Below are 144,179 nucleotides of genomic sequence, written 5' to 3'. Positions count from 1 at the left end.
ATTCAAGTAATGCTACTATTGGACCATAACTAGTTTGTTTGTTTTTTTTTATTTGGAAAATTACATATATATATATATATATATATATTTGTTATATTTATCATTATTACAAAAATACCTTTAAGTTTGAGTTATATCCTTTCTTTAACTTTATGACACTTTTTTTAAAAAAGACCGAACTTGTTTTGCACTTGTTTCTGAGAACGGAGAAAGAATCTTGTCGAGAAGCTTCGACAAAGATGGAGATGAGCAAGAGGAGACCCTCTTAAATGTTAAAAAAATATTTAGGGTAGTTTGTCATCCGACAAAAATGGAGATGACAAATTCGGTTGTTCAAAAAGCAGTTTTTCAAATGCCAAAAATGGGTAGTTTTGTATTTTTTAAAAAACTTGTTATGAAGTTCAAAAACGGACATATAAATAATAACAAAAAGTATTAGATATTTTCGTAATAACAAAAAATAAAATTAATATTTACGTAATTTTCTTTTTTTTTTTTGGCTTTTACAATGTAAACAAGGTAGCACTCACACACAATATTATTTAAAAGCAATTTAGGTAAGTTCCCTTTGATTATCCCAAGCAAAGAACGCTAATTTGATTCCATGTATGGCATCACTTTGTTAAGTTGAATCATAACATTTGATATTTATCTTCGGGAAATAGAATTAAGGGGTCCTTGTAAAATCAGTAAAGTGGTCGTCATTATCATCGACATCTTTTCTCAATTATTTGGGGTCGGTCCACCATTATGCTCTATCAAAGGCCATGCATTCATTGAGGCCATAAGTCTCCATATCCTTTTTTATTACTTTCAACCATATCTTTTTGATATCCAAAAAAATGTATTCAGAATGTCTTAATTGCTCGTGTTTAGTGTTGGGAATAATACTTATGATCACGGTTTGGGCTCGGGACTTAGGGCCTTGCCTGAACCAAGTAACTTGGCCTAGTCCAATACAATTCAACCGAACAGTTTATAAAGGTAAAAAACACCCAAAAATGGAAAAATAGAACAACTGTTAGAAATAAAGCAAAATTAATAAAAATCTAAGTAAAACTAAAAACAACTTTTAAATTCCAAATAATATGGAAGAAAATATAGTATGGATTTAAAGAAATCAATTTATAGCTGGAGGCATTTTATAAACATCCAAAAAAAATGAAAAAAAGGGCATATGACAATAAGCACTCACAAATCATTATAAAAAATATTAAAATTACATATAAATTATTTTTACACTGATTTTATAATTTTTATAATTTTTTTTGTTTTTTATATTACCTCAAGTTTTTTATATTCAAGTAATTCAACGGAGGCTCAATCGCCTCAATTGAGTCCCTGAATGTGGGTTGGGAACTTTGAATATCAGTAATCTAACTCATCTTGAACAATTAGGCGCACTCCTATTTTGGTGGGGCCTCTACGGTGAGTCATGGTGCTGAAATGCTTTTATGTGTTCAAGGTTTGCAAGTTTCCAACCTTGAATATGGGTAATTTGGATATTTTTGTATTAATAATTTTCGATGAGGTATCTGAGTGAAATAATAATTAATAAATAAACTCCTTGATGCGTAAAATATTGATATTGAGATGTTTTGACCCTGATGATTTTGTAAAGGATTTTGACTAATTTTCTTTTTTATTTTCTAAGTATTAGCATTTGTGATTACCTTTGCCCTCGCGCGCTTGCACGAGGATATAATTTGCCAAAAGTGCGGTGAGTTTGATATCTTCAATGATTCACCTCTCCCAGTCCCCTATTGGGTATATCTTCTACACATCTTTTGACTAAGCTATATCTTCTGCATGTCTCTTGCACTTTGAATACCTTTTTACCTTTCTAAACTCGTTGTAACCCATTTGCTCCTCTCTCTTTTTTTCCAGCAATCCATCTAATCTTGAATCTTATGGAACCGGTTTTATATCAAGGGATTGTCAGTTAAAAGACTATTTATCTTTTGTATATTGAGGTCACAATCATTCTTGTCATTTAAATTTCAAAATGGGTAGCTGTAATAGTATCATTGAATAGATGCAAAGTGCCAAAAAAAATTTCTTTGATTTTGTGACTCACCCAAACCATCCAATTTGACATCTAATAACTGAGAATAATTATAACCTCCATGTACAAAAGATAAATGATCTCTTTATGGACATTCCCTTATATTAATAGTCAATTTGTAATTCAATTTTGTATTATACCAAATCTTTCCATTAGAATCTGGATCATGCTTTTTAAAATTTTAAATATTGAAATAGACTTCTAAAATTATTGGATTTATATGACCTCTACATGATATGGTTATCATAAGTTCATAGTTTTGTAGAGATATGAAATTTGAGATAGCCCATTTACTTCCCCTCCATTAAATCTTAACACCCTTGTGGATATTACTTGATTTATTTAGGGAATTTTTACATAATTTATTTGGGGCATTTTGTACCTTACTACCTCTTGTAGACCATTGCTTGCCACCTTCACCCATAGTTGCTCACTATTTGTTGGTTAATGGATGTCATTTTAAGTCACAATTTATTTCTAATGGGTAGATATGAAGAAGTAGTTAAGATTGAAGACCAAGAAATATAAAAAAAGAGCACATTTTCAATATATTGGAAGATGTCGCATGTAGAATTAGTGTTCGGTGAGCGAAATGGAGATGTGCAACCAGTGTTTTATGTGATTGTTGCATATCAATGAAACCAAAGGGGAAGTTCTATATGATAGCCACGAGACCAGTGTCGCTTTATAGGGCGAAATGTTGGGTGGCCAAAAAATAACATACCTATAAGATGAGTGTAACTGAGATGATGACATTGAGATGGATGAGTGGCAAGACAATAAAGAATAAAATTCAAAATGAATGCATTCAGGAGAACTAATGTGTGACTCCAATAGGCGATAAGATAAGAAAAGGTAGATTTAGGGAAGTTGGGCATATGCAACGCAGACCCAATATGACCACTATTAAGAGGTGCAAGTTGGTTTAAGTGGAATGCTCAAAAAAGCAACCAAAAAAGACGTGGTTGGAAGTAATGAGAAAAGATATGGGGACTCATGATCTCAATGAGAATAGAACCTGTACTAAAGCAGAATAATGGACCCAATTAGTTGCGAAAAGCCTTTGACGATGATTAAATAATACATCTCTCATGACTACTTTGATAAATTTCTATACTAATACCCACACAAACCCCAACTAGCTTAACAAAAAATGTACCCTCTCCATCCTTTTGCTTGAAGGGAGAGGGGTTGAGAAGGCAGAATGACTCTATGGAAAAAATTTCACCAGTTAGCCGATTCCAAATTATTTAGAAAATGCTAGATGATGATGAAGCCCATTGAACTCCCAAAACTAAATTTATCCAGTAATTAGTCATTGAAGAACTTTCAAGAGAATATCTAAGCCTTCCTTCCAACAAACATGTACTGGGTAATGTATCCACCGCACCCAAAGCATGGTTCAGTAAAAGAATTTTGTTGATTTATGTGTTTGTAAGTATCAAAAGCTAAAAATTATAACTTTGCCGATTTATTTGTTTGTTAAGATTTTAAGCTAAAGTTTTTTAAATGACAAACGATAGTGGCCCATGGTTCATTAAAATCCGTTTGTAAATATGTGAAAGTATTTGTTGTCCACGGAGCAATCTGTTTAAAACGATTTTTCCCATGTCTCCAAAAGGACTTAAAACCAGAATAAAGATTTACCCCACCTCCATAAGGACTCAAAACCAGAATAAAGATTTACCCCCAAAATACGTGTATTACTTTTATTTGATTTTTTGTCAGTTGCTGTGTTACTCACATACCACTTTGCCCGTTGCTCCATTTTTACTGTATTTTATTCCTCGTCTCTGTTTGTTTGCAGAGCCCTCCACCACTGAGAAACAGTACGCAGAGAGCCCTCTCTCCGCCATTTTTCATAGAGATTTTTACCAAGAGCTCGAAAAATCTATTGTTGGTGGAATCAGTAGGTAGAACTATATTGTTCCTGGGTTTTTTCGCCATTAACATCATTAATGGTGTTATAACATCATTAATGGTGTTATATTGGTGTTATAACATCATTAATGGTGTTATATTGGTGTTATAACATCATTAATGGTGTTATATTGGTGTTATAACATCAGTAATGGTGTTATAACATTAATGGTGTTATAAAATCATTAATGATGTTATAACATCATTAATGGTGTTATAACATCATTAATTGTGTGATAACATCATTAATTGTGTTATATTGGTGTTATAACACTATTAATGGTGTTATAACAGCATTAATGGTGTTATAGCATCATTAATGGTGTTATAACACCAATATATAACATCATTAATGATGTTATATTGGTGTTATAACACCATTAATGGTGTTATATTGGTATTATAACATCATTAATGGTGTTATAACATCATTAATGGTGTTATTTTGGTCTTATATAACATCATTAATGGTGTTATAACATCATTAACATCATTAATGGTGTTATAACATCGTTAACATCATTAATGGTGTTATAACATCATTAATGATGTTATAACATCATTAATGATGTTATATTGGTGGAATCAGTAGGTCGAGCTATATTGCTGTTGGAATCAGGAGCTATATTATCATTCACCTCCTATCAGCCATTAACATCAAAGCTCCAGGTATGGTTTTATTTTTTTCTGTGGACCTATTTCTTTTGCTAGGATTTTGTTGGTTCTTCAATATTTATATTTTTTCCCCTTATTTTCGAGATATGTTTATTAATGGATGTGTTTTTGCCAATGTGATTTTGGGCTGGTTTTGGAGAAATAATGAGATTTGAGGCATTTTAGTTAAGATTATTTTTGGGGATTTCTTGTTATTTTATATGTATCTTTATGACACTCTTATTGGGGATTTATTGTCTGATGATTTGTGATGTCTTCCTCATCGAAGAACACAGTATTGTGTTGGATTATCTATGTGCTTAGTAATTTGTCGCTCTATTCTCATGGAGTGAAGAGAGGTTATGTTTTTCATTTTGGGGCTTAGGGTTGGCCTCTCCTGTTAATGCCTTATAGACCCTTTTTCTTTCTTCTTCTATCTATCTCTAATTTTCATTTTATTGTGCAGGTTTTACATTTGTTCTGTAGTTTTCTTGAGATATTTTTTTTTATCTTCTGTTTTTTGATCATTTGTGTAGTTCTATGGGCTTAAGATTAGCGAAATATTGCATTACTGAATCAGTATTAGCTTTGATTTATTTGGCTAGTTTTCTTTTTTTGTGGTTTATGAATTGCTTTCAGTGATGTCGTACCTTGATATTGCATTTTAGTGTTTCTTAAGATTTTCTTTTTTATCTTCTGTTTTTTAATCATCTGTGTAGTTCTATGGGCTTAAGATTAGTTGAATATTGCATTCCTGAATCAGTGATAGCTTGGATTTATTTGGCTAGTTTCCTTTTTGTGGTTTATGAATTGCTTTCAGTGATGTGGCACCTTGATATTGCATTTTGGTGTTTCTTTTTTGGTGAATACCTTTTCTGTGGTTTATGTGAATACTTGAAGGATGGAACAATTTGTTTAAATTCAGCTGGTATTAATTTATGGTAGAAGAAACATTATTGGCATTTGGCAAGTCCAAGTGATGATCTCTATATGATTTCCATGTGGCGTTCTTTATTGTCACGTTTTGATCACCCTTTTGGTTTTCAGAGATGACCCATGATGACATTATTTCTTCAATTATGACAAAAGCATTTCGAGGCATAATGAAGTGGTTTAATTTGGTTAATGATTCTAGGATCATCTTTTGTTTGAAAGATCGCATGATGAGGTGGTTTCAACCTATCACTTGTTGGATGACAACCTTGCCCTCGTCTGCTTTCTTACTAGGGATTCACACCCTAGGGATAGGCAATCATTTTGGTAAGTATTCTTAAAGTTATCTTCGATCCAATTGGATAGGCAACTCAAAGCCCTACTGACGGGTGCAAGATTCTTCATTGGGTCAGTTATTCATTGAGGGCTCTTCTGCCAATATCACTAGTTGGTTCTTGTAGGAGATAGTTCTTGCTTTGAGCCTAGTAGATTTTTTGGGTGAAGTTGTGTACCCTTCAAGAATAGGTGACATTACTTCTCTACTATTGGAAGAAGCAAACATTACTTTTTTGTTATTATGATTGAATATATGATGCTCCTGCATGACCTGTTAAAGGAGGCATGCTACTGGTTTAATCATCCCACCCGCTTGGAGAGATGGTAGATGCGCTTGGTGGATATGTTTTCTTTGAATGTTTGCAGTTAGTAAGTAGGCTTGTGCTGACTATTGAGTCCCATTATGATGGCAAGTATAACCTCTGATGAAGTTTTGCACATGACTTATTTGATGGTGGATATGGAGAAAGATGAGATTTCTCTTTCAGGCAACTTATAAATGAGATAAAGTCACCACATTACTGCTACATATCTACAACCAAGAATAAAGAACATGCAAATTATAGCAATGTTCATAATGGGTAATTATTCAAATACATAATTCTAGCCCCTCTCCACAAAAATTGCCTAGCGGAAAAGGGAGAGATTGTCAATCACTAACCCATGCCAATCACTAGTGATGCTCATCAGCATAGAAGGAACTAGGGTTTGTCACAAAAGAGAAGTGCAAGTGTCGTTAATCAAATGCCAAGATCCTTAAATAAGTGTGTGGAGCCATACTATTTCAAATGAAGTGTCTGTGATAGCTTTGTTATTGGATGTATACTTAGAATTTAGGGAAATGATTTTGTTCATGCACCTCAATGCCAATCTTTGTTTATGTTCATGCCCTTATAAGATATGGATTTCAACAGTGGCAATATCTTCATCCTAAACCAAGCAAAGTAATGGTCCGTGGTGTACACTAATCTTAGAATTTGTACAGCTAGGAGGACAAGTAACCATCGTGTCCTATTGGAAAAACCTTCTGGTATCAAAACATATTTGAACATAGTTTTAATGCAAACATTATAAGGTTGACAGCTTATACAAACCTCACCCAAAAAATGGTCCTTGAACACCTATATGTTGGCCCCCAAAAATTGGACTATTTTGTTCAATTTTAAGGTGTTGATTTTTTTCTATATATATTGATAGCCCTTGTTAAAATGACCAAAGAGAAAATTAAATAGGGCTATCAATATATATAGAAAAAAATCGACACCTTAAAATTGAACAAAATAGTCCAATTGTTTGAGGCCAACATATAGGTTTTCAAGAACTATTTTTGGGTGAGGTTTGTATAAGTTGTCAACCTTATAATGTCGAAGTAAGGCGCACTTTAAAACTATGTTGAAATATGTTTTGATACCAGGAAGCTTTGCAGTGGCATGAAAACCTTATGTTAGCTCTATTTGTAAAATCTAAAGCTCAAAAAATGATGTAGATCGAATAATAAGTACTTAAAAATTTAAAAAATAGACTGTCCAAATAATACATTAGAAGATGCAGCATTTCAATGACTTTAATATTTCTTTATTTTCATATATCTCAAGGTTGAGGTGACTAATTTAAGGGTTTTTTAGTGTCGAAATGACCTTTCTCAATACATTCTTCTCTTTTTTAGATAATAAGTGGGGAAGATAGGTCAATGTTTATTTTTTAAAATAATTAAAAAATTAATTTTTTGAAGATATTAATAGAGTGGTGTTAGTGAGAATGAAAACCACAACGCGATGAATAGGATATGGGGTACTACGACCCCACCTGAATAACCCTTAGGCACCTTATATAATTTGGTGAGAGAAAGTATATAATGAGACCATATACCTTTAGTACAAGGTGGTCACAATTAATCTTGACCAATGGATATGAAATTGGGTGGCTGCATTTTTTTCATTGACCAACCTCAAAGTTCAAAAGAAATTTTTTCGAACTTTGTGACACACCCAAGCTATCAGATTTCACATCGGATGGTTGTAATCAATTGTGACCTCTCTGTACCAAAGGTAAATGGTTTCATTATATGCAATCCCATTTGGTAATGTACTTATTATAGTGGCCCAAGCAACGAACCGAAAAAAAAAAAAAGCGTCCTTCCCTTTCCCTTATTTTTCATCCGTTTACAAGCGCACTAGTGGTTTTAGCGGGCAATTTCTCGCTCTTACTGACACCCTGCACAATATGCTGGACCACCAAATGAGAGAGAGGATCACGATAATTCGTTGGACCACCAAATCAGAGAGAGGACCACCAAGCGATATGAGACTGGACCTAAGAGATACCGAAGTTCTGAATGGTTAGCTGCAAAGCAATTTGATGGTTATTGATTGAAGAGTATGGTCTCTTTTTCTCCCTTTCAGAAGGTAGAGAGATAAAGAGAAAGAGAGAGAAAAGATGGATGATGGAGGTTTAGAGAGAGAGAGGTGGGTGAGGGAGGTTTAGAGAGAGGAGGGGATCGCGGGGTTAATGTGTTGGTTGAGTGGGAGGACAATTGAATGCCTAGTTCTGTGTTTCCAAGGGTTACATGGGTAATTAACAAAATTTATTGTTTTCTCAATGTCCAAAATTTCACCTTTTTAATTTGAGTTTTGTGGTTTTCTGAATTTATTGTTGTCCTAACTTGCAGTCTAGTTTACAATTGTTGATGTGGGGTTTTAAGATTTATCACTAACCAAACAGAGCATTTAGAGAAAAATGATAGTTTGGCCAAGTAAAATAATGTTCAGGAGGATAAAATGTTTGCTAAAATTATTTAGTTTGGCTAAATAAAATAATGATCAGGAGGATAAAATGTTTGCTAAAATTCTTAAAGGATAAAATATTGGCTAAAATTCTTAAAAGAAACATCTTTTCATGGGACTGTTTTGAATGTTATCTCTATGGCTGTGGCTTGAAATAGAAAAGGAGGTTCTTTTATTTGAAAACTTAAAATCTTTTGGGTTTGAAGTTTCTATAGACCTTGGGAACTTAGCGAGGTTTTCCTAAAAACAGTGGGCCTATTATAGTCATTTCTTCAACTCAAAGTGCCTATTGAGCCTTTGGCCAACAATTCACTTAGGTATGATCCCTATTTCCCACCATTTACAGATTTATTTTTAAGGTTGCAACCTTATGGAAACCACACCCAATAAAGTATATATATATATATATATATATATATATATATATATATATATATATATATATATATATATATATATATATATATATATATATATATATATATATATATATATATATATATATATATATATATATATATATATATATATATATATATATATATATATATATATATATATATATCATCATCATCATCATGTTATTTTGATCCAAATAAGACAAGGCTTTCTTTTTTATTTTTTTAGTAAAGTAAAAATGTATTGTTTTTTAATAAAAAATTAGATCTTCTACTGGCGGGATTGGACCCGTAGACTTCTCTTTCACTCATTTATCACTCTTTCCTATACCAGTATCAGGCAGGTGGGATGGGCTTGCATTGAAAGTGAAAGTTCTCTTTTGTTTTCGCGATAAGAAGTATTTTTTCAACTAGCTTTCCCATAACCTGTTGTTAGGCAGATCGAGTACCGATTGAATGATGCACCTACCCAATGCGAATTTCCGAGTCAAATGATTTAATGAAGGGTTGGTGATATTTACTAAAAAGAACCTTTTCTATTGTAGAGTTCTTTATATGGTTCATGCAACATCAATACTCCACAGGATCCATCGGTTCAAGGCCATTGATTAGTTCAGGGTCAACAACTGTCAACTGCTCCTGGCATGCCTACTCGAATGTTGCTTCAATCGATGATGGTGCACCGAAAGAAACCTCCTCTTTCTTTTTTTTTGGGGGTGGGAGAGTAGTGGCTAGGCCTTTCTTAATGAAAAGGTCGAGAGTATCAGATCAAGATCTCGATCTCGACGGATTCCGATTACCAAGCTCTGAACCTCGATCACTCAATTCAGGCTATTCCACGAGATCGGGGAGGTATCTTCGATAAGAAGTTTGGTCTTCGCCATTGACTCAGTTCAAGTGTCCCCCGTGATACAAGCACCAGAGCCAAGTATTGCGCAGAGGTGGTTGTTTCATCCCTTTATCGAATTGATCCCATGAAACCAGAAGCAGAGGGAGCAGCCGATGCTAGCCAGCACGTGAACTTATGAACGGACTATCTCTCTCACTTTGAGTGCCAATGAAGAAGAAGCGGGGAACCTGACCTAACTGTAAAAAAAAAAAAGAAAGAAAGAAGAAAAATGGATTGAATGGGGAGGAAAGAAAGGTTTGTAAACAAAGTTTTTCCCTGCGGATGCCCGCCCGACTTACTCTCGATCGGTAGTCTTTCCGATCACCAGCCGGCCGGGTTCTCAGTATTGAGAATTCGAGATTTGGTCTATCGTCCTCCTCATTATAGTCCTCCTAAGCCGTGATATAAGTAAATTATTCATTCGCTTCGTTAGTTAATCCACCTTTTTCCAAGTAGTGGGATCTGTACTACTTGGAATGGCTCTTTCATATCGAGGAACTAGGGACGTTTCCAATACTGACTGCAGCTCTCCTCCCGCTCAGTCCGGAAATCTGCTTCGTTCTTTCCAAGAAATAAGTGACAAACAATAGGAGAAAGGAGTGTGTAGGATTAATATTGGTCGTGCGCGGGCTGCCCCAGCTCGCAACTCATCCGGAGAATGAATCCCTGTGTTGATGATCTACTATTTGATTCAAGATCTAGGTGATTCACCCTATTGAATTTCACTAGTGTCGAAATCAGTCGGGAATCTGAAATGACGGAACAAGGCGCCTCTGGAGGTTCTGCTTTGCTGCAGATCCAACTTAAGTTTCGCCCCGAACCTCCCCTTGCCCATCCTGTTTGATTCTGATTGTGGGGCATTCCATACACCTGCTGGAAGAGGGTTCCCCATGGGCTGGGAGAGCGGCCTGGCCGACTCTTCACTCTCCTTCAGCCGATTCAGATACTAAGTCGTATCTCTTGGAGAGAGGTGCAGAAGCTCCCCCTTTGACTTAGGGGGGCTGTTCGCCTTTTGTGTTGAAGGCGGTCTCATGGACCGGTTTTGGTACTTGAACTTTCTTTAGTTTATTTTCATTTTAGTAGCACGACAGTAGTTCGGTAGCGCTTTTTGAATATTGAATTTGGCTATAAGTAGGCCGTTTGCTATAAGGGCTGCTCGCCTTTTTCTAGAACTTCAAGTAGGCTTCGTTATAGCTCCTATTGGTTGGTCGGCCTAATATGAAATTCAGTCTTCCTCCTATACCAGAATGCCTACAGACTAGAAGCAAAGCCTGAAGGCTTAAAACTACTTTGGACCCGTAGACTTAAGACTACTTTGGCAATTGTAGAGACATGCATAATAACCAATAAGTCAATGATATTGCATGTGATTATAATTGCGTATACATTATATATATAAAAGCTCTGTACATAGCACTCGGCCTCACCCATTAGATGAGGCCGAGCAACTCGGCTGAGTCCGAGTTGCCTTGGCCGAGTCCAAATAATGTTGGTTTGTCCTTTATTCTTGGTTGTAGATATGTAGCAGTAATGTAGTTGACGTTATCTCATTTATAAGTTACTTGAAAGAAAAATCTCATCTAACATGAGAATTCTTCCCTCAATGTCATTTTGTAGGAGAGGGTAGGTGAGGGTAGGAGGGACACCATTAACTATTGGAGGGGCGACTCAGCTGCTTTTGCTTTTCCATAATTTAACAAAGGCAAACAGGGATTGAAATCTCGACGAGTCGGCAGGGAATCGGCTGATCAATCTAAGAATCGGTGATCTCGTGCCAATTCTAGCCTAAAACGTGGAATCGGACGATCTCGATCTCGACGGATTCCGATTACCAAGCTCTGAACCTAGATCACTCAATTCAAGTTGTTCCATGAGATCGGGGAGGTATCTTCGATAAGAAGTTTGGTCTTTGCCATTTACTTAGTTCAAGTGTCCCCCATGATACAAGCACCAGAGCCAGGTATAGCGCAGAGGTGGTTGTTTCATCCGTTTATCGAATTGATCCCACGAAACCAGAAGCAGAGGGAGCAACCGATGCCAGCCAGCACGTGAACTGATGAACGGACTATCTCTCTCACTTTGAGGGCCGATGAAGAAGAAGTGGGGGAACCTGACCTAACTGTTTCTCTGAAACTGGAATGGGGGATGGGAGGAAAAAAAAAAAGAAAGAAAGAAGAAAAATGGATTGAATGGGGAGGAAAGAAAGGTTTGTAAACAAAGTCTTTTCTTGCGGACGCCCGCCCGACTTACTCTCGATCGGTAGTCTTTCCGATCATCAGCCGGCCGGGTTCTCAGTATTAAGAATCCGAGATTGGTCTGTCGTCCTCCTCATTATAGTCCTCCTAAGCCGTGATGTAAGTAAATTCTTCCTTCTCTTCGTTAGTTAATCCACCTTTTTCCAAGTAGCGGGATCTGTACTACTTGGAATGGCTCTTTCATATCGAGGAACTAGGGACGTTTCCAATACCGACTGCAGCTCTCCTCCCGCTCAGTCGGAAATCCGCTTCGTTCTTTCCAAGAAAGAAGTGACAAACAATAGGAGAAAAGAGTGTGTAGGATTGGTATTGGTCGCGCGCGGGGTGCCCCAGCTCGCAACTCATCTGGAGAATGAATCCCTGTGTTGAAGATCTACTAGTTGATTCAAGATCTAGGTGATTCACCCTATTGAATTTCACTAGTACCGAAATCAGTCGGGAATCTGAAATGACAGCACAAGCCACTTCTGGACGCTTTGCTTTGTCGCAAATCCAACTCAAGTTTCTCCCCGAACCTCCCCTTGGCCCATCCTGTTTGATTCTGATTGTGGGGCATTCCATGCACCTGCTGGAAGAGGGTTCCCCGTGGGCTGGGAGAGTAGCCTAGCTGCCTCTTCACTCTCCTTCAACCGATTCAGATACCAAATCGTATCTCTTGGAGAGAGGTGTAGAAGCTCCCCCTTTGACTCAGGGGGGCTGTTCGCCTTTTGTGTTGAAGGCGGTCTCATGGACCGGTTTTGGTACTTGAACTTTCTTTAGTTTATTTTCATTTTAGTAGTACGACAGTAGTTTGGTAGCGCCTTTTGAATATTGAATTTGGCTATAAGTAGGCCGTTTCCTATAAGGGCTGCTCGCCTTTTTCTTGAACTTCAAGTAGGCTTCGCTATCGCTCTTATTGGTTGGTCGGCCTACTATGAAATTCAGTCTTCTTCCCATACCAGAATGCCTACAGATTAGAAGCAAAGCCAGAAGGCTTATGACTACTTTGGACCTGTAGACTTAAGACTACTTTGGCAATTGCAGAGACATGCATAATAATCAATAAGTCAATGAGAGTGCATGTGATTATAATTGCATATACATTACATATATAAAAGCTCGATACATAGCACGATCGAGCAACTCGACCGAGTCCGAGTTGCCTTAGCCGAGTCCAAAAAATGTTGGTTTATCCTTTACTCTTGGTTGTAGATATGTAGCAGTAATGTAGTTGACTTTATCTCATTTATAAGTTACTTGAAAGAAAAATCTCATCTAACATGAGAATTCTTCCCTCAATGTCATTTTGTAGGAGAGGGTAGGTGAGGGTAGGAGGGACACCATTAACTATTGGAGGGGCGACTCAGTTGCTTTTGCTTTTCCATAATTTAACAAAGGCATCATTAGTTTCTAACAGGGATTGAAATCTCGGCGAGTCGGCAGGGAATCGGCTGATCAGCCTAGAAATTGGTGATCCCGTGCCAATTCTAACATAAAACGTGGAACCGAGCGATTTTAGAGGGAATCGGCGATTCTTTCAAATTTGCTACACTGACATGCCGGGTGAACACGGTGACTCGCTAAAGCCCTTGAGTTTACAGCCTTTTCATAGAAATCGAGCTTTTTTTACACCAAAAAACTGTAAAAATCCATCTTTTTTTGCTCAATAATGGAGGGGAATAAGTTACTAAGTCTATAAAACATCTATGGGCTTGGATGAAACCCAAAAAAACCAATTTTCGTGAGATTATTAACTGAAATTTTAGGATTTTTAAGCAGATTTGGGTTTTTCGCCAAAAATCGAATTTTGAGGTTGTTCTTCGTCAATTTGATCTGTTTTTTTTTTGCTGAATGATCGTGGTAGTACAAGCTTTCATTCAAATCAGGTATGATGATTTGTTGTTTTGTGTTTTAAATTTCCGATAATTTTTTTTAGCTCTCGTTCTTCCCCTTTTTAGGTCCATAAAACATCGATTGGAGTTGGATTGAACCCAAAAAAATGGTGGCTTGTGAATTTTTTTATTGAAATTTGGGTTTTTTTTTAGCGGATTAGGGTTTTCTGCCAAAACTCGATTTCTGTGGCTGTTCTTCATCAATTTGATATGTTTTTTTTGCTGAATGATCATGGTACAACGAACTTTTATCAAAATCAAGTACGGTGATTTGTTGTTTTATATTTTAATTTTGAGCTTTTTTTTTTGGAGCTCGTGTTCTTCCCCCTTTTCTCCATTGATTTGATAAAAAAATTTTAATTTTACGAATTTTTTTTCAGAATGGCTTTTATCCTAGTTCTTTTTGCTATTAGGAGTCCTTGTATTCACAAACTGCCTTACTGGTAGTAACAAACTTGTATACACAGGCATTATTAGTATTTATCTGTATTTTGTGTTTATCTCTTTTTTGTTCTATGTGGTAGATATACTTGCATGAGAATTTTAATATTCTAAATGTCGAAGAACCTAATGAAGAATGTCGAGAAATTAATTTTACTTGATCATTTCCATGCACATAGTTTTTTTGTTTTTAAAAGAAATCCTTTACTTGTCAAGTAAAACTGTTTGAATTGCACATGTGTATAATCTATAGGAGTTTGTTATTATTTCATTTTTATTATTGATTTATTCATTTATTTTTGCAATGTTGGTATTTTTACCTTTCCACTTTATCATAGTTTCCTTGTCTCGCTTAGTGATGTTCTTGTTTACTGGTCAACCCTCATGCACACCAGTTCAAGCTCTGTGACTTAGGAAGTGTAAAAGTTTTGGTGGGTTTTGCTTCCTGCAAAATCAAATTTCCATATAACTTCAAAAACTTATGTTTCTAGTTTTGATGATTTATATATTTTGATTGACAGGTGAAGGGGGAGCCAAATATATCATATATTTGTTCTAGATATTATAGTGCTCCGAAACAGATATTTAGAGCCACTGAGTATACCTCGGCGATTGACATCTGGTCAACTGGTTGTGTTTTGGCTGAACTCTTGCTTGGATAGGTGAATTTTTGCTATTGATTTCATTATGGTTATGTCACTGCTTTAATAATCATAGATGATGAAATTGTATGGTTGCTAATTTATCAATGAACTTTGACAACCTTATCTTTCATTTTGGTATTAGGTCATATTTTACGAATTGTAAGTTTTATTGTAGTCCATGTATGATTATATACTTCATCCATGATAATTCTATGCTTCTCCTTTTATGTGATGTAAATTTAATGCTTAATAGTAGTTCATACAGGGAAAGAACATCTCAATATTCGTATATTGATGCAAAAACATGAAAGTTATTAGTGTAGTACCTCATTTTCATATTGGATTCCTAAAAAACAACATTTATAATGATTTTTTATTATTTGTTTGGATTTTTTTATAGCCAAATCTGACCGATTCGGTCGATTCCTGATCCGAATGGGTTTTTGAGTGCCTAATTCAGGGCACCGATCCGTTTTTTAAACCATTGGTTTGTAATACTCATAGTGCGCACTTTATTCAGCTGTAAATTGTACATTTTTGTTTTTTATATTTTTGGTGGAGAAGATGGATTATTGTAATTTGAATTGCTTATTGATAAACATAATGGTGCATAAAGCATGGATTGGATTATCTTCCTCCTTTTAACGGGTCCTCCAAAAAATATTGAGGTGGTTTGTAGATGGATGATGGGGAGATATCAAAGGGAGACAAGCTTATCATGAGGGGATTGAAGTTCCATGGTTATCATGGGGTGCATGAGGCAGAGAAAAAGTTGGGTCAGAAATTCTTGGTGGATATAGATGCCTGGTTAGATCTGAAAAAGGCCGGTGAGACCGATAATCTGAACGACACTGTCAGTTACTTTGAAATTTACAGGTGAATTGCTATCTCTCTCTCTCACACACACATACTCTTGCAGAGACGAGCAATGTCTGTCATTGTTGAAGCACTAAACACATGCTCCTTACAAGTCAATTTCTTTTTGTCATTTTTATGAAGTTGTTGGTCACAGGTTTGCCATCTCTCTCTCTCTGCAGATTGGTGAAGGGGGTTGTGGAAGGGCCATCCCACAACCTGTTGGAGTCAGTTGCTAACACTATTGCTTGCAGTATATTAACAGCCTACCCTCCGATAACTGCACTTCGTGTGAAATTAGGGAAGCTTCATGTAGCTGTTCAAGGCACCATCGATTATTTGGGAGTCGAGATTTACAGAAACAGGCCCAAGTAGTTTGTCATTTTTGTCAAAGCAATTGTCTCTATTGTATTTTATGAAATATAAACCGAGTTATTCGTCTTTGTTACTGTATTTTGCAACACTTAATCTAGGCTCAAAACCGAAATTTTAAAGTGAAATTCGTGGTTTTTTATCTAGTCTTGATGCTCTTAATTGTTGAAGTTGGAATAATTGGGAGGTTTAGGTCATTGTTTTGTGGGAAATGTTTTACTCCGAAAATAAACTATCCGTCCGGAACAGCAAAGAGCATGAGCTTTCTATAAATAGTTGCATGGGAGAAGCATGAATTGCACTTAATCAGTAACCTGTAAATTCATTCTTGCGGGTGTGCATCTCTGAGAGAGAGCAGCAAAGGTAGCAAAGTATATAAGAGGTCTAATTGCACCTTTTGTTCTCATGGAGAGAGAGGGAGAGAATTATAAAGGTTTAGTTGTACCTTTTGTTGACTCATGTACTCTCTCTCTCTTCAAAAGATCCATGTCAAGAGTTTCTGCTCTCTTCCTCCAATAAAACAAAAACGGGTGCAAGCCATAGAAGAGCAAGAAAGCATAGAGCCCCCACTACTAATCAAAGGGTGTGGTTTGTATAAGTTTGACACCTTAAACAATCAAAACAAGGCCCACCTTTGTCAAAAGATGTCGTTTCAGTACTAAAAACCTTTATAGTGACCTGAAAATTTATTTTCAAGACTTGAATTTATTTATTTTACATCCGTGCATCTCAAGATTAAGATGATAAGATTTGAGGGTCTTTCAGCATCAAAACTTCTTCTAGTTAATTTTTGAGGTGCGCCTTAGTTTGTGCGTTTAGGGCCTCAGCCTCAACCTTATGTTTAATCAAAACATGTACATCAATCAGACGCTGCTAAAATCTCAAATCATGTATAAATCCTCTGCAAAAACCCCAATTAATACATCATCTTTTCCTCTAATGAACAGAAGGAACAAGGAAAACAAAAAAACCACCAGAGGTAAGAAGTTTACAAGAGCAATATGCATCATTTGGGACCTTAGGCCATGGTTTTAGGTTTGCGATGCCATTTTGGGGTGACCTCGATGAGCTGGTGAGGCATGAGCTGACGCTCACGTTTGGTGAGCTTCTTGAATTTGCTGACTCTCAGCCTGGCTACCTCAGTCTCCTCTTCAGGGCTCAGCTCTCTCAAAACCACTGTAAGCCTGCACTCAGGCCTTACTTTTATCCCACTCTTCCCTCTTGCCTTACTTTTCTCCAAATCAGGCACAGCTTTCAAACGATTATTATCATCATCATTCAGGATTACTGGGATACAATCCAGAATATTGTCATTAGAGTTGGTCCCTTCAGATGATAGTCTATTCTGGAAATAAGTCTCAGGATCATTCTTAATTCGACTCATATCTGAAGACCAGCGAAATTTTCCCAATTTTCTTGTAGTGGCGCTTAGCTGCAATTGTGGCATGGAAAAAATTGGAGTTCACCCTCCTTTAACCCATTTGGTTCTGGCCTTCTGTTTGAGAAAAATCTCTTCTTGAAGCAACAACTTGTTGTAATTAGCTTTAGTTGTCTGGAGATTTCCCCAAGTAGTCTCATTCCATTGGGTTTCACGATAAAACTCACACTGTAATATGATGTCCTCAGCTTATTTCAATTTGAAAAGACGCGGCCGAAAAAAGACGGAAACTCAGTGAGGCAGTGATATTATGTCCATGAGAAAGAGTGCGGTGGTGCATTGTCTGCGCATATGGAGGCATTACCTGCTTGGTGGGAAGTTCTTTGTCCGCCCCTTTAGTGATTGTGATAAAGAGCAAACCTTACTGTCATGAAGTCCCGAAAGTCTGAAGTGAAGGATGACCTTCTATTTCAACTATCCTTGGGCCTATCTATCTGTCTGGACACCGAGGCTCCTATTCAACTCTACCGCGCTTTCCTCAGTCCCTCATCCTTCGTTTGATGGGATAGCACTTCGAGTCATAAAAAGTACCAACAATCGCTTTTTAGCCTTTTAGATCGTTTTCTCTTTCTAGTGCCAGTACCCGTTCATTCAAGTAGAGAATTTGACCTTATGTAAGGTAGCGGTAGCAAAGGGGTGAACTGAATAGAAGCCCAAGCGAGAGCAGTTCCGTCGGGAAAAGTCAGCTAGGCATAGGCCCCTATAAGCTAGCAAGCTGGTCCAGTAAGCAAGCACAAGTAGCAGTTCTATCAGGAAAGGGAGGCTAAGTGCTTCAAGGGCTAACAACTCAAGCAATCCGTGGGATACCTTCATAGATCAACAGGTTTGGGTACTGCACGAGGGCGATCAACTGCTTTGGGCAATTTCTTCATCTGCTTTATTAGACTCAATAGGGCAATTTCTTTATCTGATTTGGTAAGATATCCTCTTCTTAAAGAACCCCTTCCCCACAAATGCTTCAGCTGCCATCAGAGAGAGAGAGATTAGTAACATTTAAATATCGAAAATATGAAACTAAAACATGGGAGAAAACAGGAATTGAAACGCCGATTCTATGAAATGCGGGCTTCATGCTATAGAATATGATAAAAATGATGAGATTTTTTGTGTCATATTAGACCATTTCGCCCTTGTACAATAACACAATTGGTGCAAGTTTAAACCAACTTTGGATTTCTTTTTCCCTGTGGTTTTGTTTTTATGTAACAGGGAAGACCTTCAAAGCTTTAAGATGAAGAGGAGAAAAACTGTGGGGTGACATTTGTAATGGTTTCAGTTCCATAATGGCACAGTTGTCCATCCTGAAAACTCCCACATGTTTCTCTTAATATTTGAGAAAGTTCAAGAAGATGTGCAAGCCTTATCGATATGCTGTGACGTTCAGGTAACTCTACAGAGGTGCCGAGCTAATCATTTCTAAGAAACCGAAAGGTCATTTCCACGACATGCTCGTGTCTATTTTCCATCAAAACCCAAGAAATAGTGTAGTAGCAATTGCAAAAACCGTGTTTCGCAAAGCATACCAACAAGAAGCCTGTCTGGATCGAGTCCATGGTTGTGAGTTGCATTGGCACGGGCAGAGTGTATAACCTGCATCAACAAGAACACAATGTTAATCCAGGATTACAAAATAGGGAAGAAAAAGAAGCTGAAAATGGTATAGACCATCTGGCATTACAGGATGGCTCTTCCATCCGACTTTACCGTTTGAGAAATCAAGGACTAGAGAAAAGGCATTGCATATGAGTCATTCCTGGTCATTTATGCTAGCCATCTTCACATTAAGGAGTGAGAAGCCTTCATGGCCACCACATCTCTCAGTCTCTCACTTATGTATGCCATTGTTCAGTGTAAATTTCATAATACCTGGTAGAATGTCTTTGCAGCTCTCTTCACTGTTGCTTGCAATTGCAATAGTGCATCCTCAACACGCATTCCACGTACTAAAGCAGCCACCAAATTGACCTTCTTAGGACTCTGAGGAACCGTGATTTAAATTATCAGTTAAACACAGAATACAGGCAAAACAGGAAACAAAATACACCATAGAAGAACTGGATACAGCAGGAGAGGAAAAGGAAAGGGATGATGTAAAAGCAAAGGTTTACACTAACAAAAATGCAATGGTTTCTGCCTGCATTTAAAAATTCAGGAAAGAAGAATCTGACAATGAAAGCTCGTTATTTAAATGCTATGATATAGTTGAGAGGACGTTCTTTCAATTGCAGGATAACTATTTTCATTATCCATGGATTACATATTCTATCATTTCTATCCACGTGATGAAATGAAGGAGACCTTAGCAAGGGCCTTAAGTTTCACCTCAAGTCTATTTGTCATGATCTTTCATCTAACTGAATGCCAATGATGTAAACATCATTTGTTCAATCACATGATAGGTTACTTAATAAAAAAAATTTATTATTTAATAAAAAAAATTAAGGTTAAGTATGTGGCTCTTTCAAGTTCAAAAGGATGATACATTCATTCCTCCACCAAAGCACAAGCCAAATAATAAAGCTATAGTCATCATATAAAGCCCAAAATCATATCTCAAGATTATCAGATGTTCTGAGCCAAATAAATCCCATAAACAAATGGATAAACTAAGTTGAGTCCAAATTCAACATTTAGATCATTGGTCCTCCCTTTGGCATACAAAAAAAAGCCAATTTCTAATTACCAGTTAGTATGAAAGAGTCACATGTTCCACTTGTTTGGCTTAAGATTCACAAGTGGGAAATCCATAGGAATGGCTAAAGCTATTTTATCTAGATTTCTCCTTGCTTTGTGAGACTATTGTGACCTGCTTCAAAGAAGATTCTCCCAAATTATGTAGAGATTATAATTGTATGAGAAAGTCCCAAAATGAATCTCATTAATTAAAGTCATGCAGACTTAAAGCCCATTAGCTAATACATCAAGATCAGATAATTCTGAAAATGAAACATATATCTGATCAGACTAATTATAGATGCACATCCATATAACAATTTACATATCTGTATGTTTAATTTCTTTTTGAATGTTAACAGTGTAGTTATTATTAATGTAAGCCATAATACATCTCAATGTCAACAGACTCCAAGGAGATGTCATGGTGACATCCCCACTAAATTACTCAAACACAAAAAAAGTGCCGCTCTCCATATCCACCTGACAAGGGAAAGGGTTATCACCACTGTTTCAGGTCTATTAATGGGAGAGTTGAAGTTCATAACAATGGATGGTTTTGGGGAATTTTTTAGTTGGCCATCCCGATGCAAATAGTTTTGATTAGAGATGGATTAGCCATAAAAGGGATTTATTTCATCCCAAACCAAAAAAAAAGTAATTTGTCGCTCTATTCTCGTGGAGTGAAGAGAGGTTGTGTTTTTCATTTTGGGGCTTAGGGTAATGGCTTCTCCTGTTAATGCCTTATACTCCCTTTTTCTTTCTTCTTCTATCTATCTCTAGTTCTCATTTTATTGTGAGTTTTCTTGAGATTTTTTTTTTTATCTTCTGTTTTTTAATCATTTGTGTAGTTCTATGGGATTAAGATTAGCAAAATATTGCATTACTGAATCAGTGTTAGCTTTGATTTATTTAGCTAGTTTTCTTTTTTTGTGGTATATGAATTGCTTTCAGTGATGTCGTACATTGATATTGCATTTTAGTGTTTCTTAAGATTTTCTTTTTTATCTTCCGTTTTTTAATCATCTGTGTAGTTCTATGGGCTTAAGATTAGCTGAATATTGCATTACTGAATCAGTGATAGCTTTGATTTATTTGGCTAGTTTCCTTTTTGTGGTTTATGAATTGCTTTCAGTGATTTGGCACCTTGATATTGCATTTTGGTGTTTTTTTTTTTGGTGAATACCTTTTATGTGGTTTATGTGAATACTTGGAGGATGGAACAATTTGTTTAAGTTTAGTTGGTATTAATTTATGGTCGAAGCGACATTATTGGCATTTGGCAAGTCCAAGTGATGATCTCTATATGATTTCCATGTGGCGTTCTTTATTGTCATGTTTTGATCACCCTTTTGGTTTTCAGAGATGACCCATGATGACATTATTTCTTCAATTATGACAAAAGAATTTCGAGGTATGTGTGTGGAGCCATTTACCAAAAATTAAATTTACTATATTTAAAGACACACTCCAAAGAATAAGTGTGTCATCATGTGGCTCTTTACATTGCTATTACTATATTTAAAGACACACTATAACCATTTACCAAAGAATAAGTGTGTCATCATGTGTGGACCCACAGGATGACACAATTATGCCATTATCGTGTGTAAACAAAAGACACACTATAACCACTATATTCTTTGGTAAATGGTTATAATGTAAACAAAAGACACTATATTCTTTGGTGTGTAAATTTACCAAAGAATATAGTGTGTCTTTTGTTTACACACCAAAGAATAAGTGTGTGGAGCCACATGATGACACAATTATGACATTGTCGTAAAAGAGTGGTACGGTTATAGTTATCTGGCACTCGCTTAAAAGTGTTAATCAACCATGTCAGCCGGATAATATAATGGTTACGACTAGGTGACAATTGTCATATTATACGGGCTATATAATCCCTGCAGCTCTTCACTCTCCTCAAAGTGACCACTACACCAGTCACCTTTAAACGGAGAATTTTTCATACATTTTCAAGAGCAGACATCATCTCTCCGACTTCTAAATTGAAGTGCCCGGTGTTTGTCGCTACATGCCACCTCCCGATAATAGTAGACAATGTGCTACGGTCATGGTGAGTCATCGGTACTATGGTCAGAGGATACAATCCTAATCTCCAGACCTAATCGATTTGATCATTGTTTGTTAAAGGCCACAAAGAAGTTGCATTTGGCTTCTCATCAACCCTGAGGGGATTTTCCCGATCCTGAATTGGAATTTGTGATTTCAAATACTAAAATAAATAAATTGATTAACTAGCATGATAGACAAAGAATATAATTTTGAAACAGTTGTACACACATATCGTTCTTAGATCTTCTGTAATATATGTTCTCTTTGTCTATTCAACAATGCAAGAATATTAGGACCTCCAAGGAATGGTGCATCTTCTGCCATGGTCCCTATTCAAAAAGCTATCATAAACAACAAGCTCATGGTAAATAGACTATTATTAGTCTATCAGATACTTGACCAATGACCTTCAAAGTAAACGAATAAGATAAAAAAGAATTATTAGTTTATCAAACACCTGACCAATGATAGACAACAATTTTGCATGCTTGCACACATGATCAAAGTTTAGCCAGAATATTGTTTAACATTCAAAATTTCTTTGGATCCAATTTAGAAGAACCATATTGATATGCAACATCTTTTAATCAACATGATTTGAAAATGCAGAACTCATTGAAGTTGTTACTATATCATGATTCACATTCAAATTGGGACTCACATTTAAATTATCATATCACTCATTTTATTCAATTTATGAATTGGATGAGTCAATTGCTCTAGTGAATATCATCCGTCCAGAAGTTGGAATAGGAATATTCTACTTATTAACAGATAAAAAAGATCGTATATGTGATTCAAGTAGGTTTAATTACGGTTTTTTTACAAACAGCTGACTTGAATCTTTTTGTACAAGTGAATCAAGTAGGTTTAATCACAGTAATTACTACACAAAATGCACAAAAGAGAGTAAGCCCTAGGTGTGAGTACATATCCTGAATTTGGTTATCTCAAACGATGAAGATATAAATCCCAACTATTGCATAATGAAAAATGAATACGAGAATATTAGAATAAAGTGCGAAAAAAGAAAAACACAACGCTGAACAAGTTCAAATAAAATAAGATTAGAATATATAAATAATAAAATCAATTATCACACCATCATACGGTATGCTCCAAATGTGGAATAAAAAAATCTACATACAACATAATCTATAAATTTGGAGATAGATTTTTTACCTCAAAGATTTGATGAGGTGGCATAAATGAGGGAGAGAGACCTGTGAGAGATAGAGCACCACAAAACTTGAGGTTGAGAACCGTAAAGGTTGAGAGCCCTACCACAGTAAAATCAGAACCGTAAACACAAAAAGGGCCGCCGTAAAGGTTGAGAGCCCTACCACTGTAAAATCCGAACCGTAAAGGCAAAATGGCTTTGGGTTAGGGTATATAACTTGCAAAATTATTATGGCATTTCGAGTGCCGTAATACAAATTCAATTTCTTACGGTTAAAAGAATACCATAAGAATAACTTTAAGTATTACAGTACTTAAAGTACCATAATATTACTTCGGGTTATTACGGTATATGAATTAACGTATAACTTGTAATATGTATTACGGTAAAACGACTACCGTAAAGGTTATTTTCGTAAAAAAAAAAGAAGCAAAAAACAATGAAAAAGGGTGTGGACGAGTTTTAAGAAAGTTGGGTTTTTTTTTTTCTTCTAATGAAATTTGAGGTATATTTTTGATAATTTCCCAAAAAATTAACCTTATATGATTGAAAAAAAACCTTCCAAATTTCATATAGTTAGATTCAAGTGCTTGATAACTTCAAATGTAATTCCATAATTTTAAAATACTTATTTAATGATTGTAATTCCACCATAGCATATCCCAAGCCTGCAAAAACAAGGAGGGTTGTGATAGGTTGTCATTTAATATAAAACTCGTACCACATCTATTTTCATAAATCTTAAAAAGATAAGAAATATGATAGAAATCAACATGAATATATTTAGGAGAACCTAGATGTAGCTGCATTAGGTGATAAGATGAGGAAAAATAGACTTAGATGGTCTGGTCATGTGCAACATGAACCTGGACAACAATATTTCGGAGGGATAATTTGGTTCAAGTGGAATGCTCTAAAAGGGCAAAAGGATGACCCAAAAAGACATGGATAGAAATAGTGAAAAGAAATATAATGACTTATAGTTTGACTAAAGCAATAGCCTGTGATAGAACGGAATGGAGGAACAATTCGTGTAACCGACCCCAAATAGTTGTGATAAGGTTCAAATAACAATTATGTAAAGTAGATGCCAAATGCTGACTCATTTTATGATGGTAAAGTAATACCATATCATACATTGTGTTCCAACATAAGCATGAAATAGTAATACAAGAGCATAGTACAATTTTTTGTTTTCCCTATGTCTAGTGGATGAATGTAATTGTTTTATGGTTTCTTGCTTGTTTTAGTTTGGCCCTATAGATTTATGTTGGAGTAGCACATTTCTTCTTGGCCTATTTCTTTTTTTTTTTTTGTGAAAGTCCAACAATTTCTTTTTCTTTTTCTTTTAGGTGGTTCAATGGAAGTATGCATACCTGAGATATAAAGTTGCATTCAATCATTGCCTTACTAGTCTAGCCCTAAAGAGGTTCTTTTAGGGAGGTTTTAAGCACAAAAAAGTTTGTTGGAGATTTAAAACTATTGTATTTTGTGTAACTAAATTCAACAAAAGAAATGTCAAAAAAATGTCATTGTATTTATCTTTGGTACAAGGTAGTCACAATTAATTTGACTATTGATTTTGAAATTTGTTGGCTACATTTATTGTATTAACCAAGCTCGAAGCTAAAAGGAAATTTTTTTGAACTTTGTGAGATACCCAAAGAGTCAGATTTCATATCGAATGGTCATAAATAATTGTGACTTCCTCCTAACAAACAAATGTGAAGTCCAGTTGCTAAAGATGTATCACTAAGTTTGAGGAAAGTATCCTGATGTTTGAGCCTGCTTAATGACATATTTGTTACTTGTTCTCATATTTAATGGTTAATGGTGATTGTGATCTTCAAGTTTTGAAGATAAAAATAGTCTTATTATATACTTCTCATAAACAACCAAATACTTTTCAAATTAATCACCTTTTTAATAGAAAACTGAGAAGCTATTAACAATTATTTCCCAAAAATCTATGAAATAAAAAGTGTGGAAAAGAGATTTGTGTGAATTGATAGCCACAAAAAATGCATTAACTTCTAGTAAATAGATGACCTTAAAAATAGTTTTACTTTTTCCAATATTTAGAAATCTATGACTTGTGCTTGAGGTAGAAATTTAGCAGCTATTTGCATCCAAATTCTAAAGCTAATGGTGATTTGGCAGTGTGGCAAAGGGATATTCTTCGTTCTACTATTATATTCAGAGAAGATATGTTTGTTTTTTCCATTCTAACTAGCCATCACATAGATACTATTTGGTACCATTTTACACTGAAATGGGTTTCCATAAATAACGATTGCAAAGAACTTGTGTATACCCATCCAAGCAAAGGGGAATAACAATACAAAACTTTAGTGGTCCGTCCAAACTGCCCTTAAAGTCCACAAAACTTTTAATCACCCAATATAATAGTTCAAAACCCATATCGCGGTACAGACATTTTCATGTACAAAAGATAAATAGTCTTTTTTGTAGACAAAAAAAGTTTTTGATGAGTTCGCTAACAAGTGTGCCCGAATTTTCTAGGGTCCAACGCATACTAATTCCCACCACGTACCCACAAAATTGAGGCACAAGAATAGTATGAATGTGATTATTTATGGAGAATTGAAATGATCAGTGCAACAAGAAAAACCATTTATAAGGCTCAAAATTCATTTCTATTTACAAATTCAGAAGAACAATTGTTTCATACAGGGTGGACCGCATGTGTACAATATGTGGTCTATGAGTGTAAAGCATCCATCTCCATCTAAACACAATTATAACTAATGGTTAAAATGTTTTTTTTTAATATAATTATTATTATTATTTTTCAAAATTTATTTATTTTTTCATATTCATATTCATGAACTCCTCTTCAAAGATTATATATTCTCTAAAAGTTAGGATCAAATTATATTTAATTATTGTCAAGCCCGCATTTCTACATGTGCGGGCGTGGCCGCATGCTAACCGCGTCTAATTCAGAATCACCCGCGGAGCGAGTGAATTTCTGGAAGGAGGACGCATCAGAAAGGCGCGTCCGAGAACGCACCTACCTGCTATTCTGTGGTTCTATGTATCATACTGTACTTTTCGATGCTGTCCTTTCTTCGCTGCCATAAACTATCGTCCTCCCCTCCGTCACGCCAAAGGAGAGGCGCAGGAGAATTTAGAGAGAGAAAGAGAGGGAGAGAGATGGCAGGGGAGCATCTAATGAAGCGAATCCCACGCATAAAGTTTCCACAAAGGCACTCCAAATCCCCTGGTACTGTATAAAGTTCTTCATTTTTTTTTTTGTTCTCTTTTCCCTTTTCCCTTTTCCTTTTACATCATATGTTATTTCAGTGAGCTCTATTTCTCAAATTGTTGGGTCATACTCTTAAATCGGCATTAGGTTCATTCAATGAATAGCTGAAGAATGTCACATATTATGGGTGGAAATTGTTATACATAGATCTGTTTTATTTACATAGATTATTTTCAGGGTACTTAACCAAAATAAATAAATTTTTAGGGTTTCTATTTTACGTGGGTAAACTGGAATTTCAAACCTGGGACATTTGAGTTATTCGGTGTCTTAACATATGTAAATCTGGGTTTCTGCTATTTATTTTGACAAAAGCAACTTGTTTGAAAATGGGGAGGATTCATATTTTGTTGTTCTCTGGATAAATTGGGTATGCATAACAAACGTTATCAAATGGGATTTGTGTAATTCATCTGCGATACACAAAAATTAGGTTTATCCTATCTGAGCTTATCGGCATTATTGGAAACAAGTTCCTTTGTGGAATTGGATCTAGCCCGGGTTTTCATAGTTCCTTTTTTAGTTTAACGTTTAAATTCTAACGAGTGATAGATTTGTAGTCTTGTGGATAGCTGAATAAGCATGAGGTGCTAATGTGGTCATTGGTATATGATTGGGAATTTCAAAGTTCATTGGGAACTTCCATATTGGTGAAAAGGAGAAATTGGATATTCTCATAATAAGAACAATGAGCTCGCCAGTCACCATAGCAAGTGTGTAAAAATTCTATAAGTTAAATAGAGATTTCAATTGAGAGAGGGAAAGTAGAAGAGAAACATGATATGGCTTTGACAGGTGGTAAACATAAATATTATTATGGATGAAATGCTTAAAAGTGTTAGTACATGACTGGTGAACTAGAATTTTAATGAAGATTTCTAGTAAAAATGAAAACAATAGGTAACTATCAAATGAATTTTTTTTTTTTGTAATGGATGGAAAGAATGATAAGTGATATGAAGAAACTTTTCCACGATGAATTTGTAGCTTGGGTTCTAGTAGAAGCATATTTTTTTCGTGCATAATGTGATTTTGGGCCTTGTGCTGGTATAATAATTTGGAAATGGACACTCTGACTATAAAAGAAAAGGAAATTGATATTCATGTCTAATTTGTAGTATTTTTTCAAGGGCTTATTAATATCTATGAACATTGATATTCTTGGTGCTTAGTGTGTGGATTCTCTAACATGGTTGTGAGAAAAACTTGTACCATGAGTTCTATATTTCTTATTTATGCAAATGTCTATTTATTTTTGGAGCTGTGGCATCACAAATGATGCGCTTGGTCCATGACAAAGACGTGTATTTTCCATAACCACAAGAGTAAATGCGTACCTTTTGTTCAGTTTTTGGTCCGGCAATTGCTTATTGGGGCTGAGGCTAGTTAACTAATTCCTTGCAACACCTCTCAAAATTGCAAACGAAACTCAGAAACTTGCTATTAGACATTCACACACTACTGACACACAAATATGTATGTTCATATTTAGGCTCCATAACGAAGCTTATTTGCTTTTAACATGCTTTTGCTTATATTAGTATTATTTCGAGCATTGACGAAGTTTTTTTTTCTTTCAATGCGTTTCTGTAATGTCTCTGTCTTTTACCATTCTGCAAGGTCTCTATAAATATTAGAGATATAATTTAGGCAGCCGAGAAATCGTTAAAGTTCGGTTTTGTCCTTAATGATATCTGGAAAGTTTGACGCAAATTCAATTGCCCTATCAATAGGAATTATCCTCCCTTGATGAATATTATGTCCAAGAAACCTTATTTTCGTTTGAAAAAGATTTATCTTTTTGGCTGATACAACTAACCCAACATTTTTAACAGCTTTAAAAATGTGTTAGATGTTTCCAATGTTGATCAATGGTCTCAGAAAAAACAAGAACATCATCGATATATACAATCATGAATTTGTATAAGGATTGAATATGTCGTTCATGATGTTTTGAAATTCAGAAGGTGCATTTTTCAAACCAAAAGGCATAACATTCCATTCATAATGCTCGAAGGGAACATTGAACCTTGTTTTATTTCTGTCCTTTTCAATTATTTGGATTTGCCAATATCTAGATTTTAAGTCAAAATTTGAAAATATGCAGGCATTAACCAATCATCTAAGAGGTCTCTTTTATTTGGAATTGGATATCGAATCCATCTTAATGCTTTATAATTTATAACTAATCTAGGGGCTCCTCTTTCAATTTCAGAAGCCTTCTCAACATAAACGGTTAAACAACTCCAAGGTGAGGAACTTTTTCTGATAAGTTTTTTATCAAGCAATTCTTGTATTTCAGTTTTACAAATTTCAAGGAGCCTACTATTCATTTGAATAGGCCTTGCTTTTGTAGGAATTTTTTGCTCCTCAAAACCTGGTTCATTAGCAAAAGAATAATTGTGTGTGGAGCCACATGATGACGCACTATTCTTTACATGCACGTAACCATTTACGTTATTCTTACAATGTAAAGAATAAGTGTGTGGAGCCACATGATGACACAATTATAGTGTGTCTTTTGTTTACACACTATATTTTTTACCAAAGAATATAGTGTGTAAACAAAAGACACTATATTCTTTGGTAAATGGTTATAGTGTGTCTTTTGTTTAAATTTACCAAAGAATATACGTGTAATGTAAAGAACCACATGTAAATGGTTATAGTGTCTTTTGTTTACACACCAAAGAATAAGTGTCTGAGATAGCTTTGTTATTGGATGTATACTTAGAATTTAGGGAAATGTTTTTGTTCATGCTCCTCAATGACAATCTTTGTTTGTGTTCATGCCCTTATAAGATATGGATTTCAACACTGGCAATATCTTCATCCTAAACCAAGCAATGTAATGCTCCATGGTGTATGAGCACTAATCTTATAATTTGTACAGCTATGAGGACACGTAACCATCATGGCCTATTGGAAAAACCTTCTGGTATCAAAACATATTCCAACATAGTTTTAAAGCAAACATTATAAGGTTGATAGCTTATACAAACCTCACCCAAAAAATGGTCCTTGAACACCTATATGTTGGCCTCCAAATTTGGATTATTTTGTTCAATTTTAAGGTGTTGATTTTTTTCTATATATATTGATGGCCCTTGTTAAAACGACCAAAGAGAAAATTAAATAGGGCTATCAATATATATAGAAAAAAATCGACACCTTAAAATTGAACAAAATAGTCCAATTTTTTGAGGCCAACATATAGGTGTTCAAGGACTATTTTTTGGGTGAGGTTTGTATAAGCTGTCAACCTTATAATGTTGAAGTAAGGCGCACTTTAAAACTATGTTGAAATATGTTTTGATACCAGGAAGCTTTGTAATGGCATGAAAACCTTATGTTAGCTCAATTTGTAAAATCTAAAGCTCAAAAAATGATGTAGATCGAATAATAAGTGCTTAAAAATTTTAAAAATAGACTGTCCAAATAATACATTAGAAGATGCAGCATTTCAATGACTTTAATATTTCTTTATTTTCATATATCTCAAGGTTGAGGTGACTAATTTAAGGGTTTTTTAGTGTCGAAATGACCTTTCTCAATACATTTTTCTCTTTTTTAGATAATAAGTGGGGAAGATAGGTCAATATTTATTTTTTAAAATAATTAAAAAATTAATTTTTTGAAGATATTAATAGAGTGGTGTTAGTGAGAATGAAAACCACAACGCGATGAATAGGATATGGGGTACTACGACCCCACCTGAATAACCCTTACTTCAATTGCAGGCACCTTATATAATTTGGTGAGAGAAAGTATATAATGAGACCATATACCTTTAGTACAAGGTGGTCACAATTAATCTTGACCAATGGATATGAAATTGGGTGGCTGCATTTTTTTCATTGACCAACCTTAAAGTTCTAAAGAAATTTTTTCGAACTTTATGACACACCCAAGCTATCAGATTTCACTTCGGATGGTTGTAAGCAATTGTGACCTCCCTGTACCAAAGGTAAATGGTTTCATTATATGCAATCCCATTTGGTAATGTACTTATTATAGTGGCCCAAGCAAAGAACCGAAAAATAAAAGAAAGCGTCCTTCCCTTTCCCTTTTTTTTCCTCCGTTTACAAGCGCACTGGTGGTCTTGGGGGCCTATTTCTCGCTCTTACTGACACCTTGCACAATATGCTGAACCACCAAATCAGAGAGAGGACCACCAAGCGATATGAGACTGGACCTAAGAGATGCCGAGGTTCTGAATGGTTGGCTGCAAAGCAATTTGATGGTTATTGATTGAAGAGTATGGTCTCTTCTTCTCCTTTTCAGAAGGTAGAGAGATAAAGAGAAAGAGAGAGAAAAGGTGGATGGAGGTTTAGAGAGAGAGAGGTGGGTGAGGGAGGTTTAGAGAGAGAGAGAGGGGATCGCGGGGTTAATGTGTTGGTTGAGTGGGAGGATCATTGAACGCCTAGTTCTGTGTTACCAAAAGTTACATGGGTAATCAACAAAATCTATTGTTTTCTCAATGTCCAAAATTTGACCTTTTTAATTTGAGTTTTGTGGTTTTCTGAATTCATTGTTGCCCAAACTTGCAGTCTAGTTTACAATTGTTGATGTGGGGTTTTAAGATTTATCACTAACCAAATAGAGCATTTAGAGAAAAAGGATAGTTTGGCTAAGTAAAATAATGTTCAGGAGGATAAAATGTTTGCTAAAATTCTTGAGTTTGGCTAAGTAAAATACTGATCAGGAGGATAAAATGTTTGCTAAAATTTTTACAGGATAAAATGTTTGCTAAAATTCTTAAAAGAAACATCTTTTCATGGGACTGTTTTGAATGTTATCTCTGTGGTTGTGGCTTGAAATAGAAAAGGAGGTTCTTTTTTTTTTTGAAAGCTTGAAATCTTTTGGGTTTGAAGTTTTTATAGACCTTGGGAACTTAGCGAGGTTTTCCTAAAAACAGTGGGGCTATTATAGTCATTTCTTCAACTCAAAGTGGCTATTGAGCCTTTGGCCAACAATTCACTCAGGTATGATCCCTATTTCCCACCATTTACAGATTTATTTTTAAGGTTGCAACCTTATGGAAACCACACCCAATAAAGTATATATATATAATAAGATACCTAATATTATCACAACTATTAAAGTATATATATATAAATATAATATCATGTTATTTTGATCCAAATAAGACAAGGCTTTCTTTTTTATTTCTTTAGTAAAGTAAAAATGTATTTTTTTTGATAAAAAATTAGATCTTCTACTGGCGGGATTGGACCTGTAGACTTCTCTTTCGCTCATTTATCACTCTTTCCTATACCAGTATCAGGCAGGTGGGATGGGCTTGCATCGGAAGTGAAAGTTCTCTTTTGTTTTCGCGATGAGAAGTGTTTTTTCGACTAGCTTTCCCAGAACCTGTTGTTATGCGGATCGAGTATCGATTGAATGATGCACCTACCCAACGGCCATAACGATTTCCGAGTCAAATGAGATTTAATGAAGGGTTGGTGATATTTACTAAAAAGAACCTTTTCTATTGTAGAGTTCTTTATATGGTTCATGCAACATCAATACTCCACAGGATCCATCGGTTCAAGGCCATTGATTAGTTCAGGGTCAACAACTGTCAACTGCTCCGGGCATGCCTACTCGAATGTTGCTTTAATCGATAATAGTGCACCGAAAGAAACATCTTCTTTCTTTTTTTTTGGGGGTGCGAGAGTAGTGGCTAGGCCTTTCTTAATGAAAAGGTCGAGAGGATCAGATCAAGATCTCGATCTCGACGGATTCCGATTACCAAGCTCTGAACCTCGCTCACTCAATTCAGGCTATTCCAGGAGATCGGGGAGGTATCTTCAATAAGAAGTTTGGTCTTCGCCATTTACTCAGTTCAAGTGTCCCCCGTGATACGAGCACCAGAGCCAGGTATAGCGCAGTGGTTGTTGTTTCATCCGTTTATTGAATTGATCTCACGAAACCAGAAGCAGAGGGAGCAGCCGATGCCAACCAGCACGTGAACTGATGAACGGACTATCTCTCTCACTTTGAGGGCCGATGAAGAAGCGGGGGAACCTGACCTAACTGTTTCTCTGAAACCGGAATGGGGGATGGGAGGAAAAAAAAAAAAGAAAGAAAGAAGAAACAAACTGCCTTACTGGTAGTAACAAACTTGTATACACGGGCATTATTAGTATTTAGCTGTATTTTGTGTTTATCACTTTTTTGTTCTATGTGGTAGATATACTCGCATGAGAATTTTGATATTCTAAATGTCGAAGAACCTAATGAAGAATGTCAAGAGAAATTAATTTTACTTGATCATTTCCATGCACATAGTTTTTTTGTTTTTAAAAGAAATCCTTTACTTCCACATTTACTTGTCAAGTAAAACTGTTTGAATTGCACATGTGTATAATCTTTAGGAGTTTCTTGTTATTTCATTTTTATTATTGACTTATTTATTTATTTTTGCAATGTTGGTATTTTTACTTGTCCACTTTATCATAGTTTCTTTGTCTCGCTTAGTGATGTTCTTGTTTACAGGTCAACCCTCATGCACACCAGCTCAAGCTCTGTGACTTTGGAAGCGTAAAAGTTTTGGTGGGTCTTGCTTCCTACAGAATCAAATTTCCATATAACTGCAAAAACTCATGTTTCTGGTTCTGATGATTTATATATTTTGATTGACAGGTGAAGGGGGAGCCAAATATATCATATATTTGTTCTAGATATTATAGTGCTCCAAAACTGATATTTAGAGCCACTGAGTATACCTCGACGATTGATACCTGGTCAACTGGTTGTGTTTTGGCTAAACTCTTGCTTGGATAGGTGAATTTTTGCTATTGATTTCATTATGGTTGTCACTGCGTTAATATTCATTGATGATGAAATTGTATGGTTGCTAATTTATCAATGAACTTTGACAGCCTCATCTTTCATTTTGGTATTAGGTCATATTTTACGAATTGTAAGCTTTATTGTAGTCCATGTATGATTATATACTTCATCCATGATAATTCTATACTTCTCCTTTTATGTGATGTAAATTTAATGGTAAATAGTAGTTCATACAGGGAAAAAACATCTCAATATTTGCATATTGATGCAAAAAAATGAAAGTTATTAGTGTAGTACCTCATTTTCATATTGGATTCCTAAAAAACAACATTTATAATGATTTTTTATAATTTTCTTGGATTTTTTTATGGTCGAATCTGACCGATTCCCGATCCGGATGGCTTTTTGGGGTGCCTAATCCAGGGCACCGATCCGTTTTTTAAACCACTGGTGTCTAATACTCATAGTGCGCACTTTATTCAGCTATAAATTGTACATTTTTGTTTTTTATATTTTTGGTGGAGAAGATGGATTATTGTAAAACACAATGGTGCATAAAGCATGGATGGGATTATCTTCCTCCTTTTAACGGGTCCTCAAAAAAATATTGAGGTGGTTTGTAGATGGATGATGAGGAGATATCAAAGGGAGACAAGCTTATTATGAGGGGATTGAAGTTCCATGGCTATCATGGGGTGCATGAGGCAGAGAAAAAGTTGGGTCAGAAGTTCTTGGTGGATATAGATGCCTGGTTAGATCTGAAAAAGGCCGGTGAGACCGATAATCTGAACGACACTGTCAGTTACTCTGAAATTTACAGGTGAATTGCTATCTCTCTCTCTCACACACACACATACTCTTGCAGAGACGAGCAATGTCTGTCATTGTTGAAGCACTAAACACATGCTTCTTACAAGTCAATTTCTTTTTGTCATTTTTATGAAGTTGTTCGTCACAGGTTTGCCATCTCTCTCTCTCTCTGTACAGATTGGTGAAGGGAATTGTGGAAGGGCCATCCCACAACCTGTTGGAGTCAGTTGCTAACACTATTGCTTGCAGTATATTAACAGCCTACCCTCCAATAACTGCACTTCATGTGAAATTAGGGAAGCCTCATGTAGCTGTTCAAGGCACCATCGATTATTTGGGAGTCGAGATTTACAGAAACAGGCCCAAGTAATTTGTCATTTTTGTCAAAGCAATTGTCTCTATTGTATTTTATGAAATATAAACCGAGTTATTCGTCTTTGTTACCGTCTTTTGCAACACTTAATCTAGGCTCAAAACTGAAATTTTAAAGTGAAATTCATGGTTTTTTATCTAGTCTTGATGCTCGTAATTGTTGAAGTTGGAATAATTGGGAGGTTTAGGTCAGTGTTTTGTGGGAAATGTTTTACTCCGAAAATAAACCATCCGTCCGGAACTGCAAAGAGCATGAGCATCCTATAAATATTTGCATGGGAGAAGCAAGAATTGCACTTAATCAGTAACCTGTAAATTCATTCTTGCGGGAGTGCATCTTTGAGAGAGAGCAGCAAAGGTAGAAAAGTACATAAGAGGTCTAATTGCACCTGTTGTTCTCATGGAGAGAGGGAGAGAATTATAAAGGTTTAGTTGTACCTTTTGTTGACTCATGTACTCTCTCTCTTCAAAAGATCCATGTCAAGAGTTTCTGCTCTCTTCCTCCATTTAAACAAAAACGGGTGCAAGCCATAGAACAGCAAGAAAGCATAGAGACCCCCACAACTGATCAAAGGGTGCGGTTTGTATAAATTTGACGCCTTAAACAATCAAAACAAGGCCCACCTTTGTCAAAAGATGTCGTTTCAATACTAAAAACCTTTATAGTGACCTGAAAATTTATTTCCAAGACTTGAATTTATTTTTTTTACATCCGTGCATCGCAAGATCAAGATGATAAGATTTGAGGGTCTGTCAGCATCAAAACTTCTTCTAGTTAATTTTTGAGGTGCGCCTTAGTTTGTGCGTTTAGGGCCTCAGCCAAGCCTCAACCTTATGTTAACTTTTTCCATAATCAAAACATGTACATCAATCAGACGCTGCTAAAATCTCAAATCATGTATAAATCCTCTGCAAAAACCCAACCTCAACCTCAATTAATACATCATCTTTTCCTCTAATGAACAGAAGGAACAAGGAAAACATAAAAACCACCAGAGGTAAGAAGTTTACAAGAGCAATATGTATTATTTGGGACCTTAAGCCATGGTTTTAGGTTTGCGATGCCATTTTGGGGTGACCTCGATGAGCTGGTGAGGCATGAGCTGACGCTCACGTTTGGTGAGCTTCTTGAATTTGCTGACTCTCAGCCTGGCTACCTCAGCCTCCTCTTCAGGGCTCAGCTCTCTCAAAACCACTGTAAGCCTGCACTCCGGCCTTACTTTTATCCCACTCCTCATTTTTGCATGGTAAGATATCCTCTTCTTAAAGAACCCCTTCCCCACAAATGCTTCAGCTGCCATCAGAGAGAGAGAGATTAGTAACATTTAAATATCGAAAATATGAAACTAAAACATGGGAGAAAACAGGAATTGAAACGCCACTTCTATGAAATGATAAAAATGATGAGATTTTTTGTCATATTAGACCATTTCGCCCTTTTACAATAACACAATTGGTGCCAGTTTAAACCAACTTTGGATTTCTTTTTCCCTGTGGTTTTGTTTTTATGCAACAAGGAAGACCTTCAAAGCTTTAAGATGAAGAGGAGAAAAACTGTGGGGTGACATTTGTAATGGTTTAAGTACCATAATGGCACAGTTGTCCATCCTGAAAACTCCCACATGTTTCTCTTAATATTTGAGAAAGTTCAAGAAGATGTGCAAGCCTTATCGAAATGCTGTGACGTTCAGGTAACTCTATAGCGGTGCCGAGCTAATCATTTCTAAGAAACAGAAAGGTCATTTCCACGACATGCTCTTGTATCTATTTTCCATCAAAACCAAGAAATAGTGTAGTAGCAATTGCAAAAACCGTGTTTCACAAAGCATACCAACAAGAAGCCTGTCTGGATCGAGTCCATGGTTGTGAGTTGCATTGGCACGGGCAGAGTGTATAACCTGCATCAACAAGAACACAATGTTAATCCAGGATTACAAAATAGCGAAGAACACAATGTTAATCCAGGATTACCGTTTGAGAAATCAAGGACTAGAGAGAAGGCATTGCATATGAGTCATTCCTGGTCATTTATGCTAGCCATCTTCACATTAAGGAGTGAGAAGCCTTCATAGCCACCCCATCTCTCAGTCTCTCACTTATGTGTGCCTTTGGTCAGTGTAAATTTCATAATACCTGGTAGACTGACTTTGCAGCTCTCTTCACTGTTACTTGCAATTGCAATAGTGCATCCTCAACACGCATTCCACGTACTAAAGCAGCCACCAAATTGACCTTCTTAGGACTCTGAGGAACCGTGATTTAAATTATCAGTTAAACACAAAATACAGGCAAAACAGGAAACAAAATACACCATAGAAGAACTGGATACAGCAGGAGAGGAAAAGGAAAGGGATGATGTAAAAGCAAAGGTTTACACTAACAAAAATGCAATGGTTTCTGCCTGCCTTTGAAAATTCAAGAAAGAAGAATCTGACAATGAACGCTCGTTATTTAAATGCTATGATATAGTTGAGAGGCTGTTCTTTCAATTGCAAGATAACTATTTTCATTATCCATGGATTACATATTCTATCATTTCTATCCACGTTATGAAATGAAGGAGACCTTAGCAAGGGCCTTAAGTTTCACCTCAAGTCTATTTGTCATGATCTTTCATCTAACTGAATGCCAATGATGTAAACATCAATTGTTCAATCACATGATAGATTACTTAATAAAAAAAAATTATTACTGAATAAAAAAAATTAAGGTTAAGTATGTGGCTCTTTCAAGTTCAAAAGGATGATACATTCATTCCTCCACCAAAGCACAAGCCAAATAATAAAGCTATAGTCATCATATAAAGCCCAAAATCATATCTCAAGATTATCAGATGTTCTGAGCCAAATAAATCCCATAAACAAATGGATAAAGTAAGTTGAGTCCTTATTCAACATTTAGATCATTGGTCCTCCCTTTGGCATACAAAAAAAAGCCAATTTCTAATTACCAGTTAGTATGAAAGAGTCACATGTTCCACTTGTTTGGCTTAAGATTCGCAAGTGGGAAATCCGTAGGAATGGCTAAAGCTATTCTATCTAGATTTCTCCTTGCTTTGTGAACCTATTGTGACCTGCTTCAAAGAAGATTCTCCCAAAATATGTAGAGATTATAGTTGTATGAGAAAGTCCCAAAATGAATCTCATTAATTAAAGTCATGCAGACTTAAAGCCCATTAGCTAATACATCTAGATCAGATTATTCTGAAAATGGAACATATATCTGATCAGACTAATTATAGATACACATCCATATAACAATTTACATATCTGTATATTTAATTTCTTTTTGAATGTTAACATTGTATTTATTATTAATGTAAGCCACAATACATCTCAATGTCAACAGACTCCAACGAGATGTCATGGTAACATCGTACTGGTCCAAAAGATCCACCTCAATAGAAAAAAATATCATGTGTCCTGGCGCAAATGGCTAGAGAATAGGCTTCCATCAACTTCCCACAACACAATAAAATGAGAGGGAGAGAGAAGCACTCATAAAACAATGTCTATGATTCCATAAAAATCATTGCCAGACTCCATGATGGCGTTAAGAGCCCACTAGCCCATCTGATGAAATTAAGGGTATTACATTTAACAGTTATAGAACCACACACACTTTGGGCACATAGGTGCAAGCCTGACAGTAGTGTAGAATCACAAATTCCTATGGGACCTGAGAAGAAAAGAAACAATAGTCCTTCTAATTCCCTTAAAAAGCAATGTCCAAAAACAGGGTATGGACTTGAGGATTGGCAGAGTCCCAACTTCAAGTTATCCATACAGCTTGGTCGAGTTTGTCAGGGAGTCAACCAAGTCGGTACAAGTTATAATAGTAAAATGCAGGAATCAGCTGAGTTTGGCAGGTTTCTACTGGGGCTTGGCACCTTGCCGAGTCCAAGTCACTCGGCAGACTCGCCCAAGTTTTAGAACACTGCTAAAAGGGCTTCTTATCCCTCTTTGACCCTGCAGTGCCCCTTGAACTCCTATCAAGATTCAGCTTTAGTGAACCCCTTTGGGTCAACCATCCAAGGCATGGTCTCTGAGTAGGCCACGAAGAGAAGGCTGTCATTTTCTAATCCCTTCCATATGCCTGCAAACTCTGGCTAGAAAGTCCCCACAATCACCAAGTCTCAAATCTGCTCTTGTAGAATTGGACCTCTCATGCTTTCACCCCAGAATATATTATTATGCTCCTTCTGTAAACCTCAAAGGTTAGTAAGATTGCAAAGAGATTATCTGTGGAGGGGAAACCTGAATGACGTAAATTTCACTTGGTTAAATGGAAAGATGTTTGTGGAATTGCCTCTCCCATGATTTCTCCTTTCTCTATTTTTACACCAGAAAAACTTATATAAGTGCATGTCTGGATTCCACCTCAAACCATGATTTCAGGGCATTTTGGTGATTAGTTTGTTTGGAAAAAATGAAAAAGAAAAAAAAATAGATTTGTGGCTTGTGTCGATGCACACATGAAACAAGAGTTCAAGTACAAATAAGAGGCCAAGCCACAATTTAAATAAAAAGAGATCCTACCCTCTTTTTTTCTTCGGGTTGCCATTGTTGAACATGACCCTTTAGCTATTTACAGTCCTTTACATTTGGACTATTCTCTGCACCCAGGCCATGCACTCATCCAGGTCATGCATGAGATGCCAATAGAGGAGCTTCCTGCAGCAATATAAGATGACAATGTAGAGGGGATGGAAGCCTCACAAAACGGGGGTCATCAGGCTATTCATGACGTAAATTATGAGGATTTTGCCCATTTCTGAAAGTGATTCTAAGGTTACAGTGGAGAATAAGGTAATCAAGGATTTTGAGCCCATTCCTGAAAGTAATCCTGGGGTTTCTCTGATAAGAAGTTAGTGAAGGATTTTGAACCCATTGCTGAAAGAAATTATAGGTTTTCAATGAAAGTTAATGAAATGGACAATTTGAAGGCCATGCATGAAAATGATTCTAGGGTTTCTGCAGAAGTGAGAGAGAGGGGACTCGCTGACCATGCCTGAAACTGAGGCTCAAGAGGCAGAGCCTCAGTTTTCGTTATGTTATCCAATTTATTTATGCATTGTGATTCAGATTCTCATGTTTTGTCCAAAGGTATATACCATCCAACAGTTAAATTAATGGTTCAATGATACATGAAGTTCAAGTGGGGATTGAATTTCGGGTTTCGCAATGTGGCCCTTTTCTTTTGATTCCTCTGGTTCCACGGTTAAACAGACTGTACTGTTGTTGATTGTTTTATTTATTTATTTCTTCATTCATTCATTTGATAATTGTTCAGGGAGGATTTTAATGGAGGTTTGAGTTGTATGGGGAATGGAAGCCATTTCTCTTTTGGGTGGTTGGGGGGGGAGAAATCAGGGTTTTTTATCAGAGGACCATGGAGTTGAGCAGGAGACAAGGATTTGGGGAGAAAATGGCAGCCAAACTACCCCAAACCACAAAATGATTTAAATGCAGTATGTGGAAATCCAACAGATGGCCATCCATATTTGCAAACAAATCCAGATTATTTTCTTTTGCAGTCAAACAAGGAGCAAAACTTGACATATTTCCAAAACTGCCCCTCTAGCTCTTACACAAGACATGTACAAATAACATTCTAGTTACCCCCATACACACCCTCTCTTCCCTCTCCTCAAACCCACTCCATTTTGACGATAGCAAAACGTATGTTAAGTAAAATGAGAATCGACCTTCTTATTCTTTGTTTAGTCATAAAATAACAAAATTGAAACAATCTGAATGGCTATGAGATCCTCACAGTCAAAAGGTTTAGGTCTGACAAGATAAACAGTGAGTTTTAAAAGCAGCATGTGTAACCAAGACACTGCTTTGCAAAGTCCGAAATCCCACAAAATTTATCATTATTTAAGGATTTCACGACCTTGTCATGTTTCTTACTGCCCTAGGTGACAAGAGACCAATTGAAGGAAAAGTAGTGCATAGATAACCCGCCAAGTCCAGTCAGAATAGGTTCCAATTTAAAATAATACAAAGATATCAGAAGTCTCTGCTCAGAAGAGGAGCAAAGATATAGAATGATGAAATGAACAAGCAGTAACTCTGCAATTAATAGAGAATTCATACTTTAGGTAACTACATGAACACCATGCATGATGTTTCTCCTATCAAGTAAAGTGGTGTCCAAACATGTTCTTCAGATTATGTTGGACTGACAACAGGATACCCATCTCATTAGAGAACATTAAATATGGCTAAAGAAGAATGCCCAACATCTTCATTCTTGGGAGTGTGATCAAAATGAGATCACGGGCACGCATATGGTATGAAGCACATAGCCCATTAGGAGACCGGGCAAACCTCCAAGGCCAAAAAGTATTGATGATGATCCGTGTTTGTCATGTACTCGTGAATAAATCTTCTGGAAAAATAGCCATTTGATACCAGTAACTCAATATCATTATACAAGAACTCATGTTCTCACGATTGGACATTCTCACAATTGGACAAGGTTGAACAAATACGGGGTAATCACCCTGACTCTGAGAGAAACTACTTACCATGACGGCTGCCTAGACCTTTGCAATCCAATTTCTAGTAGTCTATCTGAAATGATATATTTCCTTTACGATATGACAGGCTATGGTGAAATGAAGAAATCAAGTAATTTGAGACATATATAGTCCTTAGTGAGGACAACACTCACTATTTCATCTGCATGATACGAGTTCCACTTGTAGGAAGGCACAATGGCAATGTGCCCTAGATTTCAACTTTACTGTAGCAACAAAATCTACACAAAATCAACTAAATAGGCCCTGCCTTAGTCAAGATAGTGCATACAGGAAGAACAATAAGCTCGCAGGTTATAGTCTCACTGAGATCAGTCCGTTCTTCATTTGCTGACAAGCTTTGGAATGTCTGCAATCTATCATTGGGAATAACTGTAAATTTCGAAATAATATATCATGGGAATATGCCTCATTTATTTGAATGTTGGAATAAATCAAATATTAGGCAACAATTTTAAAAAATCTCTATAAAACTCGGTTGGTTTAATGATTTTTGTACAGAGAACAAAAGTAAGACTCTGCGAATCAAATCGTAACAAATTTAACTTGTCCACTGAGCAAGGCAAAATCAAATCCTAACAAATTTAACTTGTCCACTAAGCAAACCAAATTGAGTTGAGAAATTCCCATCTGACTCACCAAGTTCTTAAAATAATCTATATGATCCAATAGGACAATGATACATGAAAGTCAGATGCTAACCATACACAAATCTTATCTTACTTATGGTTGAACTGAGTTTCTCAAATAAACCTTGTGCATCATGTCCAAGACCATGGGGAGTCATGCAGATCCTGGCACCCACCTCAAGAAGAGGTTAACTATACAACAACGATAGAATCTAAAACTAGCAGCTGAGGTGACCGTAGCATTATTCTCTCCAAAGTCAACGCAAGCAAACAAATGAGCTTTCCATCGGTCCAGACTCGAGTTCAATCATCATCATCATCATCATCATCATAGCCTTTTTTGGTACCCATCTCAAGAAGAGGTTAACCATACAACAACGATAGAATCTAAAACTAGCAGCCAAGGTGACCCTGGCATTATTCTCTCTAAAGTCAACACAAGCAACCAAATGAGCTTTTCATCGGTCCAAACTCTAGAGTTCAATCATCATCATCATAGCCTTTTCCCAATTATTTGGGGCAATCCACACTCTAGAGTTCAATATGATCAAATTTTAAACCTGTAGACTCACTAATAACGAACAGTAGATTAACCTGAAAAAAAGAAAAAAGAAAAAAAAAAAAAGACAACAACAACAACAATAGATACGCCAAGCAATTAAGGATCAAAATCCCAAGCCTTATTTTGTGGCAAAACAACTAACTCAATTTACTTTGCTTCCAGTAGGGAAGTCACCACTTATCAGTAGGAGTATGACATACCAAAGTAAATAATTTTTTTATGAAAGTTCACTGCATTGTCTGTGTATCAATTTATAAGGATATGCAACTTATGTGTATCTGTTTTGAGTACAAAAATGACCATCACATAAGAAAGTATGGAATTGAAACTTAAAATCATGATTCATGAATCAGAAACCTACTCAGCAACTTTAAAATTTTCCCTCTTAAAAATAAAAGACATGCTTTTCCTAATCCACAAATCGTAACCACATGTTTATAAGCAAATGGTTTGCCCTTTCAAACATATGACGAACAAAATACAGAATATTTCCCATATAATTGAAAAGTAATTAAAGGAAAATAATAACTCAATCCTTCTTGAAAATTGGTAAAGCGTCTGCAATAACTCATCCCAATCATGGTAATTGCCAAAGAAATATGTATGTATCCAATGGTGAACCAAATAGAGAGGGAAGCAGAAAATATATTTACCTGTTTTATGCCCTTTAATACTGCTTGAACCTTTGACTTCTGGGGAACTACTTTATCGTCTTCTGCCTTGCCACTTCCCAATAGAGGAATCAGAGGGGAAGGCACAGGATTTGTGTTTGCATCGGATGATGACTCTGCCAGCAATTTCCTCGAATCGGAAATCCCCTGCATATGAGAGAAATTATCTACAAATAATCACATGAAGTCTCAAAGAAATCTCCCCATACTTATCAATCAATCGAAACACAACAAAGAAAAAGGAACATTTATGAATTGAGAACCAAATTCTCATATAATGAAGGTCATCTTCAACAAGATGGGATGTGTAAATTTTACCAGTCTCTGTAAGTAACAATAAAATGGTCGTTGTATGTGATTGGAGGGAATCCCCGCAACATTCCAGAAACCAGGATCTTGACCTGTCCAAGAAAGGGGATGTTACCCCATAAATACAAAATAATACAAGCCCCAATAGCTTAAGCAATTTTGGCAATGTATGAAATTTTGAATATAATGGTCCAATAGGGAGTTCCATCAACCCCAAGCCTACAAAAAGTAGCAAAAGCTAGCATTCTTTTTTCTTAATAAGAACTAACATTCCCTATCACAATAAACTCATCACACTATCTGATTAAAAGAAATTAAAGTACAGTACAGTGACCAATGGGAAATGCCTGACATTCATAGTCCATAAAAAAGTCATTAAAAAAACCAGTAATCTTCTTGAGTAAATTTAAGTCAAATCCTTCTCTTCTTTGCATCTCAACAAGTTAAAATTTTCAATCCATTCACGCACTCATATTGCAGAAAATCAAACTCATTAGCATAGAGAATCCTAAACAAACACACAAACCACTCTCATGAGCACTAACAACTCAATTATCAAACTACTTCGTGATAAAAAAATAAAAATAAAAAGCCGTATCCATCATAGTATATAAGCCCTATATGTCTCTAATATTCTATTCTAAAAAAAGCCATAAAAAATAAAAAATAAAAACGATGTATCTCACACTAGAACAGTTCCATAATGTATTTTTAACTTGTTTTAAGCATCTCATTGGAAATGAAAATGGGTTTGTGAAACCTGAAGAATGGTAAGTCCTTGTAAGAGCAGAGCCAGAAGGGGTGAATGGGGTTTGGTGAAGCTTTCGTTCAACTGTGTTGCCAACCCAACAACACAAGCTTTGCAAATGTCTTTGCCATCCCACCATGGTTGCAGAAGAAGATAGAGGTGAATCACCAATTGCAAAACTTCCTTATCAGAACCATCAATTCGTCTGCACTTACGGCGTGTTTGTTTACTGGAAGACAAACGTTCCTTAGAAACTGGAAGTTCTTCTTTGTTGGGAAGTGGAATGTTATCTTTCGGGAACGTTAAAGAAGTTCTGGGTACCTGTGTTTGATAACCTGCTGGAATATTAAGGAAGTTTTGAGTACCTGTATTTGATAACATGCTGGAATGTTAGCAGTCAATACACATTGTTAACTGTGTATGGAATAGAACGCCCACACGCAACAATCCAATCCCACTGGTACAGTATTAACTGGACTGTATACAATGATAACAGTGTATAGGGAATGCATACACTTGAGAATGACATTTATTGACTATTAACAGTCCATTACTCCATATATACTGTTAACACTGTATCAGTATATATGGCCGTTAAGAGTGAGGTTTATGAATTTGTTAATAGTCCATAAACACTATTAACAATGTCACTGATTAACAATGTATATACACAGTAAACACTATTAAAAGTGTATATGAACTATATAGAAAAGCATTGACACCATGATTATGAATCCATTACTGAAGTAAATGTAACAAAGTATGATACGTATACAAAAAGACATTGATGTATAACAATCAATCTCAAAAATATTTCAGCAAGTAATATTATTCGGTGCGCTCATATACAAAATTCAAGGAAGAAAAATAATTACTTTCTCTGTGTATCCTCAAATGGGATTTACTGCATGACCAATACCAGCCAAATTTGCCAACCTAAATTACCATGACAAACAATGTGACCCTATTCAACCCCATTTGCATCAAATACACCTGCCATTAACAAAACAACATAGATCTCCAAGAACAAATAAACATTCAACAGCTCCATATTAACTCAGAGCCAAATCAAAATTTTAATCGCTTGCCAAAGGCATTTAAGCCCCGCAGAGGAAAGTAAATGACAAAACGAAGGCACAAAAATCATGTAAGCAAAAAATTAGACCAAATTTAGAATACTACCCGGTACCAGCCACCCCATTCAATCCCTTAGGTTTCTAGACCAGAGTTCCTTGAAAAGCATGGTCGACTATTAACCCCTCAAAACCCCAATCAGGGTTCTGAGGAGACCCCATTCTTCTCCTTAAAGTGCCCCTCAATTCTTGGGGCAACAATCAAACAACAACCAATCCTAGAGTGAGAAGAGGTCATATTGCAAAAGATTTGCTTGCAAATGGGTCAAGCAATTTATCAGCAAAGGGAATGAATGCCAGGCCCATTCTTCTCCTCAAAGTGCCCCTCATTTCTAAACAACAATCAATCCTAGAGAGAAAGAGGTCACATTGCAAAATATGTGCTTGGAATTGGGTCAAGCAATTTATCAGCAAAATTCGAGACACAACAGAGAGAGTCCGGTATTTGTATCGAAATAGAATGAGAGAAGGAAAATGAAGGATTAGAGTGAAACTTTGTATGAAATTTCATCTTGCGTTAGCAGATGCGGGAAAGACAGACCAGATGAGAGAGAGACGAAATTAGGAGAGATGCAGAGAGAGAGAGAGCACAGGGGACTGGAACTGAGATAGCAGATGAGAGAGAGAGTACCTGGTTGAGGGCGGTGGGCCTTTTGCTGGCGCAAGCAGGAGGAAGGAACGGGGGCGGCGGCTTCAACGCAAGCGAGAGAAGAGAGACCTGCACTATTCACGGACCGCCATTTCTTTGCCTCAGAGTGAAGACGGTTTCAGTGGTTTACACAAATACACGATGTAATAGGCACTTATTTGATATATTGTCTTTCTTTGCGTCCCCTCCCTTAAACCTAATTTCTAACAAAAATGCCACCCAAACGACGAACTTTCATAAAACATCCCCTGGTTCATTTTGGGGCTTTTCTTCTTCCTCATGACCATCAAATTCTTTTCTCAACTATTTAATGTTATAAGAATTCTAATCCATCATTATATTTTATTAAGAGCCAATTTTAGTGAAATCATGAGTTTCGAATAGAGTGTTAATTTACTTCCTTGCATAAAATCCCACCTATAATTAATTTTAGGACCCCAAATTTCAGAGATGTGACATCTTCAACCCATATATTAACCTCAAAAAAAATTCTTAATAATGTACCATCTATTCAATTGAAAAAAAAAAGTCTCAAAATGAAATAGAGGCCATCCAATATTTAGACGGTAAGAACTAAGTATTAGGAAAATCAAATTTAAGTTTTTTTTTTCAAAATAGTCATCTAGTACTTCTCAAGAGGTACCCATAATGTCATATTGAAAAAATCCTCTCAAGTAGGTCTTTTGACCGGGAGAGTAGAAGTAAATTATGCTACCAAATGAGCATAATCTACATGCTCATCAATTGCTATTTATTACTCATGTGGAATTAGAAAAAATGCAAACCAATCTAAATTTCTCAATTTCTTGTTAGTTTCCATAGATGTTTTAAAACCCATATCCACTGGTTGAATCGCCCATCCAGGAAATTGATCTAAATCAGTGAATCATCGATCCAAATTGGTGATCCTACCGATTCTCCACAATAAATATGGGATTGTATATTGTAACACCACTCACTTTTGGCAGTCACATTTGCTCCTAGCCATTGGATGTGAAACTTAACAGTTTGGGTGTCTCACATGGTTCAAAAAATTGTATTTTAGACTTTTTTGGGTATGTATTTTGGATTTCTTTTGGGTGAGTAAGTGGGGAGAGGACCTCTATCATTGATAGGAATTGAAACTAGGATGTAGTGTTGCAAATCATCAAGCACTAACCAATTAAGCCCAAGCTCTTCTCTTAAGTATGTATTTTGGACTTCGTCCCAATCAAATTTCACAACCTTAGCCATCCAATTTCACATATAACAGTAAATTGTAAGTATGACCTCCTTACAGCAAAAAGTAAACGGTCTTATTTTGTACTTTCTTGCTGTATATGCACCTCTCTACCTACAAGATCCTACGCTTAGGATTCCCTGCAAAAATTTGACATGGCCTTATTTTTCTTTGCATCTACCTCCCAGGGAAAATTACAAAAAAAAAAAAAAAAAAAAACTAAGAATAGACTTCCTATGCAACTTACTTCCAACCAAACCTTTTTTTTTTTCACTTTTTATTCCAAAATATACTTTCATAGCAAATACCCCGTAAGTAAAAAATATATATTGTTTAACTAAAATTCTATTTTTTCATATATAAAAAAATTAATTTTGGCCAGACATTCATGTGCGCTTATTCACAGTACCAAAAGCTACATGGGTTGACGAACCACTATTTACAAATTGCCAGACCCCATTAAACTAAAAAAAAGTGCCGAACCGCCTTCATTAGCTATCTGACCGCATATAGATCTACTGGACCGCATACATACAAGTGTCGAACCGCCATATAGATATGCGGGACCACATGCTTGTCTAGGAACAGTGTGGGACCGCCATAGGGATCTGCCAGACCACATTTTGTCCAGAAAAACAGTATCGGACTGCAATGTACATTTGCTGAACCACATGTTTATCCAAAAAGAATAGTGTTGGACTGCCTTGTATATCTGCCGAGCCTCACCTTTGTCCAGAGGAGAGGGAGGCGTGGATAAAAGTCAATGAAGGGTAATTTAGTTTTTCTTTTATTTAGTTTGTGGTTGGGGGTATCTGCTAGACAAATATATTTTGGGGTAAAAATTGAAGACAAAAAGTTTGTTGGGGTAAGTCCATTATTGGGGTTATTCGTAATTTTTCCAATTATTAAGCAGCCTGGATCCTCTACAACAAAAATGCCCTCAAGTAGGTTCGGTACTTAAAAAAACAGAAGTGAAAGGTAAAACAGAAAAACAAGCACGGGTGAAGTGCCAAACCGATTTTGGTTTCGTATTTTAATGATTTATCTAAATTTGTTAATTTGTTATACTTGGATTTCAAAATTCTGGATAAAAAAATGCCCCGATCTTCAACCCCAAACGAGTAGGTACACACACTCCCCGGGTGTGTAGCATATGCACTCCTTTTTTCATTATCTACATAACAATTGTTTCATGCCAGCTAGAATGTATTTCTACAGTAAATGGTCCAGAGATATAAAACATCCATCTTAAAAATGGATCCAAATAAGCGGTCCATCTAAAAACAAATATAACTAACGATCCAAATATTTTCATAATATAATTGTTATTTGTAGTTTTCAAAATTTATTTATTTTTTCATATTCATGATTTCCATGTTAGATATTATAAAAATTAAGATCAAATTATATTTAGGAAATATATTTATTGCCAAGCATGTATTTTTATAATATGCGGGCTGGCTGGATGCTAACTGCGTTCTTATCTTTGGGAAAAGTATAAAAAAACCCCAAGACTACACTTGTTATGCAACTTACCCCCAACCCAACTTGTTCTCTCACTTTTTTGCCAAAAGTATACTTTCTATGCAAATACCCCCTTTATTTTTTGATAAAAAAGCCCTTCCTATACAAAAATAATATATTTCGCCACTTACAGGGCCTTCACGTGTGGTACTGCCGGAGCATGCATTGAAACTGCTAGAGCGGCAGTACTTCGAGAACATGTACTGCCGGCTCGCGCTTTGAAACTGCCGGAGCGCTATAACAAACAGAACCTTATATGCCGAAGCGCTATTTGCAACTGCTGGAGCGACCACTGTCGGGTCGTGCTTTCAAACTGCCGGAGCGATATGGTACTACCCACCGTGCATTGAAATTGACAGAGCGGCAGTACTTCCAGAACATGTACTGCCAAACCGTGCTTTGAAATTGCCAGAGCAGCACGACTAACATAACCTCTTTTGCCGAAGCGCTCTTTGTAACTACCAGAACAACCACTGTCGGACCGAGCTTTTAAACCGTCGGAAGGATGTGGTACTGCCGGAGCCTGCATTGAAACTGTCGGAGCGGCAGTACTTCTAGAACATTTATTGCCGGACCACGCTTTGAAGTTATCAAAGCAGCATGACTAAGAGAACCTTTTCTGCTGAGGCACTCTTTGTAACTGCCAAAGTGACAACTGTCGGACCGTGCTTTCAAACTGCCAGAGTGATGTGGTACTACCGGAGCGTGCATTGAAATTGCCGAAGCAACAGTACTTCGAAGCGCAATCCCGCAGTTTCAATGTTCGGTCCAGCAGTACATGTTCTAGAGTATGTGAAGGCCTTATAAGTGGCAAAATTGATTATTTTTATATGAAAAAGGTATTTCCGTAAAAAAAAGAACTTTTTTCGTTGGGAATATTTGCATAGAAAGTTTACTTTTCAAAAAAAAGTAAACAAATAAATTGGGTTGGAGGTAACTTGCATAGTAAATATAGTCATGTTTTTTTTTTTTTTTTTGTAATTTCCCTTATCATTTATCTCCTTTTCACAAAGGAATGACTCCACGTACTCCCTCAGTCATGAGTCCTTACACCAAACTTGGTCCTTTCAAGGAGAAGTGTTATATGCGCTGGGAGACGCATTTCGACATTTCCCATCGGTTCCCTAAAGAAAAAGTAAAATTAATAGTTTAAGTATTTTATTTAAGAAAAAAAATATTTTTAGTTTTTAAAATTTATTTTTTATGCATTAATGATCTCCATGTTGGGGATCATACATTCCTTAAAAATTAAGCAAGATCTATTTCAAAAAAGCAAAAGTTTATATAAGGAAGCAATCTTACCTCTACAACTACGGATGCACCCAAAATCTATCGAAAAAGATCGTTTTAATGTTGAAAAACCCTTTGATTGATCATCTCGACATCGAGATGTATGACCATGAAAAATAAAAGGATTTAACCCTCAGAAATAGTGCATTTTACAACATATTATCTACACCGTCCATTTTCAAGATTTTCATATGTTTATAGATTTAATTATTTTAACCATTTTTAAAATTTAAAATTTTATAATTAGATATAAAAATAGATTTTGAGATGATCCTAGGAATGTTTTACATCAAAATTATATACATAAAACTTGAGGTTCACCTTACCTCTACAGTTACGGATGCATCCGTATGCTAACTGCACCCTTACTTCTACAGCTACGGATGCATTCGTATGCTAACTGCATCCTTTCAAAAATAGATTATTAAGGGACCCCGTATTTCTACATCTAAACCTGGTCGCTTAATATCATATCGCCAAATGATTTCATGCACCCAAAGGAGCATACTGTCTATTCGTTTTATCAAAAGATTTCATGCACCCAAAGGAGTACACTGACTATTAATTTCCTTGAGTAAAACCCAATATTGAGGTATTTCTAAAACCTCAAAATCTTGATGATATAATCATGTAACCTCTTCAACCCATACGTTGAGTGATTGTTTTTTTCTTTTCAAATTGTATTCTACATGCTTAAAATAAAGTAAAAAATAAAAAAATTATTGAATGGATGTTGTCCAATTTCTGAAGAGTGCAATCTAAATATTAGGAACCTCAAAAACCAAAATTTATATTTTGAATACAATATCTATTGATTTTTAAGTGGCTCTAATTTCTGATAAAAAGAAAAGTCTTCCCAATTTAGTCTCTGACTGAGGGTGTAAGTGTGCAGTATACTTCCACAGGAACATAGTTTGTAGTCTATAAATTTTTTTGTCAACCTCCTATAAATATTTTCAGAAAATTAAAATTTGAATTTTCAAACAATTATATCACACTCTCTAAAAGTAAGATAATCTTGTTTAATTTTGAGACATTGCTTCTTCTTTTTTCCCTCGTGTACAGAGTGCAATCCGTATAGGTTCAATTGAGATAAGTCCATGGGTTAAATTTAGGCGCTAAAATTATTTTATAGGTTGCGTTTCGCGGAAGGGAGTAATCGAGCAGTAAATTCCCGCGGAAGCATAAAATCCTTTGACACCTCAATAAACTCCTTCGCACCGGCGTGACCCCTTCCGCGGCTTCTCCCTCACCTCTCTCTCTCTCACTCTCTCTCTCTCTCAAAGCGTCTGGTACGCGTTTTCTCTCTCCAGTCCCTCTCCCTCTCCCTCTCTCATGGCGGCCAATCAGAAAACCCAACTGGACGAGAAATGGGAGGCGTGCCTAGACATCACTCTTCGCCGCTCTTTTTACTCTACCATAGCGGGCACACTCGCTGGTCTCATTTTCTTCAGTAATTACTCTTCTTCTCCGTTTCTGATCAGTTTGTTTTGTAGTTTCCTCATGTTTTATTCTGCAATTTTCCTCTCCATTTGTCATCCATTTGCATTCCCTGCCCCTTCCCTTTTTTATTTCCATTTTCATGTCTAAGACATATTCAGCTTTGGCTCTTGTTTCGTGTTTCCATCTGTGTAATTGGTCTTCCCTTGTTTGATAACGTCCTATAATCTCATAAATGGTGACCATAGTGTTATATATTATGTATTTTTGGGGTTATGAACTCTCTTTCTCTAGAATTGGTGAGATTGGTTAGAAAAATGGTGAATGTGGACCCGGATGACTGGTGAAATCCAACGCGTTGGGGGTTAAATATGTTTGAAATTTGGGTTGTTTTTTCTATGATTACCAGCACGTAATGTACAGAATTGGCTATATGTGAAGTAGATGAATGCAACTGTAAATTAAGTGCAAGAAATAAAGCAAACATAAAAAGCACACCACAATGACATACCATACCATTTACGTTGTTCACCCCATTGGGCTACATCCATGGTCTCGGCAAGTCGAAATCTACTATCACAATGAAGATTACAATTTTAGTTTACAAGAGGTATACAATTTTATTTTACAAGAGATATAATCTAGACAACGGTAAGAACCTCTTACTTTCCCTTATAAACCCGCTCTCCCGATCGAGCAACACCTTCTATCAATATGTCATTTCACACCGCAATACCACTACGGGAAAGATAACCTCAAGATCAACGGAGAGATTTTCTCTCTATTTAAAGTTTAACCAATCTAAAATCCCCATGGGAAAACTACCTCTCTATGAGGCCATGTCTCTTTATTTTGAAGATCCATCTCTTTTTTGGAGATCCCTTCTCATGAACTTCAAAAGGGGTGACCTCAAAAGGATAAGTATTATGTCTTCCATGACTCCTATAAGTAAGATCACTTTCTCGCTTCCCAAGAAAGTCCCTTTTTTTTTTTTTTATCATAATACCCTTAATCTTTAGAAGAAAATATGGGTATGGTTCACCAAACCCAACACCCTAAGACTCTTCTCAATTTTTTGTTTTTACTGGTTAATTTGTAATGCTGTATTTGCTTTTTCATTGTTGTCTAAGATGAATTGATACTTTTTTTAGTCACAGCACAAGGTTTGTTCTTCAGTTATTGGATTACAGTTGCACCCTGTTCTAGAAAATTTCTTTTTGTTTTTTCTAATGTTACCTGTATTTCATTCACTAGATACAAAATTGCTATAGAAGGGTGGATATACAAAATTGAATCTATAATTTCACATGCAAGACTCTACTAAGTGGGCTAGATGGTAACAATAAAGGATGGTCTTTTGATTCCTTGCTTGTTGCTGCTCTTTTGGGGATCATTTCTTCCTGCTTATTCCCTGTTACTTTTGACAGTTTCCATTTTTTGATTCTTCTGACTTTATTTTGGTTGTACATGCTTAGCACCCATCTTGTGGGGTTGCCTTAACCATGTCGGTGTGGTTTTTTTGGTAAGAATCAGTGTACCAGGAACCGACTAGGGCGAGGCCGATTACCCTTCAATTGTGTGACAAGTTGGGGTATTTTTTAAAAAAATCATGTTATCCATTTTTTCTTGACATGAATTATATGTATTAAAAGAATATTGGTGTGTGTGTTTTGCCATAAATTCCAATTTTATATTCTTCCTTCTTTTTTTTTGTGGATTTTTTTAAAGTGCCCCTAACTACTGATCTGTTTCTAATCCATTTTCTAGTACTTTTTTGAAGTTTATTCGGACTCTTAAAGATTGTTTTTTTGTTTTATTTTTGTTTTTAATACATTTTTTTGAACTTTTCCTCATGGTTTTTCAATTTATTTAGGGCTTTTCAGCCCTGTGCTTGAATTGCCCGAGTCCTAAGTCTTGAGGACTTAGCCAAGTAACTCGCCTTGGCCAGGAGGCGAGTTTCATGCCGTAGGTGAGTTTAATTGACTTATTTATTGCATTCCCAGCGAATCTATGAGCTACTTCATTGAGTTGTACTCTGGAGCTGAGAGAGATTAGAAGGATAGTCTACACAAATTCGAAAAAAAATTAGTAGGTTTTTAGGGCACTTGAAATGGTCGTAGATAATCAGTACTGAATTTTTTTTTTCTGGTTGAAAAGACACCAGACTTTAATGAATGACAATTGTTTTCTATTTTCTTAAGGAGAAAAACGTTAATCAGAAAATTGTGGGTTCCTTTCCTCGACAACTTATACTCCATTGATGCAGTCCATTGTGAATGAATGCCTTTTCTTTTATTGGTTGGTGGATAGAATAATGGGGGTATATAACTCATTTTTGCATCTGATTTCAAATGGCATATAAAGGTTAGGAGCCTCTTATATATTTGCTTTGCTGGTTATTTAATTTTGGATGGCATGTGGAACTGGAGACTCTTCTGTTTCCTTTTTCTCATGGTGGCTCATGAATGTCTTCCCACTCACTGCCGATGATATAGGAGGCTGGAAAGTTGGAACTTCTTTACATTATGTTTTAAACTTTTAATCATTGAAAACACTATGGTTAATTTGTTATGTATTATGGTGCTGCACAGGCTGGACTAATGATAATTGAACTATGACTCTTTTACAAGTTGTGCAACCTTTTATCACATTTGAGACAGAAATGCATAGCTGACTTAATTATTGGCTACATTGCTAGCATAAAGTTGCAGAATGAATGTCCAGTGCCTCTCGGCCCCATTGTGGGTTCTATGTGGTTATACCACCATCATAGTGGGATGCTTTTCTTTGGTCCCTTTTTTTCATCAAAAAAGAAAAGAAAAAGTTGAATCTTCATTTATTTCCTGAGTATTGACTTCTTCATGGTTAAATACTTGTCAAGTCTTATTTTTGGGTTTTCTTATTTAATCGTTTCCAGTGCGTAGTTGTCCTGCCTTGGTAGCCTCATTACCATGCCTGCATTGTCATTATGAAGTTGCATTACCTTGACTTCTGTTTCCATTGCCTATAGTTGTCAGTTCTTCCAAACATCTTTCCATATTTGACCACAAATAAGCTCGAGTAGTATTTAGTGAAAGTTCAAGCCTTTCCTCTTTGTTACTCTCAATCATTCCCCCATCTCGTTTTCTAGATGAGATTGCCATGATATCTCGATTCCTTTTTGTTTCTGTTGTTTTCAATAATGAAATGAATTATTCATTTCTGCAGCTCTGCTCACCAGATGCACCGCTCCCACATTGAATTTTGCCTTTCCTTTCACAAATATTGAAGACTTACTATGACTACTTTTAGACTATACAGCAACTTCTACTTGAAAATGAAAATAAAATTTTGATGTACACAATATGAAGTATACTATTGCCAAATATTCCCTCCACAAAAAGAAAAGAAAAAGGAATTTTCTAACACTAGGTGATCTTTGTTTTCCTCTATAGAAAAACTAGAAAAATTAGTTGAATCTATTTTAAATTGTTTATAATCATCACTTATCAGAAAAACAAAAAGTGTTTTATCGTTTGTTACTTAAAATAAACTTTTTTATCATTTAATTTTCATTGCAACTATAGCTTCTATTACATGTAGAATGCAATGGATGTGTGGACTTTGGAGTGTGTATGAGAAACTTTTGTAATTATGCAACGACTTTGTATATGCAGCTTTATTTTCAATTCCTGATTTCCATGTCATAATGAAAAGCTTTTGGGAAAATAAGGTGCCTAACATATTGTTTTTGTCAATGAACATCATTCTTCTTGTAATGAACTAATGATGGTTCATAGCTTTGAGCTAGTGTGATGTAACACATGGTTAAGAGTCTTCTAAGGGCATAACCATGGTTTCAACTTTCAAAGAATGTTTTAAAGCTGACTTCGACATGGTACTCAGACCTTGCAAAGTAGAGTTGGCCTGCGCCTTGTTGAGGTGAATTTGCAATTTGTCGTCTCCTTTTTTTGAAGAATTTATAAGAAGAATTACTCTATGCTCATTGCCTTTCTTTTTAACAAATGCCATATCATGAGTCATGGCGCAATTAATATGTCATTCTGTTGTGACATTGTGATTATTGCATAAAGGGGTTCAAATGAGATTTCGCTATTGGGGTTCTATGGCATTTAAGGCCCGTGAGATCATGTTAAAATAAAGATTATAGTAGATTATGCACTTTAGTGGGAGTGCGTCTGTTGGTCGGCTGGCTTAGGGTTAGGCGGTTTATGGCTCAGGTCATGTCCAAAACCCTTACCTCTTGGCATGTGGTACTAATGTTGAGGGTTTCTGGAGAATTATCCTTTGTTGAAGTTGGAGAGATGCTCAAGAGCGATTGCAAGGATAGAGAACTTTATGGTCTCTTGTGTGCGTTTGTAGGCATGTGAGAACGAGGGCTAAATCTTCAAGAAACTTTGCACCATATGTACACTTAACAACCGAATTCCAGGAAGCAACCGTGCAAAGGTATACATGTACATCTTCACAGCGAGAGTCCCTCTTGCACATTAGTAATATGTGCATATGACTTGCTCTTAAGGGGGAAACTCGTAATCTACATTTTGGGATCGTGGTTCCGCTACTTATTAGCAAGCTTTGATGAACCAATTATGAGCCCCTATATGAGATTGTGAGCTATGGGTCTCGTTGGGTTCGTTTGAGACGATAGTCGAGGATCGTAGTTACTGGGTTGGATGGAGTGCCCTGACAATCACTTTTCTTAACCCATTAGTACCAATTCACTTCTAGAAAATTTATTTTCAACTTAAGAAATGTTTATGTAATTCATAGATTTTTTTTCTGAAAAATTTAAAATTATTTTTAGATGCATAAAACCCTAAAAAGTGTAGTGTTGATATTTTTTAAACTCTTGCAGCACTTGTTTTTAGTGGGACCCAGAGGGGTTAGCATTAAGGGCTTAGCTCCCGTGGGGGACCCACATGGGGTAAGACGTGGGGCCTACATGTCCCCACAGTAGGTGGGATGCCCCACATGAAAGGGTGAGGTCTCCCACTTGTTTGGGTAACCTCCCACTAAGAGATTTTTGAGAATGTTTTTTAGTTGGAGAGAATTTTGGTGAAATATTTTAAGAAGGATTTTTTTTAAGGAAATTCTTGAGATAATCTTTAGGAAAAGATTTTGTAAGCTATTTTTTGGGAGTAGAGACTATTTCACATTTAGAAAATATTCTTTCAATCTTCTCTTTGTGAGAGAAGGGGAAATTGAGGTTCGACTGATCCTATCCTAGGTTGACTAGACGTGGCTGTAGGTCAAAGAATCAGGGGATAAGGTGCCTAAATTCCTTCTTAAATTAGAATAGTTGATTTTTGGGATGGATGGCTTAGATTGATTGTCTTTCTAACCTGACAGGTTACCTAAGATCCTATTGGCAAAGATGAGTCAACTAGATAAGGCATACTATATAAGGGGGTCTCTCCCATTCTAAATCCCATGCTTCTAGTCTCTCTCTCTCTCTCTCTCTCTCTCTCTCTCCATGCCATTCTCGCCCTCATCTCTCATCTGTCTAGTCTCTCTCTATTTAAAATGTGGCACGCAGCACCTAGAAGACCTAGGGATGGTGCGTTCCACCTAGGGAACATACAGGGGCATGCCCAGCCCTTAATTAACCAAGGGAGGTGGCATTTGTGACATGCCCTAGAAAGGTCCTCAAAGGGTCTGGAAAAACCCTACCCTTGTTTTATACTCTCTTAACCCCAAATCTGAAAAAGGTATTTCCTAAGGAGTTTCCCAACTCAGAAAATTCAGCAGGGCCAATAGGATCAAAGCGCTTGTCAGGCAAGTAATTGGGTGTGAGGTGTATCAAGTCCTAAGGGGGTAACCCGAGGCAAAGTTGAGTAAGTCTTCTTGGTTGTTCTTATTTTATTTTTTAATCATTATTGCTATTTATTGCAATTTTCAAGAACATTATTTATATTATAATTGACAGTTAAAGTTTTCTATGCAGCCTTCGGCTTGAGTCATATTTATTTGACAGTAAAAAGAAAGATCCTAGGTTGTATATAGTGCTGATTTTCTTAGTTCCAACATTGTTTTGTGGCACTTGTGAGTGGAATACAATTACATTAATAAAAGAAAAGAGAAATTTTTTTATTTTATTCCCTTGAATTCCACATTGCCACTTCTTTCATTCACATCCAAACCTTTCCTCCCCCCACCCAAATGCAGCTTCATAGGATCTAGAACTTAATTTTTTGAGTTTTCCAAGTTTTTTGAGTTTTCCAAGTCTGCCAGTAAGAATTTTGGAATAGAGCAAGAATTTGGTTACAAGGCGGAAGAATTGAAAAACGTTGGTTGTGTAGTCAGTGTTTTACTTCATGAATTTTTCACCTATCTCATTATAGAATGTGTTTTACTGGGTTTGAAAGTTGGATCCTGTTGACACTCTTGACCTGGCAATCTAGTCAATTATTGTAACTTTTAAACATTAGGTTTAAAATAATCAAGTACTTTGCATCCCTATATTGATTTGGTGTTATTCACATGTAACAATGAGATGCTTAAGAAAGATTCTCACAAAAACATTAGCTAGCAGCTATCACAAGGCTCTTGAAAGGTGATCTTCTGCTCTGCAGCACCTTGTACATTTAGGTTAAACACTATGGATCATGTGCTTTTGCACTCGTCTTTTTGCAAGATGGTTTGGAACTTAATCTGTTGAGTGTCCTCTGGGTCATACTGGGGTTATTCCCCTTTATTGTCAATTGCTGGTCATGGATGATTGTTCCCAATGTGATCTTGTTTTTTGTTCCTGAAGTACTGCATCTTCTGGGGCATCTAGAAAGAGAAATAACAATAATTTCAAAGGGGTGTACATAGATTACGCTTATCATAATGACAGGCCTAAGTCAACTTGGCTGAGGCAGGTGCTGATTTTTAGAGCTGCTTGATTCAATCTCATTCAGTTTGGAAAAACAATCATATGCGGGTCTTTGAAAAACTTGTTGGGTCTTATATAGGGATTGGTATCCTATGTCCTATCCAAAAAAGACCAATAAATAGTTTTTAAGGGTACCGAGTTTTGTAAGATAAGACCGATCGAGTTGACTCAACTCAAGACACAGCCAGGTCCTGAGCTGAGTTTGAGTGTTTAATCATTGGATTAGAGATAAGATTAGGCTTTGATTTATTGGACCTGTGCTCCTTAGGAGTTCAGGGTTATTAGAAAACACTACTTTGTTTTGATTGGAAAGCAATAGCTTGCAGTGAAAGAGAGCTAGCAGACCCTGTGTATGATGGGCATTGTCTCTAGAAGGGACTTCAAGGCTTAACCTTGAAAGTGGTTCATATGATATTTTGTCAGGGGGGCAGTTAATTAAAAAAAAGAAAGAAAGAAAGAAAGAAGAAGATATCGTGTCTGGTTGGGGGAAAAATTTGGTATTGCTTTGGAGGCGTTAGGTTTATGTCTTTGCAGTAGGGCAGCACTTTTGTTTCGACAGACGGTGAGAGTGCTTTTGACCAGTCCTTCTTTCGTCCTACACTCATAGAGGTTGATTCAATTGATGTGGTCTTTGTGAGAGATGACATTTCCATGGAGGATCGCAAACATTAGGGTAGCTACTGATCAGACTTTGGAAGTGAAATTTACAGGGCATGGAAGCTAGCTCCCTGGTGTGAGAGATAGTTGGTAGTGACTGCTTGGTGTATACCCTCTTGTTTCGATAAATTCTATTTGCTTGATGTAACTATGTACATTTAGTTTTAATTCTCTATCTCTACATCTATCTATGTATGGGGTCAACTTGGTGTCCAGTTGCTCTTATAAAGAAGCAGAAAACACCAGCACCCAAATTTCATGGGGAAAAAAATGGAGTAAAAATGAAAAGAAGGTTGCTGTGTAAGTATGTAACTTTTAAAACTGTTACAAAAGTCCAGCATGACTGTATGATACTATGAAACCGCACTGGCTTTGATTTGTTATGTTAGGTCATGATTGCTCGAGTTTGATTATCACGCAAATTTTATTTAATCGATCAATAATTCAACATACGGTTTCAGTTCATGTTAAGACATGCTCAGTGTGACTTGCTGAGTCCCTATGTATTTGTATACTTGTGTTTGTATTTCAGTTGTTTATATTAGTTGTAATTCGTATAGGTAGGCATTTCTTTTTGGTATTTGACGCATGTCCTCCACTGCAGACTATTGTGTTATTCTTGTTATGTGATTTATGTACACAGTTAATTTATACCCCTTCATGCTGAAAGGCTTCCCTTCGTTCTCTTTTAACTTTGGATATACTGCTAGCATGGTTAAAGCCATGGCAGTCCTTTTAAAGGTTAACAAGATATGAATGGTGAAACCTAAAATGCAGACTTCAAAAATTCATGATGGTTCCATGAATTCCAATTTTTGTTATTAAGAGGTGGACATAAATTAAAATTTTACTTACCATAAGAAGTTAGTGTGTAAAATCAAATTCAAAGGTCAATTATTAAATGATAAATCATTTCATATTGTTCTTTGACATTGGCATTATATGCTGGTAAACACTTCTAGAGAGAGTGCGCTAATTATTAGCATGCGAACGACGAGTGGAGATTTTATTGACAATAGGTTTACATCAGGGTTCAACGTTGAGCCCATATCTCATTTTCTTAGTTATGGATGACTTAACTAGGCACCTACAAGATGAGGTACCATTGTGTATGTTGTTCGTGAACAACATAGTTTTGATTGATTGGACTTCAAGTGGCATCAATACAAAGTTAGAACTTTGGATGGGATACTCTAAAATATAAAGATTTTAAAATTAGCTGGATTAAGATATAGTATATGGAATGCAAGTTTAGTAATAACAGGAGTAGAGACGAGAAAGTAGTTAAGATTGACGGCCAAGAAATACAAAAAAGAGCGCACTGTCAATGTCTTAGGTCAATAATTCAGGAAAATAGAGAGATTGAGAAAGATTTCACATATAGAGTTAGTGCTGGGTGGACCAAATGGAGATGTACAACCAGAGTTTTATGTGATTGCCGAATGCTAATGAAGCTGCAAGTTCGATAGGATAACTGTGAGACCAGCTTTGCTTTATGGGGCGGAATGTTAGGCGGTAAATAACAACATACCCATAGGATGAGTGTAGCTGAGATGAGGATGTTGAAATGTATGAGTGACAAGACAAGAAGGGATATATTTGAAAATGGATACATTTGTGAGAACTTAGGTGTGGCTCCAATAAGCAATAAGATGAGAGAAATGAGACTTAGGCGAGCTGGCCATGTGCAATGCATACCCAGTACAACACCTGTCAGGAGGTGCCGAGTTAATTCAAGTGGAAAGCTCAAAAAGGGTAAGGAGTAGGCCCAAAAGGACATGGTTAGAAGTAGTGAAAAAAGATATGGCAACTTATAGTTCACTAAGGGTATCGGAAGCAGTGGCTATGTGAAATTCAAGGTATTAAATTTAAAAATTTTATTTTCTTTAATTCAATATACCTGAATTCTACTTACGTGGGCCACTATACATTGCTGTAAAACCCTAAACACAACCTAGGATCTATATTTTTATTGCCAAAGCAAATAAAAGTCATCAAAGAACAATAAACAATCTTCCATTATAGTTTTGATTACAATATATGTTCTTGGAAATTTACAGAAAAATATGAAATATGACTGAAAAATAATTAAATCTACTAGAAAGACTTACTAGAAGGTGCATGGAGTTATCCTCATAGGTCTTGATACACCCCACACCCAATTCCCTGACTGACGACACACTTTTGTCCCTTCTGATCTTGGTGGAATTTCATAGATGAGAAGCTTTCATAAGCAATATCTCTTATTCTAGGGTTTTAGAGAGCATAGAAACTTAACTAGGGTTTGTAGGAACCCTTAAGAATAAATTAGGGCTGGGCTTGAAGGCATAGAATCCTCATATGGCTGGGCTTACCCCTTTTTCTTCTCCAAACAGCAAAACCCTAATTGGGGTTTCAATGTGCTACCCTTGTCTTATCAAATTTTTTGGTGGCGTGATCCTTTTTGGAAGGGGGGGAGATAGAAAATGAGTTTTTAATGAAAGAGAAAGAGAGAGATTTGGTGCATAGAGGAGAGTGAAATATGTGTGATGAGAGAAAGGGGCTCAATGGTGTTTAAATATAGAGAATTCCTTTGCCTATTTGGATTAGAATTCTTTCCTTAGGTATTGCCTATCCAATGACTCAGCTTGACCAATAGGAACTTAGAAAATCTGTGGGGTGAGAATAAATCTAAGCTATCCATCTCACAAATTAGCCATCATGATTTTAAGAAGATTATTAGGAACTTTATCCTCTTATAAATTGACTCAAGTCCAACTTCTATTTAAATTAGAATTATAACCAATCCAAAACTTCCTAATATCTTTACAAAATCTATAGGAAGTTAAAGTAATTGGAGTTTTGGTCAAACCAAGCTCCTAATTAAAACAATCTTTTAAAAACGTTACTCTTACTTGAATAGGAATCAAATATTTTTTAATTTTAAAAGATTTCTAACTAAAACTATCTAAAAGTGGCACGTAAACAAAAAAAACGGGGAGTGCCACCCTAGGGATATTATTTGGGCCCCACAAGGCTACACGTCCCACTTATGGGTGACACACATGTGGGGGTTGGATCCTTGGGCACCACATCTGCCCTTCATAGTTTTGACAATTTTTAAACCACCCTTGTTAATAAATTTATAGCAAAAATAAAATTTTAAAATTCTGAAAATTTTGTAAAAATCATAAAAACATTTCTAATACTAAAATAAAATATTTTAGAAGTGGACTGATACAATTGGGTCAAAATTAGAGACAATAAGGGCACTCCACTTGACCTAAGAACCATGATCCATCACTATTTTCTTATTCAAATATTCAATCCAACTAAAACCCATGACCGATAGTCTCAATGCAGGGGCTTATGATGGCTTGTTAAAGTTGGACAATAAACAGTGGGACCATGATCTTGGAGTGTAGATTTCTGTCCCCCCTTAAGAGCAAATCTAGCACTTGTCACCAAGTGCAACAGGGGCTCTCTCTATGCACATGGACACGTATTCCTCTATAGGGCTGGTTCCTAGTGATTTGTCATGTGTACATGCTGTACGAAAGTTTGTTGAGGCTTTGGTGCTTGCTCTCACAGGCCTAACAACCCCGTACAGGAAACCACACAATTCTCCTAGCCTACATACGTCATTCCTAGGCCTTTTCGACCTCAACAAAAGATGACCCACTGTAAATCCTTCTTGATAGTGCCACATGCCCAGGTGTTTTGGACATAACCAGGGCCATAAACAGCCCAACCTATGGTTTGTCACACTCCCACTGAAATGCATATTCCACTATAATCTATCATTTTTACAAGCTCTCTAGGCCTTTAAAGGCCACAAAACCCAACATGTAGGGCCTTTAATAGAGCAGAATAGCGGACCAAGATTCGTGTAGTCAACCTCAAATAGTTAGGAAAAGGCTCTGATGGTGATGATGAATACGACACCCTTTGGTCGTAAAGCAAACACTTGGCACTATCTAATGTTGTGTAGTTTCGGACTATTTCTTTTCCTTTCTTAGGCTGCCTCACATGAATCATTATTGCTTCAAATCTGTTGATGACTGTGAAAGTACTTCCCAACTTTCTAATAAGAAGATAGTGAGGGTACTGTGAACCCTTTCCAAACTTTCTCTTTTCCAACTGATCAATCACTAGCCTGTGAACCCTTGTCACCATACAAATGATATTTGAATATGTATCGTCTTTGTACTATTGGTGATGATGTCACTATAAAATAATTTAATCACCTTGTACTATTGGTGATGATGTCACTATAAAATTATTTAATCACCTTTTGTACCCCTCTTGTTTTCATCTCAGGGAGCCCTACAGCTCGATGGGCATCTGTAGCCTTTGGTGCAGGAATGGGTATTGGCTCGGCCTATAGTGACAGCTCTCGAATTTTTGGTGGGTCTTTTCCAAATTGGCCACCGTCTTCAGGAGCTCCTTCCCCATCATCAACTCCCTCTTACCCAAGTAAGTGTTGTCAGCCATTTATTTTATGCCTTCAATGTGGAAAATTGAAAGTAAAGTTAGATCACGTAGCTTTTTTTATTGCAATTGTGATATACACAATGTACTCTTGGATGCTGATATGATCAAAATATAATCAATTGTCGTTCCAGGAAAGTTATGTCAATGTTACCTCATGAAAGAAACTTCATCAATGTTTTATATGTAGCTTAGGAGGATGCTGTAACTAGTGTGTGCAGTCGGCACATTCACAAATCCACTATTTTTTTTTCTTGAGGACTTAGTAGTGTTCAGCATACGATGTCCAGGCAGTGATGCAAGAGCCATCTGGTCCTTACCCAAGATCAAGCACTCTGATTTGATAACATCTGCCTTCACATTTTCCCATTTAGAGTGATTGTCTATTGACACCAATATGAATGTCAGGGTCCTGCAAAAAAAGGTATTTAAAAAAAGGTAGGTTAACATGGTTTGCTTTTTGGTTTCGTATCTCTAGGTTTATACTTTTGCTTTTTGGTTTCGTATCCCATAAATATTACAGGTTTTAGATTCCTCAGCCCCAAAGTTGGGTGTCTTGATACAGCTGCCGATTTTTCCTATTCAGCTGAACCATGCATTTTTTGTTTACATGATAAGAGCCGCGAATATGAATCACAGTTTGAAATGGTTTGTCGGTAGAATGGATAATCTCACTTTAAAAGGTCAGTCTCAAGCCTTCATAGAGGCCTGTTTTATTTCACCACTCTTTCACGTACTGTGGAGTGTTGACATGTATTGATTCAACACCCTTGCTGCTGCTGCTGCTGCAGCTGCAGCTGTAATAATGTCTGATATTGACGAGAAGATAGATAATAAACTTGTCTATAATGGGGAAATAACATACGTCAAAAAGCTCCCACAGTATCTTGTACGGCATCAATTAGGGTCCAGCTGAAATTAGTGAAGCTTTAACTTGTGACATTTACCTTGAAGAAGAAGAAATAAGAGGAAGGATCTGTAGGACTTATGGTGCCACCAACATGTGAACTATGATGACTTTGTTGACCATCTGTGACATAGGCTGATGGTCTCTGTCAAGGTTTTCAAAATTGGAACGGGACCCTGAATCACTAGGGGACTGATTCTGAATCGAAGACCGATTCCGAACACATCCAACCTGGGGAATTCCCTAGTCAGATTGTCATACGAAAATATAGGAAAAGAAAACTAGGGGAGTCAATCAATTATGGGGTTCCCCAAATCGGAAGCACCTAGCAACTGATTCCAAGTAGGCATAGTGATTCTAAAACCTAATCTTTGTTGCTGCCACTATATATTATTTGGGCATGCATTTTCATGGACAAACCAGATGCCAATCTAGATCAGATTTGATGCATGGCTGATCTGGGTCTATGCCCTATAATCACTTGATTCTACTTTTTTATTACTAATCGTTGATGTGGTCGTTCTGGATTATTCTAGTGAGATGGCGATCCACAATCATTTTCCAACAAGAGCATTGGGTGTTGGGGTTATGTGGCCATGTAAAGGCCTTTTGAGAGCATGTTCTGAAATTTTTATAGTGATATGTTGGCTCCAGTGGGATTGTCATCCATATTGGATTGTGAGACTCATCTGAGCTTTGACTGACTATGGTTCAAGGTGATGTCTAAGACCCATATCCCTGGGCATTTGAGCACAACTGATAAGCGTCGATGGGGGATTATCCTTAGATGAGGTCGGAGTTATGCCCAGGGCACTTTGCCAGGGGACTAGATGTGACCCCTGTGTGTGATGGTTGGTTTGAGAGGACAAGGGTCAAAATCCTTATCATTACCATCACATGACATGTACACTAGATAGCTGTTCGGAAAGCAACCCTCTAGATGAGGGTGTATGTTGTGTACATGTGCTAATGAGACGACTCCCTGCAACACTGGACTGTGTTGGATGGACCCATGCCACATAGTGCTGGAATGGGGTCTGAACTTGTCCTCAAGGAGGGACTTGTAATCGATGGATTAGGATCGTGTTTCCTCCATTTATTAACTGACTTTGATAGTCCAATCATGAACCCCTACAAAGTTGTGGGTCATGGGAACTATTGGGTCAGAATGAGAAGGTGCAGTAAGATACGGTTTCTAGAAAGGCTGGAGTTCTCAGTTTATTTATTATATTTCTATTCTTTAGATCTAATTCCTATCAAATCTTCTTAAATATGTTTAATTATATTTTTAATTATGTTTTAAATAATTAAAATGAATTTTTAGACCTCTATGGATATTTCATTTTATTAAAAAATGATTTTTAAATAGGGAAAATTAATTTTTTGGATTTATTTTTATCATAGAGGAAAATAAAATACCAAATGGTTTTATAAAATTCCTTCAAATGTTTTAAAATATAAAATAAGGTATGGGTGCCCATTGGGATTCTTTTGGGCCCACTACATGTAAGGGTGTGGGGCCTACAAGGACCTCACATGAGTGGGACGCCCCCACTTCCCCCTCTCTTTCCTATTCTAGTGACTTGTGAAAAAAGCTATGCACTTTATTTGAAAGATAAAGGAAAGTGCTTGGTAGAGAATTTGAATGATTTCAAATAGGAAACTGTAGAGATTAATTGAAATTGATTTCTAAGAAGACAATATTTTCTCTAAACAATATTTTGATGGGAATAGAGTTATGGAAACTGAGGGATAGTGGTTCCACCTCATTCATTTTATGGTTGATCTAAAGAATGAAGGATGAGATCTCTTCACCCCACAGGTCTTCATGATCAAAGGTCAAGATTGAGTCTAATAATGATGGCAAAATCCTAACCCTAAAAACCCTAGTATCTATGTTATATATACACTCTATGGGACCTTCTCTCTACACACATATAAACAACATGGCCTCTCTCTCTCTCTCTCTCTATCCAAAACCCTAGGGCAGGTACGCCCTTCTCTATCGTTCTTTCTTTCTCTCTCATCTTAGTTAGGGTTTCAATTTGAATAAAAGTTAGAACCCTAAGGACTCACCCACATCACAAGGTTGGCACGCCCTAGCCCATATGCATTGAGTCTTGCATATGTGATTGTGCCTTGGTGATGCGGGGAGAAATAAAACCAAAATAATAAAGAAAAAAGGTTGAGATAATATACCCTCTTTCAAAGTCTGCAAGGGAATCCACCCCAAAATAATCTCTTCACGAGACCAAATTTTATTAACTCATTCACCATTTTACAATGAAGGGAGTTCTCTTTTTAAATAGACTAAAAAAAAAAAGAAGATAAACAACTGACTTTCCTATTTTATCTCCCTTAACTCACTTTCTTCATCATCCCTATCTTCTTTATTTACCCATCACGTTCCAAAAAAATAAGATTTTCCACGTTTTATCCAAATCCTAAAAGCATGCACTATTGTTGAAAAGATAAAACTCCCTTTAGATTTAACCTTATCCTATTTAATTCATAATTTTCACCTTATCCTATTTTAATGCCTAAATTTAATCTTATCAACATCAATTCACGCACAACTCATACCTAGCTATTCTTGAGTTAAAAGATAAAGTCAAAAAAACTAATAATAATAATAATCAATATTTTTTTTTTTTCAATGCATCGTTCTCTCGGGGTTGGGAGAAGCTCGACCTCGAGCTTGATTCAAAGTGGATCTCCTTCGTCATCACCATAGAGGACTATTTCTTGAATTAGACCTTTTGGAACTTCTTCCTCTTCTTAGTCAAGTGTACCTGCATCTTCTTTTTTAGGCATTCAAACGAACGATGTCCTGGTTCGTTGCATCGATAACACATAAACTCATTAGCTTTTTTCTTTTTTATTAAATTTCGATTGGCGTAAAACCTTCTTCTGGGGGTAAAAGCGCTTATCGGTGCTCCCTTGGTATTTCGTTTCTACTGGTAAAGCAAGTTGAAAAGCTTTACTTAGAGTCCATGGGCGATGTAGAAAAACCTCAAATGGTAGGTTGAAGGCCATTTACATATCGAGCAATCTTTTGTCTCATCTCTTGGAGGTTATTTCGAGCAACTAATCGATAAAACTCCCCAGTATAACTTTCTTCTTTTTTTTCATTCTGTCAAAGATTTTGGAGTTCTTGAAAGAAAATTTACTCATGATCTGCTGGAAGAAAATTTCCTTTCAATTTCTTTTTCATTTTTTGCCAGTCAGTATTTTTTCCTTTCCCACTTCGAAGTCGGGATTGTTGAACTTGCTCCCACCAGGCCGTAGCATACCCACGGAGCTTGGTAGCAACAAGTTTAACCTTACGTTCCTCTGGCAATTCAGTCCATTCAAAATAATCTTCACTTGCACTTAACGAATCAATAAAACCTTCAATGTGGAGCTTACCATGAAATTCTAGTAGATCGACTTTCGTACCAAAATCTCATGGCCACTCTATAGGACGCGGGTTACCAAAATCTCGTGGTCGCTCTATAGGACGCGGATCTGGCTTGTAATCTTCTTTACGCTCGAAATCAACACCCTGGTTTTGTCGTGGAATTCATGATGCAAGATTAATGTGGTTGCTAGTACCTTCTTCACGAGAAAGGTTATTCTCCAACCGTTGCAACTTCTCATCCAACCGTTTCATCCTCTAATTTATCTCTTGATCCAACTGTTGTATCCTCTGATTCATCTCACGTACTTTAGTTCGAAAATCCTCTAAGCGTTGCATCCTCTAATTCATCTCCTAATTCATCTCACATACTTCAGTTCGAAAATCCTCTAGGGCTTTAGTCAAAATTTCTCCCCAACGATCATCCATAGTCAGAGCAGGATTAGCTTGATTCGCTTTGGTGGCGTTGTATACTATGGACTTAACTTGCTCTGATACCAATTGATGCAGGGAGATATAAAACCAGAATAATAAAAAAAAAAGGTTGAGAGAATATACCCTCTCTCAAGGTCTGCAAGGAAATCCACCCCAAAATAATCTCTTTACGAAACCAAATTTTATTAACTCATTCACCTTTTTACCATGAAGGGAGATCTCCCTTTAAATAGACTAAAAATAAAAAATAAAAAATAAACAAGTGACTTTCCTATTTTATCTCCCTTAACCCATTTTTTTCATCATCCCTATCTTCTGTCTTTAACCATCACGTACCAAAAAAATAAGATTTTCCACATTTTATCCAAATCCTAAAAGCATGCTTATTATTGAAGAGATAAAACTCCTTATAGATTTAACCTTATCCTATTTAATTCCTAAATTTTATCTTATCAACATCAATTCACGCACAACTCATGCCTACCTATTCTTGAGTACAAAGATAAACTCAAAAAAACTAATAATAATAATAATAATAATAATATATCTATATATATATATATATATATATATATATATTTTTTTTTTTTTTTTTTTTTTTTTTTTTTTCTGCATCACTTGGTCAAGCCCTATCGCATGTCATGCTCTCAAGTGGTTTTTCCTACGCTTCTCGAGTTATGAGACGAGTTTAGACCGAGATCCCGTGCGCTATTGGAGGAGGAGACCCGTTGGGGTAACCTGAGGCAAGGTATGCGATACTGCTTTATGTCATATCTTCTTGATTTTATTCCAATTGTTATGTAATTTTTAGATTCATGTTATGAATGAGATTTTGTTTTGATGGCAAGCAAGTGAGAGTCCTTGGCATTCTTTGTGCATTTATTGGTTCATATATTATATTCATATATTATATTAGGACACTTGTAAGTGATCTGGGTGGTAAAAAAAAGGAAGAAGAATTTTAATCAATATTTACTTGCCCGGGTCACGTAGTCCTACTTTCATTGGGCACCGCTAAATGCTCATATTGCTTGACAAGAGCATTGGGAGTCGGTGGCCCAGGAATAAAAGTTGTGACAAGAGGAGTTTCAGGTCGTCTACTCTCACCACTATGAACAATTTAAACATGACATCCAGAGAGGTAGAGCACCTCTCAAATAAGAGGCTTGAAAAGCAAAGTCTGGTCTCTATTGCTAACACATTGGTGCGCGAAACTTGAATATGCTTGCTTATACAAATATGTCAAGTACATGAGTATCCAAGGCTACATCATCATCATTAGCTTTATTATAGCTTTTGACCAACCATTTGGGGTATGCAAGGCTACATAAATAATTCTCTTCTTGTTTTCTATTGAGTTAGACTAATGATAATACTATGTTTTAACACATTGAAAATACAGGGACTGTAAATTGAGGAAACTATCTTGGAGTCATGCTAACGAAGAATTTTTTTCTCCTAAATATATCATCATGGTTTCTGGTCTGCTTGGTTCTACTTAGGACCATCAATTTATCCCTTGGAACCCCTTCTATATCTACAACTCTTCATTTGGTCCTTTTAAATAAATTTGATAAAAAAATTTGTGACATTCTGTATCAAAAGCATACCAAAAGAACAAATGTTCTCTCTCAAATTGCACAAAATGCTTTAGTTCTCCTATTTGAAGTAGAAATAGCTTAGGCTACTCATCATCATCATTAGATCCTTGTCACACATTGCACATAAATCTTTCAAAACACAGAAATCATGAGAACTCCCACACCTTAATCTCATGTAGCCACATTGCCGAAAATTGACCTTACCCACATTGCCGAAAATTGACCTTACAAGTGTTTCAACCTGATCCAATCCTCACACGTTAGTAGAAAATGAGAGCCTGATACTTGTGAGATCCAGTTTTTCCTAGAATTTCTCGGTCAATTACCAAAAACCTATTCCCGATGGTCCAATTTGAGGAACCTTTATGGGATAGACATCAACAGAAAATCCTTGGACTCAGCTTGAGTCACTGAACAAAGTTCTAAGAAAAAACAGGCATTGTGAATACTGATGTATTCACTACTGAATGTTGATTCTGGATCTCTGAGTTTCAGTGATTGACAATCACATACTCACACTTAAACTGATTTAAGGTTTCTGATGCCTGATCTTTTGGGCCTGGTTCAGGTAGCTTGTTGGAATGAATCAAGATGCCATTTAATATGAGGGATTGAAACCATTATATACAATCATACAAGTGATTGAAACTGATTGACCCCTTCAGGGAGAAAATAATTACTATACGCGTGTACAAGACATGCAATTATGCAATTTGACAATTACAAATATGACCCTAAGACCCTTATTAGCTGGACTTTTCTTCAACATTGTTTTATTATCCTGAGTCATTTATGATGATTATTGAGTAATACCATATGTTATTTTTGAAGACCGAACCTGATGTTCCTAGCACACTATTTATATAATATTTTATATGATCCCTTATATTTGGGTTACCAGAGCATCTCTGTTAAAACTTGCTTATGATATTTGCTAGTCTACCTGAATCAGAAATTGTTATGCCCTCTTGGTTGCTTATGTTCTAATCCTATGTACCCAAGTTGCATTAATCATTGACCAAGTGACATAAATTAGATTGTGTATGTGATTGAATGCAAATATGTGCTTATGTGTGTGTGTGTGTGTGCATGTGTGTGCTCTCCCTTGCGTACAAGAGAGAGAGAGAGCGAGAGAGAGAGGGAGAGAGGGAGAGAGAAAGAGGAGAGAGGGAGGGAGAGAGAGAGAGCTATATACTGTATATATTCAGCCTCACACAGATGCCAGTGCTCTGAGTCATCTCAAGCATCTTTCATAGTTTTCTGATGTCACTGCTTCTCCCAGGTGACTGATCAGTGATCAACAAAGGCATATGAGGAGTGGTGTTTGCTTTGAGGTGATGAATTTCAGAATTGAGCTTTTCATTCGATTTTTCTTGCTGTAATTTGATATAAATGTGCTTTTAAGAATAATTTTTCCTTTCAACTCCTTTTTGCTGCCAAATGGTTTTTGCTTGGAATTGGAGCTGGCCACATGCAATTTTTTGTTTTTGCTGTGGCTGGTATGAATATGTACTTTTAAGAATTTGTGAAATGCTTAATAACGAGTCATTTTCTGAAAATGAATGCAAGAGAAAATATTTCCGTTCTTTTGGATGTTGATTAAAAGAAGGGTGCATATATGGTGGTCCTGCAAGACTGCTGTGAAAACATGATTGAGACTATTATGAAAATGTGATTGGCGAGGATGTTTTGATCAGAGAATTTTGTAATCATCTTTGATTCACCTTGTGGTGATTTAGAAATTAGGAAAAAGAAAAAAAAGTTTTTGAGCTCTTAAAACCTAGATCCCATCGTCCTTTGAATGGAACAGTTCAGCCATTTTTAAGGTGGAATTGACTTGGAGTACTTTCTGAGCTCCAAATCTTTTTTTGAAATACCATGAGAATTGTACAGAAGTTTTCAGATAGGTATGAACCTTGGATTGGCATGTATTACAAGGTTGTTTTCTTTTTAGAAATTCATGGCTCTATAATTGTAAGGGATCAATTGGGCTGATTTAATTTCTTTCAAGTCAATCAAAGTGAGTGGAATTTCGATCCGGTCTCCTTAATTTTTTATCCTTGCCTGCCAAAAATTAAACCAAATTTGAAATACTTATACCTCCATTTAGGATAAGCTCTTTTATTGCTTAAGCCTCCTAGCTAGCAAGCTATTACAGTCTTTGTCAACATGATAGCATAATTGTTTTTGTATTTTGGAAAAGACGACTGAATGCCACTATGTTAAAGATCGGTCTATTCACCCCCAAAAAAAGGTGTAGCGGAGCAATTTGGAATTGTTATCATCATCATCATTATCATCATCGGAGCTTTTTTCAAACTATTGAGATAGCGGACAATAAGATCATTAATTTTTAGTGCACAAAGTCCCAATCATTCATTGCTGTTTGATATAAAGTTGGATAGTTGAGAATATGAAAGTTCATATAAGATTACAACCTTAACATGTAAAATTAAATATGCACCTCAAAAATCTATCGAAAAAGGTTGTTTTGATGTTGAAAAACCCTCTAATCGATCATTTCGACATTGAGATGTATGAGTATGACAAAAAAGAGAGATTTTGAGCTCCAAAAATAGTGCATCTTGCAACACTTTATTTAGACCTTCCCTTTTCAAGATTTTCATATGTTTATAAATTTACTTGATTTTAATCATTTTTAGAGTTTTAAATTTTTATAATTAGAGACAAAATTAGATTTTCAAATACTTACTTATAACCTTGCCTAATGTAGTGCCTAAGAACTTTTCAACTATTTAAGAATCATCCAAATCCGACACTCCATTTGAAATTTATGGCCTGTAGAAATCAAAATCATTTTTATGTATATACACTTTTCTTTCTTTCCTTTTTAATTTTCCCCAAATTGTTCATACTTCTTCAAAGGTTAGAACTTGAGCTTTAGATTTTGGACAAATTCGGACCTTCAAAGCGTGAATTATGGCAATGAGAAAAACCTCTCTAATGAGATTTGAAGTTGAGGTTCCGGATCAAAACCTCAACTTGAAGTTGCCCCCAAACTAGTGTTTTAAAACCTAGCGATCTAGATCAAGAATTGGCAATCTGGGCCAGCAATCTGCTGGAAGTCTGGAACCACATCATCTGGAAGCTATCGATCCTAACTCAATCTCCCACTAAAACCCACTTTTGATATTTTCTTAGATCCCCTTTAAATTTTTACCCCATAAGCCCCATTTTTATTTTTATTTTTTTACTATTTTAAATTTTTAGGGATCACTAATTCTGACAAATCCAGACTAGTTATTTGGCAAACCGATATAGATATGTAGGGTAGACAATATCCTACATATCTAAGATTTGAAGCACTACACCAAACTCAACTTTAGACTTTCAAAGTCTGAAGTATGAGCAATTTGGGAGAAAATATAAAAATATGATTATCAATGTAATAACGAAATTTTAGAAGGAAATTTTAAAAGATATCTAAATTTCCTTTGAATGTATTGGCTCTTGAACTATATTACCTTTTTCCTTTCCAGGATGACAAGAAGAGTCCTATGTAATTGAAGAGAAACAAACGAAGGCATGTGAAAACTTATAGTTGCATTAGCCATGGACAAGGCAACGGTGTCGAAGTCTTTGATATCAAACTGTTGATCATAATACTATTTATTTTTACATCCCCCAACCCAAAAGCACAGAAGTTAAATTTTTTACTAACATATCCCTATTGTAACCCACGTTTCTAAAATGTGAACATGTGTCGGTCAGGCATAAAATGTGTCAGACCGGCATCTGATATTCAAATTTTGCTGCTCTGGCATTGGAATTGTGTTGGTCTAGCATAAAATGTGTCAAACCGGCTTCTGATATGCAAATTCTGCAGGTCCGACAGAAAATGTGTTGGTCCGGTTTATATTGAGATTGTGTCAGCCCGGTATAAAATGTGCTAGAATGGCTCTATATTCAAGTTGTGATGTTGAATCAACTCAGAGAAAGAAAGTAGGAAACATGGGTTAAAATGAGGGTATTTTGGTTAAAAAAAAGTGAACTTTTTTTTTTGTGGTACAAATGCAAAAATAAATAGTGTTGCGGTGAACAATATGGTGTCAAAAGTATTTTGGGGCTTTTGGTGGGTTGGGGGATGTGAGGGGGGGCCCCGGGGGGGGGGGGGGGGGGGGTGGGGTGGGGGGGGGGAGGGCGGCCGTGTGGGGGGGTGTGGTTTGTATAGAGACGAGGCTCTAAACAATCAAAAGTAAAGCACGTCTTCAAATAATGTCGAGAAATATGGTTTCAACACTAGACAACTTTGTAATAGCCTTAAAATATATTTTCATCACTAATTATAAAATTTAAAGCTTAAAAAATAGTGTAGATCGAGCAGATTTATGAAAACTTGAAAATTTTTAAAAATTGATGTTCCAAAAATACATTACAAGAGGCACTATTTCTAAGCTTGAAATCCATTTTTTTCTCATGTCCATGCATCTTGAGATCTAGAATATCAATTTGAAGATATTTGGAATCAAAACAACCTCTTCTAGTGAAACTTTTGAGGTGAGCACCAATTTGATTGTTTAAAGCCTCGCACGTATCTAAACCTTTTCCTCATAATTTTCCTGAAAGTTTTTGTCAATGCCTATAGTCGTGTAACGGAAAGTACATCATAGTTTTTTTGTTGTGCAGTTAACCATTTTTTGTGTACAAAAAGCATATATTAGAAAAATTGTTGGCCGCACCGCATTTCTACAATATGTGGTCCAGAAGTATAAAGCACCCATTTTAAAGATGGAGGTAAATAGGTGGTCCATCTAAAATCAAGTGTAACTAACATCCAAATGTTCTCTTAGTATAATCATTATTTCCAGTTTTCGAAAAAAAATATGTCATATTCATATTTTCCATGTTAAAGATTATATATTCTCTACAAATTAGGATTAAATTATATTTAAAAAATAGATTAAGATCAAATTATATTTAAAAAATAGATTAGGATCAAATTATATTTTAAAAATAGATTTATTGCGAAGCCCGCATACGAGTGCTGGCTGCATAGAAACGATGTATGTCCTTTTCTTTTTAGCATTAAAATTAAGTTAAACGATTGGTCTAACGCAAATGGAGATGCGGGTTATTCTGGGAGTCACAAGGACAAAAAGTATATCATAATGTGTATCAAGTCACATATCAAATGCAACCCTAAAGTCTCAAACCATTTTCTGCAGTAACCTACTGTCAATTACCGGTTGTTCAAAATAGAAGATTGGGATTGCATGTTCTATGCTTTTTCTTTCTTATATGTATCGATATGTTGTAAATTTGAGTGGACACTTATGGCGTATGTCTTCATCATCATCATCATCATCATTATAGTTTTTTTTCAATTAATTGATGTGGACTACACGAACCTTGATATACCATTATGCATTTATGATGTATGTATTAGATTGAGGGATAGATACTTGGTGTTCAACGAAAATAAACAATTATGTACGGCCATTTCTTATATATGTCACCTATCAAGTTGTCTCATATGAGGAAGCAGCTCGAGCTTCTGTCATAATGTGATACCCAATATCAATTTAGCAGATGGATTGGCTAAAAGGGATGCTGGATTCCTTAATAGTTGTATTTGGCGCTACGCCCACTTAATTTATTTCTTTCTTGATCTGTTGTGATTCCCTCTTTCTTAATGAATAAAATCTTCATCCTATTGTCAAAAAAAAAAGGTTTTTTCTTGAAATTTTCTCTTCTTTTTTTTGGACAGTAACAACCACTTCCTTCTTTATTGATCTTTCATCCAAATTAGTGGCTTCAATGTTCAATTACCAACATAGTAACCTCACAAAAAAAGTGCACATTAAACCAGAAAACCAGACCTAAGGCATGTTGCATACGCATATAAATTCACAAATGAATACAATCATAAACAAATACAATTCACCTCTTCTCAGTCATTATTTCTCTTGTAAGATGCAACCTTCAACTCGCTTGCCTCTTTACAATTGATTTGCCTTGGAGTTCTTCTCTGTATACACATGGACAAAAGCGAGGAGGGGTCTTTTCAAACATTCTTTACAAGAATACCAAATAGGCTAAAAGAAATATCACCCCCATGTGGTAATTTCCTCAATCAAGATGCCGTATGAATGTATAATAAATATTGAACACATACAATGCTCCCTCGGGAACATAGTTTACTTCTAATCCCTTGATCAGATGACCTACTTGGAAGGATATTTTTCTAATTATAATTTTGGAAACCACTTAATAATTACAAGATAATTATTCTAAAAAACAAAACAAAAAATAAATTTTAGTTTTCTAACACTTAGATTCCACCGTTTAAACTTGGATGGTTCTATTCAATCACAAGACATTGGTTTTTTCAATTGCATAGCAGGTAAAAAAATTAAGGGTATATTTTTTTGTTAAGGTTAATCTATAGGTTGAATGGCATAAATATTCATCCAATTATCCATTTTATTTATTTTTTTAAGGAAAATGGTTTGAGAGGGCTGCAGCCCTATAAAAATAAGTAAAGCCTGACCTTTTAACTCATCAATAATTGTAATTCAAGCATTGGAAAGCTTTTACATGGACCATCCCGACTTGAAATTATGGTTGCAAAAAAAATAGGATTTCAAGTTATAAAAATAGTGTATATTATAATAAATTATCTAGACCGTCCATTCCGCTCTAAAATAATGTTCACATATCCGCAATATTTATATATATTTTTGTACTTTCAAAATTTCTTGTGGGTATTGAAAATTTATTTTAGAATCATCATGAAGATTTCTGTTGTGGAAAGTGCGTTCTGAACGAGGATATGAGGTGAGGCTTTATTTTGTTTCCATAAAGCCTATGCTTTATAGAAACTGCATCTTTTTTATAAGTCAAATTATCCATTTTTGCGCCATCGTGAAACCTCGTACACAGGACAATGTATCTGGATAACGGATGTGTTTAAATAAAAAAATACACGAGATGAAGCCGAGGTTAAATAATCTTTCCCCGCCTTCTAATGTTGCCATCAAGAAAGCACACGTAGACGGAGGGTTTAATATGCTCCAGCAGGAGCATATTATCCACTTGCTCCCTCGAGCCAAAGAGGCAATTGGGAGGATTTTTCGATTGAAAGTTTTGGATCCACAATCATTAGAAAAATCCTTTCTAGCTGAATGGTTCTTTTGTTTTCCATTGGCGGCTAGGAGTAGGGCTGGAAAAGGGCCCACGCCAACCTTGGCCCTAACCCTGCCTCGGTGCCCATAGGGCTGGCCTAGCCCTGAACCTATGCTGGCATGGCTGGCCCAAATGTGCCTTGGCCCGCTTGGGTCACATTTTGTAGCCCATATCCTAATTTTTATGGTTGGGTTGATCTGGCCACCTAAGGAAGTCGTTATTTTAGCACAATCCAACAAAGAAAAATGATTTTTTAGCTTTATATTTAGGAAAAAGTTTATATAAGGTTGCAATCTTAAAATATAGAATCACATATGCACCTCAAATATATATCAGAAATGTTGTTTTAATGTTGAAAAAACACTCTAATCGATCATCGAGATGTATGAATATGAAAAAAATAGTTTTTGAGTCTTGGAAATAGTGCATCTTGCAACGCATTATCTAGACCATCCATTTTCAAGATTTTCATATATTTATAGATCTACTTAATTTTTAACTATTTTTAAAAATTAAAATTTTCTAATTAGATATGAAAATAGATTTTAAGTTAATACTAATAATTTTTTACAACAAAATTACATATTATGAAAAAAATTTAAGATACGCCTCAATTGGATTGTTTAAGGTTGCAACCTTACAGAAACCGCACCCTTATATTTAAGCTTGATCCAAGGTATAAAGAAGGGAATTTTTTTTTTGAGATGCTAGGATATGCTTTCAAGTCTCAACAATCCCATCAACATAGAAGGTTGATAGTTGAGACCCATAGTATGCTAGGTGAACTACGATGTTGACTATTTAGTCATTTAAAAGTCTCGGCCCGATCGTCATCCAATTTTGTTTTTTCAAATTAGATATAAATAAAAACTAGAAGGTGTACGGATCTCATATGGAGACATTTGTATAAAGTATAAAAAAAATCTTCAGTGAATAAAATACCCCTAATTTTTTTTTGGTATTTGGGTCATTTTATTTTTATCAAAATATTTATATTTTTTAAAAATATATGATGGTAAGAAGAACGGAGGCCTAAATGTTATCCTCATATCGATGCGACTTGATATACTCATATGTGCCTTCAAGTTGTAGTAGTGAATATGGTGTTTTTATGTATTTTTCAACCATTCTCTGTGTTGGGCCTACTATAAAAAAACTATAAATTCTCAAACCTCATTCATTCAATAAAAATTGTCCTCTCATCCATGAAAACTTCAATGAAAAATTTCCAATCTCATGAATTATAGAATCTCAAATTTAACCAAAACAAAGTTACCATAGTTTCCAAATTCTAGAAAATTCAACCAAAGACTCCAATATCCGACCTTCAAATTAAAGAGAGGAAAAATCCCACTTATAATTCCAGCTTCCATTGCTAAAAATGACCACCGAGGGTGTACTTGTTTGGTGGAAGTTTTGTTTTTGAACCCGAAACCTCTAAATGTTGGTTCCCTGGGGGGCATGGAAGGGGAAACTTCCAATATTTCTTTGAGTTTTTAAGTCCCTCTGTGCCCCAGTGGAGATGATTGTTCGGAGGTTTTGGCTTCCAAAGCCAAAACTGCCACCAAACAAATACTCCCAAAATTCTAAACTTCTTGGCTTGGTGACAAATATCTTTATCAGAATTTTATCGATGGGGTTTTTTTGTAGGATTATTATTGCGTTTGCCTTTTTACTTGGGATTTTTTGAATAATTACTACAACTTCAATCTTAAATTAGATATGTTATTTATTATTAAATAATTTTGAATTCAAATTATATACAATGAGAAATATAGATATTTTGAAAAGTTTAAATGAAAAGGTTGAAAATAATTTCTGTCAAAACTATATCATCAAAACTCAATACGTAGCTTAATAGCTTTAACTACAAACTATTATTATTGATGAGCAATAATATCATGCAACTGTTGTATAGTAATATGATGCAACAAGGTTAAAAAATCATCTTATGACCATTTGTTTGATCCAAATTTTGAAATATATATTCTTTTCATTTTAATGAACAATATTTTTTTAGATTTTAGAGTTCAGCACAGACATTTTTATTTTATTTTTTGTTTTGTTGAGATTAATCTAAAGGTTGAAGAGTTACATCTCCAAAATTTGAGGGAGTCTAAAATTATCCTACATGGGGTTTTACCCGAGGGAGTAGATGTACAGTTTACTCCCAAAATAGTATAAAATCTTTTGGCAGGATTTGGTCCGCTTTCCTCATTCCCTGTGTGACCAACTCGGATAAATTGACGTTATGTGAAACTTTGGGGAATATCGAATAAAATGAGATTTTATCAAGAAAATGTAAGGCATCTCGTTATCTCCAACAAAAAAACATTTATCGATGTCTCAAGCATAAGCACAGATTGTCAAATTTTAATGGTGAGATCTAATTATCAAAAAAACTCAAACATCAAAAAAAAAAAATTTCTCTTGAAAATAATTATCTAGCCATCCATAGGTGATTCCCAAACTCAGGCCAAAAAGTCACCCAAATTAGGGGTTGCAATGGACCAAGAAGCCAACCAAGACCCGAGTACCGGACCGGACCTCGATCCAGGTCTTGGACCCCAACACCATTCGAGTTTGGGTCTGAGTGCATGTAAATATTTTTAAATAATATTATATATAATATTTAAATAAATAGAATTATATATATTTAGTTATGATATTTAAATAAGGGAAAAGTTCAATAGAGCCAAAGCTCTAAACAATCAAATTCAAGCCTACATCAAAATTTTTATTAGAAGATGTGGTTTTGATGCTCAAATATCCTAAAATTGATCATCTCGATATCCAGATGCATGGACATGAGAAAAAAATAGATATTAAATTTTGGACATAATGTATTTTGTAACGTATTTTTTGACCATCAATTTTCAAGATTTTCAAGTTTTCATAGATTTGTCGATCTACACTATTTTTTAAGTTTTAAAATTTATAAATAAAGATGAAAATATATTTTAAGGCAATCATAAAGATTTCCAGTACTAAAACCACATTTCTCGATACTATTTGAAAATATGCTCTAATTTGATTGTTTAGAGCCTAAGCTCTATACAGATCACACCCTTTAAATAATACATATATATAATATTTAAATAATTTTTTTATTTTTGGATGGGTCGGGATCCATATTCCCTAAAGAGCACGAAGCTCGGAGCATAGTATATAATAGAAACAAAATTCGAAACTTTGAGATTTTTGAAAGACCGTATTTCTTTTGTCTCTCATAATATTAAAAAAATTTATATCTCTTAGTGTGAGTGTTCCAAATCATCGTCATCCTAGCATTTTCTATAAAAATATTTGGGGTTTGAGATTAACTACACGAATGGTGGTTTTCCGTTGTGCTCTATAAGGACCACGTAAAGGCCATAGATATCCGCGCTCCGAATGCGCCTCGATATACAAAGGGGGGTCAACCATGCGAATTTACGAAATTTCGAGGCGAGAATATCAGCCCAACTATGCCCGATATTTCCGAAATAAGGGGTCGATTTCGTAGAGTCAAAGACGTGGCCATCACGTCCTTTCAATTGTTCGAAGGGGCAGGGCAGAGCCCTCATGTCCTGTCTTTATCGACATTACTTCTTTCCCCACAATTATTTATTTATTTTCTCCCCATAAATCATTGTTTATAAATCTTTTGATTTTTTTATTACTTGGTAGTTCGTACTCCACGTGTAAAACGCCACAGCTCAGAAGCCGCCTGACTGTGGTACGCTTTAAACGTTTCCACGTGGGGACCACAACGCAAGGAGCCTCACATCAACGGTCCAGATTCGATATTTAAAGGACTCGAGAAATCGTACGCGTCAAAATTTCTATGGTCCGTTTAGTATAACAGTTCGGAATTGGCATAAAAAATGGAACGAAAACCTCGTACTCAACACATCGGATTTGACGGCTTACAGCCCAATCAACAAATTTGGTGGTTGTCGAAAATACCCTTTCTCCAAATTACGGACATACCCTTCCCTCTACAAAAGTTTAAAGAAAAAGGTTTACATAAGGGCGAGGGTCTAAACAATCAATATAGGGTGCACTTCAAAAAATTCACCAAAAAAAGTTATTTTGAAGGCCAAAAATCGTCAGATTTATCTATTCGACATTAAGATGTATGGACACAAGAAAAAATAGATTTCAAGTTTTAAAAATATTACGTCTAGTAATACATTTTCGAGCTGTCAATTTTCAAGTGTTTATACATTACTCCATCTACACTATTTTTTAAGTTTTAAATATGGGTGCGGTTTGTATAGAGCCTAGGCTCTAAACAATCAAATTAGAGCCTACATTCAAATAGTATCGAGAAATTTGGTTTCAAAACTGGAAATCTTTTTGATAGCCTTAAAATATATTTTTAACTTTATTTATAAAGTTTAAAGCTACAAAAATAGTGTAAATCGAGAGATCTATAAAAACTTGTAAATCTTTAAAATTTACGGTCCAAAAGTGTGTTATAAAATACATTATTTCCAAAACTTGAAATCCATTTTTTTCTCATGTCCATGCATCTTGACGTGGAGATGATGAATTTGAGGATATTTGAGCATTAAAACAATCTCTTCTAGTGGAATTTTTGAGGTAGGCTCGAATTTGATTGTTTAGAGCCTCGGCTCTATTCAAACTTTTCTCTTTCAATCTTATTATTAGAGATGAAAATAAATTTTCAGGTTATCACGAAGATTTTTAGCATTTAAATGTCATCTTTCGATACTATTTAAAGTACGTCTTACTTTGATTGTTTAGAGCCTCTGCATTATACATACCAACCCCAAGTTACAATAGCAGTAAACATGGGGTATCATAGTTGGTGGAAAATTTGTACCTTTTGCACAGGAACCTTATCCAGTTTATCAATTGAGATATTAGTTGTTGTGTTGAAATTTTTATAATGAATTTCATCACAATTTTTCATATATGAGGTGACAAAATTTTTTCTCAGGCATTTAAAGTCAAGGGAATTTATGTTTCCAGCTTTTATGTACAACTTTTTCCTGTCAGCATTTAGGGGAATTCAATTTCTTGCTTGGTGTCCCACTGACGATATGGTGATTTTTTGCTTTTTACAATTAGTTTTTTCTGGCCATATGAGTAAAATTAAACTGATGATTTAAACACTTCCAAATTTGTTTTAGGATATTGTTGAAATTCTTTGGAAATTTATTTCTAAAATTTTATGACCAAATGATAATTATGAATACTAATTTTTGTATGACATGAATCTTGTGGTGAATCGAGCCAAATTGATGATATTGATCCGGCTCACCAACTCCAATAGTCAAATAATAATGAAAAGATAAAATATGGCAATTTATCAAATGGCTTTTTATGTGACTCAACCCAAATATATGGTTTATAGTTTTTTATTTATTATTTTTATTCTATAAATTTATTGAAGAAAAATTTGGGGCATACGTAAATCTAATCGGTGTGTACATGATAAAAATAATAATAATAAAAAATTCAGATAAAAAATGGGCAGAATACCCTAACAAAATCAGGAGTACTTGGTCATTTATTTTTATAAAAAATATATATATATATATATTTTAAGTCACTTTAATTTTATGATGGGACATCCAAAATTTCATCCAAAAATACTTCATAAAAAAAATAAAAAATAAAAAAGTATTTGACGTGACATTGTTGGCCCATTAGAGATGAATTGTTTAATAATTTACCCATTTGCCACTATTGGAATTCAATATCATGTATTCTTTCATCGATATTTTAAAAATAAATCAAAAGATACAATAAAGCTACTAAATTATTCCTAATAACCTTCCAAGTCAAATATAAAAACAAAGAGAATTGCCCACCACTGATTCCGATTCCGATTCCGAACATGATTTCAAATCAAAGTTACATTAGAAAATGCAAAATTCAAAAGGGATCAAAGTTGCATTATAAAATGCAAAATTTGAAAGGCATAAAAGTTACATTCGGAGGGGCAAAAATTAAGTGGGCATATGAAGCATTTTAAGGACAAGACAGGGACATTCCCCATAAAAAGCAGGCAGGTTGACTTTGTTCTTTCCCACTAACGTATAATTATCAGGGCCATTTTCGTCATTTTAACAATAATTGAAGCATTTTGAGGGTCATTTTCCTCGTAATAAAATACGAAAGTTACGGACCACAAAAAAATCCCGACAAAAGAGATAAAAGTGTCGATGTTTTTGCATCGTCAAAAGTTAACTCCTTTTCGACATTTACCAACATCCTTAAAATTATGCAATTTTAAACTTCCCAATGAATGGAAAGGTAAAAGAAAAAAAAGAAAAGAAGTCCAAGTGCCAGCTTTTCGATGGCATTCAATGAAGATCAGGACGAATATCTGGCTTGTGAAACACCCCCGCATTTAACTAAAATATCGCAAACACTCTCCTTAAACGTAGGGAAAATGGTTGGACATAGCTGCAACTTTATCAAAATAAGTAAATCATCACTTTATAACTCATTGAAAATTGTAATTCGAGTAATAGAAAATCTTTACATATATCATCTCGGCTTGAATATCATGATTGTGGAAAAAAAAAAAATTTCAACTTCTGAAAATAGTTTTTGTAATAAAATATTTAGACAGTCCAATTTACCTTAAAATAGGTGTTCAAATATCCGCAACATTTGTATTGTTTTTTTAGTTTTAAATTTTATTATGGGTGTTAGAAATTGATTTCAGAACCATAATTGTTATTTTCATATTTCAGTAGCTGAAAGTGTTTTTCAATAAATATTTGAGGTGAGGCTTTATTTTGTTTCATAAAGCCTAGCCCTTATAGAAACTTCATTCTTATTGTAATAACAAGTGCTTTCCAAAGGATTTGAGGTGAGGCTTCATTGTGATTAAGCCCCTCAATTTTGTACAAAAAAAAAAGAAGTTAAAAGAGGGTACATGATTTTCTTTTATTATTATGTAAAATAGGACTTATGTTTTATAAAAAAAAAGGCTGAATTTAAAATTTCACCAAACAACTATAGTTTTGGCACCACAAAACCTCTAAAACGATCATTTTGACCATTGTGGATGTGAAAAAAAAAAAAAGATTTCAAGCTCTAAAAATAGTGTAAATTATAATGCATTATCTAGACCTTTTGTTCTCAAGTGTTCAACAACCCATAAGATCTGTATTGTTTTTTTACTACAAATTTTATCAGTGATGGAAATAGATTTTAAAGCCGCCATAGGAATTTTCAATACCCCAAACATTTTAATTTTGAGGGGATTATTTACTTCTCCATGCCCCAAATCTTTTTTTTTGCAGTGGGGCTTTACTTTTTTTCCATGAAGCAACTTTGTAAAAAGGACCCGGTTTCTATGAGGCCAAGCCCGCATAAGTAAAAATGCGGGCCTATTAATAAATATATTTTTTAGATGGATTTTAAGACTTAATTTTCAAGGACATATAATATGTAACATGGAGATCATGAATACATAAAAATAAAAAAATTTAAAATAATAATTATAATAAAAAAATATTTGGACCATTAATTTTTATTGTTTTTAAATGGAACACCTACTTACATTTGTCTTTAAATGGATGCTTTACACGTTCTGGACCGCATGTATCGCAATGCAGTCAAGCTCCAATGAAACAATTTTTCCTAAAAAAAAAAGGATATGTACAAACCTCGCCTCTTTTTTATTTTTTATTTTTTGACTGTTGACTATACTTTTCATTATACCTCACCCGTTTTTTATTAGAGGACGATAAAAGACCTCACGTGATCCTCGCCTTGCCCTGCCTTTTCAAAATCTAACGACGTGGGCCTGTTGAACCGTCTCACAAGGACGCATTTGAATCGTGGATATATGGGAGAGAAATAGAAAACATTAAAATATGGTTGATATATAGGAAAGAAATAGAAAACATTAAAAAATGGTTAATTTAAAGGAGAGATATAGACAACATTAAAATAACCCCACAATGCTGGGTGCGAGAGGACGGGCCAGTTAACATATCTATTTCAGGAAAACATTGACCTTTGAGGAATAGACCTATGAAGAATATTAAAAGGTTGTACAAATATTTCCATTTTAGGCAATTTTTTGCATTAGGTTAATTCATTCTACTTTTTTTTATTTGACATAGGAAAATAGTCGATAAATCTTCCCCTCAAAACTCATCGAAAATTATACGTCAAGCATTGAAAAACTTGAGCATTATGGTTGTGAAAAAGAATATGATTTCAAACTCTAAAGTAGTGTAGATTGTAACTAATTATCTAGACAATCCATTTTGCTTTAAAAACTAAGTGTTCATAAATCCACAAGATCTATAATATTTTATGAGTTTTAATATTATCGGTGTTGGAAATTGATTTTAGAGCCATCATGATAATTTTATTGTCCAAAGTACTTCAGATTTAAAGTGAGAATTTATTTTGTTTTCATATAGGGAAAAGTTTATATAGGGCCAAGGCTCTAAACAATCAAAATTGAGCTTACCTCAAAAATTTCATTAGAATATGTTGTTTTGATGTCCAAATATCTTCAAATTGATCATCTCGACATCGAGATGCATGGACATGAGGAAAATTTGAATTTCAAGTTTTGGAAATAGTGTATTTTGTTACGCATTTTTTGACCTTCAATTTTCAATATTTTCAAGTTTTCATAGAACGGCCAATCTATACTATTTTTTAACCTTTAACCTTTATAAATAAATATAAAAACATATTTTAAGGCTATCACAAAGATTTTCAATAGTAAAACCACATTTCTTGATACTATTTAAAAGGTAAGCTCTAATTTGATTGTTTAGAGCCTAGAATCTATACAAACGTCACCCTTTTGTAAAACCTAGGTCTTATAGAAACCTCATCCTTTAAAAAGAGGAAAACGTATTTTGGTTACTATCAATAAAAGGAGAGAAATTTATGCGCATATCTCCTTAAAGTGAATTTAATAAATTCTTGAATTTTTGCGTTATTTAACTTTCATGCCTAGTTCTTTTCTATTTTTTGTTAAATAATAGTATTGCCTATACTTCCAATCAAGAATAAACGTGATGTACAAATTTTCAATATTATTTTTTAAAACAACAAGGTGAAAGCGCTTGAACATCATTATATGACTCACCAAAATTCATGCACTCGAACCTGTGCCTCTCTCTCAAGCATTAAATTATCGGTCAAATCTGTACTTCCGATCACATATTTAGCCTAATAGATGAACAAGAAAAAGTATACAAATAAACCATTTATTTTTAATCAAATAAAATAACGGTCACTCATTTCCATCAGATTTCAGATGAGCGGATTGTGAGTGTGTCATTTGCTAAAATCAAAGTTCAATAAAAGCTTCTCGAACATTATCACACACCCCTAATATATTTAATGGGAAAGGTTTCCATGCTTCTCCTACAACATAAAAGACATGCTTTCCCGTCATCTAGTCGTCTAATTTAGATCAACTGAGCTACTAACAATTTAATTTAGATTCGATGCTTCAAAGCATTTTATTTTAAATTTTTTTTAATACTAACTATATGAATATGAAATTTGGTACGTACCATCATCTCAATAAAGTGCACTTAAATAAAATATTTTAAAAAATATTATTGATAAAATATAATGACCAAAATACCTTTGAAACTTTCAAAAAGATCTTAGTCATTTTATTTTATTGAGAATATTATTTTTATATATTTTTTATAGGTGCAAGTTAAAAAGAGAATTGCATGCCCAAATTTTGGGGTAAAATTGTTTTGTATAAAAATAAAAAAATAAAATAATATAGAAGGTGACATTGTGATTTAGGTCATCTAAGCCATCCATTTAGAATGGACAATTGGACGGAGTGAAGTATAAAAGTTTTATGTTGTAGGAAAAACATAAAAATCTTGCTCATATCAAATATGAGTATATAACGCCTAGTGGCCGGTAAGAATTGTAACCCTCATGTAATAAAAGTAGATGATATCAAAGTATGCAATCTTATAGTACTTTTAAAAAATAAATAAAGATAATAAGGACCTTCTTAAACCAATCAAATTACACTTCAATTTAATACGGCTAACGAGGTTGTGTCAGTCACTTTTTTTTGTTTCAACCAATGGTTTAAAAAGTGGATCGGTGACCCGGATTGGGCACTTCAAAAACCGATTTGAATCGGAAATCGAGTAAATCGGTCAGATTAAAACTTCAAAAATATCCAATAAAATTATTAAAATTCATTATAATTATTATTTTTTCAGAATTCAATAAAAAATGAGGGTACTTCATTAAAAAATTTATTTTCTTTGCATGAATATGCGAATATTTATATGTTATTTGCCTTCATGAACTACTATTTACCATTTAGTTTACGTCACACAAATGGATAAACATAGAATTATCATGGAATAAGTATATCAACATACATGGACGACAATAAAGCATACAATTAGTAACATATGATCTAAAAATAAAACGACAGACGACGATGTTCTTGTTCTTGGTCACGCTGGTGCCATTGATTAAATTCGTTTGACAATTCATTGATTCGATCTAAAAATGAATCATCGATATTAGTAGGCATCTGACTATATCCAAATCCATGAGTATTAGTGTTCTGTTGTGGTCCCAATCCAAAATCCCCGAAGCTTGTTCATCTTTCATGCTCACCTACACTGTCATGCTCATCCCTACCCTGTTGTTGTTGGGACGCGATATGTGAATAATATTGGTTTAATACCTCATGATAATCAAAACCTTGTCACGATTTTCACATCTTTTCGGAAAATCATCATTTTTCAAAAAATTCGATAATGGATTTTTAAAAAAAAGTACAGCAAATTTTCAAAAAATTCGATCATGGATTACAAAAAATTCGATTATGGATTACAAAAAAAAACAAATTTTCAAAAAATTAGATCATGGATTACAAAAAAAAAAAGGAACAAAAAATTCGATCATGGTTTACAAAAAAAAAAAAAAAAAACAATTCGATCATGGATTACAAAAAATTCGATCATGGATTACAAAAAAAATTCGATCGTGGATTACAAAAAAAATTCGATCATGGATTACAACAAAACAAATAATAAATTATGTTCTTCACAGAGCTACCTTACATAAGCCATTTTAACTAAAAAATCCACCTCCAACCGAATAAATTACATCCAATTGAGTACAATTTTTTATAAACAACAATATAAATAATCAAAACCCTGAATTATGAACACATTATCATCAATAAATCAAATCAAATCAATTAAATTGAGCAAAAAAAAAAAAAAAAAACAGTTATTCACAGACAACAATCATTGAATCTAAAAAATGAAGCTCAAATTGAATAAATCAGATCAAATTGAATACATCAGATTATAAACAAGACTATAACGATTAAAAACCCTATAAATCTAACACATTATTTGTAATATATCGTGAACAAAAAATCGAAAGGAGGAAAAAAAAAAAAAAAAAACCAGCAGAATTTTTTTTTCATGGACATTACTGTGTTCATCTAAAAAATCAGGCTGTAATTGAGCAAATTAAATAAAATTGAATATGTTAAATGATAAATGATACAATAAAGATTAAAAACCCTACAAATGTAACTCATTATTTTCAAATTATGCAGTGAAATTGATCATATGGCAGAAAAAAAAAAAAAACCCAAAGTTCTTGCCTAGTTTTGTGAACCCGAACCTTCAATCTCCAAATTACTCTGTTTTCTCAACGATTATCACAAATTCGTAACATAATTTTTTGATCAACAACTTTACGATCAAAATGCCTACAAATTTTCACAAATTCATGCCCTATTTGGCATGAAACACAAAGAAAGGCGGAAACCCTAAAAACACAACTTTCATGATAAAAAAACACGAAATTTCTCTACCATTTAATCACTGAAAAGGCCGAAAAAAGCTGCACAAAGCTTGCATATTCGATCACATGGCCAAAAAAATAAAAAAAATAATTAAAAAATCACAAATTTTGAATAATCCCATGAATAACACTTTGTAGCCCATGGGACTCGCCGATTGTAGATAGTGAATCGACGAGTCACTGTACAGAATCGTCAGGTTCTCTCTGAAACCGAACAATTCTGTATGATTTGCCCGAATCGACACGTCCAGTGCCAATTATTGAATCGAACCGAACGAGTCTGATTCGACTCGATATTTTTTAAATCACTGGTTTCAACCATCTTAGACTGGGTATTTTAGACAAAGTAATAATCTTATAGGACTCTTATTTACGCATTACTTATGGGTAGGATTTCAAACCATCATCTCGTCACGGATCTTTAAAAACGTTATCATGGATGAAGGACTTGATTTTTTTTTTATGGATTTATGCCAAACTTTCTTATAGATACTTTAAAAAGTTAATCATGGACGTAGTACTTTATTTTTTCTATAAATTCCTGCTAAATTTTACGGTGATCCCTTGATATCTTGGTGGAGGAGGGATCATTTATGTTTTAGATAACTCTTGAGCGACGATGGGCATTATTAAGAGGGAGTTTAGTGTGAAGATAATGACCCTTCTGAAGAGGAAAGTACAACGAGCAACGATGTGACGGGCCGTCAATTCGCTCAGAATGCAATTAACGTGAATGCAAATGACATATTAACAAGGGACCCAGAAATCGCATTAATTTTCTGAACCACCCTTTCACTTTCATTTCGAAATTTCCAAATCAAAAGTACCGACCATTTTCTTTATTTTATTTCTAGTAAAATAAAATTGAAAATCTCGAAGGACCCAGCGGGGATCGAATATTAAACATTATTTTAATTGGTTGATGGCGACTTGAAAATACCCACCTCCACCGATACGTCATAGCTTCTCTCACATTTCCGAAAAGTCGAAAATGCCCTCTCTCTATGCCCAACCTTACCCACAGCTCCTCGGGATAATTACCTCATTTTCAAGAAACCGTGAAATTCCAACGGTCCAGATCTCTTGAGCCCAACGTGTAATCAAGATGCAACTTATGCCATCCTGCTTCTCATAGCTGACACGTATCATCCGATAATGGACGGGATTTTCAGATGGAAGTGCATTATGGAAATAAAGCGAAGGATAAGAAGGAAAGTGGGGATTTTGTTGAGTGAGTTAAAATGGGATAAGATATTTTTAAAGACTAGCAATACGAGGGAGGTGCTAGGCTTTGGAGGTGCCACGTCACAACATGCGAGAGTGGGGCCCGCCAATTCTTAACTGGAGGGCACCAAGTTAGGGTTGGGTGGAGAGTGTCGACATATAATGACGCACGTGCCCCTTTTTAATTGATAATGAATTCGTCGAAAAAATATCGGCCGAGTTCCTCCAAAATGTCCTCGCGTGCAGGGAAGAATGACACAAAAGGACAATGTTTGTATAAGTCCCAGTACATATGCATCCCCTCTGCACAATCAATTTTTTAGATGGATCTTGGGCATAGTCTTGTAGATGTATATAATCTCTGACATATAGGTCATGAATATATAAGAGAAAATCGCAACTTTTTGAATAAAATTTGTACTGATTTTGTTTTTCGTTTTCAAAGGGACCTCCACTTAATATCTATTTTAGGGGACGCAATTGTAGATTTAGATCCCCTTATGCATGAATAACTTTTTCAATAAATAGTACCCATCTCATGAAAATGGTTGAAATGGACAGAGAGAGTCCAATGTGGTAGCCGATGATCTTGCTAAGACGGGGATGCGATTAGACTCTTCAAGAGTTCTTTTGTTTTGTTTTAAACTTTGTATAGCTCCAAGTTTATTAGTGAATAAAAAAGTAAGTACCCTTTGTCAAAAAAAAAAAAGAGTCCGATGTGGAACTCGTACAAGCTTAGTCTAACATGATTAATAGTCATGAGAATTGAGAACTTGATTGCTTCAGTTCTACTTAAAACTCTTTTGTATAGGTGTTATTATTTATGTGACTCTTTTTTTTATTTAGTCTTTTGAGTATGCTTGTTCTCTCATTGATTTTATTATGGTACATAATTACAAATGATTATCAGGTGCTCAAATCCCACCAAAAAGTTTGAAAATTGCATTATATATCAATTCAAGGTAAATTAGCAATAGTAAAGAGTTAATCTACAGCACAACCACCACCATTGTGTGGGTCAAATCAGAATCAACGGTGCAGGATGTGCCATCACTAGCAAAGTGTCTGCGCACAAGTGCTCCATCAGTCGAATTACCCGAAAAAAAAAAAAAAAAAACCTCACCTTTAACAAGAGGAAGAAATATGAGCCAGAATCCTCCTTGAAAGCCAAAATTGCAAGTTTTTTAGTACAGAATTACGTAGGAAATTCCATGCCTTCCTTTTGTTTTTTTATCAAATAATATACACTACTAATATTATTCTGTTTCATGTGGTACAAACGTTGAGTAGTTGTTGAAATCGTCACCTAAATGTACTATTTTCGTGGACTTCAATGGTTCCTCGCCGAACATTCGTTGTTCTATGCGCCCCATTTTTTTTGAAGGCACATAGATCTTTCTTCATATATTATTGTGCACTCTTCATATGGTGTACCATATATAATTTTTGGTTAATTAATTTGGTGTACCATGTAATAAACACTAGTAGTACATTGCTTACGTGGAGTACAACCAACTTGCCAAATCATAGTAGTCAGTTAGGTGGATTGGTCAGTTTAGTTACTTCCTACCAATCACATATAACATATAAATGCACTATAGTTAGTGTTTTCGTTTTGAGGGAATATTATAATGTTCATTTAATCCCTCGGGTAAAAATACATGTAGGATTAACTTTAGGTCCCCAATTTTGGGGATTTAATATCTTCAACCCTAATTAAGCTCAATAAAAAAAAAAATACTAAACTCAATAAAAAAAATCCTAATTGCACAATTTATGCACCTGAAAAAAAAAAAAAAAAAAAAAGTCCCAATATTGAATAGAGGCAATTCCATTTTGAGAGGAGATCTTAAGTGTTAGAAAACCTAAAATTCAATATTTTATTCTTTTGATAATAATCATGTAGTGATTCCTAGGTAGTTTTCAAAATTCCCAAATAGGTGTTTAACCTGATGAAGTATACATACACACGATGCTCCCGTCGGAGCATAGAACACACTCTTTTTTAATTTGAATAAAAGTAGTTGGTGTTCTCGAGTGCATTAGTTGGCATGAGTAGGGTTGTGCCGTTAATTTTGATTAAGGAAAATGACACTTGACCAGGTTTCCAAAGGATAGAGATAAAAATTCGAGGGACATATCCGATAATTTGAACTTATGTAAGGTCAAGCATTAACAAGGCATTCCCCGCGGTGGTTAGATCCAAATTCTCATAATAATTGCCATCATTATGAGCACGCCCAAATGTGGAAACAAGAAAAGGTTTTTTCACCTTCTTATCGTTAATTTACAACAAATTCTTTAACACGATTACGACCCATATCCGTACTCAATGGACGGCTAAGATCACATAGTCCCCCAACAAAACAGTAGCCCATCCGTCCATCTTCAACCCAGAAACCAGAACCCCGAAATCCAACCGTCCATTTCACACGTGCCCCACCAACTCTGCATGTGCGACGAGGTCCTTTCCCTTCTGGGAAAGCTTCTAGGTCAAGGGCATTCAATTCCACTTTATTTAGGGCTATTTTCGGAAAGATTAATAAAAAAGAAAAAAACAGTTTTTGATTTATTATTTATTTATGGGAAGCATAAGGATATCTCACCCTACGCTTTTGTTCCTGTCTGATTCTTGGGAGGAAAAGTGCTAGAGAATCGGCCGTTCCCGTCTCGCCACGTGGCGCCCTTTGGGTGGTCGAAGTCTCTTCGTAGGTGTTTCAGAAAAGGACGGGGCCGCTTCCTTGCCGACAAGACCTTCAAGTTTGAGCACTGGTTTTATTATTCCACCTCTCTTTTCTTTATTTTTTATTTGAGAATATCTGGAAAATGACAAAAATGGGCATGAGATTTATTGTTAATGACAAGAATGCCCTGGGACCTTCCGAGAGAGGAATTATTAGGGGGCCACCATGTACTTTATTTGAGTGGATGCCAAAAATGGCAATATCTTTTCCTTTTTTTTGTTGAATACGAAGGAAAATAGTGTCGTCGATCTCAATGTCTAAAACACCCTCATTTTACATGTGGCGATTTTGCCCTTGACACGTGTACGGTTTGGCTAGTTTGTACCGAAGTGAGAATCAAAGGATCGGAAAAGATTCCTGAAATATTTCTGGGGCCAAAGCCTTGATTGCCAACCAGCTGAATCTGATCCTGTTTGGGTGATTTTGATAAAGATCAACATTTTTAAATAGTAGTTCATCAAAATTAAGTATAAAATATGGATTATTTAAAATTTTTTATCTATATTTTAAATTTGGTTTCAAAATATCCATCTAATCATTACATGCAATACTAAAATATTTAATAATTTCTTTTTTACGAGTAGTTTGATAAATCTCTTTTTCAACAAACATTGGACTAAATTATGGGAAAATTAAAGAGGCCAGAAGTGGGTTGGGTCAACTCATGGCTCCGATGGGTCAGCCCTATTCGGTCAGGGTTTGGACCTAGACTTTGGACCCGAGGAGTTGGGTTTGGGTCCATTTGACCTTTCTGGAGTTGGGTCGAGTCTAGCTCAGATCTTGACAGGTTGAGCTGGGTTCGGCCGGGATATTGTCGAGTTGGGCCAAGTCTGGATTTGGGTTAGGGACAAGCCAACCTAACCTAACCTTGCATATAGTACCATAAATATACATTAATAATATGAATAATTTAGAATTAATACATGCTATGGAATTTAAAAGTGGCTTCAATAAACGATAAAATAAGATAAAGTAGGCTTAAATGGGTTGAACATGTACAATGTAGAGCTACTACAACACCATTTAGAAAAAACTATTTGATTCAATTAGGAGGTATAAAAGGGCAATGGAAAGGCCCAAAAAATATTGTAGCTGAAAGATATATGATAACTTATTGTTTGATTGAGGATATGACCCTTGATAAATGAGTATGGCGGAATAAGATTTATAGAGTCGACCTCAAATAGTTGGGATAAGGATGAAGTCCAATGCCTTAGTAATAATAGATGAATGATTTGTTAATAAATATGGATTGTAAGTTTATCTCAAAATCACAGATTTTTTTGAACACATCAAAAGTTACTAAGCTTAATAATGGCAAACAAGTTTGAAATGCTATTTCAATGCCTCCTCATATGGCTTAAAACTCAACTTTTGATGAAAGCTAGCTTGGGAACCCATGCCCAACAGGTTATGGCGGTACTATTAGAGATCATATAGGTAATTACAAATTCACTTACTCGGGACTATGTAGACATACAACAATGAACAAAGCAGAGATAAGAGTTATTTTGGAAGGTTTAAGTATAATAAAGAATCTTGATGGCCAAAAGGTGATAGAAGGTGATTCAAGCAATGTCATTGTTAGGCGAAAAGAGGAATGAAGCCACATTGGAGATTATGCAGCATTTTTATGAAATTGTTTTCATTTTAAGTGGTGGTTATTTTGAGTTATCTCATTGTTTTAGGGGGGCTAATATAGAAGTTGATGCTTTAGCGAAGGGTAGGGTGCACCAACACGTGTTAGTGGTTACATCACTTTTTTCATGAACCTCTTTGTAATTCTTATTGGTGAATGAAATTCATAATAATTGCTTTTTTAAAAAAACATAGGGATATTAATAATAATAATAATATCAACTGTATAATATAAATCAGGGATATACTAAGAGACCATTTATTTGTTATAAGAAGCTATAATTGTTCATAGCTATTAGATGTCCAATTGGATGGCTTGGAGTATATACAATGTGTAGGAAATATTTTTTTTGGAATTTTAAGGATAGTCAATAATACATTCACAACTACCTAATTTGAAATTTGATCGACAAAAATGATTGTGACCTCCTTGTATTAAAAATAAATGGTCAATTCATATACTTTTCATATAAGATATACATTATAATTTTTTTATAATTTTATTTATATACACAAACGTGAGATAGGTCCATAATGGTCCCTATCCGACACATTCTCATCTCGAGGGAATAACATAGCGATCCTCACCCTCTCTTTTTCAAATAGCTGACAAATTTATTTCATAATTCAAGTAGTTTCCATGTTAATTTCGCATTTCTTTATCAACTTTATTGTTATTTCCTCTTCTCTAATATGCTTTATTTTTGGGTTTCTCGTATTGTCATATGCGCAGTATTAACAAACAATAATCCTAGGAAAATGGCCAAAGGGTAAACTGGTCATTTAAAAAATACAGGTATTTGAAAATGAGATGGTGGCGTTCGGACATTTCCATAATGCCTGGGGTTTGGCCGTCCTCGTACGTTGCCAACGTTAAAAACTCCTGAGGGCATATAAGATATATCGCGCTAAAATCGGAGGCATTTCAAATGTTTGGTGAAAAGATCATGTCCTCTACCGTCATTTTCGTAAAAAGCAGGGGCGTTTTTGTCGTCTTCGCCTTTGCCTTTTTTGTTGATTTCTTGAAGCTCAGTCGATTGTTTATGTTCTGGGTTTTTCCTTAAAGATGCAATGCCGCTTTTGACTGTGATTCTTAGCTTGATGGTTAAAGCCCGAGCTTCTTTCCACTGTGTTTCTCCGCTCCTCCATTAAAGGTCGAGCTTGTTCTCTCTGCCATTTCCTTACAGTTCCTTCTGGTTAAAGCTCGAGAGCTCCTTTTTCACGGAGATTGTCGGTTCTTTCTTCAGATACAGGATTTGCTTTTTCGTGCTTCACTCTCTCTCTTCTCTCTGACGAGCCTGGCTTTGAAGCTCGAGCTTTTCTCTCTCTTCTCCCTCTCTCTTCATCGGCTGGGTTCCAGCGTAAAAAGTTGCAGGTTTCGCAGGTTCTTGCTTTTCGGTTCTCCGATGTTGTGCTCCTGTTGCGCCGGTTCTGTGACTGAAGTCTATGGCGAGTTGCAGGTGCGCCATTAAAGATCGAGCTCATTTGGCCGCGATTCGTTGTACTGCCATGGATTTACTGGAGTTATGTTAAAGATCGGGCTTCTTTGTTGAGGTGTCGTTGAGGATCGAGCTGCCATTTAAGATCGAGCTTCTTTTCAGGCAATCTGGTGTACTTTGGTTGCAGGGCTAAGAGTTGTTCATTTACTGATGTCTTTGGTGGTTCTTTTGTGGGTTTCGCGTTGAGTCTCGGGTACTGAAGATGGTCTTGGCAACCTCTTTTGGCGAGGAGTTGCAGGTGTGAAGGAGGCGTATGCTTTCGCTAATGATCGAGCTCCTTTTCCAGGTTCTACTGCGTTACAGGCGGAATGTGGAAATAACGTTGTTATGTAAGGGCGACTTTGTGTTCGAAAGTCTCATCCACGATTGACGGAGACTAAAGATCGAGCTTCTTGCCTGTCATTTTTTCAGAACAGAACGAAAGTGCTGAGCCTCCACGCTTTCAACCCTAATTTGATTAAAGATCGTGTTTTCTGACGGCTACTACTTAACTTGATGCTCAAAAGGTTGGTCCTTTACAGTTTACCTCAAGCATTAAGCTTCTCTCTGATATTTTGGCTCACAAAATATCAAAAGTGTCTTACTCTGCTTTTTAGACCCTTATTCTGTTAAAGATCGAACCATTTTCTGGTGATTTTCCTGAAATAATTGAAAACTCTACTCCCTAAAGATTTTTGACAAGAGTTCAAAATAATTCCGACAATTTGCTTCGGAAACAAATGCCAGTGAAGTTTTGCTCTAAACTTGATTCCAGTGGATGTCACTTTACTGCAAAATTATTCTGATACGGTTAGAGTTCGATTTTCTTTCGCGTGGTTTCTTTCAAAGGCTGAAAGAAGGTCAGTTTATCTTGTCGAGACTTGCTAAATATTGCACAAAGTCTTGGCAAGGTTTCCCTAGGTTTTCTTGGAGAAAACGGTGAAAATTCTCGGGATTGCTTAAAAGAAAAAAGAAGTGAAATACGCTCGATCACACTTCTTTTCTAATACAACTGTGGATGCTGGATTCTTTGATGCTTCAAAGGTTTTTGCCTTGCGAGCTTTCTTTCTTTGGTGTGTAAAGGTCTTCAATGCAAATACGGCTTTCTTCTACAAAGTTGGGGAAAGTAGGAAACCTGTTCAGCTTTAGCTTTGATTCTCTTGTGGTTATTGCTGAGTTGTGGCTCCTCCTTTAATAGAGTGAACCTTTATTATTTTCCCCTTTCAAAAATCACTGGTGAAGATTGCTTCTAGGGTCTGGTAAAGTTGCAAGGATTTTACTCTGTCCGGGTTTGATTTTATCCAGGATTAAGGTTTCCTGATATGATTTTGACTGGGAGTTTAAGCAGCAGAGGAATAAAAAAATCTACTCCGATGATGGAGTACTTTTCTATACCTTGATTCCATTGCGGGTTGTTCTTAGTGCTTGATTTCTGAAATGTGTGCTTTTGGAGTGTCTTTAAACCTGAAGCCATAAAGTTTGATGTTCAATTGAAATTTTTGGAAGTCCCCAAGACAAGATTCTTTCCCCTTCTGTCTAGTTCGGTAAGTTCTGGACTTTTGCCACAAGTGGAAATAGAGTGCTTTATCTACCAAAAGTTTTAGTTTTTGGCGTTTTGTATCATTCGTACATTATTCCCACCTATATGGCAAAATGATTTAACATTGGCTTGAGATCCAATCCAGTTTTTGCGATCTTCTTGGGGCGGCTCTAACAAGAAATCGGGAACCCCATTCTCCATGTTCAATTTATGTTGTCCTTTAATTATATGTTAATTGTAACTGAGGAAAAGCGTGAGACCCATTGGTTTATTCTCTTCAATTAGGTGCAATTCTCTTCGCCTTTAAGTGATGTGGGATTTGAACGAGCGGCCTACTCTGCAACTCTTTGCTCCTGTAACAGTGGCCAAGGATAATATGGAAGACTCTGGAACCTCTAATTCATCTGTTGTGAATTCGGCTTCTGAAGCTACATCCAGTAATGGAAGCTGCAATCAAGAAGCAGAGGGCATGGTTGTGACCAGGCAGCTTTTTCCCGAGTTTGCTACTGGGACTGTGGGTTCTGGGTCTTCACCTTCTTCATCTTGGTCAAGCATCCAATGGCTAGATGTTGCTGCTTTTGGTGGGACTGTGGTTAAGGATTTGAACCAGGTGGTGAAGAAGAGTAGGCGTGGTCCTCGGTCAAGAAGTTCTCAATATCGTGGAGTGACCTTTTACAGGAGGACTGGGCGATGGGAGTCACATATCTGGTAAGTACTCTCATCAGCCTTTGTTTCTTTTTCTTAATTTAACGAACTAAAGATTGATTGGTGGTAGTACTTCATTTGTTTGTTATTTATTGGATGGGGTACTGCGTATTGTTGTGCATTTTTAACTCTATTTTTGTTGAGATCTCCTTTATGAAGTATTATTTGCTTAGCCATTTTTGAGCTTATTCCACCACTGATGAATTCTTTTATATGTGAGCTGATCTATTGTTGGAAAAGTCATCATAGGATCTTGAATCATGCCCTATGTTGTTAACATACTTCCTTGCATGACTTATTTGATATGGAGTGGGCAAGTGTTTAAAGTTACTGATCTAATGACATGCCATATATGGCTCCACATTTAACTTCCTTTCATATTCAGATATATTTTTTCATATGTTTTGTATTTAACTCCCTTAAGCTTTTTGGTATTTTGTGTTTCTCTAGGGTCCTTTAAATGTGTGAAACAAAAGCGCTTTCTGTTATCAGTCTACTGCCTGTTAGTAGAATTAGTTATGTGAGGAAAATTAACCGTATGTATGGAATTGTTTCTTCTCTATAGCATGGCCCTATCCAGCTCCATATCTTGCAATGCTTTTGAAGGGTTTAGGATTGTATCAGTTGGGTAGATTTCACATGGGAATGTTTGATTCATTTGTTGCCATTTGACATGAGATGAATGGCCACAAAGCAACAACTTGATGTTGTCTGCTAGAACTTGGAGTTCTGATTATTTTCCTTGCTATTTGATTCCAGTTAGAATCATATGAAGTGTTCAGGTGCTTGGTGTTGTAATTTTTTTCCCAATAAAATGTCAGTTAGTCTCAATATACTTGAAGTGCTTGGAAAAGACATGATTATTGACATGGTGATTCAATTGGAGGAACCACATGTCTAGTTACCAGTGTGTTCTTATGCATTTGGGTGGGTAAGCAGTGGGATTAGTTACCAGTTTTTTGATCCATGCTATTTTGCATTCAGCTGTGGTCTTTGCTTGATATTCCTGTGGTGATAGCTCTAGACATGATGTTTGTTCTTATTATTCCAGAGCGATTAGCAATCTCCAGGGAGCATGCATTATCCAGTAGTGGACTTACCTGTCATCCAACCTCCCATCTCGGTTTGCATCAACATACCGTTGAGTTTTTAGAAATGAGGGTAAAGATGGAAAAATTGGATGTCTTCCTAATCGATGCTCAATGTACAATAACTCTTTGAGTACCATCTGTACATAGCTTTCATGAGGAGAAGTTACATATTTCCTGAAGTTTGGATTTCTTTGACTTTATTGCTTTTTCAAGTCTTAGGTTCCCTCCTCTTTTGTAATTGGACCTTCTTTCACTATTCTTTTTAATAACTGCTGGTCTTCAAGTTGAGAAACCTACTTTCATGCAGATATGTTCATGTTATCCATTGTCAGGTTATATGAAACTCAAATACTGTAGAATGCGACGAATATTTCATGCTTCCCCATTAAGCATTAAAGAATATGGTGTGTGGTGTCCTTCGCTTCGCAACATGAGACAATAATCTGGGAATAGCAGTTCGCAAATTAGATTTTAGACTCATTGATAGTTCCCTGTCATGATTTTGTTAATTTTGTTAACCATACCCAAGTGGGAACCAGTCAGCGATTAATAATCCGTAGATTAGAATGTGGCCGATGATATTATGGTATGAAACCCCATGCTGTGCTTTAAAGAATGACTTGACTGTAACCTCACAAATGTTCTTCCATGACCGCACAAGACCCCCCTGTCCATGAATGCTTACTTGTATGATGAAGATATCCTTTAGGTTAGTGAGATGCCTTATCAACTGACTTGACTTCCTCCCCCCAGGTTCCCTCTAATGGGTATTGAAAAACAACGATGACAAGTCAAAACTGTTCTCCTTCACCCAAGCATTTGATTCCACTGACTGGCTGACCTGCCAGTTCTCCATGGAAAAGAAGCCTGCGCCAATCCAAATGTTTGTCTGACTGCCGTAAATGACTCTAAATATAATCTTCTTGATAGAGTCACTAGTGTTAACTAGGCCAGCTAAATGCTTTCCATGCCCACTCGAATATATGTGGTGTACTCAGATCCCTTATTTCTGAACCCACCTCATTACATCCATATCCTCCTCCACCAACTCACTTTTACAAACCACATGTTTCCACATTGTGCCTTCATAACTACACCTATTATCTTTTACTCATTGATCTGATACCTCCATGCTTCCTAGATTTACATAGTGTGCCCTCGACTAACACCTGTGTCCTTGGTGTGTGTCTGTGTGTAGACACCCAATTTTGAAATTGGCAACTTTTCCTAAGTTCTTGAGCCCTAGGGACCAAAACAACCCTACTGAAAACAGCATATTTGAACCCAAGGGACTCCAATAGCCTAGTAGACCTTAGTCACCTTTTTGGACTTGAAAACCCAAATTTTAAGCTTACCCAATATCCCAAATAGTCATCCTAGATAATCTTGAGCTTAATAAACATAGAGAACCAATCCAGACACCGATTCGACACCCTTAGACCTCGAAATGACACCCAAAAGTCCTAGACCTCTAGACCCCTCAAATTTTACCCACACTAGGCAGTTGTTTATTCTAAATTAAAGAGGAGATCAAGAGCTTTCCAACGGTTCAAGAATCACCTAAATTTGATCCACGGTTTGAAAGATATGGCATGAACAACATTTGTTTAGCAGAAATTCCATCTTGGTCAAGATGACACGGTTTGTGGCATCCAAAAAATTCTGGACGACGCGAATCCTGTTGTCTATTGGTTTTGACCATTTTTTACCAAAAATTTGAGCTAAACATGATGGATAAGCATCAAAACCATCTAGAAATCTTTTTGGAGGCCTACAAAAGAACTGAAAATCGACCATTTGGAGAGAGAAACAGATTTAGGAGAGAAAAAACCCTTAGAAACCCTAGCCAACCCAATTTTCATAGAGAGAAAACTATAATTCCAGCAAACTCTAGTTTAGGAAAAACCTAAACCTTACTCCCAAGCCTAGGCCTCCTACCCTAGAAACCTTGGAGCTTAAACCCTAACCCTAGATCAAGGCCATTAAACCCTAGAAAACCCCATATTGAAATTGAATCTTTGTTAGATAAATTTAAGTCAATTTGCAAGTTGAATGAGTAGGCAACCCACGGGCCTGATACGGTCCCCGATTCCGGGTTTGGGTGTCCCGAGCCAACTGGCCATGTTAGGTGAGTTCGTTGTTTTTCTTTTTCGTTATTTTCAGTTCATCTTTAGATCCATTCTAGTAGCTTTGGAAGTGTTTTTGGCATAGAAAATCAGTTAGCGCTGCTAGCAATCTGAGGAGGAAACCGATCTATAAAGATCGACTTTTCTTCTTCAGATTGGTCTTCCACTGGCCTTGCAATCTTTAATGATTTTCATATTTTAACTAGTTTGGAGCTCAGATCAGAGAGGATCTCTCCATTGGAAACTCTCTCGGATATGGCTGTAAAAAGTGTGTGATTTGATTTGCAACCCAATTAAATACAAGAGAAACAACATACAAAAGACAATGATAGTTAATGTTTACCTGACATGTATAATTTAATCTATCAGGGAATCATCTCCTTAGCCTTTGGTTCCTTCTATGAATTTAACATATTTTTGTGGGTTTGGGTTTGGGTTTGGGTTTAACTTTTGACTGAATTTCATGGAATGTTTGGTCTGTAAAAACTCTGCTATGTTCATTCACAAAGCTTTGCGAACAACTACTTCATCTTACAAAGTCATTTACGTGTTTCATAGTTCAATCTATCATGGTCCATGGTCTCAATTTTACCTATTTTTGTAGAAATATTGGTTTGGGATTCCTTAATCCCAATTATTGATTTATGTAGCTTCTTACTGTGCAGGGACTGTGGGAAGCAAGTCTACCTAGGTATTTTGATTCTCATTTTCCTATTTCCATATGTTTGTTTATGCCTTCTCCGTGACATTAATTGATCTTTCTCTCTCTCTCTCTCTCACGTTTTGGCCCGAATGAACAGTTTTTCATATTTTATAACTTGCATAGCACCATTTACTTATTTGAAAAATATTTTTATACTAATACTAGGGTTTTGGCCTTTGATGACCCTTTTTTGAAGTCTATATTGCAGTTCTATTGAGCAGTTAATTTTCTAAAATGATGGGATTGTCTTTGCAGAATTAGAGGATGCCATCCCTTTATTATATTGCTTGAAGGCAGAGCAATGTTTCTGTGACTTTTTTTTTTTTAATATGTTGATTGTAATGTTTCAGTGACTGTTTAGAACTGGATTATTGATAATTGAGGATTTCATAGTGGCTTTTAGAAGGAGCTGCCTCTATATCTCACCTGGCAAACCCCTATGTCTTTTATGAAAATTTATTGGCACTCTTACACCCTACTGTTACCAAGTGGAAATCTGCTGACAGTTCAAGCAAAATGGCTGACACGTCAGGTTTTCCTACTTCGTATTTAATTGGTAACTTCTGTTTTTCCAGAAAATGAAATTTGGTCCCGTTATTTGACCATCTTGTTTTAATGGTAGTAGTCTTTCCTGTAGTTTTTAAGTATATGCATTTACATTCTTCAGTTATTTCTAGGATTCTTGGAATTCGATCTAGTTCTTGTTTGCAGTTACTAATAGGGCATGCAATTAAAAAGCCTCTCTTTTTTCTTGAAATATGTCGTACATGAACTCAGTGAGTGTGCTGCACCTTTCTGAAAATGATCCGTGTATCCTTGAGGCTCTTGGTTTTAAGGTTTTGATAGTTGTTTGGTGAAGTTCTATCTTCAAATTATTCCTGAAACAAAGTTCTATCCATATATTGTTATGGAAATCTTTTTTCAGTTTCACTCGTTCTATCTTAGCACGTTTAGATAAACAGCAACAGAGGGCTGGGAAATCCTGGATGTCTTGAGCAGTTCTTGAACATTTTATGATTTTCAAATTGGAGCATTCATAAAATTTTAAGTTAGGGACATGATGGCCACATTTGGAAGTTGTGCACATTTGGGCAATATAGATGGGATTGGGATGATTTTTCCCTTTCTAGAAATTATTTAGAGGGCTGTTAACATGTTCCTCGATGATTGTCCACATGTTCCCTCTATTTTCATGTAAAATCTTTTTAGATTATGCAAACTTCACCAACTGGAGGTTTGTTCACATTTCCTGAGTCACTCTTGCAACATCTTTTTAAAATGCACAAAATTGTCCAATTAATGCTTTTAATATAATAATCACAGAAGGCTTTTAATATGATAATCACAGGAGAATTGATTGCCTGAAGTTACACGTAAACACCCTGTTCTGGTGTTAATGATGCAAATTCTCTCATTATCCAAAATAACTAAGGTGCTCTTTTTTTATGTGGAAGTAACTGAGACACCATTCTTTCTCAAATTCTCTGTTTGGTCTTCGATGTCTCATTCTCTTCTCATAAAGTTTTTTACAATAGATGCCATTGAAATAAAGAGTTTTTATTGATTTACTCCTTTTCGCGTTTTAGGAGGGTTTGACACTGCACATGCTGCTGCCAGGTATTTTCTAAATATCCAAATTTGTTACTTCTTTCTAGTTTTTGTCTTCTGAGCTTAAATGTTTCGAGTTAATTTACCGTAAATGTTGTGAGTTTTCAGGGCCTATGATCGAGCTGCAATCAAGTTCAGAGGAGTGGACGCCGATATCAATTTCAGCCTTGCTGACTATGAAGAAGATCTCAAGCAGGTTTCTTCTGTTTTACCTAAGTTTGATGCTTAATTTAATTATATGTAATTAAATCATATGTTTGGTAACAAATTGTTGTACTTCTTTGACTATTACAGATGAGAAATTTAACAAAGGAAGAATTTGTCCACATTCTCCGTCGCCAAAGCACTGGTTTCTCGAGAGGGAGCTCCAAATATAGAGGTGTGACACTTCACAAATGTGGGCGTTGGGAAGCCCGTATGGGGCAATACCTTGGTAAAAAGTAAGGGAATCTAGGGCCCAATCTCACTTATTTAGGGCATCTGTATATTGAGCTCTAAATGGGATGTTTCAATGAATTTGAATTTAATTTTGTAATGTCGTTTGGATCGTCATCTATAGAATGTCTGAACTTTTCTGATGATCTTGGAAGCAATGATCCGCAGTTTTTAGAACTACTATTATTTGAAAATTCATTTATCGCTCGTTTGTCTGATCATGTGTTTTTTATTTGGCTTTAAGATTACAACTGGCTGACATTCCCCCTTTTTTCTCTTTTGTAGGTACATCTATCTCGGTTTGTTTGACACTGAAGTCGAAGCTGCAAGGTAACAAAATGAAGTCCACATTATGTATGTGTTAAAGAGCTTGATTTATTTTATTTTTTCATCATTTAAAGTTTGTACATTGGCCTGCTGCGTGTTGATGAGTACAGGGCATATGATAAGGCAGCGATCAGGTACAATGGAAGGGAGGCTATCACTAATTTCGAGCTTAGTTTGTATGAGGGAGAAATAATTGGAGATGGGGATGGAGCAGGTGGAGGTACACTCTTCTCTTCTTTATCGGTATCTTTCTGTTGAAAGTTTGCCAATAGGCTGTATATACATGAGCCTTGATACCTGGTTTTTTTATTATTGCTGGAGGTTTTTCTTGAAAAAGTGGACACTTAATTGGTAGCTTATTGTTTGAAAAGAATGGAAATCCTTTATTTACAAATATGGATAAACAACATGTTTAGGATTGCATTTCTGATTAGTTTTGAGTGCCCAGAACTAATGCCTCATCATGTTATAGATTTAACTTTTGATTAGCCTCCATTTTACAGGGTAATAAGGTATTTTTTATAGATTTCATGATATCCCAAGTCTTCTCCCTCCAGTGACTGAGACTCCAAAGGAACTTCAAAGCCTTGCAGGCCTCTCCATACTCAATCAGTCCCCAAAACTGTTTGATACCCTTGAAAGCATTTTTTCTAATTCATAAGTCCAGAAAGCAGGGGGAGTCTCAAGTGATGTTATGTAAATTCTAGTGGGTGCTGAATTGGTGTGGAACTTGCCTGGTAGTTGAAAGTTTTAGTTCGTGTGCCTTTTTATTGGATGTCGAATTGTGGAATATCTCCATTCTGTGTTCTGAACCATCAGATGTGCTTTTTGTCATTTTATGGATGCTAGAATGCGTTCTAGTTAACCATGGTCGAGTCTTTGTTTACTTAAGTCCTACCACTCATGGAACTGCGTGTCATGTCAATAGAGGATATGTTCTCCTTAAGAGTTTCAAATAGAAGTGACGTGCTGTTAAGTTCAAAGAAAAGGAGTGTGTTTTCAAAGTTTACTTTCACTATGAAGACCAAAGTCACCGAACAAATGATTATTTTTTTTTTTTTTTTTTTGGGTAATTCAGTGGGGAAGACAGGGCCCTACCCATTTTTTTAAGTAGATTAGGAATTAGATTTTGAAAGTATTAGTGACGTGGTGTTATTGATAGAAATGGAAACCACAATGTCGTGTCTTGGTGTGGGGGTGCTACCACAACCCCAGCCCCTTTCCTAACAGATGACTCTTTTACATGTGTTGATATTTACCTTCACTGTGTAGGAAGAATGGGTTCTTATTGTACTAATTTCTTTCCCTTGGCTCTTTGCTTGTACAAAATATGTAAAAGGGTGGTTTTGCTCAAATAGGCTGAATGAACTGGCTGATGTTGGGAGTTGGGACCTAGACTCTTGTTTCTTCCCATTTTTTTATTTGATGCTTTATGTTCTGGTTTGGGGTCTAGCCAGGCCGTATGGCATCTGGTTCAACCAAATTGGTCAATGTTGGCCTTAGCTTCAGCAAAATCCATCTCCACAATCTTTCTTGAAGTTTGTCCATCCCTGATCTAAACAAAAACCTGCTTTATCCTTCTAAGCTACATCAAAGTTGAGGTCAAGTACCCTGTATAGGAACCCTCTTCTTTTGTAACATATCCATCCTTTGACTCTTCTTTCCATTTAAGGATCTGTTAAGCTAAGTAGGGCTGCAAAACAGGTCAGGTCTACTCGGCCCCAGTTCAGGCCTGAAAGCTGGAGATCTACCCGTGGGTTAGGTCTTGGTCCAACAGACCTGGACCTGACCAGGTCCAGATACAGCAGGGACCTATCTGGGTTGGGAGCACGTCAAGCCAGGACTCTGCCGAGTCCAGGTCATGGTCAACTTGACCTGTTTGCATCTCTATCTTAATATTCCTATGTGCCCTTTTCTTTCATATACCACTTCAGCTTTGGACTCTTTCTTTACTTGCACAGGAGCATATATTTTGAAAATTGAGCATATATTTTGAAAATTGAAATCCTGATGCTCTTGGTGGTTCCCAGCAAGTATCTTATGTCTTGCCAATAGCCCCCCATAAAGAAATTACTTGTCGAGCTGTTAATCAATTTCTGGGAAGAAGTACAATCAATTCAACCTTTTTTTATATGGTTCAATTTATCTTTGATGTTTTTTCCATGTTGTTTTCACCAATGTCCACTCTCATTTGTGATTACTTCGAAAGTGAATTTAGGTTCTTCCACGTTCTAGCTATCCATCCACCACAATAAAATAAAATAAGGTACTACTATAGCTAGTACCTATTGACTCAAACCCGTAATTTGTTAGTTTCTCTTGCATTATAGCTACCCTTGGAGTCCTAGTTATTTTAGAGAGAGCACATTTGTTCACTTTACCAAGAAAACATGAGATGGTTGACCATCACACGCTTTTTGGGTTTGTGAAATTTGATAAACATATTTAGTACTCCCCTTTTTATTTTCTTGTTCTTTTCTGAAATTGCAAGAGAGAAAAACTGTGCATGTGAAGTTCCGTTGTTATGCATCAGGAGGCGCTGATAACTTGGACCTCAGCCTGGGTATATCCCCCTCAAGTGCTCCAAAGGACAGTGACAGGAACACCGAACAGCCAGGCTTTCTCTATTCTGCATCTCAGGTATGCGTCTTCTTACGTCCTCTTATCATTTCCTCCAGATACAATTTTCATTCTTTCCTTTTCTTTCTATGCATACGTTTTAATTTTTGGAGGTGCTAACATTCATGGCTTGACACAAAATTTGTGGACCTCTACAAGGATTTTCAAATGTAAATGTCCCACCAGCTGATGCAAATCATTGTGAGGGTGGGGTATTTTCTTTCATTTACCAATGGGAAAAAAACGTGTCATGAGAGTAACACGCATTATATGCCGTCTACGTTACACATGCCCCTACAGTTGAATTGTTTTCTGTTTTACCCTTGGTAAATGATTAATATTACCCCTACTAAAAAATTAATTTGTGACAGATAATTGTGGTAGCTCATGAATGCTAGAACCTCAATCCGAGTGTTAGACAAAAAGAAAAGGAACAAAAAAAGAAAAAAAAAGTTCATTCTTCATACCATATTATGAATTTATAATGTATTTTAGTGAGTCTTTTGCAACATTATGTGGTTTTTGATTTCATTTGCATGTATGATAATGAGCAGGACATTGGAGTGAGAACAGACACAGAGCCACAAGCATGGGGTTCAGGTTGGACCCGGCCATTGCATGGCCATGTGCCATTGATTGCAGATGCAGCATCATCAGGATTCTCACAAAACAAAGGCCTATTTGTTTTGCCTAATTTGCGGTAATTTTATGCTTGTAAGTTTGCACCACGTGCTGGGAAAAACCACTGGTACCATTCCCACTTCTTCCTAGCTACTAAGGAAAATGCTCAAAGTGGTGTTCATATAAAATATTTACATATTTCTACAGTTTCAGGCTTTTCTTTTTGTTTAAGAGGTGAGGATTGTTCGGTGACACGCTTATTTCCCTGCATTTCTCACTACATATTGCCACACTCTAACCAATTTGTTCCCAGTATCATATATGAGAATGAATTTAGTATACATTGTTTGTATTTTAGAGTCCTAATACATGTCCGACATTCCTCTCATTTCTCATTTTTGTTCATTGAGTAGCTGGATTATAGTTTAATTGATGGTAGCACGATTGATAATTTTGCTTTTCAATTGGGAAATATTTATATAAAGTAGCAACCTTTGTAGAAATAAATTGTAGGAAAAAGCATTCATCTTATTTGGACGATGTATTTTTGACACTATCTTAAAAAATGTGTGAAATCTACATTATCCAACTAAAATAAACGGTATATAGCATTACAACCTTATTAGTACATAGTTGACACCTTATACAAACTGCACCCTTTTCAATTTCTGAGAGAATTGTTCTGGTTCTCTTGGAGACCATTATGGGAGAATGCAGCTGCCCCAGTAAATTTTCTACTCCTTGGGAACTTTTGTTTATAACAAATTTGTTGGAGGGACACCTTTTTTCAGTTTCCTTCAGATTTTAAAAATTTAAATTGATTTTTGAGGGGATGTACTATTTGAATACTCGGGTTCCTCAACTATTTGACGTCATCGTCATCAAGTGGAAGGATGGGGAGGTTTCCCTTGGTTCAAAATTTGTTGAAATGCACCGCAGCCGTCTGTTGTTAACATTAGATTGTCCAAGCAACCCGTAGGATATAAACAGTTAACATTAGATTGTCCAAGCAACCTGCACGATATAAACAATGTTAACTATTGTACATTTTCATTTTCTTTTTGTATTGTTTTTCTTGTGGCTGTATGTAGAAGTCTTTTTGTATTGTTTTTCTTATGGCTGTTTTAGGCAGAATTGCTACCAAAATTTGCCTGAAAGTTCCCAAATGTCGACCCTATAAACTATGTAAAAGAATAGAGGGAGTATACAATGAGTCCATTTATATTTGATACAAGATGATCACAATTAATTTTAATTATTGGATGTGAAATTGGTTAACTACATTTATTCTATTGATCAAAATCAAACATCAAATTTTTTTTTTTGAATTTTGTGACGCGTAAGTTATTAGATTTCACGTCAATGTTATAGGTAATAGAGATTTTATATTAAAGGTAAATGGTCTTATTGTATACAATGACAAAAGAAAATTATATAACTTGCAGATTGTGCAATGAGAGTCCTTAATGACCAAGAGAGGGAAAGAGAAAGAGTCACCATCATCAAAGACTGTTCTTAGTTAGCTATTACAGTCGGGTACATGTATTTTGGTCCCAAAAACAAGAGGTGAACAGTTGCATAGATTGCTTTATGAGCTCTCTTACTGAAATTCGAAACACAATTGTCCCCTTCCTTTCCCGTTCTTCATACATTGCCTCTTCTAGCTCCTTGCTTTCAACTTGTAAGCTCTCTTTATGAAATTCTAAACACCACTTTTCCCTCTCTTTTCCCTCGCATTATACATTGCCTCTTCCAGCTACCTGCTTTCTGCCTGTAAGCTGTCTATCTCTTGCCTCTTCCAGCTACCTGCTTTCTGCCTGTAAGCTGTCTATCTCTGCCTCTTGCCTCTTGCCTCTTGCCTTTGTTTCGGTAACTGGTTTCTTAGCTGGTAATTGGAGGTCAAATTCTTCGCCAAGTTCTCCTTGGTTGCCAACAATTGGGCCTTCCAGCTTTCCTCAAACACTATCTCGGTATCATACAGAATTCCATTGCTGCCTTTTAGATCCTTGAAGGTTGACTGTAGCTAAGAAAAAGGACTGTACTAATGTGAACTTGGGATTGTAGCATCTCTCTCTCTCCCTCTCTCTCTCTTTCTCCTGAGAAGTTCAGTAATCCAATCCTTCTTGCTCTCTCATAAAAATAACTAGAATGTTTTTAGTGCAATGGAAAACGCCAGATAAATTCATACCTCACGGATGGCATTTCTCGTTTCAGTGCGTTCGGAGCGACCTGTGGATGCAAGCCTCTCCACCTCTTATCTGAACCTTTTCATTTCCAGTTCTTTGGCCTTATAATAACTGATCAATCTCACCCTTTAAGGACCTTGCTCTCACATATTTCACCAAAAGATTTAAAACTTCGTTTTAGAGAAATTTCTTACAGAAAACCATGACTCAATTTACTCTTGAAACTTCTTCTATGTCGAAACCTTGGTGAAAACTTTGATTTAATATGGTATTTGAGTTTTAGTTTTTCTTCTAGTTGTATGGACATGAAATTTTGAACTTGTTTGTATCCAACTCGGTCACATCTAAAAAATTATAAAGTATAATTTGTAAAAAACAATTTGGCCAAAACAGCACCAAGAAATATTGACGAGGAGATTTGGTCAATTTATTTTTTAAAATTTATTTTATTATATATTTTCTTAAGTGCCTCCATAGTTATTGACTTTGCGTAGCCTCAATAAATCTTTTATATTATTTTAACTCAAAACTTTTTTAATGAGTAGAAAGAGAAAAAGATAGTTAAAAAGTTTTTAGGTTGAAATGGTATAAAAAGATTTGTTGAAGCTAATTTTTATGGTTGAAAGTTAATAAAAGAGACAGATAAGAGATGATGGAATATGGTGAAATATTTAAGGGTTTTTTATCATGTTTGAAACGGAAGGAGGGTCTACCATGAAATAATATGAGGAATTAGATATCTATACGAAATTTTTTCTATTTACAATGAAAGGCTATTTAACAAAATACGTATGAGAGATTCATTATTAACATTTCACACATTTACAACTATTCCGAATTTATTTGTTTTGTATTTTGAGGGATACATTGAAATTAAATCAGATAAAATGGATAAGTTAAATTGTTCGTATTTTTTATAAGGGAAAAGTTTATATAGAGCTGAGGCTCTAAACAATCAAATTAGATTCTACCTCAAAAAATTTACTACAAGAGGTTGTTTTGATGTCCAAATATCCTCAAATTGATCATCTCGACATCAAGATGCAAGGACATGAGAAAAAAATGGATTTTAAATTTTGGAAATAATGTATTTCGGAGTGCATTTTGGGACTATCAATTTTCAAGATTTTCAAGTTTTCATATATCTCTCAATGTACACTATTTTTTAAGCTTTAAACTTTATAAACAAAAATAGAAATATATTTTAAGGCTATAAAAAAGATTTCCAATATTGAAACTACATTTCACTATACTATTTGAAGGTAGGGTCTAATTTGATCGTTTAGAGCCTAAGCTAACCACACCCTTTTTATGAATTGCCCTAAAATATCACGGTCATTCTAGTGCGGTTAACATTAGATAGAAGCCTTAACTGTGTATTTCCAACAGTCCTTTAATTGGGTTGCTGCAAGCGTGTTCACGTTTCAAAAATAGTACAAGGATACCTGTTTTTCGAAAATATCACGGTCATTCTGGTGTGGTTTATAGGGAATTGTATGCCCAATTATTTTTAATACAAGAAAATAACAATCATTTTTAACTATTGGATGACGAGTCCTATATATTAAAGTATCTGACAATATTCATAAAAATTTATTTGCAGATTTATGTCCAATCAAAGACCCATCCCTATCCACTCAATTTCTCATATAATTGTCAATAATAATTGTGACCTCCTTGTATCAAATATGCAATTCCGATTATAAATCACATCATCCTCAAATAATTAAAGGCACGCCTGCAATTACCATTGAAAGATGTAGTTTCAATGATGGAAATTCCTATAATAACCTGAATCTATTTCCATTTTTAATAATGAAATCTAAATCCCCAAAAATGGGGTAGATCAAGTAGATTTATAAAATATAAAACTAGATGGTCTATATAATGAACAATAAAAAAAAATGATAGTCCAAGTAATGTGTTACAAAAGGAAACTAGTTTAAAGACTTGAAATACTTTTTCGCTTTTATATCCATATATTTCGAGATCGAGATTATAAATTGAAAGATTTTACAACATCAGAATAATCTTTTTGAGGGTTTTTGAGGCACGTCTTACATAATAATAATAATCAAAATAAAATCAAATTTCTCATAACGGATTAACTATTTAACTTTTTTTCATTTAATTTTAAAATACCCATAAAACACATATCGTCTTGTGTTCGACTAGTTCCAAATGGTTAAATTGTTAAATACTTCATCTCTCATGAATAATTTGATAAATTTCTCTTTATAAAAAAATCAGCGGAACATGACCTATATATCATTAAAGATGACATAAGCACCCTTAAAAAGTGAACATGTTTTATAAGAAGTACGAACATTTTAGTGAAGATAATCTCAATTTGTTAACTGTATTTACATATATTAAAACTGGCATTTGGGATGCCCCAAATTTCCCAATGACCATCTAAGTTAGGGTGGCAAAGGACTCGGACCCGACCCCAGACCTGACTGCTAGATCCGACTTGAGTTTGGGTTTGAGTCAAAAAGTTGGATATGGCGGGTTGGGTCTGGGTCCAAGTCCCACATTTCTTAATTTATGAGACATTTTAATTTTTGACCGGGTCCAAGTCTGGGTATGACCCGACCAGACCAGTTGCCACCCCTAACCAAGTACCCAAAATAGGAGTTTTCACTAAAAAAAAGTGAAACGGTATGAAGCTATCCCAACAAATAAAATAAAACTTTGGACAATTTCAATAATGGATGGATTTGTCATTCCAAAAAAGAAAGGGGTGTTAACCAAATCACCCGTGTAACAAGGTGCCCTTAAATTCCAATTACCACAAAAATAACAAGAGAATTTTGTGTTCATGGGATCGAAAGCGCAAATGTTTCCTCATTTTTTTTAGAATCTTATTGCTTAGACCAATGGTTTAAAAGCAGATCGGTGACTCAGATCGGGCACCTCAAAAATCGATTTGGACAGGTGAATCGGCGATTTGGATCGGGAATCGAAAAAAATCCGAAAAAATTATTAAAATTCGTTATAAATGTTTTTTTTTAAGAATCCAATAAGAAATGAAGGTACTACATTATTAACTTTCATTTTTTTCATCAATTTGTAAATATTGAAATGCTCTTTCCCCGTATAAACTTAAGTATTAAATTTATATCATATAAAAGAAAAATCATAGAATTATCATGGATAAAATATATAATTATACATGACTATAATAAAGAGTAGACTAAATCAATAAAAGAATGGTCATTAAAATCTCATTTTGGCAAAAAACCCAAATTATTACAGCCTAACTAACTATAATAAAAAATTATTACAACCTAACTAATTATAATTTATATACTGAAATTATAATTATTAGTTTACATTTTATAGTTAATTTATTAGACAAATAATAACAAATTAAAAATATTTTATAATATTATCTAATTTAAAATGTATTATTGACAACTGTAAGAAAAATAGTACATTACATGACTTATAATGTAATAATTAATAAATAAAATAAAATATTTGGTTAACAATATAAAAATTAATAAAATGCGTACAAATTTGAAAATAACATTTTAATTTATTATATGCCCAAGCGAAATAAAAATTAGCTCAAGAAGGGATAAACTACCATATGGCCCAAGGGGGGATTCGAATTTGAGAAATCAAAGCAAATAACATTAGTGATAACCATCATGCCTCCTCAACATATGTGTTTAAAATTGCATATTAATAACATATATTTACATTCTGTTTTCAGTTAATGATGTTTGGGAATTATCTCACATCGAAGAATGAGTATTCAAATATACTATATAAATAACTATATAATTGAAAGATAATCATAAGTGTAAAAACACTAGGGCATTCGTGCACATGCACGCATGTATGTGTGTGTCGCACGTATGGCATAGTGGGAGTGGTGTGTGTATGTTTTCGAGGTGCGTGTCGCACGTACGTGCGGTTCTTGGTTTTGTATCGCACGTACGTGCGGTTCTTTATTTTGTGTCGTACGTACGTACGGTTCCTGATTTTGTGTCGGCACGGGCTGTGCCGATTCCTAAGTCGAAGCGGGCTGATTTTTAAATCATTGGCTCAGACCATTTTGGTTGTTTTTTAGCTTCTAATTTTGATAGATAGATTTCAAAACCACCACAGTTAAAAAGGAAAGTTTTTAGCAATTACCTTATCTTCTCTGTTGTTTTCTGGTATTTAAGGTGGCATTTCTCAACTTCGGTTTTCTTATCCAAGATTTCGAAATCTAGAGAAGCCGACTCTTGCTCATTTCTGCTCTAGGTGCCTCAGATAGGAGAATTTCGCCATTAAAAGCTCAGATTTCTTTTCTTGAAGCTCTTTCTCTGCCTGTAATGAGAGCAAAATTGTAATACTGACAAAGAGACAAAGCATTAAGGATAATTTGATCTGGTTGTTTAGAAAATTGTAGCATTGATAGAACATCAGGAATAATTTGATGATTTTGATATTTTGTTAAAAATTTTGAAAATTTGTTGCTTTAACTACGTCCTGAAAATTCAATTCTTTAAATTTTTACAGAATATTGAAAAGAATTCGTTAATTGATTTCTCTCTCTCTCTCTTTCTCTCTCTTTCTCTCTCTCTCTAAATTAGTTAATTTTTGGAGATATGCAAAATCCCCTTACATGTTACAGTGGTAAAAACACCAGCTCTTTTGTCAAATTGAAAGACAAGAAGAAGTATGATCAAAGTTCAATCACAATTTAACTGCACACTCTCTGGCGGAGGCCAAGAGATGGAGCTATTCGTCACAAAACCCTAATTTCAGTCGAATTGCAAAGTCCCTGCTTAACTAATTGAGCAACAGTATATGGTCTGGTTCGTCAATTATTGAGAAAAAAAAAGACTGCAAATTCCTTCGAAAAAAGGGCGGAATAAAATGAAAAAGTAAAGGTGGCGCACTACCTGGAGAAGAGAAAGCCTCTGGTTTCTAGTTTCCTCCATTTGTTGAAGCCTTTTCTTAAACCCTAAAAGGGCCATTTTTTGTTTCTCAGGCGATTGAAGCCCTAATTTGTCTCCAAATGTTTTCGTTGCTACACTTTTATAAGCCTAAGAAAAATGGCGGGAGATCTAAATCAGCTGTTAAAGTTTGAAAAATGACCAAAATATTTCCGTTCATCTACGTAATGACTACGAAGTCCCAAATTCTATTTGAAATAATCAAAATGCCGCCGTGCTTTTTCTAAGCAGTTTCTAATGACGAATTCGACTGTATCTTCTTATGGGGGAAGTATACTATATGGAAAACCTAGTCCTTAAATTCATCACCGTCCCTTGAAGTTATGGACAGTGATGAGAGATAGTGTAGCCACTAAAACCACCTAGGGAAAAGTTTATGTAGAGCCGAGGCTCTAAACAATCAAATTTAAGCCTACATAAAAAATTTCACTAGAATAGGTTATTTTGATGCCCAAATATCTTCAAATTGATCTTCTCGACATCAAGATGCATGGGCATGAGAAAAAAATAGATCGCAAGTTTCGGAAATAATGTATTTTGTGTTGCATTTTTTGATCGTCAATTTTCAAGATTTTTAAGTTTTCGTAGATATGTCCATCGACACTATTTTTGAAGCTTTAAAATTTATAATTAAATATGAAAATATATTTTAAGGCTATCACAAAGATTTCCAATGTTAAAACTACATTTATCGATACCATTTGAAAGTAGGCTCTAATTTGATTGTTTACAACTAAGGCTTTATACAAACAGTACCCAACGAGCATCACCTCAGTCGTTCCCCTCCCTCTGCCTCATGTTATCAGCTTTTAGGTGGATCAACAGAGAAGGGGTCCACACCCGTGGTAAGAAATGGAATTCTCGTATTATGACATTCTTGCCATGTGTGATATACATTTTATTGTGACTAAAATTTTGAAACGCTACAAAATTATTAGGAACTTTTTAGGAAATAAATGTAATAATCTATTGATTAATAATTATGTTTGTAATAGTACTCAATTAGGAAACGTTCTCTCTTCTTTTGTACCAACAATGTCATATTTACTCCCGATACAAACGAATTTCTTAACCTATAGTTTCAATTTAATATTTTTTGAGATGTTTATTGATATTTAGAGCATGAATGGTTCGTTAGAAATATCCCTTCTAGAAAGAGATTTTCATATGCCAAGCCAATTCCCCATTTGATGTCAAGGTAGTTAATAGAAAAAAAAAGCTAAAAATAAAATAGTGTAGAAGTGTGATATTGTGATTGGGACAATCTTAGCCCTCCATTTAGAATTGAGAGTTGGGTAAGGAAAAATATATCAGTTTTATGTTGTAAGGGAAGCATAAAAAGCTTGCTCGGTAGATTAACCCAAACTCCCACTTTGTATGGCCTACCTCAACAAGCACATTAGTGTATTACCTAACATCATCTTCTCACTAAGGTCCTATTTTAGTTTAATGTCATTTGTTCCCATTACCATTCAGGATGGTCGTATGACCCTCCTTTCTCTAACACTGTTCAAGATTTCTACATTGCTGAGGATTTGCATTATAGTATCTCCAATTTCCAAAATTTATGCGTGAACTTAGTTTTTGCTCGATATCGTTATTGTTATAGTCCCAAGGAATTTTATTTATCTTAAGTTTGACGACATTGAGAATGTTGCTTAAATCGTCATCATCATCATCATCTTCAAAGTTTTTTTCTAACTAATTGGGGTCGGCTACACGAAACTTGATCCTCATTTTGCTCTATTAAGGTCCATACCTTTAGTGAGACCATAAGTCTTCATATCTTTTCTCAAGTTGCTCGAGCCTTCTATAATATAATAAACATATCAAGGGGTGATAACCCTTACACATTATTAAAGGGGTCAAAATATCTCAATTCACATTGAATGGTTTATTACAGTGGTTTAAAAATTGGCGTGTCGACCCGGAATCGCCCAGGGTCGACACAGGAATCGGTTTGCCCATGCCGGTTCTTGCACAATATCGAAAACCGGGCGAGTCTAGAGAGGAATCGCCGATTCTTGGAGGAAACCGGGCAAGTCTAGAGAGAAATAGCCGGAATCGCCTAGGGTCGACACATGAATCAGTTTGCCCGTGCCGTTTCCTCCACAATATCGGAAACCCGGCGAGTCTAGAGAGGAATCGCCGATTCTTGGTGAAAATCGGGCAAGTCTAGAGAGAAATAGCCCCGGGTCGACACAGGAATCGGTTTGCTCGTGCCGATTCCTGCACAATATCGGAAACCGAACGAGTCTAGAGAGGAATCGCCGATTCTCGACCGAAACCGGGCAAGTTTAGAGAGAAATAGCCGATTCCCGTTGTAAATAGGCAAAACCGAACGAGTCTAGAGAGGAATCGCCGATTCTCGGCGGAAATCGGGCAAGTCTAGAGAGAAATAGCCGATTCCCGTTGTAAATAGGCAAAAAATAACGTTTCTCATTAACATGTGACACATTGCCCCCGTACTTCCACATGCGTGATAATTAACTATTGCGTTCTTATTTATAGAGCATTTTAGTGCTCTCATCCTTCGATGTGGGACAAAATTAGAGTTGCATAACTAATAGCATGTATATATCTATTACAACCTTGTAAGCACAAGGGGATGAATTGGTGGAGGAGGTTAGCATTGTGGATTTTGGCTTACGCAATTCACCTTTGGGGCTTTATATTTATTTTTTAATTTGTTGTAAAAAAAATAGAAGGAAAAAATTTTAAAACGTATAAGAAAAAAAATCATGTTGTAAAAAAAATAAAAGGAATAAAAATATCCTTTTAGGGCTTTTTTTTTACTTTTTTAAAAAGGACAATAAAAAAATCATGTTGTAAGAAAAATAAAAGGAAAAAAATAAAAAATAGAATAGAAGGTAATACAACAAGCATTTTTGGTAAAAAAAATAATAATACATCTTTTTATTTTTCTTGTCAAAAAAAGAGAGAGTAATATAACGTATTTCTTGTCAAAAATAAAATAAACGATAATACAAAAAAAAAAATTGTAGTACAACATATTCTTAATTTTTTAGTCAAAAAATAAAATAAAAAGTAATACAATAAGTATCATATTTTCTTAGCAAAAAAGAAAAGATAATACAACAAATATTTATTGTCAAAAAAAAAAGAAGATATTTATAAATACAACAAGTATTTCTTAATTCATCCTAGGAATAAATGATGTAATATTATAGTTAGTTAGGTTGTAATAATACACCCTAGGGCACCGATCCGTTTTTTAAACCACTGGTTTATTCCATTTGAAATCTCTCGCTTTCTACTAACAATTTCTTTTACTAAATTTATTCTATAAATCTAAAAATTTAAAATTTTGAAAAATTAAAATGTTATTTCGAACATTGGTACACATTCTAATAATTTCTATATTGATAATCAAATCTTTTATTTTATTTATTAATTTTTGCATTATAAATCTTGTAATGTACTATTTTTCTTACTGTTGCCAATGATACATTTTAAATTTGATGATATTATAATTTTTTTTAGATTTGTTATTATTTGTATTATAAAATGTAAACCAACAATTTTAATTTCAGTATATAATATTATAATTAGTTAGGTTGTAATAATTTGGGTTTTTTTAGCGGATTAGGGTTTTCCGCTAATTCAAGATTTTAGTGGCCATTTTTTTATCGATTTAGTCTACTCTTTATTGCAATCTATGTATGATTATATACTTTGTCAATGATAATTCTATGATTTTTTTTTTCTGTGATGTAAATTTAATGGTTAACATAAGTTTATACAGGGAAAGAACATCTCAATATTCATAAATTGATGAAAAAAATGAAAATTACCCTCATTTCTTATTGGATTTCTAAAAAACAACATTTATAATAAATTTTAATATATTTTTTTAAAGCTTAATTCGATCGAGTTGGCTGATTCCCGATCCAGATCGCCGATTCAACGATTCGGATGGGTTTTTGGAGTGCTCGATCCGGATCACCAATTCATTTTTTTAAACCACTGATTTATTATATGATTTTATTTTACTCAGATACCTCTCTAAAAAATATATTAAAAAATACCTAAATTTCTTTTAGGTTGGAAACCATCAACATACAAAGACATCTATTAGTAATTCAATCCAACTAAGAGGTCCCAAGTCCCAACCAAATCCTGGGAGTACTTTTACTTGTTTAGAGTAGCTTAAATTATTAAAATGCCCCTGCATGTTTACATTTTTCAATTCTAAATAAAAGCAATTTAGGTATTTTTAATGATTTTTTTTTATGCATACTAAAGTGACATAAAAATTATACGGTAAACCCCTCAATGTAAGGTTTAATTTCTTTTGTAAAAAGTTTTGACCTCTCAAACGATATTTCAACAAAAAAAATACTTAATATTTTCTGTGAAAAGAACGATTCTGTTTTTTAATTCCTCTCCACTTACTTCACATTTGCTCAACCTCATCACCCCACCTATCTCCCTCTATTTTTATTTATTTTTTATTTTTTTATTTTTTATGTGCAAATGGGAAGAGAGAGTGGGACGTTTGGACATTTTCAGGCTTCTCCGTTTGTTTAAGAGGTGAGGAATGTTAAGTAATGTTGACATTCATATGAGCATACTCAAGGGTTTATTTAGGGGAAAATATCTCTTTACTTCATATATTTAACTTCTCTGTCTGTTTTAACTCAATAATGAAAAATATTGTTTGTTGGAAGCAAATGACTTTCATTTTTCCAATCTTGCAACCCTCTAAATCTTTTTTGAGATGAATTTTTTACCCCAGTAAAAATTAAAATGACATCCTCTCTCAGAAGTGGGGTGCCCGGCCGTTGGTTTTATTAGGGAGAGAGAGAGTAGGTGAAGAATGCGAGAGAGACGTGAGATGGTGGAGAGTGGAAGGCAGAGGAGGAAGAGAGAGCAGTGTCAGAGGTTGAGAGAGGGTGAGTACTGCTACGTGTGGCGGTTGAGGAGAGAGCAGATGGGAGGTTGTGGAAAGGTGGTGGGTTTGTTGTGTGTGGCGGTTGCGACGGTCGAGGGAAGCGGTGGCTGATTGAGAGGTGTGAGGGAAGAGAGGAGAAAAATCCGGCCGTCTTCTATCCGAAAAATTTCCAAATTGAAGCAAAAAAAAAAAAAAACACTGGGCTCAGCAAAGAAAAACCAATGGGTACCCCACTGCACTTTTTTTCTCTCCGCCATCCCTCTCAACCAGTTGCGGCCCGGCCCTCATTTCCACCCACCGTCCGCGTTTTACCCCTCTTCTCAACCAAGCCATGATCACCACTTGCAATCAATCCATCCCCTGCTGTTGCTCCCTTTTTCCTATCCTCGCCCATCTCTCTTCCTTCATCCTGTGCCCAAAATCTGCAACCAGGTGTCACCCCCCTTTTTTCCATCTTACCTACAACCAATCCCTCATTTTTGCCACTAGCAGTCGGCCCACAACTCTGTTGTCCCTCTCTCAACCTCTGCCACCGCTTTTTCTCTTTCGCTAACCAAAATGCTGAGTTATATTTTTAGAGAGAGAGAAAGAGAGTGCTTTTTGAGAGAGAGAGAGAGACAGCGCTACGAGAGACCGTGATTCGAGAGAAAGAGAGAGATTGTCATTTTAGTTTTTATCGGGGTAAAAAATTCTTCTGAAAAAAATAGAGGTTTTTTACTTCCAAGTAATCTTTTTCATCGTTGGGTTCAAAGATAGAAAAATTAGAGGTTATTTGCTTCCAAGTAATATTTTTCATCATTAGATTTAAAGAGATAGAGAATGTTAAAAATAAAAAATAATGAGATATTTTTTCTTTTTTTAATACATAAAATGATTTCTACAAGCAAATTGTTTAAGTATTTTTTAAGTATCATGTACCATAATAATCCTTTCAAAAAGTAAACATATTATAGAAAGTGAAATTCACATGTACAGGTGATGGATTGTCTTAGTCTTTTGGAGAAAAGTAAGAATATGCCTACCAGCTCACGGAATATAATGGGGTGGGTGGTCCATAATAAATCTTACATGATTGGACGGCCTTCATTGCCTCGTAAATTTATTTAAAAAATGCGAGACTCGTGGATCCCAAATTTTACACACGTACACGTACATGTACCCACAACACAATGTCTACATATGAGTACAAAAGCACACATACAATCAATATATATATATATATATATTTTACTTATTTTTGTTACCGTCTAAAGTTCATCGTACAGGCACGATTGTCTGGTAGTATTTTATTTTTTTATTTTTTTATTTACAAATCGGAATGACCTGGAATTTAGAACGTGTATTCATCAAAAATAGGGGAATCTTAAAAAAATATATATAAAATATTTTACATGAAAATAATTGACCAAAATACCCCTAAAATGTTTTAGGGGATTTTGGTCAATTGTTTTTTGCGGATAATTTTTTTTATATTTTTATTAGATGTGCCTTAATAAGATGTACCATATCATCTAAATTTCAGGTCATTCCGATTTATAAAAATAAAATAAAAAATAAAACACTATCGGATAATCGTGACCACACGATGAAATTTGAACGGTGATTAGGGTAGGTGAAATCACTATTCATTTTGTCTATAGGCATCAGGAAGACAATCTGACCCTGAAGAACTATCTTTAGCACTTATTCTGTTTAGTAAAAAGAGAAATATGAATCCCAATAATAATAATCGAGGCAAAATGCCAATGACCATGGATTTAGTTCCAGCCAGAGCATCACCATCACCAAATAGAAACTTTGTACCATATTATCCGAGCAACCCAAATGGTCCAGTTTATCCTATGTACTTTAGCCAGCCTCCTCCAAACTCTCCACAAACACCATTATTTTTACAATCTTCCATTCCCAAAAAACCCACAACCAAATCTCAATATGAAGCAACCGCTTTTATTGAGGATATAATAATAGAACACTATCATCTGGCTGAAGACCCAAACATATTAGCTCGATATTATCTCTGCCATAACTTAAACCCTTCTTTTGGCATAAAAACCAGAGAATGGTTTGAAATGATATTGTTTGAGACTGGTTCAGTCACTATAGCACATTATTATCAAAAGAATTCAAAAATAATATCTTATTCAAAATTACAAAAACGAAAAGTTATGCATTTCAATGAATGGGGTTCAGATCCTTCCAGGGCAAAAAGATTAATATCCCCAGAATTCCCAAATAAGTACTATAGATACTCTTAATATATTGAAACCTGGCATAAAGTCCTGAATGTACAAAACCTGTACAATTCTCACACTTAGTTTCTTCAATTCAAACTACCAGTTACAGACCCATTCCCGAATTGGTTCAAGGACTGGTTTATGGTTTGGGGATCCAGAACCCAAATAATGTCCGAAACCTTGCAGACATCCCAAGACAAATTTATTGAGCATAATGGGAGAGATCCCAATATTAATTACCATTTATATTTTACTGTTTTATATCAGATACCATGGATCTTGAAATGGACATATGCAATATCTCCCAATATAACTCGGAATTATCAATATATACCATGCTTGGGTAAGCAAATTTCAATAAAATGGTAGGACGTCTTTGTCTGCCATCATCTTGAGCCTGATAATATTTTGATGAAACAAATACCTTTAGAATATAATTCATTTTCATAAGAAAGCCCAAATAGTTCATATTAATTTGCCAATAGCCAGATTTTAGATCAAATTTTGAAAAGATATAAGCATTTAGTAATCTATCTAATAAATCTTTTTTATTAGGTATAGGATATCTAATCCATTGAAGTACGTTATTTAGTGGTTTATAATTTATGACAAGTCTTGGAACTCCTCTTTCTTTTTCTGCATTTTTGTTGACATAAAAAGCAGCACAACTCTAAGAAGAAAAACTTGGTCTGATTAAACCTTTATTTATTAGTCCATCTATTTCTTTTTTGTAAAATTCTAATAATGTAGTATTCATTTGTATTAGTCTTGCTTTTGTAGGAATTTTAGATTCATGAAAAGTAGATTCATATGGTAAACTTACTATATGCTTTTTTCTTTGCTAAAAAGCATTGGGCAATTCACTATATATATCTTCGTCTATTTGTTTAGTTATATTTTTTATTTGTTCTTTTACTTCAGTGGTTTGTAATTTTTCTTCGATTGTTTTATATTTACTTTTTTCTTTGAGAGAACAAATAAAATTTTCTTTTTGTTTGATGTTGTATAGGGAAAAGTTTATATAGAGCCAAGGCTCTAAACAATCAAATTCGAGCCTACCTCAAAACTTTCACTAGAAGAGGCTATTTTGATGCTCAAATATCCTCAAATTGATCATCTCGACATCAAGATGCATGAACATGAGAAAAAAATGGATTTCAAGTTTTGAAAATAGTGTATTTTGTAACGCATTTTTTGATTGTCAATTTTCAAGATTTTCAAGTTTTCATAGATATCATCGATCTACACTATTTTTTAAGCTTTAAACTTTATACATAAATATGAAAATATATTTTATGACTATCAAAATGATTTCTAATATTGAAACCACATTCCTTGATACCATTTCAAGGTAGGCTCTAATTGGATTGTTTAGAGCCTAGGTTCTATACAAGCCGCAACCATATATATATATATATATATATAAACAATCCAATTAGAGCCTACCTTCAAATAGTGTTAAGAAATGTGGTTTCAATACTGAAAATATTTGTAATAGCCTTAAAATATATTTTCATCTTTATTTATAAAGTTTAAAGCTTGAAAAATAGTGTATATCGATAGATCTATGAAAACTTGAAAATCTTGAAATTGATGGTCCAAAAATATGTTACAAAATACACTAATTCCAAAACTTGAAATCCATTTTTTTTCTCATGTCCACTCATCTTGGTGTCGATATGATCAATTTGAGGATATTTGGGCGTCAAAACAACATCTTCTAGTGAAATTGATGAATGTTCCAAATTTATTGATAACAAAGAAAAATACAAGATATCAAGGATATTAGTAGAAATCACCAACGTGTCCAACTCAACTCCTTTTTTGGCTAAGGAATCAGCCAGAGCATGTGCTTCCCTATAAACATGAACTAGGGACAACGTCAAAGAAGACAAAATGGCAAAGATCTGGTTCCCAAGTAACTTGAATTGCCACGGAAGGCATTGTTTTCTCTTACATCATTTAATCACATTTAGTGAGTCCCCTTCAAGAATAAAACCTTGCATGTTATTTCTTGCCACTAAAAGTTTCAACCTATGGAAAATAGCAAGAAGTTCTGCATGATTAGCCGTCACAACTCTGCATGGCTCTGCATAAGAAATAATGACATTTTCTTGCCAATCCCGAATGGCTCCTCCATAACCAGCCAAACCTGGATTTCCCATCGAGCTTTTATCAAAGTTAAGCTTGATAACACCAATGTCTGGTGGTTTTCATCTAGTGACCGGTCTAAACAAAGGAACATCCAACTGAAACAGGTTGGAGAGGTTAATCATGACATCCACCTTAGAGATACCCTGACGTTCCTTAGCAACATACAGCCAAAACCAGAGAGTGAGTTTAATGTTATTAAGAAACCTATCAAAGCAACAAATCTTCCCATCAAAGGTTCTACGGTTTCTCTCCAAACAAACTTCCCATAAAATAACACCTTGTAAGATCCTCCAGTTATAAGCACCAACCTATGGTAAAAGGCACCTCAAATTGAGTTAGCAAATCCAACACATGTTGTGGTAGAGTAAGGTTAAACCCCAACATTTGGAAGCACCAGGACCAACTATTGGAGATAAAGGAGCAATGTAAAAAAAGATGCACCCTAGACTCTCCATCCTCCTTACACATCAAACAGACATTTGTGATAATTTTGCATTTCTTGATCAAATTATTCATAGTGAGGATCTGGTCTTGAGCCGCAAGCCATAAGAAAATACCAGCGTCTTCTATCAAAGAAAGGGATGGGCCACTTCCACTTCGTCCTCACTATGCTCCCTAATAAAAGATTGCCGTAATATTTCAAACAATTTGATAACTTGTTGAAAAAAAAGATTCTGAATTCTATCGTAAGGAAAGCTTATAATCCAACTTACCTTATCGCTGCTAAAATCCACCAAATCAGCAATCGTAGCTTGGGAGCAGCTGACCCCACCAAAGAGAAGAGGAAATGCATATTTTAGTGGTTCATCACCCAGCCATTTATGGTGCCAAAATGACACCGCATTCCCCGCCAACGAATATTACGATCTACAACTTGCTTGAGTGCGTAGGTATCTCTCCACAACGAAGAGGTACTATCCCTACCCACTCCTGTTTTAATCCACATACCGAAACCATCTTCGTCATGCTTTGAAATGAGCACTTTGTACCAAAGTTGATCTTTATTCAAGAAGCTTCGCTACCATCATTTACATAGCAGAGCATTATTCATCAACGAAAGTCTCCTCACACCTAAACCACCTTCACATTTAGGAGTACACACAGTTTCCTAACGAATAAAGTGAAATTTCCTCTCAACTCCAAAAGAACCCCATAGAAAGTTGCACATCAACACTTCAGTACACTTAATAACGGCCCTAGGCATTCGCAACAGAGACATTTGATAAATAGGAAAATTTGCAAGACATGAATTCAAAAGGATAACTCTGCCTCCTAAAGAGAGATATTTCGGCTTTCAGAGATCAAGCTTGATTTGAACCCTCTGTATGACATTATCCCATGCAAAAATAGGTAAGGTTCCAACAGAGATTGGCAAGCCTAGGTATTTGAAGGGAAATTTATCCACCCGACATCCAAGCCTCAATGCTAAGTCATTTACCAACACTTCATCACAATTGATGCCAATCAATGCCGTTTTAGAGAAGTTGACCTTGAGGCCTAGTAAAACCTCATAGCAAATCAAGAAAGCCTCAATCTTCTCGATTTGATCTCTCATCGCATCACAAAATAGCAAATTATTGTCCGCATATTGAAGATGAGAGATACGTGGAGCATTTTGAGAGACCACGAAATTTGAAAAATACCCTCCATTCACAATGTTACAGATCATCTTACTAAAGCATTCGGCGTAGAGCGTGAATAGAAAAGGTGATAAAGGGTGCCCCTGCCTGAGGCCTCGAGAGGCCCTGAAGAAACCTTTAGGGCTCCCATTAATAAGAACCGAAAAGTGAGCCGTGGAAAGGCAACAAAAAATCCATCTCCTCCACGTAGGACCAAAACCCATATGTTTCATGACTTCTAACAGAATACACCATTCAATTCTATCATAGGCTTTCTCCATATCCAATTTAATCACAATACCTGGTTCACTATTCAAAAGTCTAGAATTGATGCATTCCTGGGCAATAAGCACGTTGTTTGAAATTAACCTATTTTCGATAAAAGCCAATTACGTATCAGAGATGATCATAGGGAGAACCACTTTCAACCTTTCAGCAAAAAATTTTGCCACAATTTTATAAAGGCTGGTAAGAAGGCTGATAGGCTTGATATCCGAAAGAGAGGAGATACCAGATCTCTTAGGGATTAAGGCTATGAAAGTAGCATTAACTCCTTTAAAAAGTCCCCCCGTCTCCATGAACTTCCTAACCATATCCACCAGCTCTTCCTTAACCAAGTGCCAAAACCGTTGGAAAAAAGAAAGAGGGAAGCCATCAGAACTTGCGGCTTTATCTCCTGAAAGTTTAAAAATGGCAAGTTTAAGTTCATCCATAGAAACCTCTCATAACATGTAATTTTAGTGTCCAAAAAAAAAAAATCTTAGGATTATCTAAAATGGGTATGAGTATAAATTAAGTGAGATTTTAGGGTATTGCTAATATCAAAAACTTTGAGGCATATATATATATATCATAATTTCACTTATTTTCATCATAAATACGTTCTTTTATTTTTTTCTAGGTGTAAATTTCATTAAAAAAATATTTTACACAAAAAGGATAAAAAATCAAACAGCATTTTGACTTGATTTCCTGACCTAAGTGGGCCCAACCGTCTCGTCTATTTTGATTGAACGAGTAAATATTAGGGTCACATATATTTTACATATAAAGGATAAATATTAGGGTCACATATATCTTACATATAAAGGAGGTCACATGGGAAGCTTTCCCTACCATTTCAGACCAGGTTCGACTTATGTGATCTAGCGGGTGTATATATATATATTTTTTAAAAAAATTATTTTTGTTCCGGCTTAGATCATTCACAAGTAGTCCATTACAATAAATTGACTTGAAAAGAAATAAAAAAAAAACAAATTTAAGATTTAAAATTTGATGTCACTAAATCCTATCTTTTATTAATTAAAAGAAAACAACAATAATATGCTTGAATAATAAAAGACAAAAAATAATTATGGTAAGAGACAAGAAAGTGAATGTCAGATATTACCTCAACCGAGCTTATTACACCTCACACCAAGTCACTACCTTCGAATGACACAGGATCAATGGTCAACCTTCAATCTGAAACATGGGAAAGCAAATAGGTCAAACCCTCCAAAAGAACAATAACTCTTAACACAATGATCATATCTCAAACTAAGTGCCCCTTGATAACTTAGTTGAGAGAGATAGCATATCATTACTAAACCCCTTAACCCTTTAGGCTATGTAAGAGATGGAAGATGAGAGAGAGACCATCACAATAAGTGAGGCGTGCCTCTCTTGAAACATGAGAGAGACAAACCTTCTCTACTAGGGGTGTGCCCCTTTTATTGAACCAAGAGAGAGAGAGAGAGAGAGAGAGAGAGAGAGAGAGAGAGAGAGAGAGAGAGAGAGAGAGCATCTACTAGGGGTGTGCCCCTCTAAAATATATGAGAGTGAAAAGTGATTAGATTGTGTAAGAGATATAGGAGAGGGCACCCTTTTATGTAGTACTTGAATGGCGTTATGATTTCTTAGGATTCCATATGGTTTGCTTCTTACGTGGGATTGAATATGCATCATTGATCTAGGGCGACTTGTGGGGTGAGATATATGAACCCTCAATTTCATAGATCAAGATCATATGGAAGGTGTTAGAATATTTATCCTCCATTTCTTAAACTAATTTCCCATCAATTAAATTAAATAAGAAAATATCAATAATAATATTGTACTTTCTTATTCTCATGCACAAGCCTCTTCATACTTTTTATAATTTGATTTAAACAATTCATAAAATCAAACTTTTCAAAATACAATAACTTTTTGTTCAAGCCATCAAGCTTGAATCAACAAAATAGAAACTGAGATAAGGGAACCCTATGTGGCATTCCATGGCCCCCACCGAGATGCAATGGTGGGCCCATGAATACTTATGGGGCCCCTCATGTACAAATAAAATTGTCATTTGAATATTTAAAACATTGTAAATTCAATATCTTTTTTTTTATCAATCCAAATTCATAAATAAAATACCCAGAGATTTAGAAAAAAATCAAATAACAATTCTAAAAATCAAATACAATCAAAACAATTATAATTAAATATTTTTGATGGAAATTTGATCCCAATAGTTTAGGAATTATCAAAACACTAGAGCACTCCACCTTCTACTGTGGACTACGATCCAATCTTGCTTTCTCAAACTGACCCGGTGGTTTCAATGATCAACAATCTATCGCAGGGGCTCATGATTGGACCGCCAAAGTCGGCCAATGGGCAAGGGGACGTAATCTCGGTCTATAGATTTTAAGTTCTCCCCTAAAGATATATTAAGATCACCTAGGTCTGATGCGACCACAACTCTATGGTGCATAAGAGTAATATATCGCACATATACATGCGTCACCCTTAAAGATAGTTCACTTTCTCGATATGGCTATCATATGTACATGCCGTGTGATGATATGCGGATGAAGCTTTGGCCTATGTCTTTGAAGGTGACCATCACATACAAGGGCCTCTAAAAGCCACCATTGGACCTTCGACTTACTCATCTGGGCATATTCCGATTTCATCAAGGGATGACCCATTATAATCCTTGTCGGTTTAATATCTATGTCCAGGTAATATAGGTTTTTTCCAACCGACTGACCTAGCGTGTTATACCCAATATTAGCAAACATAATTTGTTTAGTATGGTCCATACAGGACCACACTCCCACTGAATTCAAGTTCCATTATATCAATAATTTAATTAAAAACACTTATAAGGCTTTTAATTGTCACATACACCCAACACAATATACAACACTTCCTAAATTAGCACGTTTTTGTTTGCGTGAAATTCTTTTCTAGAAAACATTTTCACATGAAAAAATTCTCTCAAATGATTAAGTATAGGAATATTTTTATGCCAATTGGTCTTCGTACATCTTTTCACACCAGTTGACAATTAATTGATATAAAAATATTATCATACTTAATCACATAAAAAAAAATTTCATGTGAAAATATTTTTTAAAAAAATTTCATGCGCACCAAAGGCTTTAGACATACTTTCCATGATGCGATAGACTTGGTCCCTAAAAATAGGAGGTTCCCAAAGGTTTACGCATTAACATGTGGCATTTTAGGTTTGGCATGGGACTAGAATTTTAAAACATTTTAGAATTTAGATAAATAAAAAGCACTATTGAAGTAATTTAGGCCATTCAACTTTTCATTCCTTTAAATGATTTGATTAAGCATAAAAACGATTTCAGTTATTATTGGTTTTTTTATGTTTGTTAAATCTGTATCAAATTTTCTCTCAAATTGTTTCATTTGAATATATTTTCATGTTTATCAAATCGTTTACACAATCCAAATAAAAAATATTGGAATTTTTGGAAAATATATTTTTCAAATATGTGGAAAAATCCATCCAAAATTTGAGAACTCCAAATCCAACGATGAAACCACTCGGGATTTAACCAAAAAGCCTTTTCCACTATCCTCTATTTAATTTAATTACAAAAATTAAAATCAATAATATGTTCCAAAACCAAAACTTAAACCAATCTTCGTCTGAAACCCCCTAAATTTCGTGCTCCTGTGGATGGAGTGTATTATCCATTTATTCCCTCGAGTAAAAATCCATTCCCTCGAGTAAAAATCCAAACGTCAAGAACTCAATATCAAATATATATATTTTTTAAAAAAGAAAATCAGAGAGAAAAAGTTGGCTCTTTTACTTAAGGGAGGAGCATAGTATACATACACTCTTTTAAACCTATATGAATATCCACCGCTCTGGCTTTAACAAGTGTTTATAAAAGCCTATTTTTAAACTACACTAAATATCCACCATTCCAGTGTCTCCTTCAGAAATTATCAAAGGAATACATCATCAGTACTGTGTACATCTGGGAAATATCCTAAAAGGTATCCACTGTCCCAGCATTCCCCTCGAACTTTTATTTAATAAATATCCATCATCAATCCTATTTTATTCTTGAAAGTTGGTGAACATATCTCCGAAGTGGATGTTGGGAGGAATCTGTCGAATCTTTTCCAGATGGGGTTCATCAAATGTAGACATGGGAAAAAATCTGCCAAATCTTTTCCAGATGAGTTTCATCCAATGGTTTAAAAACCGGATCGGTGACCCGGATCGGGCTTTTCAAAAACCGATCCGGATCTGCGAATCGGCGATCCGGATCGGAGAATCGGCGATCCGGATCGGCGAATCGGCGATCCGGATCGGAATCGGGTGAATCGGTCAGAATAAAGCTTCAAAAAAATCCGAAAAAATTATTAAAATTCATTATAAATATTGGTTTTTAGGAATTCAATAAAAAATGAAGGTACTCCATTAAGAATTTTCATGTTTTTGAATGAATATGCGAATATTGATATGTTCTTTCCCTGCATGAACCGCCATTCAGCATTTAATTTACAGTATTTCGTGCTCATCCCTACACTGTTGCTGTTGGGACTCGATATGTGAATAATATGGCTGGGATAGGGTGGCCTCAGAATCATCATCTCTCTCGTTTTCTCTTTGAATAATATGGATTAAAAAAAAAAAAAAACAAATTTTCAAAAAAATCTATCATGGATTAAAAAAAAAATCACAAATTTTCAAAAAATTCTATCATGGATTACAAAAAAAAATTCGATCATGGATTAAACAAAAAAAATCACAAATTTTCAAAAAATTCAATCATGGATTACATAAAATTCGATCATGGATTACATAAAATTCGATCATGGATTACAAAAAAAAACAAACAAAAAAAACAAAAAATTCAATCGTGGATTACAAAAAAAGAAAAAAATAGTTCGATCATGGATTACAAAAAATTCAATCATGGATTACAAAAAACTCTATCATGGGTTACAAAAAAAGCAAAAAACAAAAAATTCAATCATGGATTAAAAAAAAACAAACAAACATTTCAATCATGGATTACAAAAAAAAAACAAACATTTCGATCATATATTACAAAACATTCGATCATGGATTACAAAAAATTCTATCATGGGTTTCAAAAAAAAAAAAAAAAACAAAAAAATCGATCATGGATTATAAGAAAAGAAAACAAACATTTCGATCATGGATTACAAAAAATTCTATTATGGGTTACAAAAAACCAAAAAATTCGATCATGGATTACAAAAAAAATCTATCATGGATTACCAAAAAAAAAAAAAAAAAAAAAAAAAAAAAAAAAAAAAAAAAAAAAAAAAAAAAAAAAAAAAAAAAAACCGTACGGAATCGCCGATTCACTGTTCGGACTCGCCGATTCCGTACAGTGAATCGGCGATTCACTGTACAGAATTGTCCGGTTCCCTCTAGAACCGGACGATTTCCGATTTTTGGGCGATCCGGTTCCTTTTTCACTATTTCCGAGTCGAACCGGGCGAGTCCGGTTCGACTCGGCGTTTTTTAAAACGCTGGTTTCATCAAATGTAGACCTTAAAGGCAAGTGGGTGGCTCCGGCTTTAGGGGTTTTAAAACTTAATTTTGATGGAAGTTCATTAAAGAACCCTGATCTAGCATGTTTTGGAAGACTGATTAGAAATTAAAACGGAGATGTTATTTTTAAGTATGCAGGACCTCTCACGGTGAAGACGGCAAATTATACCGAAATCTATGGACTATTACATGGCCTACGATTTTTTGTGACAAAAAATCTAGGTTCTTACAAAAAAGATTTTTGGTCGCAAGAAATATGAGTTCTTAAAACATGACTCCTTGAATGTTATAAATTGGTGTAATGGGATGCAAAAAGCAACTTGGGAGTTTAAGTCTGTCTTACAACATATTTTGGATATTTCAAGACCTTTTATATTTATTTTCATGCATGTTTATCGGGAAGCCACTTATTACCTTTCCAAAGGGTTTCCTTTTTATCTGAGACAATTGTCTTGACGCTTCAATATCGTTTTGACTTAATAATATTTTAGAATTCCTTTAAAAAAAAATCCTATTTAAATCTTAAAAACTTTCCTGAGCGAAGAAATAGCTATTCCCCTTGTGTCGGAAACACTCACTTCTCGTGTCCCCTTTAATTATTAAGCCTTTGGTACCCATGTTTATATTTTGACAAGATTCCTGGAGGAGTTCTTATTAGGGCCAGCAACAAGCCTAGTCCGGTCCAGCCCTAACCTTAGCCAGGCGCTGGTCCTTATTAGGCTGGCTCGAGCCTTTCAAGAGGCTCTCACTTGGGTGCAGCCCTAAAAAAAGGAAAATCGAAAGGGCTGCACAGGGCCATCTTGTCATGGCTCTAGCCCAGCCCTAGTCCAGCAGTGGCCCAATCCTAAGGACACATTTTGTGGCCCGTGCTGTAATTTTAGGGCTGGCCCGAATGGACTGGGCCACCGAGCCCTAACATTTTTTCAGATGAGCCCTACAACTGCAATATGAAGTTGTAATAAGATAAAAACACTCACGATAGTCGTAACTCCAGAATTGAACAAGTAGACATTAATTGCCCACATAAACCTCAAAGAAATACAACATAACTCAGCTTCAAGCTACTTGCTAAATAATCAGCATCAAAATACATGCGTTAGGTTTTAAAGAAAATGGAAAACAAGCACCCATGCAAGGAAAAGTCTCCAAGACTTCTGAGGGAGGGGACGGGGGGTCAAGGGAGGAGAGAATCTTTGATTACAAAGTCAGGGAGGTACAAAGAAGGCCCACAGTTACTTTCTGTTTGCCATGCTGATGGAGCTGACCTTCATCGGTGTGGCCACAACAAGAGGTGCCTCGGGGGAATGAGATACAGCAAACCTTTCATGCATGAAGCGGCTCTCCACAATTGATTCATCCTTCAACACAATCTTGTAACAGTAGCAACTCTTGAGGCCTTCCTGGTTCCTATAGCACTCGTGCCCGCTCTTCTTCACTTGATGGAAGTTCCAAATGATGCTGAACTTACCCACGCTTGCGACAAGATGACGTTCCTGCTTCCCATTCTCTGTGATCTGAAGACATCATTGAGTAAACAGGCCACCAATAAATAGTTCTGGTTTTGAAAGCCAAGTATGTAACCTATGGACCTTTCCGCAAACTTCTAAAGATGGAAACCAAATTCAAGTACTCAAGCCTGCATGCTAACCTGCATCAAAGAGCAACTCTCTCTCTCTCTCTCTCTCTCTCTCTCTCAAGCTCTCTGAGGCACAAGCACAGCAGAAGTACAGAAATAGTTGCAAGAAGTGAACCTGTACCTATTGAACAGTTTAATGTTGGGGGGTACATAAAAGGCACAAAAGAAAACATGACAAGTAAACACTACCTTGAATCAATCCATAAATTGAGTTAAGTTGGGTTAGTTAAGTTGGTCAGTTTGTAAACCGTAGCAAATTCTTAAGACCATGTTGTAGCTAAAAATCCTAGGGGGAATACCAGTTTTAAAATAATTGGGAAATATAAATGGTATCAGTAAGCTTTGCAGTAATTAGTTCAATGGCTTGACACTAAGTTAATATAAGGAAGGTGAAGGTACGATCCTCAATTCCCCATGCAAGACCATGGAAACCTTCATTAGAAGAACATACCAAAAGTAATTTAAGAATTTCAATATGTAAAATGAAATGTCATTGACATGACCAGGCTAGAATGAGACAACAGGAAAGTTTGGAAGAAGCAAATGCTGTATCCAATTCTAGTCACAACAGGAAAGAAGGGAGATGGTACAATCCAAAAAAACCGATACAGATAAACGGGTGATATAAGTATATATGCCTCATGGGAGAGTGTAGTGGGCTATTAGGCAGAGGAGCATTCAGCAGGACCCCTAGGGGAACATGAATGCAGGACAACCTCTCATCTGAAAACCAAGAGTTTTGAACAATATGGGAGTTCCAGCAGCCGTGGCTCCTAAAGAATCAAGTGCAGGCAAAACAATCAAGAAAATAGAAAGAACATCACATGTGATGTTATAAAAACTATATCTTCCTTCTTTTTGAAGAAAAGGTGACAAATTCATTAATGTATAGGAAATTTTTTTTACTGGTAACTGATTAATATAAAAGAAAAGTATGGGACTAAACACATAAGAGATAAATGACACAAATGAGGAGGAAGAAGAGGAACAAGACGAGAACAATCAATGAGACCACCGCTTCCTTGGATAAGCCATCAGCCATGTCCTCCTCTCAAGGAATATAAGCAGAAGATCTTGCCTTATCCCCACATTCAGCTTCCATGTCATGAAATGTACACTCATTAATTAGTTTCTAAAAAGATATTACATAAAATAGTAAAATCTACTCCATGTAGAGTAAGGTAATCCATATGAATTGCAAAAGCTACTATACAATGCAAATCAGATAATTATTTAAGAAGTAATAGCATCATATTGATCTTCCCAAATAATTTTCTGAGACAGCTCAAAAGCACTTCCAGAAGTACTTCCTAGTGCATTTACGCATATAGCTACCAAATGCACTCACTATTTTATGTACGTCACATTTTATTAATAACACCAAACATTTATTTATCCAAACAGAAAAAAAGAAAAGAAAAAGGGCATCAGATTCACATTTCAACTGTAAATATCAGTATTTGGATAATGATCTCGGAGAAAATCTAAACCAAATTATAAAAAAAAACAGTTATGCAGACCCAAAATATCAAAATAAATTATGAGAAAAAAGCATCAGAAGAAATACTAATATTGCCAAAGGAAATTACCGAGTAACATGATTGGGCAAAGTGCGGAGTCTATAAATACTTCCATTCCAAGATGTTTTATGCCACAACGAAAAAGGAAAGTAAGAGAAGAAACATGATATGATGATAAACTAGAATCAGAGTAGTAACACTTGTTGAATGGGACTCCACCTCTAGGGTAGCTGACTCTCCTCTAATGACTGATCCAGTGCATAACAAGCAGCAGGAGAGCAGTAAACCAAGTAGCAGTCTAGCAGATGCAGAAGCTCTGACAATTTAGAACCAAAACTACAATTTTTTAGGATGATTAGAACATGTATTACATTAATCAGACTTTTTTTGAGAACAAGAGGCAGGTCAGATGTCAATGATGCATGAACATCAACCATCAGCAAAAGATTTCCTGGTAGGCACTATTGGAGTCTCAGACGTTAGAAATAATGATACACTTTGCTATTGGTTTCTATGTGGTTAGATATGCAAATACCAAGTCACAAAAACTCTTCTCTCTATAGTAGCTGCCAGACGTAGCAGTCCACGAGTCAATCTCAGTAAGGTGCAAGGTGTCTAAATGTCATGATCATTTTATTCATCAGATGCACATTGGGAATTGCAACCCTACTAAATCAAATGTCTAGATTGTCCACTTCCAATAATTGTTTGGACTAACTCATTCCCATGTTCTCCACCTCAAAGAGGTCAATTGTGGCAAAATACTCTCATATCCCAATGCCTTTCTATAAAGCATCAAACCTTAAATGAGATGTCACAGCATCCTTACTGCAGCAAGGGAATAAAAGCCAGTACAGAATTTGAAACCTGTTCATGTGCATTTGGGTACAGAAAAATACTCAAACCAGGTCAAAAGTAGTCCAAGCTCCAAAACCATCAATAATTGATGGCACAGGTATGCTCAGAATCAGAAAAATGTAAGATGCACTGATAAAATGCAACACTCATGTTGACACTTGAGTACCCATACATGTAATTGTTTGTTCATAAGTGAGATCATCCATAAAAGAGAAATTGATTAATAGTGCACATAATAACTACCAAAAATAAAAATAAAAATAAAAAATAAAAAATAAAAAAGGTTCTCATAAGTTCACAAGTTGCCATGATTCAGATCATATAATCCTACATTCAATGTGTCATTCAACTGCATTTGAGTGCACCCCTTAAAAGCAGCCACAAATCTCCATTGTGGAATACTTTGCCATGTGAATAACATAATCTTGGAATCTTTTTTTCCAAACAGTCAATTTCTTTGCCAAGTTTTGTCGCTTAAATAAACATTCGGCAAGTGTTCCACAGTCGACAGATTCCAAAAAATAAAATGGCCAGTGTTCCATATTTTACTAAGAAATCATAAAGCAAGTGTTCCATCAAAAACTGACAAAAGGTCATCGCTATTTGTGAACATGCACACAACAAATTAACTTTTTATACTTATATTTGTAGAAAAGATATGCAAAACCTAGAAGTTCTAAAATTAGCCGCACTAAGACAAAGTATATGAAATGCAAATGTAGTAATAATAGGAATAAAGACAAGAAAGTAGGAAAAATTGACAGCCAAGAAATACAAAAAAGAACGCATTTTTGATATCTTATGCTACGAGAGTTTTACGTGATCACCGCATACAACTGAAGCTGAAGGGCAAGTTTTATAGGACAGTTGTGCGACCAGCTTTGCTTTATGGGGCGGAATGTTAGGTGGTCAAGAAGCAATATACCCATAGGATAAGTGTAGCTAAGACAAGGATGTTGAGATGGATGAGTTGCAAGACAAGGGATAGAATTCGAAATGAATATATTCGAAATAAATTGGGTGTGAAACCAATAGGCAATAAGATAAAATAAAGTAGACTTACGTGACCTGGCCATGCGCAGCGCAGACCCAGTACAACACCTGTTAGGAGGTGCCAATTAGTTCAAGAGGAAGGCTCAAAAAGAGTAAGGAGTAAGCCCAAAAAGATATGATCGGAAGTAGTGAAAAAATATACCAGGGACTTAAGCCTCACTGAGGGTACGGCCCTTGATAAAGTAGAATGACAAATTAGAATTCATCTAGCTGACTCCAATGAGTTGGGAAAAGGCTCTGAGGATGACGATGATGATGATATGCAAAAATGCATGTTTTCACACCCAAGCTTTACAAACATCTCAATATATAAATCTTGGCCGTTATATGTGTACAATATTTTGTCAAGGGATTGTATACTATGAGACCATTTATCTTTCTTACAAGGAAGTCACGATTAACCATTAGATGGCTTGGGGTGTTTCACGAAGTTCAAGAAATATTTGTTTTTGAACATTTGAATCTAGTAAATGACATGCTCACAACCACCTAATTTGAAATCTAAAGGACAAAAGTAATTGTGACCTCCTTGTACTAAAAGTAAATGGTCTTTGTGTACTTCTCCTTTTGTCAATGTATATTTAAGTGTTTGGTGAAATACTAACCAATATAAGTCTTCAATGGAATACTAAGCAAAACCAAAATTCATAACCACTATCAAAGAATAGGATGTAGATTACTTCTGGTAACAAGATGTATCACAACAGATTCAAGGATTGCATAAAAATCAGGGCCACGAAAACATAAGAGTTGTGAAGCTCCCACTTCTCTTCACAAGAAAAGGGTTCCTTCAATAGATTACATATATAACGTGCAATGTCTTCAATAACTTATAATAAAATTGAACTTAAGCCACAACAAACATATTTTTGTTGAGGATTGATGTCTTGTATTCTGAAGAAATAGATCTATCAAGGTCAAGTCAAAAGGACAACTCCGAAGGGCCGTTAAAAGCTCGGAGGGCCGAAGGCCCAAAAGGCTTGAGGCCCAGAAGGTATTTCGATAATTTGTAACATCTATCTGGGACTCGATATATATATCCGTACATGGGTATTTTGGTAATTTGTATGGGACTCTATATATTGTAGCAATGGGGGTTCTTTTAGGGTTACGGGAAAAACGTTGATTTCTTTGTAATCAAAGAGAACAGAGAGGCGTGAGAAAAAGAGAATTATTGTATCCCTATTCTCCATTGCCAGTAAAGAAGCTCTCATCTCCCGTGGACGTAGGCCCTTGCCGAACCACATATATCTTTGCGTTGTAGTTGGTTGTCTCTTTTTTTTGTGTTTGTTTCTTCTTTCTTGTTTTCGTGGATTGTATTTTGTTTCTACAGTATTTTAATTGAAAATTTTATACCCCTCACCCACCCCCAACTAAAAATAAATAAATAAAACTGTGAGGGGCATAACTTGCCATTTTGCCCAGTTTATGCATATCCCATGAAGACTGAATGCGTCTCTATAACAAGTGAACAATCTCTCCTTTTTTTAGTAACAAGTGAACAATATGACGTCCAAAGACTTCGGTTATCTCCATCTCATTAAAGAAAATGGAGAAGCCAAAAACTTAAGATCAACACATAGTTGTGACTTGTGACCTGTGATAAATTTTCATGGTCAATACTGTGTGCATATGCACTGCCCTTGCAGCAGAGAAGGAAAGCCATTAATATTTTTTTCCTGCACCGTTAAAAGACAATCACTTGAGACCTTAGTTGGAGGGATTTGAATTTAGGTAACACATTCACTCCCAAAGCCAATGTTTCCCCAGTGTTTCAAATGCAATTTCTAATGGAATTATCTTTTTACATCCTCCTCCTCTCACAGACACCCCTTAGGGATTTTCGGTTAGTAAGATGAAGCGCTGGGTTATTCACCTTCAGAACAGCCCTTCAACTAGTTCTAATACCTTCTTACAGTATGAGAAAAGAAAATGACTTCATCAGCTCATTTGGCAACAAGCATCAAACACTCCTTATTTACTATTTACAATAATGGCACGAATTACATCCTTTTAGGCATTTACATAATAACATGTTTTGTGTAAATTAAAATAACTGAAGTCGCTTCTATGAAAAAAATGCATAAAACACCAAGCACTCACAACTCATGTAGTATTACCAACAAGGCTGCCTCAATCATTTTGAATGACATATCTACAGTAATGAATGGATGATGAAAAAAGACAATTGTGCATCAAAAGGTGAGGTTTTGAGTTGGTTTAATGTAAAGCTGTGAATTTCTACACAAAACTAAGACATTGTATAGTGAAGGCAGGACCGAAAACAGAAGGATCTTGCTACAAGACATCGTACAATAATGAGTAAAGAGCCAAAACTCGAGGAAACAGGACTGCCACATAGCAAGACATGTGCATGTAAGCCATGAAGATTAAGACTATCTGTTAAGTGACAATAAAAGCGCAATTCTATCCTCAAACTTCAACATCTAATACCAATCAGAAATCTAACAAACTTGTGAAGCACAATATCAATCACAGGTATAGGAAAGAAATGTGCTGACACAGAAGGAAAGAACCAAATGATAACATTTCTAGAATTATGTAAGAATGAAGCATGTAAACCTAAACAAGCACTGTACACTAATCAACTTAATTTTAATTGATTGGATTGAATATTAAGCTGAAACTTACCCAAGAGAACTGCCCTCCATGGAACCTATTGTTCTCTCCTGCCAGGTGTGAGTCAAGAGGAGTCAACTTCAGCAATCTCGGAGCTGCAATCTTGTTACCCATGCGACCACTGAAACCAGTCTTTGTCCTCCCATCTTTATCAGTAAACACCGTGCATATAAGAATCAAATACGTATCAGTAGTACCCAATATCCATTTCCCATCGTAAGTAACATCAACATGGGTAATGGGCGACCCAAGCCCAGGAAAGGCAGTCTTTGCCATCCTCATTGATGTCGTTGAATACAAGCGAATCTTCCCATCCGTTGACCCAACAACAATCGACCCATCACCAGTTGTTGCGAAACACTGAAAGTTTGTTCCCCTTGAGAACTGATGACCCTCTGTCCATTGCAAAACAGGGGTATTTAGTTGTTGAACCATTCCTTTTCGATCACGCATATCCCACCTGCAGAGCCTATTATCATCCAATCCCAAGAAAGTAGACTCTGATGGGTCCAATTGGGCACCTTTACTATCATTTGTAATGTCTCTCATGGTGATATCAGCCCCATCTTTTTCAAACTTCCATTCACTTACAATCTTTCCTGTTTCAATATCAAGTTGGTGAAGACCTTTGGCATGCGGTTTGCCCTCGCTAAAGGGACTCATCAAAAGCATGTTGGTTTCAGCTCTCATCAACAAAGCCTTCTTAGGGGTCACAAAAGAAGAGGAACCACTTCCGTTGTTGTCCCTGTACTTAACAGAGACACCCTTTCCATGGATGCCATGACTGTAGTTCTTTACGACCTCAATACCAGACCCACTAACCAGAAAACTATTATCAAGCGCACCCAATGCAAGGCTTTGCAAACCACCATCAACCGCCTCCTCTAACTGGTCCATGAAGCTTGAAGATGATTGTTCCTTTACGGGAAGGTTCTCAAAGCTATCCTCTGCATCTTCCCACAATGAATCGTCAGCCTCCTCCGGTTTCACCCACCCAACAAAGTCTTTGCCGAAGACCCTAATCTTGTTCTGATCAGTTGCCTCCAACCCATAAGTGTTCTCAAACAAGCAATTCTGATACCTTGCAACAAAAGCCCTGTAACTTTCAACAGTGCAGAATTTCAGGGCCCAAACACCGCCAGAGACGAAATCGGCTCGACGCTGGTCATCAAACATCTTCATCTGGAGCAAGTTTGAAACCCTAGCTCGAATCTTGGACCCAATTTTGAGGATCCATTCACCTTCAGCTGCGCCATCATTCCCAATTTTACTACTTCTTTTGTCATTTTCATCAGAATCAGAGTCTGGACCGCCAGTTTTTTTCACGAAAGAGTAAATGGTGATCTTATCCGAGATGACCCACTTGGCCTTTGGGGTGCTCCCTCCGACATGGAAGTAGAGCTTCGCTGTGTTCTCTGGCACAGGTTTCTGAGCATATTTGAGGCGAAGGGCTTTCAGTTTCGCATCAATATCTTCAATTGCAGGAGAACCATAAGAGCTAGGGCTTTTGTTCTTCAAAGGAGAAACCCTAGAATCCTCTGGTTCCTCTTCTTCTGTCCCTTCTGGTTCTTCTTCCTCTTCCGATGAAGAATCGTAGAGTTCCTCGCGCTCACGACTGTTTGCCACTCCCATGCCTCCTCTCTCTCACTCTCTCTCTAAATTTCAGGTTGCTAGATGTGGAAATCCTCTCTCTCTAAGTTTCTAGGGTTTGTTGTGCAAATGAGCACTGAGATGGACATCCCAATGTTCCCTCCCTCTCACTCAATCGATCTGAAAGTTTTTGAGGATTTGTTAAAAATGAACGAAAAAGGTACTGAAATGCGAATTTATAAAGTGCGGGAGGAAACTGCACTTCAAATGTGGCTGATTTTGTGACCTATAGAGACGGTGAACTGCTGCGCACTTTTCGAATTTTTTGATGGATTTAAGTTTGATTTGCAACTGGCTGAATGGGCAGATGTCGGTAACGTTCAGGATATGGATGTTTTGTGACCGGCTTTTGCCGGTAAGCGTGGTTTGCACTCGGTTAGGGTTTCGTTGTGAGGAAGGAAAGTCCGCACTATCGTTGTGTGAGGAGCGTAGGACGAGAGCGTACCATACGCGTCCTGTCTATTAAAATATCTTACAATATTCAAAAAAATTTATTTGGAGATTTATGCCCAATTATTGACCATCCCCATCCAATCAATTTCTCGTATAATTGGTCTATGGTGCAATTGGCACACGGTTGCATATGTAACTAACTGTACACGTAAGATGCACCTTCAAATTTTATCATGATATATAATTTTGATATAAAATATTTTTAGGATTATCTTAAAATCTATTTTTATATCTACTTATAAAATTTTAAATTTCAAAAATGGTTAAAATCAAATAAATCTATAAACATATAAAAATCTTGAAAATGTGCACTATTTCTAATACTTAAAATCTTTTTATTTTCCATGGTCATACATCTCGATGTCAAGATGATCAGGGTTTTTCAACATTAAAACTACCTTTTCGATGGATTTTTGAGGTGCATCCGTAGTTCTACATTATAAGGTTGCATCATTATATAAACTTTTTCCAATTGTCAATAATGATTGTGACTTACTTGTACCAAATAGATATTTACGATTTATAAACCACATCATCTTCAAATAATTGAATGCACACCTCCAATTGGAATATATAGTTTACCTGATGGAATTCCTATAATAACCTGAAAATCTATTTCCATCTTTAATTATGAAATCTAAAGCCCTAAAAATGGTGTAGATCAAGTAGATTTATAAAAGCTTGAAAATATAAAACTAGATAGTCTATATAACGAACAATAAAAATAAAAAAATGATGGTCCAAGTAATGTGTTACAAAAGGAAACTAGTTTTAAGACTTTAATTATTTATTCGCTTTGAGATCGAAATTATAAGTTAAAGGATTTTACAACATCGGATAAACCTTTTTGATGGTTTTTGAGGCACGTCTTACATAATAAAAAAAGTATCAAATTTCTCATAAAAAATTAACTATTTAACTTTTTTTCATTTAATTTCAAAATACCCATAAAACACATATGGTATTGTGTTCGACTAGTTCCAAATGGTTAAATTGTTAAAGGGTGCGGTTTCTATAAGGTTGCAACCTTAAACAATCCAATTAAGGCGCACCTCTATATTTTATCATACTATGTAATTTTGGTAAAAAATTCTTAGGATTATCTCAAAATCTATATTCATATCTAATTATAAAATTTTAAGCCCCAAAAATGGTTAAAATCAAGTAGACCTATAAATATATGAAAATCTTGAAAATGGATGGTCTAGATAATATTTTGCAAGATGCATTATTTCTAGGACTCAAAATCTTTTTATTTTCATATTCATATCGAGATGATCAATTAGATGTATTTTCAACGTTAAAACAACATTTTTCGATGGATTTTTTAGGTGAATCTATAATTCTACATTTTACGATTGCAACCTTATATAAACTTTCTCCATTACTTAAATACTTCATATCTTATAAATACTTTTTGTTTGCGATGCAAATCGGAGAGATCTTCAAAAGATCCAAACCACAAACTGATTTTAAAATGAGTGATAGAGAGTTGAGACAATCAAATTATGATGCAAGGCCATCTACTCGGAATGAGTACTTCCGCTCTCAGATCAGTAGCAGAGCCAGCATAGATCCAAAAAACACGAAATATTGAATGAAATATGAATAAAAACCTAAATCTAACAAAATAATTGAAAGATAAAAGAAAAGATGATGAAAAATCCAAAAGCACAAAATATTGAATGAAATAAGAATAAAAGCTAGATCTAACAAAAAAACTGAAAAATGAAAGAAAATATGATGAAAAATATCTGATCAAGCCAGTTGGCCCAACAAACCCTATGCTTCGTGCCTCGCTCGTATCAGGACCGGCTGAGTTTATGACGCATGTCCTCTTTGTCTCTCTTCAGATTTTGACCGGCCCTTGGCTTAGTTGGATGGTTTTTTTAACCTAATGGCTGCCAGTTTAATGGCCTAAAGCTAAGGCTTTCTTAAATCTGAGGTTTGCTCACATGGTGGGCTCTCTCTATCTCTCAAATTTCCTGGTTTATGGATTCACAAAATTTCACCTTAAATGGGCCACAAAATGTGCTTATATAAAGGCTCATATCGTGCCAGAATGGATGTATACCAATTTCAAGCAGATTAAACAACCAAATTTCCATTTTAGGAGTCAAAGGGAGCTCAAATCTGACCAAAATTAGCCGTTGCGCTTTTATGACGTTGCCTACCAAAAATTAAGTAAAAAAAGCTATTATGCTATTTTTACTTGATTTATTACTAAAACAATGGTCATGCAAGATTATGGATCACCGAAAAAGGATCACGGACTATAATGGTCTATGGTCTGGGGTTTGTTAGGATAGTGTAGTCCTAAGGTTGTCTAGGGTTTAGAAAAACCATTGAACTTGTCATATTTTCAAATGGGGTGTCTACAGTTGCCCATCTTTGGCGCTCCATGTCCTTCCAAAAACAGGTGAGTGTCAAAGAAGTAGACACTAATGACATTTTAATTTATTTGATGTCACATGAGCATAGGGCATAGCAACTTTCCCTCCAAGACAATGTGCTCCCCGCTCACC

The 144,179-nt window shown here is 35.5% G+C and overlaps 6 protein-coding genes, 2 long non-coding RNA genes and 1 other non-coding gene across 31 annotated transcripts; 4 read left to right on the top strand and 5 right to left on the bottom strand.

Moving 5' to 3' along the window:
• The first annotated feature begins 15,649 nt into the window (after window positions 1-15,649).
• Window positions 15,650-16,556, top strand: LOC18434902 (dihydroneopterin aldolase 2). The gene is made up of 2 exons (XM_006844963.4): window positions 15,650-16,065; window positions 16,227-16,556. Exons 1-2 carry the CDS (start codon window positions 15,869-15,871, stop codon window positions 16,417-16,419), a joined length of 390 nt encoding a protein of 129 aa, XP_006845026.1. The 5' UTR covers window positions 15,650-15,868; the 3' UTR covers window positions 16,420-16,556.
• A 726-nt stretch (window positions 16,557-17,282) lies between these two features.
• Window positions 17,283-19,843, bottom strand: LOC105420707 (uncharacterized; the record flags this gene model as incomplete). The annotated part of the gene is made up of 4 exons (XM_020667486.2): window positions 17,283-17,643; window positions 18,769-18,816; window positions 19,378-19,444; window positions 19,721-19,843. Coding segments are annotated over 4 exons (447 nt in total), but the record flags the coding sequence as incomplete, so codon positions are not given.
• A 7,073-nt stretch (window positions 19,844-26,916) lies between these two features.
• LOC18434903 (dihydroneopterin aldolase 2) lies at window positions 26,917-35,196 on the top strand. Of its 7 annotated transcripts, none has more exons than XM_088872603.1 (8): window positions 26,917-27,033; window positions 29,291-29,326; window positions 31,239-32,060; window positions 32,357-32,536; window positions 32,615-33,633; window positions 33,724-33,864; window positions 34,497-34,693; window positions 34,861-35,196. In XM_088872603.1, the coding sequence occupies exons 7-8, from the start codon at window positions 34,497-34,499 to the stop codon at window positions 35,051-35,053; spliced, it is 390 nt and encodes a 129-aa protein (XP_088728729.1). In that variant the 5' UTR covers window positions 26,917-27,033; window positions 29,291-29,326; window positions 31,239-32,060; window positions 32,357-32,536; window positions 32,615-33,633; window positions 33,724-33,864; the 3' UTR covers window positions 35,054-35,196. The 7 variants fall into 7 exon arrangements, with proteins under 7 accessions (XP_088728729.1, XP_088728739.1, XP_088728721.1 ...); XM_088872613.1 differs by having other exon boundaries at window positions 29,270-29,326; XM_088872595.1 differs by lacking the exon at window positions 31,239-32,060 and having other exon boundaries at window positions 33,577-33,633.
• Window positions 35,197-35,929: 733 nt separating this feature from the next.
• Window positions 35,930-46,406, bottom strand: LOC110007323 (uncharacterized). Of its 8 annotated transcripts, XM_088872563.1 has the most exons (9): window positions 46,286-46,406; window positions 45,397-45,457; window positions 44,843-44,886; window positions 44,534-44,750; window positions 43,783-43,865; window positions 43,447-43,611; window positions 37,189-37,299; window positions 36,887-36,953; window positions 35,930-36,349 (listed from the first exon to the last, which is right to left on the bottom strand). In XM_088872563.1, the coding sequence occupies exons 4-9, from the start codon at window positions 44,658-44,660 to the stop codon at window positions 36,093-36,095; spliced, it is 810 nt and encodes a 269-aa protein (XP_088728689.1). In that variant the 5' UTR covers window positions 44,661-44,750; window positions 44,843-44,886; window positions 45,397-45,457; window positions 46,286-46,406; the 3' UTR covers window positions 35,930-36,092. The 8 variants fall into 8 exon arrangements, 5 of the variants coding, with proteins under 5 accessions (XP_088728689.1, XP_020523283.1, XP_020523285.1 ...); XR_016059677.1 differs by lacking the exon at window positions 45,397-45,457 and having other exon boundaries at window positions 37,027-37,299; XM_020667624.2 differs by lacking the exon at window positions 45,397-45,457.
• A 22,692-nt stretch (window positions 46,407-69,098) lies between these two features.
• Window positions 69,099-131,633, bottom strand: LOC148783914 (uncharacterized). The gene is made up of 2 exons (XR_016059633.1): window positions 131,566-131,633; window positions 69,099-71,708 (listed from the first exon to the last, which is right to left on the bottom strand). It is a non-coding gene; the product is annotated as an uncharacterized LOC148783914 (long non-coding RNA).
• Window positions 69,105-71,682, top strand: LOC105420699 (uncharacterized). The gene is made up of 2 exons (XR_016059632.1): window positions 69,105-69,270; window positions 71,406-71,682. It is a non-coding gene; the product is annotated as an uncharacterized LOC105420699 (long non-coding RNA).
• On the top strand, window positions 95,838-108,339 carry LOC18434907 (floral homeotic protein APETALA 2). Of its 7 annotated transcripts, none has more exons than XR_016059611.1 (10): window positions 95,838-96,703; window positions 98,002-98,424; window positions 102,304-102,329; window positions 103,928-103,958; window positions 104,058-104,145; window positions 104,244-104,328; window positions 104,670-104,714; window positions 104,822-104,931; window positions 107,245-107,351; window positions 107,885-108,339. XR_016059611.1 is itself a non-coding variant. In XM_006844968.4 (10 exons), exons 2-10 carry the CDS (start codon window positions 98,027-98,029, stop codon window positions 108,032-108,034), a joined length of 1,101 nt encoding a protein of 366 aa, XP_006845031.1. In that variant the 5' UTR covers window positions 95,838-96,703; window positions 98,002-98,026; the 3' UTR covers window positions 108,035-108,339. The 7 variants fall into 7 exon arrangements, 4 of the variants coding, with proteins under 4 accessions (XP_006845031.1, XP_088728617.1, XP_020523246.1 ...); XR_016059610.1 differs by having other exon boundaries at window positions 102,289-102,329; XR_016059612.1 differs by having other exon boundaries at window positions 95,838-97,720.
• On the bottom strand, window positions 109,451-115,672 carry LOC105420708 (uncharacterized). 4 transcript variants are annotated; one of them, XR_016059630.1, is made up of 4 exons: window positions 115,039-115,672; window positions 114,284-114,460; window positions 110,140-111,875; window positions 109,451-109,968 (listed from the first exon to the last, which is right to left on the bottom strand). It is a non-coding gene; the product is annotated as an uncharacterized LOC105420708 (transcript). The 4 variants fall into 4 exon arrangements; XR_016059626.1 differs by having other exon boundaries at window positions 109,451-109,974; window positions 115,039-115,671; XR_016059613.1 differs by having other exon boundaries at window positions 109,451-109,987; window positions 115,039-115,669.
• Window positions 131,634-132,840: 1,207 nt separating the features above from the next.
• On the bottom strand, window positions 132,841-141,446 carry LOC18434909 (protein CYPRO4). Its single transcript, XM_006844970.4, has 2 exons — window positions 139,564-141,446; window positions 132,841-133,358 (listed from the first exon to the last, which is right to left on the bottom strand). The coding sequence occupies exons 1-2, from the start codon at window positions 141,181-141,183 to the stop codon at window positions 133,077-133,079; spliced, it is 1,902 nt and encodes a 633-aa protein (XP_006845033.2). The 5' UTR covers window positions 141,184-141,446; the 3' UTR covers window positions 132,841-133,076.
• Window positions 141,447-144,179: the final 2,733 nt, after the last annotated feature.

Source organism: Amborella trichopoda, chromosome 1 (genome assembly GCF_054954075.1).
Source record: "Amborella trichopoda isolate Santa Cruz 75 chromosome 1, AtrichopodaSantaCruz75HAP2 v2.0, whole genome shotgun sequence".
Classification (NCBI taxonomy): domain Eukaryota; kingdom Viridiplantae; phylum Streptophyta; class Magnoliopsida; order Amborellales; family Amborellaceae; genus Amborella; species Amborella trichopoda.
This window is presented reverse-complemented; position numbering and strand designations above follow the sequence as displayed.

What these genes read in the sequence shown, in the direction of transcription:
- LOC18434902 (XM_006844963.4), top strand. Translation starts at nt 15,869, where the DNA reads ATGGATGATGGGGAGATATCAAAGGGAGACAAGCTTATCATGAGGGGA. An exon ending in AGTTACTTTGAAATTTACAG is followed by an intron (nt 16,066 to 16,226) that starts GTGAATTGCTAT and finishes CTCTCTCTGCAG; the next exon opens with ATTGGTGAAGGGGGTTGTGG.
- LOC18434903 (XM_006844964.4), top strand. Translation starts at nt 34,497, where the DNA reads ATGGATGATGAGGAGATATCAAAGGGAGACAAGCTTATTATGAGGGGA. An exon ending in AGTTACTCTGAAATTTACAG is followed by an intron (nt 34,694 to 34,860) that starts GTGAATTGCTAT and finishes CTCTCTGTACAG; the next exon opens with ATTGGTGAAGGGAATTGTGG.
- LOC110007323 (XM_088872563.1), bottom strand. Translation starts at nt 44,660, where the DNA reads ATGGTGGGATGGCAAAGACATTTGCAAAGCTTGTGTTGTTGGGTTGGC. An exon ending in AAGGACTTACCATTCTTCAG is followed by an intron (nt 43,866 to 44,533) that starts GTTTCACAAACC and finishes TTTCTTGGACAG; the next exon opens with GTCAAGATCCTGGTTTCTGG. An exon ending in TATTAAAGGGCATAAAACAG is followed by an intron (nt 37,300 to 43,446) that starts GTAAATATATTT and finishes ACGGTTCCTCAG; the next exon opens with AGTCCTAAGAAGGTCAATTT.
- LOC18434907 (XM_088872491.1), top strand. Translation starts at nt 98,027, where the DNA reads ATGTGGGATTTGAACGAGCGGCCTACTCTGCAACTCTTTGCTCCTGTA. An exon ending in CGATGGGAGTCACATATCTG is followed by an intron (nt 98,425 to 102,288) that starts GTAAGTACTCTC and finishes TGATTTATGTAG; the next exon opens with CTTCTTACTGTGCAGGGACT. An exon ending in ACTGAAGTCGAAGCTGCAAG is followed by an intron (nt 104,715 to 104,821) that starts GTAACAAAATGA and finishes TGATGAGTACAG; the next exon opens with GGCATATGATAAGGCAGCGA.
- LOC18434909 (XM_006844970.4), bottom strand. Translation starts at nt 141,183, where the DNA reads ATGGGAGTGGCAAACAGTCGTGAGCGCGAGGAACTCTACGATTCTTCA. An exon ending in ATGGAGGGCAGTTCTCTTGG is followed by an intron (nt 133,359 to 139,563) that starts GTAAGTTTCAGC and finishes TGATGTCTTCAG; the next exon opens with ATCACAGAGAATGGGAAGCA.